The sequence below is a fragment of the Pagrus pagrus genome (genome assembly GCF_965226575.1).
Source record: "Pagrus pagrus genome assembly, chromosome: 13".
NCBI lineage: Eukaryota > Metazoa > Chordata > Actinopteri > Spariformes > Sparidae > Pagrus > Pagrus pagrus.
The window spans coordinates 3,335,118-3,478,811 of record NC_140197.1 but is presented as its reverse complement, the minus strand read 5'-3'; the positions used below and the strand labels follow the sequence as shown (position 1 = coordinate 3,478,811).

Here is a 143,694-nt window from a genome sequence, read left to right as displayed (position 1 = left end):
CAACCAGGACAAAACAGAGGTTTTAATTATTGGTCCTGAAGGCAAAAGAGAGAAACTTTTACCAAAATTAAATGCTTTTAAACATTCACAATGCGTAAAAAACTTGGGCGTTCTTTTCGACTCTGAGCTTAATTTTATTCCACACATTAGAAACTCTACAAAGATTGGTTTTTACCATCTCAAAAATATAGTCAGAGTCCGCCCGTTTCTCTCTCTGGCCAGCACAGAGGTGCTAATGCATGCTTTTATCTCCAGCCGATTAGATTACTGTAATGCCCTGCTCTCTGGTCTTCCAAAAAAGAGCCTTTCACACCTTCAACTGCTCCAGAACTCAGCTGCACGTGTGCTGACGAAGACCAGAAAGCGGGCCCACATTACACCCGTTTTAGAATCGCTGCATTGGCTCCCTGTGCGCTTCAGGATCGACTTTAAGGTTCTTTTATTAGTTTTCAAGTGTCTTAACGGCCTTGGCCCTTCTTATCTGTCTGACCTGCTTTTACCGTATCTGCCCTCCCGGACCCTGAGGTCCTCCGGTACTGGTCTTTTATCTGTTCCCAAGGTTAGAACCAAAACCTTTGGTGAAGCCTCATTTTATCATTACGGCCCTCGCTTGTGGAACAGCCTGCCGGAGGGCCTCAGGGCCGCGGAGTCTGTTGATGCTTTTAAACGTAGGCTCAAGACTCATCTTTTTAATCTAGCTTTTAACTGAGCTCCCTTTTATCATTGTTATTTTAGTTTAATTTAACTCATTTTACTCCATTTTATTTATTTTATTTATTTACTTTTAGTATTACTCATTTATTGTCTTTTATTTTCCTCTCAAAAGTTTTATTATTTATTTTTTATTTATGTATTTATTTATATTTTCATGTATCTATTTTAACACTGCATTTATGGGTTTAACATTCATTTATGTTGTTTTAGGACGCTCTTCCATCTCTTTTAATAGTTTATAGGTTCTTAGTTTCCAGCTCCATTGTTCTCCTCATGGGGGCCCTCCACTCCGGGAGCTCTGTCTGGCCTGCCTGCGGGGGTGCCATCCTGGGGATAGTCCGGGCCTGGATAGTCAGGGAGTCCTGCCCCAGGGCTTTACGGCCGTGGTAGGGGCCCCTGGCTGTCTGGGTCGGGATGGTCTCTGTGGCGGCGCCCCCCCTGTGGTCGTGGCCTTGGGGGGCTCTCGGTGGGGATGGCTCCAACAGGTTGGCGTTTCCTCACCTGGTCTATCGGTGCTCAGCCATACTACATTTTATTTTGTATATATGTGTGTGTGTGTGTGTGTGTGTGTGTGTGTGTGTGTGTACGTGTGCGTGAGTGTGTGCGCATGTGTGTGTGTGCGCATATGCGTGTGTATCTGTGTCACATGAATGGGGATGTTATGCGGGGTTTGTTTCATTTTTCTTTTCTTTTAATGTACAGCACTTTGGGCTGCATTTTAACATGTATGAAAGGTGCTATATAAATAAAGTTGATTTGATTTGATTTGATAAATCAGAGGATCACGCAAGATATTGGGGGCATCAGTGTCTGCAAAATATTATGACAATCCATCAAAAAGTTGTTGAGGTATTTCAGTCTGAAACAAAGTGGTGGACTGACCAACCAACTTAATGAAACATAGAGCCACGATGAGCCATGAAGTCAGAAAAGCATCTAAGTCATGTAAAAGTATAAAATCAGTTTAATCACTTGCATAATTATACACACACCAATTGTGACTGTACTGACCTTCCTGTGGCTAGCCAGTGTTGTACTTTTATGCAACATTAATAGGGAATTTGGGTTAAATATGGCTATCAATAATCATGAATGATTATCAGGGATAATTATTAATTATGATAAATAATAAGATCCAATTTACATTAGATTACCTCGGGGCACCACCCTTGAAGAAGGGAAGTGATAGCCAATTCAATAATTCAGTCTCATAAAAAGATACTAAACTGTCAGTTTGTAACTCTGATTAATAATTAACTTAATAACTACAACCAAAATTACCATAACAGCTAGTAATGGTTGAAGGATTTTGTAGTCCTTGATGGAGTAGAGGTTGGCAACATTTACTCGTACAATATTAAAAAGTCAGCTTTAGGTTCAAAAGTTTTTAATTTAACACAAAATGAAAACACACAATCTAACTAACATGTACTATATACAAGAGTCTCTCTCTCTCTCTCTCTCTCTCTCTCTCTCTCTCTCTCTGTGTGTGTGTGTGTGTGTGTGTGTGTGTGTGTGTGTGAGTGTCTGGAAGAACACGTGGTGTCTGGTGGATCCACACTTGTTTATTTAATAGGAGAGAACAAAGAAACAATGGTCGTGCTCACTGATATCACATGTAGGTGTGATATGGTCCAGGCTGAAGGAGTGTGTGTGTGTGTGTGTGTGTGTGTGTGTGTGTGTGTGTGTGTGATGCCAGGTTAGAGAAGGTGGCTAGTTGCATGCAAAGACCCTGAGTCTGTGTGAAGCATTATTCAACTAACATCTACTTAGCTGTGTAACAAAGCAAACTACCAATAACCCACAATAACACCCAGTCAGTGAACAAAACACATTTATTCAGCACATGCGTATTACAACAACCAGAGTTAAACAGTCCTGTGCTTAGCTGTGCTATGCTATGCTGTGTGCTATCTAGGCCCAGTTCAACGTTACCAGTCTTTGAAGAAGGTGTTCGTGGTTCCTTGGCTGATGAACCAAGCAGGAGAACGTTGTAATCCCAATGTTGAACAATGCTGGTCCTTGCTGTGCAATGGCTGATGAAAGAAGGTGGATGGAGGAAGCTGGTCGCCCATGGTGTTTCTTGCCAAGTTAGCAGCTCTGTGTTCCTCGGATTGTAGAGTTAGCTGGCAAGCTTTCTGTCACAGCTGCTGGTGCTAACTGAGTTCGGGTACTAGCAGGACCTCACATCGCTGCTGTGGGGAGAAGTTCTGTGGGCCCGCTGGAACTGCAGCTGACAGCTCTCAGCAGCTGTTAAGCCTGGGAGGAACCAGGAAAAGAGCTGGCAGCAAGGCCACCCAGTGGGAGAAGAGGTGGAGAAGAGAGAAGAGAGCTCAGGGGCAGGCAGCCCAGGGGGGGAAGAGAGAGAACAAAGGAGGGAGCTGGAGTTTTGACTACCTGGTCGGTGGGGGGGTCTGTCACCCTGACCAAACTTGGGTCTCTTGGCAGTCTTTGCACCTAGGTGTGTAGACTGGAAAATTCATGGGAACTGAATTCAGTTCAGTGTCCATTTTGAAATCCACAATCGTAATGTTTCTGGGTGAAAGCTCATTTCGCCACACATAGACATACAGCTAGGAGCCATATAGCCCCATTCTTTGTCTAGCTCTCTAGACATTTGTGACTTAATTCTCTTTATCTACCTCACTCCCATGTGCTTTTTCTCAGTTACGATTTGTATCAACTTAAATGGTATGATAATTAGTCCCCACAAGCTTGTGTGCAGAGAGAAGGATCAATATGTGTTATTGATCTGGATCAAGAAGGGTTCAGCTGGAGCATGTCTATTTAATTTGTCTTTTTATCATCAGATCTTGTACAGTGTGTGTTGTACATGGAAAAGGGTTCTTATTTACATTCTCACACATTCTTTGAAGAGCAGCTGAGCCTGGAGTTTTCACAATTCTTACTTTTTGTCCAGGAGATGGAGCTTTAGCTTCAGCATTTCAGTGCAAAATACTTTATGTAGCCATATTTAATATCACTTAAGAAAGTCCACCTTATTCAAACAAGTTAGCAGAAAACAGAGACAGCCTTTTCAATCGACTCATTAAACTAACGTTAGCTTAATTAGGTAATTAGCTACTGATAAAAAAAAAATCTGACAGCCAGATTTGTTTCAGACAAAAAAATAAATAAAATAATTGACATTGGCTAGAAATGGCTGTTTCTTATCTCTGTTTAAAATTTAGGACCAACTGGAACTACGGAATTCCATATCACGTCACATTATCTTTGTATGCTGAATGGAAATTTTGATGACACAGCAAACCATAACTTAATGGAAAATCAAGACATCCTCATACCTATATGACTGAATAGTTTGATTGCCAATGACTTCCAAAACAACATGACCGTTACAGTCCTCCAGTGACAGGTGTATCGGACCTTCATTGTACACTCACAGTTTGGTTAGGTCTTGGCTTCAAATAAATGTGTTACTTATGTAACTTAAGTTAGGAACATACATGCGAGACTTTAGTCACGTAATGAACAGAACGTGTTTTCACTAAGTTCAATTAACTCACCGTTGACTCTTGGTTTCACATTGGATGGCGGTTTTCTGGGTTAAAGTCTTTCTTGCTCCTTTTACTATTTCAACTGGCTTCCTCCTTTGCTTTCATAATAATTACTACGGCCACTAGAGAACACTGACAAGAAACATAAATGTGGGTCATAATCGATTTCTTTCACAGTATGATCATTTTTCTGATGAGAAAATTATCCGTTTATTATTTCTCCTTTCCATTGGAAGACTACAGGACAGGAGTCCATGTGGCTGCACCCAGACCCTGTGGAGAGAGCTGGGCAGTTGGTAGGGATGCCAAGTAACCCACCTTGATCCAACCCAATCTCCAGAATATATGTTGGCAATGTACTTTTCTGCAAACCACAGATATGTTGAAACTTAACATTTCCTGTTCAATTTTCAATTTCATGTTGTGACATCACTGTGCTTATGATCTGGTTAGGTATAAACACATAAACCACTTGGTTGGGTTTAGAAAAAGATCATGTTTAGGCTTAAAGTACCTAGTTCTCTCACATCATGAACAGTGGTTTCTGGCACCTGGCCAACTCCCAACATGACAGTCAGGTCATATGCTGCACATGTAATATGAACATGTTATGATGTGTATTGTAGAAATGTTTATATGATATGTATGACAAGAACAGATGCCAAAATTCTGTTCTAGCAAATGGGCTGGTTGAACAGTCTCTAAACCCTCAGGATGGGCCCAATCCATTAGGGACTCAGAGCCTCAATTAGATACAGCAGATTAACTTTATTTTCATTACCTCTGCCGAGGAGGTTGTGTTTTCACTTGAGTCCCTTTGTTTGATTAATTGATTGTTGGTTGGTTGGTCGGTTTCCATGAAACTTGGAAGGAGTATGGGTCTCAGCCCAAAAGAGATCAACTTTTGGTGAGGATCTGGATTAAGGGACACATCCACAAATTTTTTGTGTCACTAACATAGCGAGATAGGGCGTTTTTCCACATTTTCAAGGAATAGTGCATGGATCTTGATGGAAAAAAATCATGTCTATTTAAGTGGCTCATATCTTTGAGTGAGTGCATTTTGAGGTGGATCCTAGATCTGTTGATCCTAAATTATGGCAAAGCAGTAATAGGTTTACATTTTTGAGTGATACAGGGCTATAAAATTTGATATTAGGGTAGGCTTGAATGACTACAAGAGGGCTGTTGGTCCTTGGCAGAGGTATGAGTTCTACTGAATGCCATTCTAGTTTATTTTTGTATTTTTCGTGTTAGCCAGGTGAACATCACAAATTCAACCTTAAAGGTAACCCTCCAGGGTGACATTTGGCACCAAATGTGGCCTTGAGCTGCAGATATAGACCGGACATGCAGCTGTTGTAGGACGATCAGTGCAGCAAAACACTGATGTCATAATATGAAAGAGCAAACTCACAGGGGAGAGGGGGTCACACAGGAGGTAGATACCTGAGGAAGGCTGGATAGAAACGTCATGTACCAAACCATAGCACGTATGTGTTTGTGCGTCAAAGCTTTGGACAGCTAAGACTCTGCGTCATCACACTTCATTATTCACCCTGGTGGAGCTACTTTCCAATGAAATGCCTCCATGGCTGTCTCAGAATGCTGTATTAAGAGCAGAGCTCCACCTAGTGGCAGGAATCAAACCAGCTTGGTGCGACCTATTCAATCATCTTTAAATAAGTCTGCACAGTGTTGAGTGTATAAGAGTAAATATATGTAACTAGGACCAATATGCGTATTTTTCAGCTGTTAACCAAAAATTACCTGCTTCTCATGACCGATTCGGACAAGATAACTGATCATTTCACATTTTTGTATTTTAGAAAAAGGTTGTCCTGCAGTGTGTGTGCACTTGAGGGAAAGAAAGGCTCACGTGTAGTGAGCAAAGATGGAAGATTACATTTTCCATATCCACCTTCTTGTTGTTGTTGTTGTTGTTGTTGTTGTTGTTGTTCTATTTCTTCTTCTTCTTCCTCTGTGTGTTTATTGTTGGATCATAAACCAACTTTCAAGGTGCAAACAGCCACTTACTGTTTCAGTGTTTGTAGATGCTGCCCTTGTTGAGTCAACTAAAGCTTCTAATTATCAGTTCTTTTCTCTGCCAGAATACTGATAAATAGCCGATGTATACATTTCTCAATACCTGGCTGAAAATGTATCTGTCCATTATATATCTTGCATCCATAGGTGTAACCTGGACATAATTATGTTACAACTTAATATTCTTAGAATCATACTGTACAGCACTTATAAGCAATAGCTAATATCTCCACATGTCAATCTAATCCAATCAAAATTACACTCATTTTCTTCTAAAAAGACACATAGTCCCAGCTGATCATACAATTAGTCAGTTTCATCAGTTTATTCCACACAGCTGCTGCCCTCTGTATCCCTCTGACGTTGTTGCCCCAAATCACAACATTTCAGCAAATGCAGACAAACAAGCAGTAGACCATCTGAAGGAGAAAACTGGATAAAAAAGGTGATACTTTATTGATTTAATGATTTTCCATGTTGCCTTTTCTCCTACTTTCTTATTCAGGAGGTCGTGATGCTGCTCCAGATGCTTTATGGGGCGAGGGTGCCTGATAGCTGGAACGAAGTTGGGGAAGCAGGATGCGAATGAACACAGTAAACATTTTTTTTCTCCACTGATGCAGAGTGTCAGGGCCCAAAATGTCATCTGTTGACTCCATCAAATACACAAGACTGACTGACTGCGTGACCGGCGCGTTCGTAATGTCTCCATCACCATCACCATCACCATCTGACGCATGTGGCCTGTTCACACACAGCTTTTTTGGCTTCACACACACACGCACGCACACACACACACACACACACACACACACACACACACACACACACACACGTATACACACACGCGCTCACGACAGCAAGCACGCGCGCACCACGGTGTAGCCCCTCCCTCCTCCGGTGCTGCTAAACTATATAAATCACCTCTGTCGGAGTTTGGAAGCAAAGTGCACCGACCTGCAGAGGACAAACTGAGCCAAGTGAAGAGACGAAAACAAGCCTTGACGGCACAGACAGAAACCACCTGTGTCCCCCGACTTCTACCTGTTGCCTCCAAAGTCTTCTTAAAGTAAGTTCTCACTCTTTTTCATTTACGCATTTTAAACATTCATTTACGCATTTTTAACATGATCACTGGTGCATTTGATTTCAAAACGAGTAATACATTTTAATGGAGTATAATGAGGCGAGTAGATGGCATTTTTACATGTTATATTTCATTTATTTATTTAAAAAAATATATTTTTCATTATAATTTTTGAAAATACACGCAGACCGAACAGAAGGCAGTTTTCAACTTCTGTCATCAGTTCTTTCCTAATAAATTCACCATCGACCCTTAAAAGCTCTAATCCAGACCTGTCAGACAATTGTGTTAAGTTAAATAAATCGCAAAATCAATAGCCTTGATACATGACCAAGACTTAAGAAGCTGGTTAAATATAAGGAGCTATGAAAAAAAATCACAGCAGACATCTTTTGACTTACAAACGCTATAGTAACTTACTATAGTGCTGCCTGTGCGTAAAACTTCAGCTGAACGCCGAGGTGAGGTGATGCTGCGTTGCGTTCAGCACCACGGAGAGCGCCGCCATGGCACACATTTGAGCAAGTCCTGACAGTCGCTGCTTTTTGCTTAATATTGGCACGACATTACTGCAGACACACAAAGTAATTGACTTGCTCGTTTAAGGAGTGATTTCCAGTTAGGGGAGGGCACTCAGATGCCACTTTTCGTGCTTCAAACATCACAGGCAGAAGTAGAAAGAGGCGCAGAGAGAAGCTGGAGGTTTCTCTGGAACCAGTGCGTTTTGCGCGCATCTGAAGTGCTCTTCAGGATGGTTGATTTAGGCATTGAAGCGTAATGATGGGATGAGGTCAGAGCGGAAAAAATGCATTATTTGCTGAATTAACTTTTCATCTAAATTGTGAGTTAGGAATTTCTTTGTGTGAGCTTTTGGCAAAACTAAGTACGCTCTTAAAAAGTGATGGGGACATCAGAGCACAGTGAAGCAGACCTGCTGCTAATCACAGCCAGGGTTCATCTGTTGAACAACTGCAGCTGTATTTGTTACTGCCTAAAGCTTTTCAAAATAAAAGGGGGAACATAGGCCTACTTACGCACTTACCATAAACTCAACAAACCTAACAATATTGACCTTCGCTATGGGCTGAGCTCCCCAAACTGGTACAATTCCGTATTGTTCTGACCTGACTGCTGAATTCTGAAAATTTAGAACAAAAGGAAAAATAAAACAACCAACAATGGTGTAGTTATGTTCTAAAAATAAAAACAACAACAATAATGCATACATAGGCTATATCCTGCAGGTGGGCAGTGAGAAGGCAAATATTAAAGGTCCAATTTGTAAGATAGTTGATTGTTCAGTCTCATTCCCAAATCGTCAAATACTGACATTATGGGTTTGTTCAGTCGGGCTGGCCACCAACCTAAAGCGTCAGTAGTCTATTTGACAAGTACGGAATGAGACTATAATGAACTGTCTTACAAATTGGACATTTAAATGGTCAAAACGTGAAAGTAATATCACAAAATGAAGTTGTTACGCTTAAAGAGTTGTTGTTCAGTTGAATGTGTTGTCTAGTCTGCCTGACTGATTGATCCGCTGTCTGACAGAATGTTAAAAATGAGCAAATTGCCTACGGGTTGTAGTTTCTTTAAATTAAAGTGTATGTTTTTTTTTATGTGGGGGTTGTTTAATTGAAAGAGAGACACTCTGGGCTCGGCGCACAGCGCAGCGCAAGTGTCATTGCAAGTTCCAGACCGCAGTTTCATTTTCACGCCCAGCGCCCACGTTGTGTAAGCAAATTGGTCTCAAGGTGAGGTGTGGTCAGGCGCACTGATGGCGCACTGCTATCTTGAGGCAGCAGAAAGCGCGAAATGCGCATGTTAATGTAGAGATACACATATGGTTTCTGATGGAGGATCGCTGCAAGTAATTTCATTAATATTGTCCTCATAAAGGTGACATTTAATTTCACCTCTGTCATCCCACCCGTTTTTGATCAGGTTAATAATTTTAAATGACCCGTCCCGTCTGATCCACGGACTGAGAATCGCGCACACACACAGGGACACGCAGCAGTCCCTCCTCCTCCTCCTCCTCCTCCTCCTCCTCTGTTAAACCTCATTATATTTTTTCATATGCAGTCAAACAGAGTTATTGATGTGACAGATGACTGATGAAACAGTGGGGCCTTTCATCAACCAAGACCAGTGCCACCATTAAATATGTGCCAGGTCCTGGCGCACCTGGCTCTTAAAGGGAATGGAAGACGACACTGGGGTTGGTTTGATTTATGTTCCGCCCAAAACACACCCATGACTAATTCAGAGTATAAATACAACCCTTTTGCGCAGTGCGCCTCACTTTGCGCCCAGATTATCCGCCCTTTAACTAGCAAAATGGACTTGGACACGCCCTAAACGCACTAGCCTTGCGCTTTAGACCATGCGCCAGAGACCATCTGAACAGGGCCCTCTGTCTCACTTGTCAACGCAACTAAGATAGATGAATATTTAGTTCCTTAACTAGTCTTAATTATAGTAGTAGTAGTAGTAGTAGTGGTGGTGGTGGTGGTGGTAGCCCTAAAACTCACATAAAAGAAAAGATAGAAGTGCCTCTTAATACACTTTAATAGAAATGAAGCTTCATAATAACCATCAAGCCCACAGCCTCCCTGATGATGTGTGAAATTAGTTTCCTCCGCTGCAGGCGATCCATTCTTCTCTTCTCCTTCAGGTACAAAACAACAGTCAGCCAGGGGAATCTGAGAATAAGTCAATCTACAGTCTGAAGAGGGTTTTTCTCTTTACATCAGACATATTGACTTGTTGAGCTGCTCCTCAGCCAACTGAGCCTGAGTAGACATCTTCTGGGAAAACAAGTGACACCATTTTTCTACCATGTGCTCCTATGGGGAGGTTCGACATGCACTAAACATGTTTCTCATTAGAGAAGAACTCTCAATTTCCTTTAAAGATTTTTAAGGTGTCACAGGATTCATTCAATCAAAAAGCTGTGATAGGAGGTGGCTTTCAGTTACTAAGACCAATGATACAATGGGAACTAGGAGTTAGGACCACAATTAACACAGTCAACTATTATATAAAAAAAACCCATTACAAAATCAAATGTATTTATTTTTTTAGAGAAACCCAAACTGGTCCTCCTGATTATTGTATTGGACTCTCAGCTTCCATAACCCCCACGTCTTGCTCACCTGTTACAGATGGCTGTGATGCTGAAGCCATGGACGGTGCTGGTGGCCGTAGTGCTGTGTGTGCTGGTGTGTCTGGGAACACTGGCCGATGCCTACCCCCCCAAACCTGAGAACCCCGGTGACGATGCTCCACCCGAAGAGCTGGCCAAGTACTACACTGCCCTGAGACACTACATCAATCTGATCACCAGGCAAAGGTATTAACACACACTATCATGTATTCCTGCACAGTCCTCTAGGCCACGTCTTATGTGCTGTATTCAAGTCATTACAAAGACAGTTCTATGAGTATCCCACTCATACTGAAGCCTACAGATCTGCAGATGTGTGATGCCCCCCCACTTCCACCCCCACCCCCCAAACCCTTCGCCTGCACACAGGAGCTCAGTAGATTAGATTACTGGCCACTTTCCAAAACCTCCAGGCCTTGAAATCAACGGGTCCAGAGCAATAATCGGCACCGATGGACCCAAGAAAGAATCCCAAATCCAGTTAGTGGGGCCTGAGCCGAGGCCTGCTGCTTTCAGGTATAAAAGTCAATGAGGAATTGTCAGAAGGCATATTTTTTGATTTGAAGCAGTCTGAGCTCATCTGTTCATACTCATGAAAACCAAATAGGTCATTGATATTTAGATAGTTGGTTTAAAGAAGACTCCTAATGCCATAGAGTCGATCTGTTTCAAGTTAAAAGTTTTTACATTTAAATGGCAGTTGCAGATGGAGACATGTGATAGGAGAATTCATAGGGGTGTGGAGGTTTTTCTGTATCAAATAAAATGCTGGGGAATGTGATGGCTGTGTGCTTCAGGCTGGGCTGGGAGCTCGAGATAAAATTGAAGGATCTGGGCTGTCAGGGGCCTTTGGGCATAAGCAGCTCATAGCATTGTATTACTGGACAAATGAACTGGATATGTATTATAATTTACATTAAACAATTAGTTTTTTTTCTTGGCTGATTCTAGTATTTTTACACCACAATTCACTATTTACCAAGAGAATTTCCACTGCTTTCACACTTTCTAAAGGCACTTAAAATGGTTTCAGCGCTTAACTTCAACTAACAGTTCAACTGCTTCCCATTCAACATCTCACATCTGAACAATTTTCCAAAATCTAAACAATTGAGGAGGCATTCTATTTACAGTACTTGCTCCTTTAGTTTTCAGTTTAAGTACACTTAAATATTCTGAAGAATATTTTTGCATTTTCCAGTTTCCAAATGATTTCTTAGGAAGTTTTCCCGGAAAGAACTTTGTAAAATGTTACTAATTACTAAAAAAAAATGACATTTTCATTTTTCTTAGTAGCAATTTTCTTAAAGCTGCATTTGAATAAAACAAGTAAGAATGTATTTTTAAAAAAAAATAAAAATCAAACAAAGATTTTTTTGAATTTATATATATATATATATATATATATATATATATATATATATACATATAGACATTTTACTACCTGGGTTACATTCTGATGTGTTACACTGTGTGACAGCTGAGACCAAGCATGTGAGCTGCTCGATTGCTTTCCTAAAGGGAAAGAAATAAACACACACACACACACACACACACACACACCTCCCTGTGTGTGTAATGAAGCATAAGATGAGGAGTCATGGGGGAGGTGGAACAGGTGGTTGATGGGAAAACAGAGGAAGTGCGGGTCGCGCAGCAGGAGTTGTGTTGAATAGCGCTGTTTCATGCACACACACACACACACACATTACCAAACAAGTGTGAAACGGCTCTGTGATTTTACATTTGCGGCTCTCTTGGAGCCCTGATTTCCTTATCAAGACAATCATAAGACTAACCCCTTGGAAATGACACCCTCTGACACAGAGCAATATTTCAACACACACACACTTGCATGCACAGTCTGAATCTGCCTGTGAAATTAAAGGAACAAAGTGAGGGCAAGTGAACCAATACATTAAAGGCAGATAGATGGGGAAAGAGGGCACAGACAATCGACAAAGAGAGATGAGAAGGGAAAAACACACATTTGCCTCAGATGTCTCAGAATAAACTGTGAACTAACATGACCACAAATAGCAAAGATTTTAAAAGAGGTCAGTGGTATCCTTTGAGAAACAGGAGGAAGTGAGTTGGAAAAAGAAGTCTTGATGAACAGTGTTGCTTTCATTTATCTCGAACACAGACTGACGTGTTTAAAGGTTCACTGTGTAAATTATGGAAGAAATTTTAAGAGGACAAAAGTTCACACTGTTCTGCATTTTTATGTTAGCAGGACCCTTCTAAGTAGCTACCATCGTCTAACAGTGTTCTGGGGATCTTATTGAGAGTTTGTATCGTTACCTTATTGTATTGTATTAACTTTATGGGTTTAATTATTTTTTTCCCCGAAGCTAAATAATGCACAAAAGTTAGGGTCACCAAAGTCAACAGACTTCATCCTCGGGGTATCATGAACGTCAACATTTTGTGCAAATCCATTCAACAGATGTGGAGATATTTAAAGACTGTGATTGTGGAGTGTTGAGGATGGTTTCAGGAGTCTCAGCGCCTGACGCATGAAGCTGCTCCATAGTCTGGTGGTGTGGCAGCGAATACTTCTGTACCTTTTGCCAGACAGCAGCAGGGTGAACAGACAGTGTTTTCTTATGTTTTGCCACTAGGCACACATGGCTAAAAAACTGCTCTCCTTATCCTTCTCCCAGGTATGGAAAGCGTTCAGCTCAGGAGGATGTGGTCGCAGAGCTGCTGTTTGGTGGCGACAGCAACAGAGACCAGAGATCAAGGTAAAACCCTCATACTCAAGCTGCAGGAGTTATGTGACCTGTAATGAACACATATGAATGTTAATCATTTGTACACTCAATCACACATTCTTCCTTGTGTCCTTCCGCAGATACGACGACTCCTATATGTGGTGACTCCTCCACGCCACCCCTCCCCCATCATCGGGCATTCCCTCTGGGTTCTTCCCACAATGCACCCGGAGGGGCCAACATGTGCCTCTCACCTCCATCCCCCTGAACCCAACCCCCAAAAAGTGACCATCACTGACCGGACCACAAGCTCTCTCTGTCTCTCTTGTTGCTTTCTCATTCCAACAAAATTGTACATAATTTATTATTGAAATAAAATATATATATATGAGATCAGAGCTACTAATCAGAAGGTGGAACTGTGTCTGTGTGTGTGTGAGCGTTAATCTCCCTCTACTGTCCAACACTGTTAAGAGCAGGAAGTTCTTGTGTTACTGTTGCTACTGTAAAAAGTGACATCAGAATAAATGAATAAAATCTTCTCTGTGTGATACTATTTTTTTTTTTGATGACTCAGAATATTTTTGGGGATTCTTGTAATGTTGCTCTAAGTGTGAAGAGGTTACCTGTTTACATACTTATTAAATCTTGAGCGGGATTAAAAAAAAAAAAAAAAATTAAATAATTAACTTGAGCAAGAAAAATGCATCTATGGCTGTTCACACAGCATTATAATATTAATTCATCTTATATTTTTTCTTACTGACAATAACAAATCCGACGAAAAGACCAAAATCAACAATGAGCCCGATTACATGACCACAATAATCCGATAACTGGGAAAAATCAGTGTGTTTACATGCACTTAAGTAATGCAATAATTGAAAAAAGAAAAAACGGGTTTACATGATTCAGTCAAATAGTTGGATTTCTTTCCAAGTACATGACGTAAAACTGTTTTTTCACCTACTGGATGTGCGTTAGGAGCAGGGACTGGTGGGAGAGAGTTGTTAGTCATAATGCTGATGACATCTAATAACAGATTCCCTCCACATGATGCTTACTAACTCTCACTGGTTTAAACTGTACTGTACATACCAGATCACACAAGAATCATCAGCTCCTGTTTAAACTGCAGACTGTTTTCATGGTTCTCATTTGTTCCCTTTTTCATAGCATTCTTCAACAAATTATGCTTTTTAAAGCTGATGGGAACCAAATGACACCTTTGTTGAACAGACAAATATTGAATATAAATGAGGGGAAAAAAACGCCAGGTGTTGCAGCTGTATCTACATTGTCTAATGGCATGCAGTGATTTTGCATTACAGTGCAAGACTGTAAATGTGTTTTTTTTTTAAGAATTCATCAGCATTTGAGGTTTGAGGCTCATGATTATTGTTGGAAGGACTGGCAGCCTGCACAGGGAACTAACAATGCATTTCTCATAGTGACCCATCAGTTTGCAGATGTTCTTCAGGAACTAGGTTGTTTCCAGGACATGAAAGAAAAAGGAGTCTCTTCTTCCAGAACAAACAATAGGAAAAGCTGTGAGGGTTTAGGAGAGACAGTAGAAGGGGAGACTGATGGTAAGATCAGTTCCAGTATGTTTAGCCTCATTACAGTATGTTTACTCATCATAGCCAATGAAGAGACATTGGTTGTAATCAGAAACCACACACATTAAGATTACTATTGGTGTGAGACAGAAGCTGGCATCCTCAAAGACCAGTCATTCCCAAATGTATGAATACTGTGGCCACTTTAAAATCAGAAAATCTTTATCTATAGTAATATTACATTAACTATAGCAAATATTTAATCATAGATATTTTATGGTAATTTAAAATGTACTTACCAAATTGAAAATTAAAACTTTTTATTATTCATTGTGAGTTACCTGTTTTGGCCCACCTGCAGTACCTGCATAGCCCAACCAGAGGGCTGCATCTTTTGGAATCCCCCGTCAGACCACAGTTGAGACCAGCTTGCTGGTTATAGTAAAGTAACATAACATCAGTCACATCAGATTTATCAGATTTAAATCCCAGGCCACTGCAGCAAGGATACAGTCTCTGTACATAGTGCATAAACTCTACCAACAGAGCTATATCAGGGGAAAAGTCACAATTTCTAAAGAATATATAAATACAAATACAAATATTACCTAATTATTATTACTTTATTGTGATGTTGAGCTGTTTTTGTGCATTAACCTGAGATTTTGCCACATCATCACGCATTACAGAAAATAAAATCCCCATTTTACTAGTACCCTACAATTACCCTGTTGTTCCCAAAATATTATTCCAGTTTTACCTTTTCTTTTTTAATTTTTTATTAATTAATCAATTCATTCATTCATTCATTCATTCATTTGCCTTTATTAATACCCATCACTATTCAATCCATCAAAACACCACAGCGGACACCAGTCCACTCAATTTAGGTGTAATTCACAAATCTCTCCACTGCATGCTGCTACTGCAGCACTGTTTCCCCATATGGTAGACCCATGTACAGCATCCCTTCAACTACAGGGCTGCACAAGAGCTGAATTTTTATGTTCAGTTTCCCTGGTCTTTTTTTAGGGTTTAGGGTCAACAGACAACACTCAGTTGTCAGTTCATAGAAATGGAGCACACATGACAGAAAAGAAAGACAAAAAAGTGTTTTTGCCTCACACAAAGAGCATCTCAGAGACTCAGGGTTGCAGTTAGCCCACTGCTTTCACTCCTTACAGTTCAGTTGTTTTCTGTGTTACAGCTGCCACAGTTTCAGCTCATGTTAATTAAATTGCTTGTTTCAAGAAAAGGCAGAGCAAATACAACAATCAAAAACACCGCACTGGCCCTTTAAAATGAGACTGAGTACTGCATCGATAGGTGTCAAGGTCCCAGAAATATGTAGAATTCAACCGGAAATGTGCTGGATCTGCCTTCAAAGCTAAGTTTGCATGTAAAACCTGTTCAGCTCCTACTTCCTACTGACCGACTTCATACGGCATATGGTAAAGTAACGACAACAATAATAGTTTAACATTCGTTCTTCATTGAAACGTATTATATATTTGCTGAAAAAAAAAAGTTAAGTAAGTTTTACTTTGAAAATATGCCGGAAATCATGTGCAGTTTCCTGTTGACTTGACGCTGTCGCTGACGCTTCAAAGAAGCCAGACGACAACAAGGAGCGCACGAGACATCATCACAGACAGCGGGAAGATTGTCTCATTGTGTTAAAGGTAGGCGAATGGCTTTTTATTCAACGTTTACATAGTGTATTGGCTTTATTCGCGTCTCTTACAGTTACTGTTGAGCACAGGGACGTTTAATTATATCGGCTGAGCATCTTGTGCCTCTTTCTCCTCTTTCGCCTCCCCCTGAGGTTCGTTCGCTGACTGAATTGACAAAAGGTGGAGTACAGCTAGCTACTGAAGCTAGTGAAAGTGTGTTTCTGTGTTAGCATGTTGGTTCTCCATCAGCCTTTGTGTGCCATATGCTTTGTTATATGTGACCCCTGAGGCTAATTAAGACCCCTCTGCGTGTGTGTGCGCACCGTGGGCTATTGTGTGTGTGTTGGTGAGGGACACACTTGATTAACGTCAGTGGGACATGTGATAACAGTAATACAGGGTTAATAAAGAGAAGAGACTATGAAACACACTCACAACACTGCTGGTGGGGTTCAGCTGACGTCAAAGGAACCGTGACCACGGACCTGACACCTCCCACTCTCTCACACACACACACACACACACACACACACACACACACACACACACGCGCGCATGGATACGTTAACATCACTGGGAGATGGAATGAAAAGCTACATTTTATTTTCTTTATTTATATGTTTCTGTGCACTTTGGTACAACTGAGCAGATGGATGGATGGTGGGAGGCGGAAGGAGGAGGAGCATAGATGCAGAATGGTGGGGGGGTAAATAAGGCAGTAATGGAAGGAAGGGATGGTGTCAGGAAACGGGGAGGAGAGGAGGGAGGGAACAGTAAGGGGCATCTGAGCAAGGGAAAACAGAAAAGAGAGTAGAGAGGGTGATGATGGGGCAATGGGGGGAGTTGATGCTGATGAGAGGAGGAGGAGCAAGGTGAGGAGGAAGAGGGAGACAGTGGGTAGCAGATGGAGTTCACAGCAGTGTGAGATCAGTAATTAGTATGAGCAGGCCTATGTTTGGCTGTTCTTTGTATCTGCGCAAGGTTTTTTTTATATATTTATTTATTTATTTTTACTCTATTTCTCTCCAAATATTCTGTATATCGTTTTCACCAGCAGTGAGTTGCTCATTTGTTTACTTACTTGGGTCCTCGTCAGCTGTTAGTTGTTCGCTAGAACATTTCCATGTAATTATTCAAATCAAAATGATGTGAAAATAGTATTTCATGCATATATGCATACACATACTGTACACTGCACAGTAGGCCTCTCATCTGGAACATTAACAGCAGTACTGCAACATGCACATCGCAACCAAATCTGCAATTAAGATATGCAATAAAGAACAGTTCACTTTCCTATTATATTTTTGTCATAGTTAAAAAAAACAAACTTGCAGTAGACAACTTATTTTCTTGAACTTATCATTCTGAAGTAGTGTAGTGGCTGTAGAAAAATGACGCAATCCACTTATAGATTGGTCCTCTGTTAACCGTGCCTTTACCATGCTATTCGGCCAAAGAAAGCACTGCGCAACCAAACAGGAAGAGGCATTGTTTTCCCAGGACTAACTGGAATAACTGTGGGAACTACAAAAGATAAAGAATCCTGCTGATGGAGGAGGAAAAAGGGAGAGTGGTAGAATTTGAGGTAAAACCAGAGTAAACAGACATTCAGTCGATGCAGAGTGCGCCAGTGTTGTGTCAAGGTCTGTTTCTCTGCTGATATATGTGTTTCCCCTGACCGCAGGGCTTGAGATGGTTCAAAGCCAGCATTCTTTCTACTTGATCAGTAATATCCCTTTCACAGTGGACAAGAAATCCACTAAAGCCTGTTTAAATCTGCATTTGTTCTTAAATTCACTGCATTCACTCCACTCTACACTGCAGAGTCACTATGCAATAGTCACGGTTCAGCTCAAGCTTCAGTCGGCTGCGATGAAAACACAACAACTGGGGTGACATGCCCCTCTTCAGAGGAGCAAGTCATCTTCAGTTGAGATGCCACGACTTTTGTTGGAGTTAAGGTTGTTGGCTTGTTAATACTTGTCCATCCAGTCGGTACTGAGTTTGAGAGAGAGACTTGAGTAAAAGATATTTAAGAAGTAACCACCTTTAGAGGCTGTGATGCCTGGTCGGTACTGCGCATGTGCAACTCTCTACAGAGATTAGAATGAAGGGACATGTTTTACTATACCAACTTCTGTTATCAGCTCTGGAAAAAACAATGTGTATGATTCAGAATTGTATTGGTTAGGACTTTTTAAAACAAGTTTTCAATGTGTTCTTGTCTGATTAGGTATATGATCTGCTGCTTTCTACTATTCCTTTTTTCCCGGCGCATTCGTGATGACGAAGGTGACACAGAGTAGTAAAGTAACAGAGCAAGAGTGGTATAAGTAACAAAACCTGTCTAATACAACCAGGTGTTTTAATCCGCCTTTTAGCACTGAGATCGGGGTTTCAGGCTGACTATTTTCTGGTTTATTTCCTCCTTTGTGACTGAGAATGTCATCTTGGGTTTTAGGAGACACTGACTTTTCACAATTTTCTTTCATTTTACAGACCAAAAAAACGGATCCATTAATAGACAATAACTGACGGGCAATCAAAAGAAGTTGAAAATAGTTGCAGCCCTACCCAAGAGTTTAGGTTCTGTACCCTAAATTTTGACTTTGAGTCCTTAAATACAGATATCCTCTAAATAACCTAGTTAGCTTGGTTTTTAGATTTTTTTGTCCTCTTCTTAATCTTTTCTTTTAACACCATCCTCTCTTCCGCTCTCTCCTGCGGCTCTTGCAGCTCCTGGTGTTGTGTAATGCCTACTCCAGCATAAGCATCAGTGTGTGTGTGTGTGTGTGTGTGTGTGTGTGTGTGTGAAATAACAGGTTTCCATGGCAGCCATGAGCTGTGGCAGCAGCTTTGTCACAGCAACACGCTGAGATAGATAGATAGATAGATAGATAGATAGATAGATAGATAGATAGATAGATAGATAGATAGATAGATAGATAGATAGGGCTGCAGACATATATATTTTTATTCATATATAGTTAAAGGGTTAGTATGCCTCTTTGTTCTCCTCTTCCCAAATTTTGCCATTGAATGTTGTCATGGCAATGTATAGATTAGTTACGCCCACATTCCCCACCCCTCTCTCTCCCCTTTCCTCTCCTTTTCCTTCCCTCTTCATTTGTACTTCTCTCCTGCTCTTTCGGTATGGCTGCTCAATTCCAGATCGCCAGAGAGCTGCCCCTCTTTACTGATGTCACCTACTGCCGTGTGTGTGCATGTTTGTTGTTGTGAGAACAGGAGGAATTTGCCGTAGGACGATAATATTAAACATGTATACACACACACACTGCCAGCTGGCTGTAGCTTCTTTAATACAGACACGAGAGCCGTACCGATCTTTTCACCTAACTCTCTGCAAGAAAGTGAAAAACTGTCTTTCCAAAAATTTTTTTTTTTCAGGTGATTCTGATAACTGATAAATACCTGCCAATATTGATAATATAAATTTCCCAATATTGGACCAATAATTTATCAGGCTGATATATATCATGCTTTCCTAATTTAAACGTTTGGTTATGTTACGACTGCGATTCTAAATTAAAAATGGATTGAAATATGCTTTCAATTTTGATCGCTTTTTGGAGAATATTACTTAAACATGCCAAACCTGCAAAAAGCCACCAGGATCAAGTCAAGCTGTCATTGTAAAATACCCCTCCCCTTATCTTTTTAAAGACTTTGAAAATGTAAATGACACTTTACTTGACACAATGATCAGATGATCGTAATGACTCCAGATGTGAGTCTAAATATTGCATAGCCGTTTGCAGTGAGAAACATCTTTTCAGCGACCCTGCAAAAGATAAGCTGTCAGAGATAATGGATGGGTTGTGGTTGGGCATATGGAGATGTCCACAGTGAACCATCACAGTGGACAATATAATCGACAATGTGAAACTTTGGCTCCCATCACCAGCAAAAACAGCAGGCCAATCAACTCTCACATCCCATATAGGCAAGTGTCTGACATCATTTATGTGCCAGGTTTAAAAGTGTCTTTGTCTCTGCAAAGATGTTCAGCCTCTGAAGCTTTAAACTAAGTTAACTAACTAGCTATTATTATTTTCTATATAAAAAGAAAATGATAAATGAAACATTGAGACTTAACGTGCATCGCAGTGACAAGCAGTGACAGCTTCTTTTTATTATCTTTGGCCTTACAGTATCATGGTTCATCAGCCCAATCCTACTCTACAACTGCATGTTAATAGAGGAGTTTTGACAATATGTTGTTTAATATAGTTTGAAAACCCTGTATATCGAAAATGTCACCTACAGTACTTGCTAAAAACTGCTAAAGCTAAAACCCTTACTTTCCAATCTCCTGTTTTTTGGACTCACTGTAAAAGATGGACTATCTTCTCTACCCCCCCTCCTCTCGCTCTCTCTCTCTTTCTCTCTCTCTCTCAGATTGACTGAAGCTCTACCATGCCTGTGGCCTCCACCAGGACAGAGCCTGGTGAGACCAGATACCTTCCACCCCATTGGTTTCTAACGCCATATCATTATTTACTGTGCTTTTTGTTTCTATTCATGCTCCCCCTTTACACCCTTTCAGCCGTAATAACAGTCCAGCATCTTCACAATAATTCTCCGAAGCCTTCTTCTTTTACTTTTTAAATATCGTGATAAATATCTAGCGTGGACTATATAGCGTGACAATCTTGTACCGAGTTTTTGGTGTCATTACATCCCTACTTTTGACTGACTTCACATCTTGATTAGATAATATAGTGAGGAAACATAGATAGAATGAGTTAACCTATTTAAAGCCCCTTTGTGTAGGATTTAAAAAAAAATCCCAGTGGCAGGGTCAAAAAAGACACAGTGGCAGACGATGTACATGACATTGCACTCACCTTTTTCCCCTTCTAATTTGACCAAGACTTGCAAATTTACACAAGGATTGTTTAAGTTCTCTGTAAATAAAAAGCTCTGTGGAAGATGCTATACTCGCATACAATTTTTACACACAGCAACAAATTCATGACAGTGTTTTTTTTACAGGTAATACAGCCTTCATCACAATGAGGATTTCCCCCATAAAGAGTATAAACAAAGCTTTTATTTAAAGCAGTCCTATAGTTACAGCCATAATGGTAGAATTCCTTGTTTCTCCTTCTTATTGTCCTTCTGTCCCTCTTCTGTGTGTGTGTGTGTGTGTGTGTGTGTGTCTGTATTGGTTTGTGTGTTATAGTGCCCCAGGTGTTAGACGCGATGAGTGACAGCACCACCAGCTCCACCACTGCCAATGACCTGGACCTCATCTACCTCAAAGGCATCATGGAGAGCCCTGTGGTGTGTTACACACAAATACACACACTTGTTATTACAGCCATAATGAAGCAAATACTTTTTATGATATGCATCTCTATCATGTTGTGTCTGTGTGTTTCCTTTTGTCATGTGTCTTTGTGTGTTAGGAGCAAGAGGAGAGCCTGAAGGAGCCGCGGCTGTCACCAGTGCGGGAGAACAACGTGGAGCTCCTGCAGGAGATCCTCAGAGATCTGGACCCCTTTACACACCGCTCCAACACTGCAGCTGAGCTCTCCCGAATACTCACACAGCCTCACATCCAGGTGTGGAACCAAGCTGTTACATGTAAAGCAGTGAAAAATATAGCTGTTTCAAAAATATTTTTCAAATTTAATTCAATTTTAAATTGCAAAAACCTTTGCAAACAGGAAAGATCAGACTATTTAATCTCCAGACAGTAGTTAAAACAGGGAATTAGAATTTGACAAAAAGGCAAATAGTGTTACATATTTTGCTATTTTATGCCTAACACTGACTTTTTTCCTTTTTGACTTGTCAGTCTCTCCTGGAGACTCACGATTCAGTGGCATCCCAGGCGTGTGATAGCACACCCCCCAGCCCATGTGATTTTGTGGATAATGAGCAAGAGGATGGCCACAAACCCAACCTGTACCCACCACCTGACGCAATCCGCATGGTGGGCATACGTAAAGGGGCGGGGGAGCATCTGGTAGGTAACACTGAAACATGAACACAACTGGAACAGCTCAGTGAATTCCATGTTAATTTGCACTTTCTCTGCTTCAGCTTAATGTTTGTGATAAAAACATTCAATTACATTTAAGTGATTCAAATACCCGAATGTTGTGCTTTTCATAAAAACAGTACATGACAGAAGGTCATGTATACATGAATTGTGTTGTAGGGTGTGACATTCAAGGTGGAGGGTGGTGAGCTGACTATAGCCCGCATACTCCATGGAGGGATGATAGACCAGCAAGGACTGCTGCACGTTGGAGATATCATCAAAGAGGTAAGGTAGACCATTAAGTATCACGTATACACTAGGGATGTAACGATTTTCCCAATTTATCAATATCATGTTAGAAAATGCTGTGATACCGTTGTGGGACTGTGACGATATCTACAAACCTATCACGTGGCTATTTTGCTCATAAATATGATGGATCTAACAAGGGAAGTCAGTATGAATGCATTTTCCTGTCTACTTGTCATTGTCATACTGCCCAAGTAGACAGTCTTGTTCTCATAAGACCCGCCCTACTCTGCCTCTGATTGGGTGGCTTCATTGATTTTGTTCTCTTTGCCTCACACAAACTGAAGCTCCGGTAGTGTCTGTTTTCGATGGTAGTTACACTCCCCCCTCTTCACTCATTTTCTGGGGCCACTTTTTGCTGAAAGAGTGACTCTTCGCTTGTTAGATGGAGCAAGCAGACCGGCTGTCTGCGACCGTTGGGCTGCCATGCTGCTACTCTGGCCCATCCGGCATGTCTGCTTTACATAACGAGCCCAAAGACACTGCTGCTGTGACAGCCAGGTGGTGTGTTTACCAAAGGGGAAACTACGGTTCACAATCCCGTATCAGCCCCGCCTCTGGCTGTTTGTTTTTACAAACCAACCACGAGAAAAAACATGTTGATCCATAAACACCAGACAACCACTGAACATACAGTGAGGAAATAATAATGTGTCAGTTATGCTGACAGAGACAGAGAGCTGATTGTTTTGTAATTGTACATAGTCCAATGGCTACTTTTTAAACATGTGTAGGTCATGGTCGACTACTTTTATTATACTACGAAGAAAAGCAGGACCTCAATTTAAAAGTAAAAACAAATTGTATACAAATAATAAATGCTGTACACATCACATGTATTATTAAAAAACATTATTCAAGTAATTTTTTTCTTTTTTTTAATATCGTGATAAATATCGTACCATGGACTATATATCGTGATGATATCGTAACATGAGTTTTTGATATCGTAACATCCCTGCCGCATACTGATCCCTTCCATTTAGAGGTGCAGCATTAAATTGATTAGTTGTCAACTATTAAATAATTTGCCAGCTATTTTGGTATTTGATAATTCTTTTGAGTAATTGTTTAAGGAAGGAAAAAGTCAAAATTTTCTGATTCCAGCTTCTAGAATGTGAATATTTCCTGGTTTCTTTTCTCCTCTATGACAGTAAACTGAATATCTTTGCATTCTGGACAAAACAAGACATTTGAGGATATCACTTTGATCTTTGGGAAACACTGATCAACATTTTTCACAATTTTCTTGAGTGCCTCTGTCCTGGGTCCTCCATTTAAATTTTGTGTGCCAAATAACAAATAGTTATTTGCTACCCTGCATTCATTCTTTTGATTTATGGTGGGCGTGCTTTGAAATTCCATCTGAGAAATGGTCGTTCCTCGATTTTGGAAAACATAGTTTCAATCTCTCCAGAAAAACTATATGTCCACAACTAAAGTGTCTTCTAAAGGAATAGTTCATTCTTGGGGAACATGAGATCATTCATTCTTGGTAACCTGTCATCTTCCATTAAGCAAGATGCTGCAAATGTGATTATTAAATGCATTAGTTCAGAAACTCTTTTGTCTAATGGTAGGTGAATGGACGAGAGGTGGGCCAGGACCCCAGGGTGCTGCAGGAGGAGCTGCAGGCTACCAGTGGAAGTGTAGTTCTGAAGATACTGCCCAGCTACCATGAAGCCATACCTCCAAGACAGGTAAAAGACACAAACACGTAACATAGAGTAGATACACATGGTCATACTACCTGTCAAGTATTTCTGGTTAGTGGTAATTATGTCCAGACATGATATTCAATAATAGCATACATTGTCAAATACATCATTGAGGACACTTAAACAGAAACAAGTTCACATCAAGATAAAGACCTGTGTCTACGTCTTTGTTTCTGCAGGTGTTCTTCAAGTGTCACTATGACTACGACCCAGCTAATGACAACTTGATTCCCTGTAAGGAGGCGGGCTTAAGGTTTGAGACAGGAGACATCCTGCAGATAGTCAACCAGGATGACGTCAACTGGTGGCAGGTACAGTACAGCACAAAAACAGCATGTGTACATTGATTTTCAGTTGTTTGTGAAGCTCCAAAAGGTTGTTCAAATGCAGATTTCTTCAGATAAACATCTCATTAAAACATGAGTTTGATATTGATGTAGACATTCTGTGTGTGTGTTATACAGGCCTGTCATGTGGAGGGTGGTAGCGCGGGGCTGATCCCCAGCCAGATGCTGGAGGAGAAAAGGAAAGCGTTCGTCAAGAGAGATGTGGAACTGGCTCCTGCAGGTAACTGGAAAGACATAACAATGAGAACAAAGAAAAGATGATGATGATTAATGAATTATTAACTAAGGAAAATGAAAGGATAAAAGTAAATTAGCACATAATGATGACTGGGAGCAGATAGCAGAACGAGAAAATAAACCCTCTTAATTTGTTATTTCATGCATGATTGATGAAAAAGCATTTTACAGCTTCAAAGTTAAAGGTCCCAAATGCCCATTTGAGCACAAGTATTGGTCGCAGTTTAGCACCATCATTTTAGAACAAAACTAACGGGAGTATCGGCTACACCTCCCCTATCCCTTAAGGGAACTGCTGTATCAAACCAGACCTTTAAGATTTAGGGAAAGAGGGAAATACACTTGACTTGACACTGCCATCTAGTGGTACAATGCTCGGTCTGCAAATAAATGTCACGTAAATAATTGCAGTTGGTCCAAAGTACCAGTGATCATAGGAGATTTAATAAACTGATCTAAAGGACAGAGACATTTCTAGATTCCTAAACCACCAATACTTCAAATGTCCCTGCTCGCTGCTTGTTGTCTGAGAACGGTAAAACAACTCTGAAGCTTTAGACTTGAAATGTTTTCAAAAGAAAAAAATATAGTATAGTGTAGTATAAATAAAGCCAAAAGATGTGAGAATCATGTTTTTCCGTTTCATATTGCTGAGGACAAGGGAGAGTCAAATGAGATGATTGATACCACTGTTGAACTCTCAAGTTGTGGCCAGTTACTTCCTGGGGTCTCCTCTGGTTGCTCTGCAAATTGCACTGACCAAAAAATAGTATGGCGCATAACCCCTCCACAAAACTGTGTTAATCAGTGAGCTGTGAACAATCTTCTTGTCTAACCCTTTGGTTACACTGAACCCATGACGCATGTGGACTATTTATATAGTGGCTGCTTCAACACCATGCTTCCACTATAATTAATGAAACTGGCTATACAATATGTTAGAGCTACGCGTCAGTAGTGTGTATGTGCACACAGAAATCTGCTCTAACAATGTAAAAATAGACCACTCTTCTATTTATATGTTTTCCCTTAGATGTGTGCAGTCCTTTTGTACAGAAATGGGTCATGAAGTGTCTGTAGTTGCTTTTGATTTAACTACTGGTGTACAGGAAATAATAGTGTGAGTTGAGGGTAAGTGTCAAAGAAAAACCTAACTTTCTTGTATTTGGGATTATAATGGATTTTTCCGAGTTGCCAAAATGTGAGTTTAAGGATATCACACAACATTTCTGCAACCTTTATAAAAGATGTGTGCCTGTTACTGTGTGATATGGAGATCATGAATAATCATCTTTTGTGGGCAAAATAGTCAAAATTTAAGCTTTCCGCATACAATACAGTTAAAGTTACATGAATAAACATTTATAAAAAAGTGTGACCAATTTATTTGAAATATATTTAAACATTAAAAAAGCGATTTAATGGCTTCATTCAAACAACGGCTCCATTTTAAAAGTCTGTTTGTCTGTGCTCGGTGCAACAATATCACAGGATATATTATATATATGTTATATTATCTTTAATACCACAATACAAATCATATCCATATGTTAAATTTTCATAGTTTTTCATAGACATAGTTTTGGTGAACAGGCATGAGTTATTGAGGGTGGAGATTATGATCAACTTAGGATCCTAGGATTTGCAATTAAACCCATAAGGATTTATTTTGCCAGTACCAGTTTGTGGTTGTTTTGTAACTTTATCTCTCACATAGCCTACTGTAGTCATAGATGTTAACTTATCCATATGACACGAACTTGGTGAAAAGGTTTCAAGCGCTGTGCTGGGTCCAAAACCTGAAGACAAAATCCCACACAACGCAAAAATGAAAGCTCACAGTGTGTGCGCCATGTATCTTTGTTTCAGTGAGACATGTATATCAAGTTAATGACCATTTACAGTAAATAGTTATACAGTTAGAGCTAGCATAAAATGCTCTACTCTTTAAGGGGGGTCCTAAAATAAGTAGAGGAGGAAGCAGAAAAGACAATCATGCTTGTAGAACTACTTCTCGCAGATAACATTAAATTTTAGTATGATACTAGTCAGCTGCTAACTAAACAGTTGATAATTGGGTTCAGCTAATGCAAGTCTGACTTCAGTGCCTGAATAATGCTTTGCTCCATTTATGTGGCAGGAAACCTTTGTACTGGGGTTGGTGGGAAGAAGAAAAAGAAAATGATGTATGTGACCACCAAAAATGCAGGTAAGAAGCCTGTCCTATAAAATATGTTATTTGTTTGGGTCGTTTAGTCATACCCTTACAGTGCTCACTCCTTTTTTTCTTACTCTTCTTTATTTTCTTCATTCACATCTGTGTCTGTCTCTGACTTTTTGTCCTTCAATCCTTTCTGTCTTTCTTCCTCTCAGAGTTTGACAGACATGAGATATTGCTCTACGAGGAGGTGGCAAAGGTCCCACCTTTCAAGAGGAAAACTCTGATTTTGATTGGTGCCCAGGGTGTGGGGCGGAGGAGACTGAAGAACAAGCTTTTACTGAGGGATCCACTTCTCTTCGGCACCACCATTCCATGTATGAAGACGTATTAAAGAAGTCCATTTAAGCTGTTATCCTTCAGCTTTTTGTGTCAACCTCATATAGCTTTATTAAAAGAACGAACAAGCTGATACAGATGATACTTGAGATTGTGACAGAAATCATTTTAACAAACTACAAATGTCTTGACAGGAAACAAAATGGAAGGGGAAATTAATAAATGTCTGTTTTTCTGTGTCTGTTCAGACACCTCCAGAAAGCCCAAAAAGGGCGATCGTGAGAGTCGGATGTATGCCTTCACCAGCCGCAGCAAGATGGACACTGACATCAAGAATGGGCGTTTTCTTGAACATGGAGAGTATGACGGCAACCTGTACGGAATCAAAATCGACTCCATACATGAGGTGGTGGAGGCTGGACGCGTCTGCATACTGGACGCCAACCCTCAGGTGCGTACCTGAGGGTACCTTGCCAGTACCAGTTTGCAGCTGGTTACTTACCAACACAAAGAAGCAATTTTACACCCTGTTTTAGTATAAACATGCATTCTGTAAACACAACAGGGACATTTTATCAACAAATGTATAGTGAACTTGTTAGCAGAGATCATCATCAAGCAGACACAGAGTGATATTATTATTGATTTTCTGTTCACCTGGTAAAATTAAGTCCAGTATTAACTCTCTCTTAGCTGATACTGGCTGCCCAGAAAAATAGAAACCCATATTCACTGCAATGCGATTCGACAGTTCTATATACAGCATTTGTGAAAATGATCATTTTCAATCTTTGCAGATACAGTGTCAGAGAGATGCTTGTATTGCCCTTTTTAGCCTTTAAGTAGTAGAGTTGTTTAGGAATTCTTTATGTTATTACTCCTTGAAATAATTAAATGACGTAGACAAAATTTAGACACAACTGTCATTGTAAAAGTGTGTTTACACCAAAGGCATAGGGACTTTTCACCACATCCGACCATCGGATCATTTGTGTTTATTCGTGGACAAACAGACAATTCCAAATAGAGCCCGACCGATAAAGGATTTTTAAGGCCGATACCGATACAAATATTTGGTGATTTAAAAATCCGATATTCCGATATATCGGCCGATATATATATATAAAAAAATAAATCCAGAAACGCGTAACAAAACATAAACAGATTTCCGTAACATTAGTTATTTGTAGTTATTTATGAGTCTGAAATAATATGATAATGCAGTTTAAAAATAAACTTGTTTGTTTTATTGTCACAACAGAACAGAGGAACATCAAAATTACTAGCTAAGTCAGTTTCACTCTCAGCTTACACCTAACAGCAGCAAAACTGGACATGGTAGTCACACATTTTGTCATGCTTATTTGAGTTAAGAGAACTGATGGGGATGTTCTTTTAATTGTTAATCAAGCAATGTATTTCTCGTGACAGTTGCAACTTCCAATGAACACACTTGATCTCAGTCGTGGATAACTGGTTCGCTCTGCCCGACTCTGGCTGGATCAGCTGGTTGTCGGGTTTGTGGCGTTCTAAACACGAGTGTTGCCAACAGGGACGTTGTAGAGTGTCCTCTGGTGGACAAACTATGCAACACCAACATGGTTGAAGGGTGTTTCGTCCGTTTTTATTTTATTTTTTAAATATTAATTTATCGGCCATTATAAATGCAGATACCGATAGTTTGGAAAATGCCTAATATCGGCCGATAACATCGGCCAGCCGATATATCGGTCGGGCTCTAATTCCAAACCGATTCCTACTCATTCCTACTTCGGACAGAGTAGGAAAGTAGCAGAGTGACTCCACCTGCAGATACACTTGCAGCTGTAGAGGGTCTTTAATTAAAGCGGAGGGTATAATACATAAATACACTGGCAAGCTGTGTGTGTGTGCAAATGTGTTTTAACCACAAATGTTAGCTCTTACACAGTAATTAGTGTTGCTGTTGTTCACACTAATTCTACGGCCGAAGCGCAAAACCTCCTATCTGAAAAATTCACTTTTTTCAGAAAACTAATAAAAACTTGTTGTTTTCTTGCAGAATGCTATTTGTTAAGGATACCTAATACATAATACACTGTTTTTGGACTATAGTGCTATATTATGTGTTTAAAAATACTGAGCAGCCTTCCTTGTTCTCATCATCCAAAGTGAAATCCACCTATCAAAAAATCCTGCAGATAGGAGGTTTTGCGCTTTGGCCATAATGTTTCATATCACTGTTGTGGTAAAAGACATTCTCGCACCATGAGTAAAGTCATGTTCACGGGTATTGAGGTCCTGCCTGTGTAGCTCATACACAGCATGATACATCGTGCTCCTTCAGAAGGTAGTCACGCTGCAGGTTTCCTGGTTTCATCTTCAAGCCCCAACCTTCTACTATGTTAGAACTGGTTGTAGGTTTTGTCGGCAGGTAACTGATTAACAGACAGCCGTTGAAATCCTTACATTCAATGTATGTACAGAATGTAATTTAAAAAGTGGAACACACCAAACACAGTCCAGTATAATACAGCCTTGAGATTGTGCAGCTGTGCAGTGCAACCAGTGGGTGTAGGCCACAGAGGAGCCCACTTCAGTCAGTTGAGTGTCATGTGCTTTGCTCAAGGGCATCTTACATCAAGTGACATTGAAGGAGTATAGGAGGAGTATAAAGTCAGTCATTTACTGTGACCAACAGGAATCTCTAGCCAGTTGGTGGATCTATACCAAAGAAACTCTTCCTAATCAAATGTTTGTGTGTTCATATTGTATCTTCTAGTCTCTCAAAGTGCTGAGGACCTCTGAGTTCCTGCCCTATGTGGTGTTCCTTCAGTCTCCAGACTTCGAGGTGCTCAAGGCAATGAACCACTCTGCTGTAGAGGCAGGGGTGGTTGATAAGACACTGATGGTAAGAAACACTTAAGGTATGTTCATACACATGTAGACAAAACATATATCTGGAAGCAGCAAAGTGACATTTTCTGTCTCAGGATGAAGAGCTGCAGAGGACGTGCAACGAGAGTGCTAAGATCCAGGCGGCCTACGGTCACTACTTCGACCTCTGCATCATCAACGACAACCTGGACGAGACCTACCGCACGGTCAAGGCCGCCCTTGAAACAGTTTCTAAGAATCCCCAGTGGGTTCCTGTCACGTGGGTTTTCTAGAAAGAGGCTGTGGAGGTAACACAAGTGAAAAGAAAGAAAACAAAGACACCGAAAATATACCACTGTATAACTGATGGAAGTTCTTATTTAGATTCCCACAAGTTTCCACACAGATCAAATCGGACACTAACAGTATTTTAACATCATAACGCTATTTAAGTAAGTAAATGCTTCACAAGATGAATTAGAGGAGATTTTGTTCAAAGTTCGAATAAGAAATCCGTTATTTAAACAGGATCATATTATTCTGTGAACGAGTCAGGAAGGAGAAAATGGAAAGAAACAAGAAAAAGAAGAGAAAGGAAGGTGGAAAACATGACAGTCCTCAATGTCAGAAATTCAAAGTTTTAACCTGGGCACATCAAGGACTGTGTGTGTGTGTGTGTGTGTGTGTGTGTGTGTGTGTGTGTGTGTGTGTGTGTGTGTGTGTGTGTGTGAGTGTGTGTGTTGAGTGTTGAGTGTGTGTTTGTGCTTTTTTGTTACATATTGGGGACCTTTTCTGGCATAAACACCGTGTCAGGACCAGTAGTCCTTGCCGCTCATTTGCTAGCAAGTGTGCCAAGTGGTGCATTTTGTGTCATCTGGCAGACTTTTACTTACCTTATTTTATATTGCCCGCCTGGTCAGAAAATAAAGAAGTTGGATCAGGAGACAGAGCCACTACTCTCTCTCTCTCTCTTGCCAAAACCTCAAAGGCAGCAAAGGGCGTTCTAATTGTTTGTTGTTCTAAAGGTTTTCTACCTTTTGAGCTAAAGGGAATACAACAGCCCTCTGTCTCTGTTTTCTCTGGTCATGAACAACCAATTTCAAACATATTTGCATCTCTTTATTGCACAGACAGCCCCTCTCTGAAATACTTCTTCAGTGGTTAGGTTACAGTCAGTTTAAGCTGAGGGTGAGGGGGCAATGAGGCAACGAAGATCCTCACAAGAGTAGAGTTATGAACGTACGTGTGTGTGTGTGTGTGTGTGTGTGTGTGTGTGTCTGTCTGTCTGTCTGTCTGTCTGTCTGTCTGTGCATGGATTTTAGAGCTTTTTAGACTTTTGTATGTTTTTAAATAATTGTGCCATTACTGATGATCATCAGCAGACTTTGTCATTGTTTACATTTCATGATCAGTGGTCAGTACTGATGGTTACACTATAACTGCAAACTAAAAGCAAAAGCCCATCATAACTTTAAATAAAACAATACAGATATCTTAAAACTGCCTATTTATTATTCCTGCAGTCAAAAAACTCAATAGCCTTCAATTTATAGTAACGTGAAATGAGAAGGGTAACCAGTTTACATTATTGACATTAAATCATTTTGTTATGATGGATTATTTGACTAAAACATGCAAAAGCACAATAATACAGAAGCTGCAGATGTCCTAGTGCCAAGTTTTTTTTATTGGAGAATGTTATATTTGACAAATTGCATGAGATCGAGTGCCAACAACGACAAGCCAACCTCATAGTCATCTCATCAGCCTCGTCTGTTCGTTTTCTGTTTCAGGCATAAGCTGCCTTTCAAGACACTGGTCTTCTTTTAATGTAGTTACACACACACTCACAGGCACGCCAAAAACTATTATGCAGGTATTGAAGAGAAAGAAAGCCGTACAATATGCACATTCATATATTCAAAATTACTTTCCATCTTAGTAGTTAGAGAAAGAAAAGCCACCTCCAGAAACACCTTGGGGGTCCACTGCAGTCATCAAATCTAACAACCAGGCCACAAAATCATCCATATCATAACTTAAGTCAGTGTGAAAGTCGACTTTCCAGATTCGTTTTTTCACAGAATACTGGACTGTCTTAAGCTGCATCTGACTAAAACTAGTGTCTATTTTGATATTATTAATAGCTGATAATTAACGATAACGACATCTGTCTTTAGCTAAATGTTTCAGCTAATGTGCAAGTGAAAGCAGCTTGATGATTAGTTGAGTCAGTTATTGCCAACCCATTCCTCAGGCCAGTGGTTCTACGTGGAACACATGGGGGTTGGAAAACAAACTGGGGGGATCTTGGGATGGTTAACAGGATGGGAAGCAAGAAAACTCATATTGCTGCTGTGAGGCAAATTATACGTTTGATCAATAACAAGCTGTTTTGGCAATTGTGTACTTTGAGGTAGTGGAGAGCTGGAGAGAACAAAAGGGAGGAAGCTATTATTATTTATTTAGCAAATTAGCAACGAGCTGGGAAAAATAGTTGAGCATTTAGCAGCTAAAGAGCCACATATTTTTCTCAAATGAATGCCAATGTAGCTCTGTGTCAGCTGGAACTGTAAAATGGACGATAGATATTGATTTTTGTAGGTATGAGATTCTTGCCTAGTTTTTAGAGTATGCGACACTTTAGTGATAACTTTTAGAAAGTCATCAGTAAAAACATGAAGGCAGCAGGCTACGAGTGAACAACACAGCAACAACAAAAAGTCAGAAACTAGACAAAATTGGAATTCAAAATAGTGAAAAAAAGTGTAGAGGTGTAAAGATAATTAAATTTCTAAATATTTGTTTTTGCTTTTGCTTTTCAAACGTTGTGTTGTGCACTCTTTGGCCTCTGTACATGTAACACTGTCCGTAGTGGCAACTGTAGAAAGCGCACTGAGCCTCTCGTTTGTATTCACATCTTTCATTGTGGCAGCTACTGAATACTTCTGATGCAAAATGAATTGTTTAGCGATAAGTGAGAAACATTGGTGCATTAGGGGAGACATTTTGAGTGGCTCATTCTTTGTAAAATTACATTTATATTTATGCTCTAGTTTTTAAAAGTGTTGTTTGTCTGGCAGCTATATTGGGATCTCTGGAGGGATCGGTGTGAGATACAAACTCTCAAGGACATTCCAAAACCTCACTGTGTCCTTTTTCTATGAAATCTCATGAATGCAATAAAACATTTTTTGTCACTGTATCTGTACTTACCGATGTCAATTTAGTACAGTCATTACTCTAAAGTAATTTTCCTTCACCAATTTTTATTCTGAAAAAAAGGCTCACTGACAGTTCTGTAATATAGGTTTACTGTACATATTGTAACTGTATAGGTACAAAAAATGTTAAATGCTACATAATAAGCATTCAATTTGAGATCAAAACCTAAAGGGGTACTCCAGGGATCAGTATGACATTATCTGTTCTACAGTTTGCATTTTAAATAAAATCCTTAAAATCTTTACAGTCACACATGGTTTTGAAATGGACAGTGAATCAAGCTTGAGCCTTGTAATTTTGTTATTGTACAGTCAGACGTAGTTCATGCTTCTGTCTATACTGAATAAATTATTGATTGAAATCATTTGTGATTTTCTCTGGGTTTTCTTCTCTGTAGACAAAATGTATTTCCTCATTGAGGTTACGATCTCCATTAGACACTGTATGCAATAAAGTAATGTCATTTTATACATGTTAAAAAACAACAACAACAACAAGACAGCATGGCTGGATCCTGGACTGGAACATTGAAGCCTTGAGGTTAGCTTGTCTAGCAAGGAAAAAAAAAACTGAAACCAACAATATTTGATGAAAAAAAGTTGATTTTAATCAGGTTTGTTTGGTAGGGCTTTTTCATTCACATGTTCATCACACATTCTCTAGATGATTTCTTTTTAGTTGATAACAGTCTCCTACACTGAAGTCATGATTACCACCCTATAACCAACTCCGACCATGCTCCTACTTCGGTTGACATCAGTTTTCCGTGTAGTATGACCCCACCTGCGTTATGGAGGTTTAGCTCTCACTTGCTGTCGGATAGTAAGTTTAAAGATTTTCTCGCTGCACAAATGTGCTCCTACATTGAGTTCAATGATACTCCCGACATCAGTAGTGGCACTTTGCGTGAAGCACTTAAAGCTACTGTCCGAGGGCCAGGTGATATCTTATGTTTCGCAAGTGAGAAATGCTGAAAGGGCTAGGCTGGTGGAAATCGCAGACAAACTTCTCAAACTTGATGGAAGCTACTCCATCTCTCCATCCCCCACCCTCGACAAGAAACGACTTCTGTTACATTCAGAGCGCAACTTGCTGATGACACACATAGTGGAGAAACAGCTACAACCCACATGAAGGCCGGTTGAGTCAACGACCCACAAGTGGCCTTAACGACTATGAAACACAGAGCTCACACGTGTCCTTAACAACTCTGTAAGGACACTCCCACACAGAGTTTAAAAGCCTGCAACTCCCCTCCAGTTAATTAGAACTGAAGAAGTCTCTTGGATGAGAGGTGAAACATCGTAGGACACTGAAACAAGTCCAGTTTCCTACGATACAGCACTTAGATTTACCATGACCTGGATGACTGAGAACCTTCATCAACAATCCCAACAGATTTTCTTTGAACAGGGAGATAAAGCTGGTATACTCTAGATTAATTCCCAAAATCATATTATCTGATGGAAGCTACACTTCTGATCCAACTGATATCAGTAGATCTTTTTCAAATTCTACAACAAACTGTACACCTCTGACTGACCCCCAACCCCCTAGACTCGTTTACGTACCCTCAAATTGATGAAAACCCAAACCTCAATCTCATTAAATCCTCAATGAACAAATCCTTTTTGACTTAACTAGACCGACAACGACAGGGGTTAGTGGAATATTTGTTAAGGTTTCTTTTGTCTCTTTTCTATAAGCAGAGGCTCTGTAATAGACACGCTGCTCTGTATTGCCTGCATAAAATGAATAAAACGATTTTAAAATGAAGCTTAGCGTTAGTTCATGCAGGACACAGAAGTCATACGCCCCAGCTGTAGCCAGCAGACAGCCGCCAATAGGATCGTTGTTATCAATCAGTCACACACCAACCACAGCTATTCTCGCCACAGGGCGGTCCGTTTAAATACGGTTCCCCTCTCGTTCACATCCCTGCTACTCAAATGCTGCTGGGGCAAGCTGCCATCACCCGAGCCTCCACCGTCTCTAGCTGAGAGTCCTATGATGGCTCAAGGTTAAAAAATGTAAACTGCTATTATTGTCTTGCTTAGAGCTCACTCTTGTATACCCTGCATGTCAATTTAGGTCAATTCAGGGAGTGCCTTAAGAGTGGAGCCATCAGCACCAAGCATAACTGTATTTCCATTTGTTGCAATAAATGGTTAATCCTATGACTCAAGTGTGTCATGATTCTGTATGTTTGGTTTAGTTTCCTGTTTTATTTTGAAATTGTTCCCTTGTGTGTCGTGTCTTACTTGTCACTTCCTCTTGTGTGTTTTTTCATTCATTACCTCACCTGTCCGTCTTCACTCACCTGTACCTCGTCTTGTGATTAGTGTCTGTGTATTTAGTCTATTATATTTTCTTGAGTTTTGCACTTGCATTAACCAAATGTTGCCAACAATGTTCAATCGCAAAAAATCTGACATTTTATTAGAGGTAAGTAAGTTTCATTTTGTCACCCGTGGGAGCGAGTGAGAACAGAAGTCGGTTATTGAGACTAAACGTAACATGAATAAAATTTTAAAACATTTGTCCTCAAATATTTCTGCCCGAGGCCCGTCAGATTGATTTTCATCAGCAATGGTGGTTGTTTAAAGATGAAAATTAGAGCTCCCATGACTATGTGCGTCTTTTGTTTTTTGATTGAGGAAAACCCAGCAGCATAAATTACATATTGCAATTAACAAGAAAATATGAAGATGTGCTTTATTTATGAAAACAAGGGAAATACGATCATTTAAGAAAAGAAAAAAGTGAAATCGTAAGTAGTAAAATTCTCTAACTAATGTTACACTAGATATAAAGTCAGTGTTGCAAGTGAAAACCTTCAGGTATTCAAACGCAAGGCTTGAGGTCAGTCGCCAACTTCACTCAATTACACTAAAAACCACTGACCAAGCCAGAAATCTGGGTGTAGTTATGGACTCAGACCTGAATTTTAACACCCACATAAAGACTATCACTAAATCAGCCTATTATCATCTCAAAAACATTGCACGAATTAAAGGACTTCTGTCTAAACAAGACATGGAAAAACTAGTTCATGCATTTATTCTTAGTAGGTTAGATTATTGTAATGGTGTCTTTACAGGTCTCAGTAAAAAATCAATCAAGCAGCTGCGGCTCATCCAGAATACTGCTGCCAGGGTCCTGACCAACAGCAGGAAAACGGACCATATCACACCTGTCCTTAAATCCCTGCACTGGCTCCCTGTGAGCCAAAGGATAGAGTTTAAAATCCTGTTACTGGTCTACAAATCACTAAATGGTCTTGGACCTAAATACATGTCAGAGCTGCTGGTTGGGTATGAAGCACCCAGAGCCCTCAGGTCATCAGGGACAGGTCTACTCAGTGTCCCCAGGGTCAGAACCAAGCAGGGTGAAGCTGCATTTAGCTTCCATGGTCCCCACCTGTGGAACAAACTCCCTGAACACCTGAGGTGTGCACAAACTGTCAGCTCATTTAAATGAGGGCTGAAAACATTACTGTTTACTGCAGCTTTCCTATAGTGTCAACTTCTACTTTGATATCTGCGGTTGTGTCAATTTTAACTGTTTTAATTATTTTAAATTCACTGAAGCATTTTTAAGGCTTTGAATTACACCGTGACTTTTATTTTCTCTGACTTTTATTTTCTTAATGTTTTGTTTTAATGTATTTTAAATGCTTTTAATGTAATTTTTCCATTTTAGCCTGCTTTCCTATTTCTTAACCTGTTTTAAAATGCTTTTAATGTAATTTTTATGCGCCTGTAAAGCACTTTGAGTTGCCTTGTGTCTGAATTGTGCTATACAAATAAACTTGCCTTGCCTTGCCTAAATAGTATAATGATACACAACATATGGCTCATATTTAATGCACTAATCATGAAACACTTTTTTCCAAGAAAAATCAAGTATATAGCTCAGCGATATATTTGTATTTTGCGGATTATGATATATATTTCTCTCAGTTCAAGGATTTTTTTTTTTCAATTACTGATGCAATAGTTTGCTGTGGTGTTTGGAGATGCGGTTCCCATTTTTAAATGTTTGCTGCAAACTGTGATTTTTGTATATAATGTGTTGTGCGACGTGTTGTCCAACACCAAAAAGTTGTGTGGACATGTGATAAGTAAAACTTTTGACGTGAAAGAATGTATAATTGTTGTGTTTTTCTCTGAAATGCCGTCATCATGGCTTCTGGAAAGTTCAGTTGAAATAGTGATAAATATGTTCTGACAAAAACATGCAACACAGCCTGTCTAACCAAAAGGCCCTTAAGTATCCCATTCACAGCATCTCAGCTCTGAAAGCATCTTTGTCCAGAATGATGCAGCGAAATACGATGATTTCAAGCGTTACAGTACAACTTTTATCAAAATATTCATCCTGAGGCAGTTCAGTAACAAGCAGCTAATTGGCTGTAGGTGTGTCCACCACTCCAAATGGAGTCTGACGAAGTAATAAACAGCTAGATCTCTCTTCTCTGCCAGTCTCATGTCCTTGGTGTGGAGAATGTGGTATTTGCTCTTTGTGGGAGTCAGAATTTCCAAAATGTCATGTGTTATATGTCCTTGTTCTTATCTCTAAACATTAATGAGCATCTACCCTCCTTCTCCCTTTCTCCACCCCTCACTTTAATCCTCTCCTGTAGATCAGTGCTCGTTTTGAGGGAAAGCTCTTCATCTTCCCCCTCTTAGCCACTTCTCTCTTCGTCCTTCACTCCTTCCTTCTCCTCGTCCCCCACTTTTCTGATTATTCTCTCAATCTATCTCAGTGTTTTCTTCTGTATTTGCCGTTTTCCTCTCCATCCCTGCTGTTTTCTCCCTCTCATCTGCAGCTCGCTGTGAGTGCTGTACCGTGGGTGCATTATGTGGTGGTGGCTGCTGGGGATATTGAGCTGTGTGCTGCTGGTGGTGGTCATTGTCTTCTTCCTGACCACCGGGAAACGCTACAAGGTGTTCAGCGAGAAGTGCCTGAGGCCTCCAGGACCCTTGGTCACAGACAGCAGACAGAGGGACGATAGGCTGAAGAGAGGTGAGAAAGGCTTTTTTTTGATGCAGAGTCTTGAATCTTGTATTGCTTGATTCAAGACGTGATCCATATAGTACATTCTGTATTTTTCTTATACTGCATGTACTGTCATGTCTACCAGAGTATGTGTTATCCCTCATCACCCAACTAATTACGTGTTTTTGACCAAAATAAGGACTAGAAGTTTGATTTTAATGAATCATTAAATCAACCATTACACAAAGTGTGATCTTTAAAGGATAACTACCGTTTTTTACAACTTGGACCTTATTTCTAGCAAAATATATGGTCATTTACTCACCCAGATAACTTTGGTGTCATTTGAAGTCGTTCGGACGAAATTAGATCCAGTGTAGCGCCGATATATCCATATAATGCGAGTGACGGGGCACCGAAGCGCAGCCTTTATGAGCATTATCTGCCACGAAAATAGTTCATTTCACCAATATTTTGTTATGATACGCTAGCGCTATTCCCCTCTGAGTCCGGGCTCGTCTATTGTCAACATCCGGGGTCTGTAGGTTGACCTACTACCTCTGACCTGGAGGATGTCATCTCTGAGCTGCGCGCACCCGCGACAGCCCGGCTTGTTTACCTGTAGCTGCTACTGCTAGTTTGACCCTGGATGTTGATAACGGACGAGCCCGGACTCAGAGGGGAATAGCGCTAGCATATCATGACAAAATATTAGTGAAATGAACTAGTTTCGTGGCAGATAATGGGTTATATAGAGGCTGTGTGTCAATGCCCCGTCACTCGCATTATATGGATATATCGGCGCTACACTGGATCTAATTTCGTCTGAACGACTTCAAATGACACCAAAGTTATCTGGGTGAGTAAATGACCATATATTTTGCTAGAAATAAGGTCCAGGTTGTAAAAAACGGTAGTTATCCTTTAAATTATTGTTGGTAGGGCTGCAAGAAATCTTTTGGAGGTGTTGGGAGATAAGGAGCAGAGACTTGCAGAGAGGTGTCATATGTCATCATATGTGAGAGTTAAAAATAACAATCCTGAGCAAAAGTATAACTTAGTAAATAATATATGTATAATATAATATATATAAGTAATAATCTTGGTAACACTTAATTTTACATGTTTGAAACTTTCATGGTTGAAATTACCAAGCGACTTGTTTGAAATGTCTTACCACAATAACTACCTAATTGATTGAAAATTCCACCTAATATCACTTAATAATAATATTCTACTATTCTCCAACAAGCAATTAATAAATAGCTGCTAATTTCTTTAGTACATTTCAAAAAACATTTCAACTGGTTTTCTCCTTAACTTTTGCTGATCAGGCCATTATAATCTCCAACTAGTTTCTGTCCAAGTTCATAAATTGAAGTTTTTTAATCATTTACTTTGGTGGCCGACAAGGACGATAACCTGCAGCTGAAGAAAACACACGTAAACAGACAAAACATGAGAAAATTAAGAAAACCTCGACATCAATTTGACAACATGCGCAAAGCATTCAGGAAACACACTACAAAAACAACCAGCGCTTTAAGTGTGTTTAGTTGCGTTGTGTGTATTTGCAGCATGTTTCCTTGATTCTTGTGTCGTCAGATTTGCTCGTGTTTGTGTCTTAAGCTGCAGCACATTTGCCTTCGTTATGGCCACCATAACTTGTATTCTCACCAGTTTAACGATCAACAATCAGGCTCTCTTTCTCTGCCACAATCACACACACTCACAGTTAATAATAATACAAATGCTTTTATACTTCAACTTTTTCCTGTCATGAATTTATTTGGTAATGTGTTATTTTCTCAAAATATAAAAATATAAAGAGAGTGACATTTAAGCTGAGTGGTATGAAGACATTATTAAGAGGCCTTTAAAGGCACTTAAGGAATGAACCTTTAAATATCAGGAAATTAGTCACTTGATTCTTCATTATGCAGTTGTATTCAGTAATTAGAAATTTATGGTGGCTATGTATGAAAAAAGTTTCAAGGAAAATTGTTCCAAAGTCTGGCTGATCTGCTGAAGTGAAAGAAAATGGTGAAAATGTAGATTGTTCGAATATGTACTTAAACTTCCTGACCAGCAGAAGTAAGCCAGAAGCTAGTTGGAAATTAAGGCGGCATTATCAGCAGAAGTTTAGCAGAAACCAGTTGGAAGTTTAGTGGAAAGAAATGACCATTTGTTGACTGCTTCTTGGAAAATAACTGATAAATCACATTGGCTGATATGACCTGAACTCACAGTATTTGTAGATAGCCAGTTCTCTGATCGTTTTGACTTCATTAACAGGCTATATGGGTTGGTATGTGATTAAAAAACATTATTCTGTTCAGGATGTCAAGAAAGTGTTCTGGAGACCAGCCTCACAACCTTCCGCTAAATCGATATCACATTGCGTTGCATGCTTCCCTGCAGGGTTTCGTGTGGACCGGGTTCCCCCTGCTCTGGATGCAGTGGTGATTGGCAGTGGTGTGGGAGGTTTGACAGCAGCAGCGCTTTTGTCAAAAGCTGGGAAGAGAGTTCTAGTGCTGGAGCAGCATGATCAGGCTGGAGGCTGCACACACACCTTTCAGAATAAGGGATTTGAGTTTGATGTGGGTAAGAAGGCAAAGTGTACAAACACACACCAGCACACCTGGACACTTTTTCCTGGCAGATGCAATGTACCTTTTCATTTACTTGCAGTTTTAGATTTTCTTCCAACTGGTTAAATATCATAATTATAATGTGTTTAAATTTATAATTGGAATATTAAGCCCAGATTTTACATCGAGAAAAATGTCAGTTTGAGTTTGTGCTTTTCTCATTTCCTGTTTTATTTTGAAGTTATATCCTCCTGTGTCATCTCTCACTTTCTGTTTCTTCCATTTGTCTGTTTCCCGCCTTTGAGATTGTCTGCCCCTCCTGATGTTTTTCACCTGGGTGTACCCAACCATGTAGTTTGTCTGTTAAGTTCCCAGAGTCCTTTTCCTGGGTCTCCCATCCCATCTCCCCATGGCTTTTCCGGCTTTTGATTCCTTGTATTTTCCTGGTTTGTGCATTGTTTGTACTTTGTTTTTCCTTTTGTTCTTGGATTTCTGCAGTTTTGCTATCTGCCTTTTATATCTTCTATTTTTGGTTTTTGGATGTTATGGATTTGGACTTCAGCTTTATTTAATTAAAGCTCGCCTGTTCGTTCAGTTACTTGTCTGCCTGTGTGTCTTGCGTTTGGGTCCCCTTTGTTAAATTGTGACAGAAAAAGGATTCAGTCAGAATTAATGATTGATGATTATTAGGATTAACCTAAATAAAGTAGATGGTATGATAAACAATCTAGTGGTATTAATACATTTGCATTCAATGCATTTAGTCTATTTCCCCGAAGCAGCATTAACTTAAAGAGAAAATCTGAACTTGAACAAGTAGTCTTATTTAAACCAAAAACCACCGAACACAGTCATCATTACTTTTTGGGAACAGTTTTCGGCTGCATGGTTTGATGCACCCTGCTTCATACACTGTAGACTGTATGAAACGCTGAGGGCATGATGATACTTCTGTATTTGATGACCTTGAAAGGAGAACGGTGTAGCACTTTGGAACAAAGTTGTTTTATGTTTTACATTTTAAAGCATTATATAAATTAAATTGATTTAACAAGTCCCCTGCCACCACCAGGTATACATTACCTGGGCCAGCTTCACGAGAACAGCCTGCTGAGGGTTGCTCTAGATCAGATCACAGAAGGACAGCTGCAGTTCACACGGCTGGAGCAGCACTTTGATTCACTGCTCCTGGGTCAGCCTGACCAGCGGAGGTACGCCATGTTTTGTTACATCATAATTAGTGCACATTTAAATTATTTCTTTCTTTTTTATGCTGTCTTTTATTATTATTTCTCTACATAGCACTGTGAGCTAATTACCAGGAGTATTCAACCTCAACACAAGAGAAAACACATAAAAACTGACAATGAACTATATATTTTTTTACTAATACTTCTCAAGGCTACTAACTCTACTAATTTATGTTTTCCATACTTTTGATACTTTTTGTACCTACAGATGACTACGTATCACCTGGCTTCAAACTAATCAAAACATAATATCCCACCATCTCTGATCCACTTCTTTCATATTCTCAGGGAGTATCATATCCATGCCGGCAAGACTGAGATGGCAGCTAACCTGAAGAAGCAATTCCCAGGAGAAGAGGAGGCCATTGATGAGTTCATTAGATTGATGAAGGTAGAGAGGGAGGGAGGTAATGATAATCATTAGGGAATAATGTATGCAAATGGAAAACAGGTAAGGCATTAGGCAGGATTTAATAAACAAACAAGGTTGTAATATTTGACCTTTGGTAAATTTTCCTTTGACAAAATAAAGATTTGGAGTGCCACAAGGCTCAAGTCCTGGCCTGCTAATTTTCTGTTTGTAATACCATTAATTGTCACCATCTGCATACTTAGAGCTGTTTTTCGCTACTATGCAGATGACACCTAATTCTATGTAGTTTTTTCTCTCACTGATCTAAGCCCCCTAATCTATATTATTTTCTTTGTTGTTTTCACGTAATGTGCTAGTATGACTGTTCTTTTTTTGAATGTCCTAGCCACCTCTGATCCTACCAGCCTGTGGTGCACAGGTAGCTAGGACATACTAAGAGTAAAGTGGTTTGTAGCTTAAAATAGCACAAATGTTAGCAAAACAACACGATTAATAAAGCAAGTTTTGTTAACTAGAATCATAAACATTTTTGTTGTCCCAGACCACATAATCAGTTTAAAACAGATGTTCTTTCAGTATCTCTTGATTCGTTTGCCTGTTCTTTGCTGGTGAAAAGGTGTTTGGAAAGGTGTTTCAAAGATCTAAGATCCCAGTAAAATTAGGTCCTGTATCATTTCCCCTAGCTGTGTTTACATTGAAAACAAGTGAGGTAGAGGGGGTTGTGGTCGCAGATTGAAAGCACATTTAGTGCAAAATGCTTAAAATGTATTTGCAGGTGCTTTGTAAGAGAAGTGTATTGTTGATTCTGATAAATCCTCCTCCTCCTCTTGCAGCTAGCCGCAAGGCGGACACCACTTATTGCCACCTTGAAGATCATACCATACTGGCTGGTTAACTTTCTGGTTCGGACTGGTCTATTAGATCGTATATCTTCAGTGTTCCATCTGGCAGCAACCAACCACACAGAGATAATGTCTCGCCTCACTCAGAACAAGGACCTGCAGGCTCTGTCTGCCTACCTGTTCTATGGTGATGGACACTCACACCTGTATGCATCATTTACCACACACTCAATATTTTTCCTCTTCAATGCTCTGTATTTTGTCATTTCAGGTGTCCCTCCTAAAGAGTCCAGCTTTCTCATCAATGCTCTCCTTCTTCACCACTATAAGCGTGGTGCGTACTATCCACGGGGGGGTGCCAGTGAGTTTGCTTTTCACATCATCCCTGTCATTCAGCAGGCAGGCGGTGCCGTGCTGGTCAGGGCTCCTGTGCAACGCATCCTGCTCAACCAGCATGAGAAGGCTTATGGTGAGAAGGGGGGGCAGATTCTGTGATGTAGTGGCATTTTCCATGCAAGTGTGCACAGTTTGTTCAGTTCATGGAAGTATGCAGTGAGATACTCTGACTCCCTATATAGCCTTTCAAACAGAGCTATTTCTTAAGTCTTTTGGGCGAGTCCAAGTCAAATTAGAAGCCATAATTACTTGTAATTAACACTGTGTACGTCTGTGTTAGGTGTAACCGTGCTTAAAGGACAAGAAGAGATTGAGATCCATGCCCCTGTTGTCATTTCCAATGCTGGGATCTTCAACACCTTCCAGAAGTTTCTGCCTCAACACATACAGGACAAATCAGGTAACATAGTATGGTAAACGACATTGCACTTTTTTCTCTTCTGCCATCTTTTACTACTGCATATTTCTTGTAACGTGTGCAGAGATCCAGTCACTGCTGGGTATGGTGCGTCATGGTATGGGCTCCTTCTTGGTCTTTGTTGGTCTGGATGGATCCAAAGAGGAGCTGGGCATTGTTTCCACCAACTTCTGGATGTATAAAGACAATGACTTGGACTCACTGTAGGTTTTTTTTAATATTTCATGTTATATTTATATTTTCTTGGATGCATATCGGTTAATATAGGTAATTATTGATCATTTTTAATGACCTGTCCTATTATCAAGGCAGAAAGGTAATAATTATTGAGTACCTCTCCATCATGAACCGTTATGGGTTGTTTCTTGAGATGAAGCAGCATATGTAGATGGTCGTGAAGGATGCTTAATCCTTGCAAACGTGAAGGACATTAAACAGACGTACACTACCAGTCAAAAGTTTGGACACACCTTGTCATTCAATGTTTTTTCTTTATTTTTATTATTTTCTATATTGTAGATCAATACTGAAGACATCCAAACTAAGAAAGAACACATATGGAATTATGTAGTTAACAAAAAAGTGTTAAACAAACCAGAATTGGATTTGTATTATATATTCTTCAAAGTAGCCACCTTTTGCTTTGTTGACAGCTTTGCACACTTCTGGAATTCTCTCAATCAGATTCATGAGGTAGTCTAGTCAAGGCCTAGATTAGGACCCAAATGCACGACTCAAGAGAGTTCAGTTTCAAAGCAAAAACTCTTTACTGGAGACAGGTTCGGTACACAGGAGGTCAGTCAGCGAAGCAAACATTAACAAAGGATTCAGTCAAAGGCAAAAGTCAAGACTAAAAAACAGGGTCAAAAACACTAAGAAGGCTATCACTAGAAGAAATGTTGGACTATTGCTATAAGAGACAAAGGCGAACTGGCACAGAAGACAGGGAGCAAGCAGACTATATACACAAGGGAGGTGGAGATAATGAGACACAGGTGTTACACGTCTTAAGGTTTAAGTAGTCTAAAGGAGTTTTCTGATTCTTAATTTTCCTCCCCATCTATCTAGACCCTCAAACGTTCCATTCCAAATACATAGTCAGGAGTAATTTGACACATCCCTGTCTCACGTTTGATAGCATCATAGATTTAGAAGCTGATGTTCTGCCTATAAAGCCTGTGTCTGTGTGTGTGTGTCTGTGAAGTATGGAGCGATACTCTTCTCTGAGCAGAGACCAGGTACTGGGGAACATTCCCATGATGTTCATTACCTTCCCATCCGCTAAAGACCCTACAGCCAGCATCAGACACCCAGGTAACACATTCACATGATACATATAAATGTATACTTTTTAGTTTACCTTCAAATCTGATACCACCTCCCACTTCAGTGACTCCTTTGCCATCTTTGATCTTGTCTTTGCCTCCTCAAGCCGATGTACTCTTCTCTGGAAGACATGCAATCATGTGATCAGCAACAGCAAATTCAGTTTTTATTGGATAGGATTCTCAATTTCTTATACATGCTTTCCTGCAATCTTCAAACACTACGTTTGCTAAGTCAAGCTTTCCATTCTAGCAAGGCACATATCGTCGCTGTCCAGTGAAAACCACATATCTTCAACTTTGGTGTTTTTGAATTTTTTGATAAAAGTGTAAATGTTTAGCTACAGAAGTAGGAGAATTGTCTCATAAAGGAGCACTCCATCCTTCAAAGTCATCAACGCAATGCTACAAAGCTGAAAACATGGCTGTTTTCCTCAGCTCACGAAAAGCTGACATTTTGGAGAAAAGTGGTTTTGACTCGACAGTGACGATATACACTTCACAATAACAGCATTGACAGATTTATTGCGCGAAATTCATCATCTTTTTTAAAAATAATTCGTCTGTATTTGCTGTTGCAACAAAGTGGATTTTCTCTGCTGAAATGATGACTAGCTGACAAATTTTATCAGCTTGACCTAACTTCTTTAAGCTAACATTAATGCCATTCTATCTCCTAAAACCATGACATGTTACCTGGAATGGACAAAAGCATTTCCAAAGTCATCTCTCTTTGCTAGATAAATGAGTATTTTATTCGAGAAAATAAGGTTTAATGAACTGAAACATCAGTATCACACTTTCTTCATTTCACTTCTGCAGGCAAGTCCTGTATGACATTGCTAACCATGGCCCGCTATGAGTGGTTCGAGGAATGGGAGGGGACAAAGCTTGGCAAGAGAGGACAGGACTACCTGGATCTGAAGAACAGCATGGCCCAAGAGCTGCTAGACTGGGCACTAAAAATCTTCCCTCAATTACGAGATAAGGTGTGTTTGTATTTGGATAATATGTATGCCGATGGATTTATACAGTTATACAGTTAGTTACACTGTAGCATTTCTGTCATTTATTTATCCATTACTAATCACACTCAGGAGAACAGTAGATAAAGCTTACACTTGAAGCGATTAAAAAAAAGCAACAGTCCAACAGTAGTCTCCAAGCAATATTGTTAGCTCTCAGGAAACATGAGTATCTCTCCCTCTGCTGGGCTGGAAGAAACAGGCTTTGGAAGCAACACATGAAGGGAGGGGTGCACCTTGAGTGCTGGAGGGAGCTTGAGCCGGACCACAGCAGGGTTAACAATCCTGTCTATTTCAAAGGGTCCAATGTATCTAGGTGAACTGTGGACCCCTGTCTGAGACTATGTCCATGGGAATCCCATGGAGATTGAAAACATGGAGGACTAACAGATTGGCAGTTTGTAGGGCGGATGGGCGTTTAAGCAGGGGAATGAAATGAACAGCCTTGGAGAATCTGTCGACAATGGTGATAATGGTGGTTTAAACTTCTGATGGAGGCAGGCCAGTGACGAAATTCACGGCTGTGTGGGACCAGTGTCGGTGAGGCACAGGTAAGGGGCGCAGCAGACTAGTGGGAGCAAGACTTTGCTGTGGCTACAGACGGGGCAGGCTTAGAGGCGTGCCCCCACTGGAGTAGTAGAGATTTGGCTGAATCCGGGACAAAAGTGTGGTTTGGTGGACAGTTACAAAGGGGAGGTTGAGAGCGCTGCACCACCTGGATAGAGCCCCCCACCTGGCTGCTCCGACCACACACTTGGGGAGACGATAGGTTCTTCAGAGATTTCCTCTTCAGAGAGGGTTAACTGAGGAGTGAAATAATGATGGTATAGTCTGCATCTGAGCAAGCCCCTTGTCTGAGAGAAAGTTTATGAAAGACGTTTAGAATCCTCCTTACCCTGTACCAGGTGGTCAAATATGTCTTGCTGCGTGTCATCACCGTGCCTCCCATCATCTCCCAAGCTGCTCTGCCAAGAGAAGTGAAATATTTATCCGCCCACCAACTTGTTTTACAGTTTCATCAGAGTTTCTTTAGCCTCTTTTTTCACAGTACAGAAACAAAATGGTGGGGACTTCCAGTTCACAAGCTTTCTCTATTTACAGTACTGTTGAAAAACAAAAAGCTGAAGCATACTATTGATGACCTCATGCTCTGACACTCTCTCACAAGCATCAAATATTGTATGCCTATGATACAGTAAGAACAACTGATTTCTCACTGAAGAAATGCTTCAGCCTCCATCATCACTGCTCCACCTGAAGATAAACCATTGCAACCGGTTTCCACACATATGGCGCTTAGGGGCTTTACGATTTACAAAATCATCTTAATGGGATTATAATATAAGTGTTGTGTTGCCACTAAAGTAACCAAAACAAATCAAACAAACAAACAAACAAACAAAAACAAAAAAATTAAATGCACGTAACTTTAATTTATAGTATTCCTGAAGTACAGTGCACCCACTATCTAACTAGATTTGGGCAGGGAGATTAGTTCTTGACTTTTGGAACCCAAGTGTGATAACTGATCTAAACTCAGTGTTCACTTGCTATTTTTTTCCTGGGGTTTTTGACAATATCCCATGGCCTTATTCAGTGGATGGAACTTAGGTGACACAATTTCCTTTGCTGTAATATTGCTGTATTTAATATGCCTTTTTTTTTACTGTAATTACACACCACCATTCACAATATTGCTGTGTCTCTACACATACAATGACAGTTAAAGTGGCTACAATTGTATATTTATCATTGTCTGCTGTTGGTGTAGTTTTGTCTACAAATTCAACAGATTCAATGTGTGTGTGTGTGTGTGTGTGTGTGTGTGTGTGTGTGTGTGTGTGTGTGTGTGTGTGTGTGTGTGTGTGTGTGTGTGTGTGTGTGTGCGTGCGTGCGTGCGTGCGTGCGTGCGTGCGTGCGTGTGTTGATCAGGTGGTGATGGTGGATGCTGCCACTCCTCTAACTAATGGCCACTATCTGGGCGCTCCAAGAGGCGAGATGTATGGTGCTGAACACAACTTGGAACGCTTCACCCCAGAAACGGTTGCTAGGACAAGACCACAGACACCCATCGACGGACTGTACCTAACAGGTGGGTGAGCTGACTGACGGACATCATCTGGTCTGGATTCTACAGAGACTGACACACCTGCTCTTATGTTTCTGTGTGTGCAGGTCAGGATGTTTTCTGTAACGGCATGGCGGGGGCGCTGCACGGTGGACTGCTCTGTGCCTCTGCTGTCCTCAATCAAATCCTCTACATTGACCTTCTAGCACTGAAGACCCGCCTCAAACACAAATCAACCTATCATAAGCTAAGCTGGTAGTGAAAGGATGTAGGTGCTGTAGCGGAGGGTAAAAGCACATACACATTGTTCTAAAATCCTGAGCTTGCACACATGCTTTACACGTGATAGTGGGCTCTCTCACACAGTTTCTGTTGTAAATTGTAGGATAACATGTTTTGTCCTCTGTTGGAACGCTGTATCCTCATGTTAGTACCATTGTACCCTGCTGATAGTTAATCGGTCTAGCTTATAGTTTAACATGCATAATAAACTCAATTAAATTCAGAACAAAAGGTTTGAACCTGTTTGAAAAATATTCTCAGATCTTTTACTACACTTCTACACTACTTCTACACTAGTTCTTCCATTTCCCACACTTGCCCTTCAGTACATAAGATGTACAACGTCCATGCTGGTGCAGATTGTAAAGACAAGACTACTTGCTTTTCTTTAATCTAAATTGTCACGCCTAAGGGCAGAAATGGTATTTTATGCTAGAATTTGTTTTGTTTTATACAAACAAATCCATGTACAAAACACGTTGAATCCTAACATAAGAAAACATTTTGGCACTGTCATCTTTGCTACAGTGACAGCATGATTAATAACTAGGGACCATCTCTCGATGGGATCACACCAGCCGTAATGCCTGGCAACATGCTGACGTTAAGACCCATGGCTTTTATTTTTTTTTATTCATCAAAAGTCTTTCATATAAAGGTGTTTAAATTGGTAGGCATAGTTTCTTTTTTTAATTACACTGTACTTTATTCCTGACAATACACAAAAGTCCTGCATCATCCATTGTTATTAGTTTTATTTCTCTTTATGACTATGCATTTTATCACTGTGTTTTTGTGTTTATTGTGAAGCACTCTGTAATGTTCAAGGTTCATTTAATTGGCATTTTACAACACACTGTTATACAACAAAATGTAAGTTGTAGTGCATTTATGCGACACAAGAAAAAACATATTTTTCATGGTGGAGTGTTGAGGATGAGTTCAGGAGTGTCACAGCCTGAGGAATGAGCTGCTCTGTAGTCCGGTGGTAACATAGCAGATGCGTCTGTATCTTGTGGAAGGCAATTTGCACCTTTTCCTTTTCCCCTTTTCTCTACTAACCCACACCTACACGCACACCTACGTGCATCCACACACACCTCTGGTGAACATTGCTCGGAGTTAACTTGGCTTGTAACAGACTGGACATACTGCATGCCTGTGTATTGCATGTAGGCTGCGTTACTGAGCTGCTGCTGCTCACACGCATGTTTGTGTTCACATAGGCTACGTGGCAGCTGTGTTGCTGCTACAGCGCAGCTCCTGCCTGTCTGTTTACATGGAGTTTGCCTATGATAATTATCAATAAATACAATGATGTGATTTTTTATTTACCTCGCTGAAAGAGCAAGAAAGCTGGAGGGGGAAAGAGAGAGAGCAAGAAAGAGAAAGTGAAAGAAAGAGGTTGGGTTCCAACCTGTGTGCAACATTGTGTCAACATTTAATTAAAATGTTGAACATGGTAACCATTATACCTGGTAAACGTGGGCTAAGCATTGGCATTGCAAGCATGTCAGCATGCTGAGGTTAGCATTAACCTAACTATCGCCTCACAGAGCTGCTAGCATTGCTGCAGGCTCTTGGTCCTGTTTTTTAATTTGGGTGTGCTGAGAAAGATGCAACGATCACTGGCATGTCACGTTGAGTTTGATTTGGAAGTCTTTCAACTGGAAGAATGTCTAACAGCATTCCATGCATTTACAAGAAGTGGCATCTGGCCCCAAAGCCAACGCAGTGACTGACAGATGACTTCACAATGAACAGGAGATGCAAGATGTTACCATAGCTGTGCATACTCACTTCCGTAAGAATATGTCATACTGCCGTCAGTGTGTCATTGAATTTTCCCTTTCCCCTAAGCCTTGTTTGTTCCTAATCAATCATCAACTTCTTATAAGCTAGGAAACCAAACTGATGTTTTCCATGTCTTAGGTTATAACAATATTGTTTGTTTTCTTTGAGATGAATAAGGAGGTATCCAAACTATACACTGTGCACCGCTTTTCTTATTTCATCTATCAGAATCAGAATCAGAATCAAAAACCCCAATTGCTAGAAAGTTGGGACTGTATCAAATGTAAATAAAAGTGTAACTTGTAGTAGGAATTGTGTGAAATAAATGCACTACTGAGGGTATCATTATTACTGTTACTTCTTATCATTGTCAAATCTTCTCGTCAGCTACCATCCCGTGCTCTACCCTGCCAGTCTGCACTGATAGAGGAGCGTTAAGTGCAGCAACTTCACCGCTGAAGTAAAATTTTTGGCATCAAATGCCATCAAGGGGGGAAATGCAACACTAGCCTTCACACTGCCTTTTCTAGGTGGGAATCTTGCGCCGACATTCCACGGACAGTTTTGTTCCGCCTCTGATCTGCCAGCGGAGGTAGTAACAGAGCCTAACTCTGTGTGAGCAGCACGGGAAAGGGGTGTGTTGGTCTGATGGTAATCAGTCTGACAACTAAACAGATCCTTCAGTCATCAAATAAAACATTAGTGTCCCACAAAGCAACGTTACAAGACCAAACAAAAACAGTAGCCACGGGCAGCATAGCACAACTCCTTGTGTTGGCTTTTAGAGCAGTGAAGAAGAATTGATTTCTGGTGTGTAATGTTAAGTAGAGCTAAACGAGCTATTTGGGAAGTAGCATGGTCCTGTTTCCCAGGTCCATTTTCGGCAGTAACAGACATACAGACACACACAGACATTTCTACACATACAGACATTAAAACTATAGTAAATGGCTGGCATGATGTCCATATGACTGTCTACAGGTCGTTTTCAGGTTGATTTTTGCCATGAACCGCGCACATGTCATGGTAGAAATAGGCGAGACTCGAAATTTTTAGATCATGCGACGCAGCAGCTGCGCTTGACACACACATAAGAAGTGCATCTCAGGCATCCAGTGTGGACGGTCTAACCTGTTAACATGGATGCCGAAATAAAAAAAGCGAGAGGTAACACCACGCAGCAGCGCTGAACAAGCATCCAGTGTGTCCAGCCAGTAAGAGCGCTTTTACCCTGAAGGCTGATTCCTTGCTGCATGTTTTGTATATATAGTATTTGAGTGTATAGTAAAGGATGTATTACCCTTAATGAGGTATTCTCCACACTTACATTAGGTAGCTTCAAAAGCCATAGTTAACTGTTAATAAATGCATAATTAAGGATCTACTGTATTTACAAGAAATCGTTCTTGATTTACATCTGGTAGCCGGACAAAGCTTATCAATGCATGATTATGCATTATGTATGAATTAATCCTAATAAAGCAACAAAAAGCTTAGTAAAGCTGGGCAAACTCAATAAATGTGTTGACCAACATTTATTACATTGACCTTAATATAAATATAAATCCTGACATCACAAACTGAATGGACCAGAACATGAAAGCTTTACAGCAGGTGATAAAAACCACCCAGAAGATAATTGGAACCCATCTACAGAGCATCAGTGACATCAATGAAGTGAGATGTCTGCACAGAGCCCAAAGATACTAAGAGACAACACCCACCCAGCCACAGTCTGTTCACCCTGCTGCCATCCGACAACAGAAGTATCTGCTGTCGTACCAGACTACAGAGCAGCTTCTTACTTCAGGCTGAGACTGGTGGAGTGTCTTGTGTAGCATAAAGGGAGTAAAACTTAGTTTTTGTTGTACAACCCTGTGTTGTAAAATGACAAATAAATGAACCTTGGAACCTTTGAAAAAAGCGTTATCGTTGTAGTCTATTTCTCTTTCTATTTAAATATGTAGAATCCCTAGTGACTGGTATTCATTATTTTTGGAAGTCAGTCAGTTAATGGAACTTGGGATCCATTTTTGCATCATAAAAATTCCATATAATAGTTTTCTTTTGGCTGGTGGCCCTCCATTAAGATTCAGCTTTGGCCCTCCAAGGGCAAAGTTTTAATGTTGTGTTAATGTTCATATTACATACATTATATTTTTTAAACTTTAATGCCAATAAAGTTTTAATAGGCTTTTTTCCACAGCAGACATAGTAGATGTAATTAATCACCCTAACAATGGCTGAACGCCTCCCAGCTAACTGAAATAGTGAGTCATCATTAATATTCTTGGAATCACATATGTGCTTTTTCTGTTATAAGAAGTCATAATGTTGCTGTGAACAGAGTCTGTGCTTTGCTTAAATGTGAAAATGACCTGTTTAGAATGTAGCACTGATACTGAGAAGAATGTGGTGAGACAACATGATGTTTTTTGTCGGGCAGTGCCAAGTGGCTCTGAGTGATGAGTGCCGATTTGTTTGGAGGCTGTTGGATCTGATCCATGCAGCATTCCCCATTTTCTTCAACATATTGCCTATTAGTCATCACATTTCCAGTTTCCCACTGCATACAATGGCATGGTTTAATAATGTTTGATATGTTCTTGACATTTTGGATGATCAAGAACTGATCAATGAGAACAAACTCATGTTACTTTTGGACTTTAAAATGTGTTTGATACAGTGAAACACCCCTTTATGTTTTGAGGCTTTCCATTATTTTGGGTTAATGAGAACTTCAAGAATATAACGTTAACCCTGTATACAGTACAAACAATAAAGTTGTGTCTTGCTGTATCACCATTCTTCTCAATTTAATGTCAAATGTAGCAAGTCTGCCTATTTTCTCCCCTGCTGTTTAAATTGCTGTTGAATTTGTTAATCTTTTATTGTTGATTGTTTTAATGCAGATAGTATTACGATCAAAGATTTTACCATAAGCCAACTGGTTTATGATATTATACATAATACTGAGGTCTAAATAATGACTGATGATATAAAGGTTAGGTAGAAATCTCTCTGATTTGTGTGGTGTTTATGGACAGCCCTTTAGTACTACAAAACAGAGTGTGTAAAAATCATTCTTCAGAGATGGATCCTTATTTTATTGTAGATTTTCATACTTTCAAGATTAACTGGCTAAACATTATTAGTGCATAATAATTCTCCTAGATTTGTATGGAGAAGAAGTTTTTCTAAATGTGTGTCTGACAGTCGGTTCCTCTTGCGGGGTAATGACAAGACTTCCGAGGCTAAAAAGCCTCTCCATGGGTACACTGGATGGCAGCATTTCTTTTTTCAGTAAACGCATTACTTTTATGAAAAACTAACTAAATAATGGATTACTTGAATTGCAGAACTATCGCCCACCGTAACGTTGTTACTCATTACAACAAAAAAGTAATCTGAGTATTCAAATGGAACAAGTTATCTTCAACACTGATGAGCAGGAGCACAGGTTGGACTTGGAAAATCCACCACTCAGTTTTGGGGTTTTTTTTTATTGTTGTTTTGTGAGTCATTTGTTATTATTGATTACTCCTCCCTGCTACCACCTGGTAATTTCGCTGGTTTCACTGAGATCACCAACGCCTGGGTATTTCCAAAGTGTGCTCTGGCTGCCTGTTGCAACACTTCACTGAGGAGCTCTTTTGATCTGAAGTTAATAGACATGTTTTAGCTTGTCATAACTGCCCACACAAATAATTTGCTTTCATCCACAGACTTGGATTGGTTTCATTTATGTTCTGCCCAAAACACACCCATGACTAATTCAGAGTCTAATTACCAGCCCTTTGCGCCTGTGTGTGTGCGCGCTTTCTGCTGCCTCAAGATAGCAATCCATCATCAATACGCTTGACCACACCTCACTTTAAGACCAACTTGCCCAGGGAGCAAAGGTGGGCCCAAGTACATTTTGCGCCAAACGTAAAAGAGGGCCCTATAACTTATTAACAACAGACAATGAAAACGGAGCACAGGTGTTGACTAAGAGGCCAGTGGAGAGAAGGCCTCTTGTTCTTGTTCCAGGTCTACAAGCAATGTGACGTTATATGCATCAGTCTGTCTGCTGTAGAATTTCCCAAAACCTAATAAAACTTGGACATTACAACCCACATGAAAATAAATAATGAATGTTTTGGCTTTGCAAGCAAAGTCACTGGGCTGTAGCTAGGCTTCAGGGTTTTGTTAACAAACTGAGGTTGACTTGTGTGTTTTCATGTGGTTAGTTTTTAAAAAGATAGGATGCTAACACTATAGCTAACATTAGGTATTGTGCCTTATTAGCTGTTTTTACAAGATAGCTACGCTGCCTCCAACAAGAGTTAGGGTTAGGGTAACTTTCTACATGTTGCTTCACATTGTTGAAATCATTATGCTAAATAATCTGGAGGTTAGCAAGCGTTGGAAAACAAGACTCAGCTGCACATGCGTTTCCAGCCACCTCTTGATGGTGGACCTGTCCTGATGAAGCAGCTGTGTCTAGATTACTGAAGGGACTGCAGCTGCATTTCCCGTTGTGAATGCCATCAAACATAATAACAAAGTTGCAGTTGCTGTTCAAGAGGAAGACTCAAAACATTTAAAATTACATGCCCATTCTCCATGTTTGTCCCAGGCTGCCAATAGAGTCTGCTCTAGAGTCTGAGAGAAGTTAAATCCCCATAGCACAGATAGCGCCATGTTGTGGTAGCAACGTCCGGTTCTGGCTAAAGCATGGTGACATCTGGATACATTGGTACATGTACCTAGTAAGTTTATTCGTTTGGACTGTCAAAATAACCCATTAATTTCGATTAATTAATTACAGAAAAAACACTTAAACAAAAAAAAAACAGATTAATCCCACTCTATGAGGCCCCTTGATCTTACGTCACTGAACATGTTCCACAGAAGATTTGTAAACATGATGGAGATGATATCTAAACACTGCTGAGCATACTGAATGGAAAAGTTCCACTTCAGCCAATGTTTGTGACTGTCAGATGGTTAACATTCTTTCTCAATCTGAGAATGGGCTGTGGTTGATAGTTGGATGTTATCACTACCAGACGCTGTTGTTTCAGCATGATTAACATCATTGGCATGGATAGCATTAGCATAGAGAGTTTTTTCATGGTCAAACTGTAACCTGTACTGTACATTTACTGCCACTAAACAACCCCTCTGCTAAACTTTCCATCTGCTTCAGTGGCTAAATGCTGTCTGTCCAGCTGCTGACCATCACTCTCCACTCACTCACTACAAATAGCCCTATTCTTAAAGGAGCCACACCACTCTTTAATACCAGAAGCCAAGCTTGGTGAATGACATAAAAGTCCCAGATTCTCCTGTATTCTATTACATCTTATCAACAGCTTATTTTTTTTTAAGTTTAAGTACAAAAATAGAAGTATTGACAGAAAGGTCATACAAATACCAAAACACACTGGAGTGGGGCTTCAAAAAACACCCAGATAGAACTGTTGACAGAAGCACCATTTTGAAAAATCTATTTGCATTGACATATTTTTAAAATGCTTACGGCAAATATTGACATATGCAATAATTTTGGTTAATTAATCACAAAGCTTGTCATGTATGTGCAAATAAAGTATTTGATTATGGCCTAGGTGGCTTCTCATAGGTACGTGTCCAGTGTATGCCATTTAAACAACAAGATCCTTCTTCAGCATCCAATCATAAACCTCTCGTGAGAAACAACATCAAAACAAGGCAGATAATATTTAGTTATTAATATCATAGGATATCCCAGGTTTTTGATATTGTCATTGACATTTATTTTTTACTTATGCTATACCATTCATAATAAACTTTTGTTTTTAAGTCAATTTTGCCAAGCAATACAATAATGTTCAATAACACATTTTGATCATCTTTAAAACCACTTCACACATTACTAAAGTCTTTACTAAATAAGCTATTCCTTATCTTATTATGATGCATCCTCATTTAGTAAATACCTATTTTTAAACTAGCTTGTAGTTACCAAGAACTTTTGAGTTATGGCTAGCCGGTGCAGCCCAGAGATTCTAAAAATGGTTGATAATGAGCTCAGTTTTTGCACACAAATATAAACAAAAAGTCAAAACCAACTCAGACATGAAACAGATTGACTGATTGTTTGAGTTTTAAATTTTATTTATTATGTACAGAGTTTTGTACTGAACGAGCAGTTTCAATAAACACAGCATAAATGAGAGCATAAATACAAAACAAACCTGTCCACTGCTTGTGAACAGTGATGTGTTTGTCAGCTTACTTTAATGAGCTTATTTATAGCTCAGGATAATCACGTCATCTACAAAATCTACAAACCCATGTTGGGGACACAGTTTTTCTCGTCGTCAGTCACTTGTACCTTCATGGCAGGTTTGTAGCAGTCAGACATTGTGGCCATGATGGTAACACTTTGGCTTTTGTGAGTAAGAGTGGGGCCCTTTGCTTTGCCTCTGGCAAAAGTTGTTTCCATACTCTTTGACAGCTCATGAAAAAGATCACGATTGCACTCTTTGCTGATGTCAAACACTCCCACTGCACACACATTTGACTTCCGATTAAGGTCAAACGGCACCTTGAACATGACAGTCATTTGCTCAGTGGCTGCTTTTGCAGGATCATTGACGAGATCATATGTGAAGATGCCGACAGATCCGCGTGCTGTGTATGGAGTCTTGGTGAACAGCACCCTCCCGGATGAGGACGGCAGGATTTTTGGAGGCAAAGGAACGCTGCAGCGTCCACTGGCAATGTGCATCCTTGACACAAAGGACAGCAACACATTTAAGATATAAGGACAGATTTGAATATAAGATGGGGAATACTAAATGTTGCTTGACATCAAAGAATACAATTAGCATTTACCTGGGGTTGCTCAGAGTGTAAGTCAAACTGTCATTTACAATCTCAATGTCACACTGGCGATGTGTTGGTGCTGCTTTAGCTATGACACCGCCAACTGCAATGGCTCCCTGTACAATCCCAGATACTATGTCTATAAAATCCATGAAGGCTGACTTTGCAAAGGAACCACCTGCCCAGACACACAGAGACAGAATAATTACTTGATTTGAATTAACAGAAAAGCATAAAGTTAAATGTAGGAGTGAGGATGTTTGCTGACTATTACATATACATCAATATGTATATATAAGCACAATAATAACTTTACTTGTATATTACTTTTCTTAATATAGTAACAAATGACATAAGAGGCAGTAATTAGATTACACAATAAGAAGTATTATGAAGAAAGTTACAATATATGCATAACTTGATATCATCACAACAGTACAGAAAACCTAATCCAAGTAATCTCAGTAACAGTAAAACGTTTTTAAATTGGTTTTAGTGTAATAACAAAACATTTTCAAGACCTTGGGGTGAGCCAGTGGAATGTTAGTATCACAGGGTAAACAACAACAACATGCTGTCTTAAGTATTTAAAGTGTTAAGGCAATATGAAAAATTTTATTTAATTTAAAAATCTGCTCACAAAACTAAAAGCAACCTGATTGTGATTCTATAAAAAAAACATTGTTATCATGCAAAGCTTTGTAAAAAAAAAAAAAATTAATAAATAAATAAAGACTTCCCCTCTGTATGCAAGTCTACTCACCTCCAGTAGTTTTACCTGTGAAGAACACCTCAAGTGGCCAACTCTGGCTGTCTGACTTCCAAGTCACCTGTACTTATTGAGCAGCAAAACCTGTTTTTTCATTCCACTAAACAAGTTAGTTTACAGTTTACGGTTATCAAAGCTGAAAACACTTCCAGTCATCTCCTTCCTTGCATGCAAACACAGACACACACACACACACACACACACACGCACGCACGCACGCACGCACGCACACACACACACACACACACACACACACACACACACACACACACTAATTAATTGCCTGGAGACTCACCCTAATCTGAAAACTGAGCCTCACCCTGACCCTGAGAGATGAGTGCCTGTTTGCAGGTTATAATAGATTAAGATGTATTTCAATGAAAGAAGTTTGTTCAAGCAAGTTTCCTTCCAAGGAATGAGGAGTTGGATAAATATGATGGCAAACAGGGTTTCAGTTGAGTTCCACTTCATGTGTCAAATCATTAATGTCCATTTTGAGCTTTACCCGGCTAGTTAAGCACCTTTTTAAACATTAATATAAATTAAGCTATGTATCAGTGAAATAAGCTTTTACAAGCAAGTTTCCTGCCCAAAAACATGCAATGTAGGGAAAAAAGGAAAAATAGTTGAGATCCCCTTCATATTTTGTTTCCAAGTCATTAATGTCCATTTTGGGCTTTTCTCTGTGAAATAAAAATCTTTTTGCCTCTTTTTAAAAATTAAGCGGCATTTCAGTGAAATAAGTCGTTTCAAGCAAGTTTCTACCAAGGAATGTGTTAAGTGGGATAAATATGATGGCAAACATGGTTTCAATTGTTTTCCACTTAGATGTTCCAAGTCAGTTAATGCCCAATTCTAGCGATTCTCTGTAAAATAAGCATCTTTTTGCCCATGACACATTAAGCTGTATTACAGTGAAATAAGCTTTTCTACCAAGGAACATCTGAAGTTTTATAAATATGATGGCAAACGTGTTTTCAATTGTTTTCCAGTAAATTTTTAAGTCAAAAGTCATTCATGCCCATTTTGAGAGTTTTACTGCGACATAAGTGTACAGAAAATTAAGCAATATTTCAGTGAAAATCGTTTTTCAAGCAAGTGTCCTACCAAGGAAAGTGTAAATTTGGATAAATATTATGCCACACATGGTTTAAATGGAGTACCACTTGTGTAGAAGACAGTGATGTCAATTTTGGCTTAACCCGAAGTTAAGGATCTGCCGACTTCCCTTAACTATCTTACCCGCCCACCATATCGGTGGTATTAGAAGTGGGTCGATCCTACTTCAAATACCCCGATATGGTGGGCGGGCATCACGATTAGACCAGAAAAAAGTTTCCCTTGCCAGGGCCCACAGGGGTCCCGGCCTAGAACTTGGTGTTATTTTATTGATGGATTTATCAGTGTTGGGGAGTAGTAAACTAGGCTTCATGTAATTAAACTAGTAAAATGACTAAATTAGTATTTTAACTGTATTTTGCATTTGCTTGCAGTTAGTTCAACTACATTAATATTTGTACAGTGATTCAAATGACTTTTTTGCAATTTTTGTGTAGTTGACATATAAGCCACAGCAACAAAGGCTTGCCTTTATGCGTGACAGTGCACATCATAACGATGAGAACTGTGTTTTTTTTAAATGTGTTTCCCCAAGTTTCCACCTGTAAATGTAAAAATGTCTAAGCAAACTGTTTATAATCATATGGATGCTGTTACATGTGTTGTGGTTGAGATTCTAAGCCACCATGCATCGTATAAAGTGACAAAGAGAAGTTCTTTGCTCTAAATTACATCATATAACCATCATCAGTTAATAGTGGACCTTGTCTGGCTCTCACTTGCAGATTGGGATGCTGTTTTTCGGGGGAAAGTTTACTGAAGACTCAGTCGGGAAGGTTGCGGTGACTTTTACACATTAAATTTGGTGATTTTTTTCTATATAAGTTGCAAAAGACAGCTTTACAAATTCAGATTCAAAACATTTAGAAAAACATTTTTTCTTTTTGGGCCATGTTTTTATTGATGAAACTTGTTACTCACTAACTGTTTAATATTTGGGTTGCTCATTTAAAAATATAAAGTCTTATTCAGTAAAGGTCTATATGTCTCTTCCTCGTGTGGGACAGGTGGGGTGGCGCTCTAGCGCCCCCTATTGACGAGTTGCCACTGTTGACATGTCTGTGTCGCCTTCCACTATTGTGTGGTTGTAATAAGTTTGAATATATTAGCTGTGATTAATCATAAGAACTGATTACTGCTTAAAGCAAGTCAAAGCTATGTTTTAAAAGTAGCTTCCACAAAACTGGTAGCGATGCAACTGTGCCGCAGATGTGGATTTGAAGTAACTGAGCTCTTATTCTGAAACCATCCTTTCCGTCGGCCAGACCAAAACGTCACTTCCGGTGTGGTTGTGAGTCGAAAGAAGCGGCCCTGCCTGCAGCGGAACAAAGAGCCACTGAGTGAGTCTGGTTACGTTGTTTCCAACAGAACTTCTTGGCAATGTAACATTTATACCCGTTTGTAAGTGAGATGTAAAACGACCTTAATGTGTTTATTTTACAATTATCTAACTTCGCTGGTAGGGCTATGTTAGCTCTTTACATCCATGTGCTAGGCGGTAGCGGGTGCTGTATTGTCCGTTAGCTCACTAACTATTAGCTTGAACAGAAAGGTTTATTCAAACATATGACAAGTGTTGCTCTCTTCAGAGGTGGGAACCATACTGCAGAAACGCGTGTTTTGACTGTTTACTAGTTTTTAGAACTAATTTGCTAGAAAATCCACTGACTTTGATAACAGCTTCACTGTTATTATGGGGAAAATGTGTCTTTGTGTTAGCAAGGTAGGCTGGAAGGCCAGGCCGGGTAAGCTAACGTTAACGAAGCTGTACAAGCCCCGTCAGCCATTGTTTCATTAATCGTTGTCGGTGTTCGTCACTTTCAGTCATCTCCCGGTGTCTTTTTTATGGTTCTTGGTCTACCAAACGACTTATTGCAATAGCGGAGTGAATCTTATTTGTGTGCTTTGTTTTTTGCCGTGTTTTCTCATCCAGGTTAACCAGTATGTATAAGAAATAGCCTACTGTCCTTAGTCCCGCCTCCAGACAAGATGTCAAGTAAGTAAACATTCAATAAAAATTGTTTAAATCACATTTATATTTATCATATGAATAAAACAGATTTTCTATTGTTTGGTAATTTACCTTATTTATACATATAAATACAATAATGCTTGCTTTATATAAATGTGTGTTTATTATTATTATTATTATTATTATTATTGCAACAATCTAAAACATTGACAACTATGGTCCAGAATATTCTCCAGAATAACCTCAGAGGTACTGCATGCTCAAAAAATATGCTGAAAGCATAACATGGAAAACTCAAGCCCAACAAGCAAAACAGATGGGCATACTGACCTGAATGTAACACAATGGCATGTCCAACTTTACACTTGTAAAGCTTAACTATACAATGTTAATCAGTGTGCATGCTGTAGCCACCCATTTAGCTATCGCTGTTGAAAGGTTTTCTCATGAAGAGTTGTCCAGGCATCCCCGCTGCAAACCATCCTGCGTGATCTGCCTTTGACGAGGGGGAGGAGGGCTTGGCCAGCAAGTGGTATTTGAGACTGGACGTACTCCGGTGGTAACTCAGTTCACATCGACAGTGAATGCAAATAACTTTGTTCTTGTCAAGAGAACAATTTGGCAGGGCTTTGAAGCTCAACTTGCCAGTCGGAAGGCCTTTGTCTTTATCCATTTCTGGATGGGTCGTGATACTGTTTTGTGCACTTGCATCATGTACACATGCCAGGTTTATATTTGCTCTGATTATGAAACCAAGCCAAAGACGAGCCGATAATATATAGTATAAACCTGTCAAAAGTGTCCAGAAATGACGTTTGATTATTCCTTCTAAAAATCACTGAGGTTCAAACCATTTGTCTCTTATTACATATTACATCAACAGTGTTTCCCATAAGTCAGAGAGACTCTGTTGGTCCCTCATAGTCTAATTTGCTGCGCCATGGTCTCATATTGACCCAAACATGTTTTTCACCTCTAATAATAGTGCTGAAGATCTCCCAGCGTTTTGTGTCTTTGCTTCAGCAAAGCATCCTTCACTCCCAGTCAGTCTACGCACCTGCCTCCTGCTGTACACGTACACATGCTCTCTCTCTCACTCTCCCACTCACTCAGTGTTATTTGATTATTTTCTACATTTTATACTTTCCATAACATCTTATTTATGAGACAGCCTCTTAATTGTTTATGGTGCATCATTCTACAACTCATATTTTATGTTATTTGATGGCACAATTTTTGTACCGTGTGCAGATCCCACTCTCTGCAGCCCTGTTGGGTTGTGACCTCTGCCATCATTATCACACGGTTGTTGATTAATTATTTGCGCGTTTCAACTTGACCTACCTTTCCCTTACAATCAATCAATGAATATGTGTGTGACTCCTGTCCGTCTTAGTGTATGCAATGCAGCAAGGCAGGCAGTCGCGCTCGTACTGCTCTTTTTTCCACAATTAAATATGAATTTTCACAAATGAATAGTTTTTTTAAACAATGATATATTCATGCTTAGAATGTTCGTTTATAGACATGTGTTGCTCTTAATAGCTGTTAACATTTCTTTTCTCCTTTCTCACACAGAGCGACCATCCTACGCCCCTCCCCCTCCCCCTGCCCCGACAACAGTAAGTGTCCAACACTCAGTTCCAGGCTCAGTCTTGTTGCTGTAGTGACCACAGGGTCATGATAGCTCTCTACACTCTTTTTGGTTTCTTTTATTTGTCTTACTTCCTCTTTCTCCACATTTTGATATTGCTTTCATTAAATTTCTTCCTCTGTCTGAACACACAGAGGTTGCCACAAGTTTGTTCAGCTCTCCATCATCGCTCTCACTCCTGCCTTTTCCTGTCCTGCCACCACTTATTGAAGGGCTTGTTCAGAAGGGGTTAAAGTGGCTCATGTGCTTTTGTAAAGCGTTATTGCTACTGGGGACTTTCTTTTCATCATCAATTTCAGAGTTTAACACATGCGTACAGTTATAGGTCAACATGCTTTTTATTTCCTTACATTCAGTAATGAAATGCAATGGTGTGGTCACACGACTAATTAATAGGGGGTGATCTGAGCCTGTGCTGTTTTACATGCAACATTTACATGTTGTGCACTCATTCTTAATGCCAGCCTGCTGGCCAGTTGCCTTTTTTGCCTTGCACGATGACATCATGGAAAACAAACAAACAAGCAAAACAAGATACATATATTTTCATGTTTTCCCCCCTTTTCACTTATTTATGTTTATCCCTCTTCCTCCTCTTGTTTGTGAGCCATTTCTCATTCGTGTTTTGTCTCATTTGTCTTCCATCAGCAAATGCCTTCCACCCCAGGGTTTGTGGGCTACAACCCTTACAGCCATCTGGCCTACAACAACCTCCGCCTGGGAGGGAGCTCCGGAGGCTCCAGCAGGGTAATGAAATGATGAAGGGATTTGGAGAAAAAAAGCAGAATGGGGATGGGTGCAGGTTTTAGAGGGAGGGTAGTCATAATCTGTCCTGTCTAAATGTAGGGGCACAGATATGGAGAAAGTGGAAAGAGATGATTTAAAAAAGCTTACAAGGTGGCGCTAACGCACCCACAGGTTGATGATGACATCAGAGTAACAAGTAAATGGGTAGTGGGAGGTTGAACAAGAGGGAAATAATCTGGACACATTTGAACAAAAGAAATAGACTGAAGATGGATTTGTGGTTGCACTGTTTGGTAGTGGAGACTGCAGCAGACTATGGTCAGAAATCAGGGCGATTTGAATATTTCCGATATGGTAATTTGTGTTAGAGTTGAGCAAAGGGAGTTAAGTCAGTTCAGTTTTCTTCAGGCAGCTCCCACAGTTATTTTTTGAAACAGTCCAGATCCTTTTCCCTTATATATAATGAAATAAGCCACTGCTGGGCTCAAAGCACTATGCAAACAGTTTTGTTTAGTTGATTAGTTTGACTTCTAACCACCTAAACTATCAGTTAAAGCTATTAGTGAGACGGTAATGCTGATGCTTTGGGTTTCCCAACTCAACTGGTGCTTTGGGATTGTATAATGGGACTGCCGCTGTCCGAAAGCATCAATATTCGACAAGTTGGGAATGAGATTTGAAAATCGAGTATCTTACTAGTAGGAGCTTTAATTTGCTGTCAAGCAAATCTGGTATGAAGTAGGCAACTTCTAAAGTATTGGGCTATAGTTCATTAAACTTAGTTTCTTAACAAAATAATAAATTAAGTGTTGTTTATGTCACCTGAACAATAGTTTATAGTTCCTTTTTTTTTTCTTTTGCAAACTGAACTGTATGAAGGGATATCTTTGACTCATTTATACCCCTTTTCCACTGGTCAGATCCCACATACGCACTAAGATCAGGCTTTTGTGTGCAATGGGAGTGTGTACACTCTGCGTTTACACCCGGGTCAATTGACTGCAGTAGACACAGGTTTTTTCAGCTTGGCTCGGCTTTGATCTAAACGTAAGACCCTGGTGAACGCGATGTTGACGATTATTAGCACTCGTGGTGGTGTGTAAATAAGGAAGGAATTTGGGATGCAGTCTATTCAAGTTTTATTACTCAGGGATTAGGGTCGTCACGATACTAAAATTTTCAACTCGATACCGATACTCAGGAAAATATTCGATACTCGATACCATTTTCGATACCACAAGGATAAAAAAAAAAAAGACCCCAAAATTGAAAAGAAATACTTTTATTAATGAGAGAAATGCAAAAATAACCTCTGTTACAACATGTAACAATTAACAGAACCACACGTTAAATATTCTGGGGACTTGGCATCATATTTTCGTTTTTGGTCAAACACAGATGGTAGAGTCGGCTGCTGTTTGGTTGCAGGTCGACTTTTCTCTACTTCATTCTGGGACTTTAACAGAGAAAATAACACTTTTCAGTCACCAACATCTATGTAAACTTAGTATACTGACACTGTGTCTATTAACGTAATATGGGCATGCCCGATTCATTTTTTTTTTTTTTTTTTAACGTTGTTTATAATCATTAACGTGACGTCAGCCTTTAATCGCTAGCTGCGGCTAATGGCTAATAATAACACGGCCAACAACAATGCGGGCCACCGGCCACGATAACGTCAGTAATAATTTTGAAACGAAAGACACTAACTTGTCGAAAGGGGGGGGGGGAGGGGGAACCCTATCAGGGATGCAAACAGCGCGCCGAAAAGCGCAACTCGCTTTTTTCGTGGCCAATTAGGTGACTCTTGTGAATCATTCAGATCCGAAGAGTTTTGTTTTTTTTTAGGAGGGGAGGGGGTGGCAGTGACAATCTCGTGAAACTGAGGCGAACTCATTCATGGTTGCCTCTGATTATACTGATAATAGCCTACCTATTAGCTTCCAATGTAGACGCGCGACATGCGTGCTCACAACCCAAAGCGGCGCGTAGCCGCGTGCATTTTCCCCCCATGCATGTCTGTGGAGCTGTGCGCCGTGGAAGTGCACGGTTCCCTACGTTGCTGTGTCAGGCAGGTGTTTCCCACGGAGCTCTGCCCCGTTTCAAAGGTGAAGGAAGCCCTCAGTGGAAAGACGTTGCCTCCGCGATGTAGAATGTGTTTTATAGAAGAGAAACACACATTTCAGGACCGCTGACTTGTATCATCAAAACAGACACATGTAAACACAGAAAGCTGAACATCACTGGACATGTCTGTTGGGATTATACAAATCAACAGTGTAAAGTAGAGCTGTCAAGATGTATGCAGTAGTTAATTATTGCATATCCTACTGTACCTATCACTCCTATTGTTTCTGATGTACAGGTGCATTAGAATGTCATGGGAGAGTTTATTAAGGCCTATGTCACTAAGTCAATTCAAAAAGTGAAACGAACACATTATATATATATGTCCATTACACACCGAATGAAACATCCCATGTCTTTATTTATTCAGTTTATTTTAATAGTAATAATTATGGCTAACATTCAATGAAGACCTAAAATTCAGTATCCCCAAAAATGTAAATATTACAAAGGAACAATTACGACAATTACACTCTTTTTTTGTCCTGACCCGTTTGCATCCCTGATTACTGCACACAGTGTTGGAGGCAGAAACAGTTAATTCCTATGAGAGCTGCTCAGTTGTGTTTTGAAGCCAAAAAACAATATCGACTGCCCGGTTATGAAAATTCTTGGATTGCCGACCGAGCCAGCTAACTTCTGGTTTAGCACCTGGCTAACTTGATTGGGGATAAAATAATGTGATTGTCAAATTATTGTTTCGTGTTGGTTGTGACGCTCAAAAGAATTTATCCACTGTTTTACAGATGCCTTTTTTTAATAATGGGTCTATTATTGTTTTCTCTTCCGTTACAACTGTTTCCGGCGCAATCTTGACGTGAAACGTGACGTACAACGTAACACTTCAGATAAAAATCACAGGCGGGCTGCCTTGCCTGCGGGAAGAGGGGAATGGGGTCATTACGGTCAAAAAACCTGTGCGGACCCGTTTATTTTGGTGGAAAATTAGACTTTCAATGCAGGCACTGTAGTATTTTAGTCTGTTACACTGAGCCATTTCACTCTCTTTCAAGTAGCATATAAAATAACTGTGGCATCCACTAAATGATGAGGTAAAACATAATCAGTCACTGATTATGATTACTAGTCACGTAATTTCCTCGCAAAATTTTGAGAACACAGGCCAGTAACCACAGGCTGTACATTTTCTATTTCACTTCATGCGTTCAATGCGTGAGTTTTATGTCTTTGTGTTATTTCTGCTTTTATGGTGCAAGAGGTAGAATGTCATACTTGTGTTAATTAGGGATGTTGCTAGCAACTTATTCCCCTGAGGATTAAATTTATGTTTAAACCTGGACTAGTCGACGCATCTAAAAGTATGAAAACAATCAGAAAACGAGCAGAATTCAATCTGTTTTTCCAAAAAAGGTTAGTGTATATTAGGGGTGGGCGATATGACGATATTAGATCGTGAAGGATTTTAATGTGTAGACGATCTGCCAAAGTGCAGATATCGTAGGATTGTCTAGTGCGCGTTCTATAAATTGTAGTTCTATGCTGATGCACCGACGCACCAAACGTATTACGTCGTCAACCTGACCGACCAATCATAGCGAATTACGGGCAGTGACGCGCTTTCTTACCCGCCTCCTTGTTTATGCGTGTAGCGGTAGCCGCATGGAGAGCCATGGCTGAAAGCCAGACGGAGGAGTTGGTCGCTTTTTAAAAACAAAACAAAAAAAACAGCGTTTCACCATCTCTCATCTCTGCCAGTTAGCCCCTCCACCTACCGCCTCTCTCGGGTGCGGGCGAGCGGGCACGCACACACACACACACACACGGGCGCATGGATAGGTCGCGGTAAATGCGCTATATCGCGCTAATTGTACAGTGTTCAAATTACCGCGACCCCCCCCACCCCCCCGTCGGATAGTCCGACTACTGATGGACTTATTTGACCCTTTTCAATAAGCTATTTAGCAGAGGTGAGAATTGTGGAGTCATCTCCATGCCATGTATTTGTTCTGCTCAGTCACTGAACCAGGTGCATTCACTAATTAGCTCACCTTCCTGGCTGAAGAGCTGTGCTGATTGGACTCAGCTGGTTTAGTGCATGAACAGAACAAATACATGGCATGGAGATGACTTGATGACTCCACAATTCCCACCTCTGGTGTTTAGTGTTTTGATATACTTAAATCCTGTTAAAATGACTGTTGAATAAAACAAACAGTAATGTCTTCATTGATATTTTACTTTCATATTTATTGAAAGTAAACCTTTTATGTTGCAAGAGTGCACTTTATCAGAGTGTTGTTGTTTACCTTTAAGTATGTTTACGTTGTTTGCACATGTTGGCAAAACTGCAACTATTTAAATCAAAATCTGTTCAGAAAGGTTCTTTGGCCTAAATTGTCTGTTTTTCTTTTTTTGATTTAAGATCGTGATAAAATCGTGATTTTATTTTTTAAAAATCGTATCGTATATGATATTTTTGCCATATCGCCCACCCCTAGTGTATATTATCCCAGCCAAACCATAAATCCCATTCTTCAATGGCCAAATGTTATTTTACATGCCGTTGAAATGTGTGGCACTTTGTGCCGTGCTTTAGGAACATCGCATTTTATCTTTGGAAAACATGATGGAATTCACGAATTAGGAGTTAACAAACAGCATTTACTGAAAATAATATTCAACCTAACAAAAATAATCTGAATATTATTACTCAACAGTTAACAATCGTGTTAACATTACTAGTGGATGATTGCTTTTAACAAAGCCACCTTAGACTAGGAATGCATCCCACTGTTTCTGCATTTTCTTCTGCAAAATGAATCTTTGAGACAATAGCCCCATTCACACTGCCCTTTCAAGGCCGGAATCATGCGCTGATGCTCCGTCTAGCCATCTGTGTGAAAGTTACAGCGGGGGACAGCTTCTGATCCACCACAGGGTGTAGTAACAGCCACAGCAGAGGCGAGACGCCGTATGTGTGAATGGGAAAGTCAGGAGCGCGTGACGGGTGTGACGGTTTGATGGTGTTCACAGTATGACAGCTAAACGGCTCCTTCGCTCACAGATAAGAGAAATGTCCCACACTTCAACCCAAAAGGCAACTTTACAAGAACAAACGACAGTAACGTGGTAGCAGGTCGTGTCTTCATCTTACAAGAGGGAAAAATATACTCCAGTTATATGCTGAACAGCCTCTGTCATCCTGTCTGTCCTACCGACTCTTCGTCACATTTATGGGCGAAAAACAGTGTCTGTCCCCGGCAGCAGAGCCAGGCGGCTCCCGCAGTTGAATGGCGGTGATTATGTGACACAATGCAGAGCAAAAAACTTAAAATCACCGTGTCTTTGTCTCCTTCCACTATTGTGTTGTTGTAGTTACTGTCTCTGGAAACTTGTAAAGAAAAAATTCACCGCGATTGTCAGGTTCAGTGTGAACAAACCTAGGCGGCGAAAAGGCGAGCCTTCTCTGCAGCGATAATGCGGGAACAGGACAATTTTTTTTGTCAACTTGCAAAGATGCCACTGGTGTGTGGGCTCAGGCCGTACATATACTTACTTTTTAACTACATGTTTGAGTAGACGCCATGCGCCAAGTTTTTCTTGAGAGGTTCGAACATGTCCTTTTTGTAGAGGACACTGCCATACGTGTGGCAGTTGGCCTCCTTTTGGTCAGTTTGATGGATATAAATAGCCTTTTCTTCATGGTTGCTCAGAACCTGGTAGAAATGTAAACGGGAATACACTGTTTTTGCCACAGAACTCAAATGGTTGTTCCCACCTGGTCGTCATTGAACCCCCCACATAGACACAGTCTTCCCTCTTGTGGTTTCATTCCTTATTGACAGCCTCTCAAAATAATTCAAGCCATTGGCTGCTAAAAATTCATTAACATCCATACATGCATGTGAATGAATTGACATGCATCATAAATGCATTTATCCAGCTGGAATGAAACATCCAGGACCACTTGAGCGTTATGTATTTTCATGTTCACATGTACACGTCTTATTTTGCCTTTACACAAGCCTCGCCATGATCAGACCATAATCAGCTGATGTTTTATGACCATTATTTTTTTTTCTCTGTAAACCTGTGTCCGTTTTGGTTGTTTCCCCTTCATCTACATCCCTTCCATCTCCTCATTCACACTTTTCTCCCCTTCTTTTGTCCCCCTTCTCTTTCCTTCCACAGAACGCCTCAGGCATCACCGTCCCAAAGCCGCCCAAACCTCCAGACAAGCCACTGATGCCTTACATGCGGTACAGCCGGAAGGTAAGCAGGAAGGTAAGACACCCATCCACGGTGTCTGCTTTTACTGCTTGTCCTCCCATCCCCTGAAGAGTTGCAGGGGTTTTAGGGTGGGAAACAGCCAAGCCATGACGCCTTCACCACCACCTCAACCACCTAGTGGACGCTCTCCACTATCCTGTTGGCTCTCTGTAGCCTCCTTTGTTTGTCAACCATAAAGAGAAATTACAACATCTCTTTGTGTTTCCGTCTGCAAGCATGATCTGCTCCTGCTTTCATTTCCCCCTTTATGTGCTTGTTGCTTTGCTGCTTCTGTAGTTTCAGAGCTGAAATTCTAACATTGAATAGTACATAAAGACAAAATCTATTCTAAACATTCATCATGTCGTAAAACTGGTGATTCTGTCTTTAGAAATGCTTCATTCCATTCCATCCAGCCTTTTTGCAATGCTCGACAGTGGCTCTCACAGCTCAACACACTGCAACTTCAGAAAACACATTTAAAGAGTCGAAACGGGCAATTAAGAAACATCCTCACCAGTTTGACAATAAGCGTGCTCTGATCAGGATTTTTGGGGCTGATCACTGTTTGCTTGAAGTAGTATCAGGCGATACAGATCAAGAGGACTTTTCTTTACTAATTGTCATCTAGTTGCTAGTTGAGTATCTGGCTAAATCTGTACCAATGTACACGGATGTGAAATGTCTGTTACTCTAACCTCAAAGTACCTGTACCTTCAAACTGTACTGAAGTTCTTCAGTACATTTATTTAGCGTAAACTTGTTTATGTTGTCACATAAAATAACAGTTCACTGTTTAACACTACATGCTCCTCTGAAGAGAAACTCAGTCCTGTTGTGTTTATCTGTAATCTATTAGCTTTGTTAGCTGTAAGCTCCTGTAGCCAACACACACCGCAGCACTCTGCTGCTCAACGGCTGCTAACTAGCTCTCCTGCTGACCTTAGCATGATTTTGTATAAGGGTGCTCTGATTGATCGGACATGATTGTTATTGGCTCATAAACGTTGTAAAAAGTTTGATCGGAGGTCTCTATAGAGTCCAATCAGAAGAGCCGATCACACACGAGACAGCTTCTCTATGCACTGCTAAAATGCCACGCAGTGAGTGATTGTAAGTAGCGCTGGCACAGCGCTGTGGAGAGAGAGATCACTATGGTTACAGCAGGAGAAGTAGCGCTCCACCGCTGTCAGAAGCAGTCAGTTCAATTTATCATTTGGCATTGTCTGTTTACATTTTCTGTCGTCCTGAGTGGCGGGACAATGTAACGCTGTTTGTTTCCAGCCCTGCAGTAAGAGAGCTAACAGCTAAAGGAGCTAAAAGGTTACACTGGCGTTAAACACAGCAGAACTATCAGAACTATCACTAAATAAATGGACTGAAGTACTTTAGCTGAATACAGTTTTGTAGGTAAAAGCACTTTGAGTTTGGTGTTACAGACACTTTACATCTGTGTACATTTTATCGATCTGAAGTCACCAGGTACAAGCAGTGACCAGGTGGAGTAGCGGCTTCAGGGCACAAAGACCTTAGACCTTTCATTGGAGCACCCTTACTTATTTTAATGTGCTTGTGTTTGTCTTTTTGCCTGTTTTCTCAAGTTGCAATGTAGTGAGCTCTCTGGACCACCATAAATGAACTTTACCATTATGCCAGTTGATAATTCTGTCCAGTAAGAACTAATTTTTTCCTTTGCACTTTTCCTCCTTTGTTTCCTGCACCGTCTTGTAGTAATCTAACTTACCATTAAATGCAGTTGCCTTGTAGTAACCATTTGTTATTTTTGTGTATGTGTGTGGGGTGATGCCCCTGCCTTTGCATGTGTGTTTGTGTCTTGCGTTGCGTGCATATGCAAGGTATGGGACCAAGTGAAGGCATCCAACCCGGACCTGAAGCTGTGGGAGATTGGGAAGATTATCGGAGGGATGTGGCGAGACCTGACTGATGAGGAGAAACAGGACTACCTGAACGAGTATGAAGCTGAGAAGGTGAGCTGTCTGAAGTGTCATGATTACTGCTGAGGTTAGCTCTGCAGTTCATTTATGTTTTCTGTACGTCTTTGAAAGCAAAATTGTGTTGGTGGAAAGTAAAAATGTGTAGATCTTGAGATACTGTTGATTACTTCAGTACTGTTAGTATCGTAAGACTTTGTTCGTTTGAAGTGTCAGAAATGACAATTGTGTGTCATAAGAAAACAAACACAATAAGGCGTCTCCTTTAAATTCGACTCACTTGCTTTTCTCCTCTCCCTCTCAGATCGAGTATAATGATTCTTTGAAGGCGTACCACAACTCACCAGCCTACCTGGCCTACGTCAACGCTAAGAATCGAGCCGAGGCCGCCATGGAGGAGGAGAGCAGACAGAGGCAGAGTCGTATGGACAAAGGAGAGCCGTACATGAGCATTCAGCCCGCTGAAGACCCGGATGGTCAGTTTGAGAGATGATTGGTGTGCATCAGTCAGACTTTCAAAGAAAGAAAGATCTTCACTGATTTATTACCTAAACAAACTCTTGTTTTCATGACTGAATTTACTGAATAAACAAACTGACCTTAAAGGACAACGCAATGTGTTGTCTTAATGCTTTACTCTGTTTATATGTGGCGGACCCTGCCACCTTTCTAGCTTCTAACAGGGTTCTGGGGACCTGGTCTTCCCTCTGAGAATAGCTTCTTTATTCACTTCTGGAAAAAAACATATTTCTGAGTATTTCTGTTTCATTACCTCATTAATATCATAAGTATAAAAGTTCTGAGTTTGAATTTCTTCTCCAAAACTACATAGTGCCCCTTTTTAAAAATGTGTTAAAACCATGAGCAGAAGTGAAACCAGTGTCACTACAAAGCACTGAAAACATTTTTGTGGACGTTTTAAACAAATGCTCAAAGCATGTGTGAATGTAAACTGTCAGCCTGGCCCCTCCGTCCTCATGATGATCGCTAAAATGTCCTGTGTTCCTTCCATCCAGACTATGATGATGGTTTTTCAGTGAAGCACACAGCAGCTGCTCGCTTCCAGAGGAACCACCGGCTCATCAGTGACATCCTCAGTGAGATTGTGGTGCCTGATGTCCGTTCGGTGGTCACCACAGCCCGCATGCAGGTCCTGAAGAGGCAGGTGCAGTCACTCATGGTGCACCAGGTAGGTTGCACAGACTGAGATGATGTCCTGCGCACATGGTGAACAAATGTCAGGTACTGATGTAACTTCAGAGACTCTGTGTGTTTCAACTGTTTCTTGTGTGTTTCAGAGAAAGCTGGAGGCAGAGCTTCTGCAGATTGAGGATCGCCACCAAGACAAGAAAAGACGCTTCCTAGAGACCACTGACTCATTCAACACTGAGCTCAAGCGGGTACAGCCAGACTTTGTTTCTCTAGAGACAGCTGAGAGAAGTAGGGATGTGTGTGATTAGTCATCTAGTTGATTAAACATTGTTACCCTCACAATTGGCACCATAAATACCAACCGTACAAATTTACTTTGTACAAATTTACATTATAGCGTATACATAGTTTGCACTGAATTGTCGTGCCTTACCAGTCAAATGTTGCCTTATAAAAAAATATACGAGCATCCCTTACTAATGTTAACAACAGTTTCGTCTCAGATGGTAATATAGGCAGATTATTTTGGACAATGTTTAACCTTACAGATTAAATTGAGCTCAACTTTTACTGCTTTCTTACTTTTTGACTAGTTAACTAGTCTAAGTTTAAACATCAGGAAAATGTGTTGTAACATCCCTGGTTAGAAGTAGTAAGAGGTTTTATTCCAGATCATGAAACATCCATTTGGAATAATGTGTAGCCACAGGATCATGTTATTTAATTACCCCTGAACTAAATCTGAACCTCACCACAGCAGAAGAGGATATTACTCGTGTAGTGTGAGTTCTAAAATACAAAAGGAGCCAAATGATGAATGTTTTCACTTGACTTTATGTACACTAATCTGTGAACCTGTGTCTTGTTCTCACTACTGTGGTTTTTCATTAGTGTGAAAACTGTTTAAGGTTAATTTGTGACTAGAGAATTAGGTTTTGTTTACAAGTGTTTCCTGTGTCCAGCTGTGCAGTCAGAAGGTAGAAGTGGACATGGAGAAGCTGGCAGCAGAGATGGCTGCAGCTGAAGAAGCAGCCAGGCGTCGGGCGGAGGAGAGGGAGCGCGAGGCGGCCGAGCAGGCAGAGAAAGCTGCGCAGCAGGCCCAACAACAGCAGCAGGAGGCCGCAACAAACAAAGCTGCTGAGCAGAGCAGTGCTAATGCTAGCAGCACAGCTAACACAACCTCAGGGACCAAGGAGGAGGACAAGCCCACACCAATGGAGACAGGTATGGACAGTATTAAAAAAAAGTTTTGTTTACAAAACTAATTTGTTAAGTACTTTGTTACATTTTCAAGAAAATGGCTGTATAAAAGTATTAGTCCTTAGAGTTTAAAATAAATCAGCTTTGTAGAGTTTTACATCTCTAAACAGATGCCTGCATATAAATGCAGAATCTGTAGGCAGCAACACAATTTTGCCATCAGAAACATTCTGGTTATGTAGTATTAACCAATCACATGAGTGGACTAAATGCATGCAGGTAAACGGTGTGGGGAGCAAAGGAGGCAGAACATGTTGGCCAAAATGCAATCCCAGAGCCCACCAGCTATCATCTGACAACCATTTAGGGGTGTGAATCTTTGGATATCTCGTGATTAAATTTGATTCCTATTCTTGGGTGTCTGATTCGATTCAGAATCAATTCTCAATTTAATGAATACAAACTGGGGCACTATCTTTAGTCTTTTGCTCCATTATACTGCGTGCTAAACCATTCAACCAATCGAATGAAATACAATATGAAACACAACTTAACAAAGTTGACAGCATCAGTGTATTCATTTGAAAGCATCTAACAGTGATGCCTGTATGTAGATAACAAAATAAGGTGGTGAGCTCTGCTATGTTAGTAACGCTATATGTCCAACAGTGAGAGCAGCCTCTCTGCTGCACTGTTAGCTCCAGGAGGTCCATTGTACCAGATGCTGAGCAGAAGCAGAGTTTTTGATTAGATGTATTTTCATCACCACAGAGTTTAACGTGTTGAATGCCTAGTGTGTTTGTTAGCGCTACAAGCAGCTTGTCAGCTGGTTGTTTGTTACTGCTGACCGCTGCTCCGCTCCATAAACATTAGTCTGCTACATTTAGCTGTTCCTGCTCATCAACCTGGTGCATCAGAATTGTTTTTATTTATGAGGAATTTGCTGTGGTCAGTCAGTGCAAAACAACAAACAATACTGAAAGTAATTGAAAAATATAATATAAATATAAATATAAATAGAGATGAAAAAAAATAGAGTAGACAATAACACACTAATGGATTGGGTGAATTTTAAACTGAATTTTGAGTTTGTTTTGACCCCTTGAGCTTGCTGTAGTGGCTCAGTGTTACAGTACTACAGCAGCAGATTGAGCTTACCTATGTGTAGTCGGCAGTTAAAATGTAGTTTTCAAAGCATATGAAATACTGTATATGCCTGTATGAATCAGCACACATCATTTATGTGAAATATGTGGATTAAAATGTATCATTTGTAAATGTTATGGCATAAATGGGAATTCCCATCATGTGTTAGCATCGAGCGAGCGGGTTGAGTGCTTGTTATATAAAATAATTTTGGGAAGTTTCAAAAGTGATCCAACGACATTGTCACAATATTAATATCAAGGTATTTGGTCGAAATATAAAGTGATTTTGTTTCCCAGTCCTAACAAGTGCTTTTGAGGAGATTGTAAATTATTGTTAATATTGTGTATCGTGATGCATCCTAAAAATGTCAAGACATTATATTAAGGTCATATCATCCAGCCCTCCTCCACATCCATTTGATCTTAATCAAATCTCCCTGTCTCTCCTTGATTCCTTCTCCAGATGAGGCAACGCCTGCAGAGCCTTCCTCAGACCCCCAGTCTGCTCCACCTCCTCCTTCTGACCGCCCCTCTTCTGCCTCTGATAAAGCAACCCCTCCCCCCGAGCCCCCCAGGGAGAGTAGCACTCCCATCAGCAGTGCCCCCAGTGATGACAGCAACAGCAGCAGCATGCCCCCTCCTTCCTCAGACAGCACCCCCGGTGCAGCAGCCCCTGACCTCCCAGCAGCCCCAGAACCCAACTCCAGTGCAACTAACCCTAATGCGGCTACAGCACCTCCGCCTCCCCCGGCCTCAGAAGAAGCAACCCCTCCTCCACCACCACCACTACTATCCCCCAGCCAGAGCAGCCAACAGTACGATATGTAATAGTCAGTCAGTCAGATCTACAGTGGTAGCTGTACAGTCCTCACTGTTCTGCAGCTCTCCGGAGTTGAGAGTAGGTGTAGAAGACTTGGGACTGGTATGGTGGCTCTATCATTACAGTTTTGAATGAGAAGTGCTGAGTGGTTGAGGGTCGGATGGTCAATAGTTAACATGTCTTTGATATAAAAGTGATGTGGGCTTTTCATCAGCCAGCCTCATGTAGCTGGACCAAACAAGGATCAGGATTTCACTTAAATCTGCGTACACTTCCTTTTAGATGTACTCGGCATGCCTGGTTTGATGATGTGAGTGGATGGATTGATATAACACCAAAGAGTACAATAGCTGACCTGACGCAGTTTGTGCTCCAGGCACCGTACAAACCACTCCTTTCCTCATCATGTCACATGGTGGACTTTTTAGTACAAGATGACCACATACACCCTTCAAACAGGATAGTGGTGGGGTGGGGTATAAGTGTAAATAGTCAGCAGTGATACACTTCACATCACTGTAACTGCTGTCTGTAATCTTCCAAATCCATGCGTTCACCTTGCATACATTTCCAGTCAGTCGGAACATTCACGACATTAGCAGTAAAGCTGACCTCTGACCCAGGTTTTATGTCAGCTTAAGTTGGCCTGAAGTCCAACGTCAAAAGTGATTCTACATCAGACCACAACTGTCATGTCAGAATGTCACATTGTGAAACCGCAGTGACATGTTACATGTCCAACAGTCCAAATCCTAGATACTCAGTTTACCATGTGACAGAGAAAAGCTGCAGATTCTCACATTAGAGGCTGAACTGCACTTTTTTTCCTTCACTTTTTGGGCTTGAAAAATTATAACAACAATTGATGGGATATCAAAATTTCAAAATTGTCAATCATTTTAAAATTGACTAATCCTTTAAGATAGAATTCTTCATCAGCGTGCTACTGTGCCTGTTTGAAGCAGCATTGTACGCAGTGCTCCATAATACTTCTCGTCTCAGACAGCAGGACAAAGTGATTTCGGTTTGTCTTCTCCATACATAAGTTCAAATGCAAACCTTAAATAACTCCCACTGTGTAGACCTGTACTGTTGGATGTGGCTGAACTGTTTGAGTTACACATACTTGCATATTGCTCAGTCTTGATGTATAAACCTTTAAATCAGCCCACATATATTTCTTAAAGAAGACCCCAGCTGCAAACTCTAGAGGTTTTGGTACATGACATGTCTGAAAGCTCAGTGTATGTTCTGGTGATAAAGGGCAACCTCGCATGAAAGGACCTCAACCCCCCCACCCCACCCCCCACAATTTAAAACCTCAGAATTTTGTAGTTTCAGTTTGTGTGATTTGCTAAACTACTACTGTTACTTTGTGTTTTTAGAGATCTAGTGGAACCTTTTAGATGAATATAATCAAATCCAGCCTTCGTATTAAACCTGTACTCTTCAATCAGACAACAGGTTTGTTTGATTGGGCATGACACATCCCATGATTGTTTCCAGTTTTAAAGTTAATATCGATTTGTGCACCCACATTCTGCATGCTTATACTAAATACTAACCATAATCCTGCAAGCATTTGAACAGTTTCTGAAGTCTTGGTCAAAGAGTTTAGGACGGGTGATGTTTTCAATGTAAGAAGTGTAAGACAAAACACAACACACGATGTGTGAGAAACGCAGGTAATGATATGGGTATGTCTTCAAGGTGCTTTGTAAAATCTGTGGATGAAAACATGAATTGCATTTGTTCCCCTGTACTCATCATATTTATGTAGAGAGAACTGACACCTACTCAGTCATCATTTAATCTGTAAGAGCGTTTCTACATATTGAGGCTGTTTTTTTAGACTCCATTCATCCTTTAATCATATTGACAACACAAGCATTTAACTTGAGCAGAGATATGCACACGATGCCCTCATCCAGACCTGACCTCAGTCACTTGTGCATTTAAAGGACTGTTTTCTTACTTGAATTGGACTGTTTTTAGTAATATGCCTCTGTTTTTTGCATCTTTCTTTTTTACTGTCTCAACTTAATCTATCCAAATAAAGATGATTTCTCAGTCTTTTAACCTCTTTTTTCTGATGATATAATCTCTTAAGTTTGGCCATTATTTCAGATATTAGTTTTTATATTGGTCTCATTACATTCTTGTCCAAGTAGACCAAGTACAAAAAAGGAAAGGGCAAAAGAAACGATGAGCAGAAGTGCTCCATAAATCATGATTAACAAACTACAGATGCAGACTAAACAAAGCATAGCATACATTTAAATTAGAGCTTAAGTGCTGAGGGCTTTATGTATGGAGACAAAGTGTTCATTACTAAATAAATACAGTTGCATACAATAAATAGACAAAATATATGCAATGTGATCAAGATATTAAAGTAATCCAATACGTTTGTATACATGTATTTTATAGAGAAATTAGTTAAAGGAACAGTTCACCCCAAAAGTTATCTCCCCCTTCCATGCTGAAAAACAACTGGTATAAAGGAAATTTAAAAAATGGCTCCATATAGCTCATGCAGCATAGCTAGCCCTGAGATGGCAAATTGGTCTGATAAGATGTTAAGTTTTACCCTTTTTAAAACCAAAAGCTGAAAGCTTAGCACCCCGTCTGAAGTGGGTGCATGAGCTCGACCACGAATGGTGGGTGTAAATCATGTCTTCAAATCAAGTAGGACTAAGGCACAGCTTTTTTTTTGTCATGGTGTGATACACTTCCACAGAATTTAATATAATAAAAAAGAAAGATATGTAAGAGTTTATAAATATATATGCTTTTAGACATACATGCCTGTCCATATGAATATAAATACATTTGTGATATAAATGTAACATAATATACAAATATATACTATGTATGATCTCAGACCACTGGGGGCTCCCAAACATTAAGCACAGTAAAAGACATCGTCACTTACTGAGTGTTTAAAATATGGCCAGGGTTTCCAGTCTGAAGAGTGAATGCAGTCATTGCAGAAGTGCTTTAAACCTGCATTATTTCTGATGGCCAGCAGGAGACGACTATCAACATCAGCTGATCGGCAAGATTTTAGTACATGGCCTGGTATACAATCTGGACCAGCAGCCTTATTTATATTCACTCAGCAGGATTTTCACATTAAATCTGCTGTGAGTACTGACAATGGGCAGTCCTCTGGAGGTGGAGTAGACTTCACAGCTGAGTCTTGTGTTCAGCTCATCTGGCAGCACTCCTGCTTTTGTAGCTTGTGACATTTTGAATTGCCTGCCACGTATATTGAAGGATAATAATGTGGTGGAAATTATTGTTGAGAAGTGAACACAGAAAGATGAATAAACAAAAAGTTGTCTTTCTGCAATTTAATAAAGTGGTATAATAGAAAAATAGAGAATAACAGAGTCAAACCATTTCAGCTCAAAGGTCAGCACCATTCACCCCAGGGTGTTCTGGGTGAGTCTGACATTGAGCCACAGTGAAAGTCACAGTTTATAGATTAGTAGGAGGAATAATGAATAGTAATAATACGCACAGTGAAAAGGTAATGATTATATGTGAGGTTAATACATTCTTTCTACTACAGATAACGCTGTGGGTTAGTGAGCGCACGTTAGACAGAACATTATAAGTGATATGTGTGTTATTTCATGGCCAAGTAATGTAACGTTACTGGCCTAGTAAGGAACAACAAATGCACTGCTCCGAAACTTGTATAGTCTAACACAGTAGTGACAAGTATCATAAACAAAACTCTGGCACACACAAACTGGCTTCTGATTTATTGTGGGCAAAAACACAACAGATAAGCAGCAAAAAATAAGACGAGTGCCGGATTTCAACATGCAGCTAACTGTTGCCAGGACAGCAGAGATGCAGGTTGGTCATATATTGGTCTCATTTATGAAAAAAATAATAATAATAATAACACTTACTTGAATGTGATTCTAGGTATTCTAAACAATGTGTTTGCTCAATTACAATAATTGTCACTACTTTTTTGCAACTATGTTGGCTACAGAGAAGCACCTTTTAGAGTAAATTAAAACATACTTTTTCCAATCTTTCTTCTTTTTACAAGTTTTATAATGTATTTACATATTTACATATTATTTAAGCTGTGTTTTTCTGAAGACATTTATAACAAAGGGTTATGTCATGTCATGTATGGAAGGAGAAAACATGTCTGGCCGTGGTGAAGCCCCCCTGCTTGGCCATGCGGCCAACAACAATGTACAGGTGTTGGCTTTTGTTTTTCACTTTTGACTGACAGCTGAAGAAAATTCCAGAATGAACTCTGACCTGAGAAGAAAGACTGCAAAGATTCCTGAAAGCCACAGCCAAACACTGTTTGCTATATGAAAACCTCCTGTTTTTATTAGTTAACGTTCTGACTTTTGAAGACTTCTTGGCTCCATGCATCCAAACTCTGCAGCCGGTCACTGAACACAAAGACCGGAGAACACATGCTGTGTCTCCTCTGTGGCCTCAGATAGCCCTGTCTATGCCTAGATCATCATCCTGAAGATGTGAGACCATCTGTGAGATCGTCAGCCCATCCATCAGCACATGAAAGTAGAAAATAATCATCTTCATGCGTCTGTCTGAGAGTTGCTTTTATTGATCTTTATTAAGTTTTCTCCCTTTTGCGTTTTTGAATCGTTTTGGATAACATTCATTCATTGATCCATTCATTCTGTCAGCAAAGGTTTAATAACTGCATTTACAATTCATCCCTCCATGCGAGTGGTATATATGTACATATGCTTATATGTTTGGTGGTCCTTCATCATCCATGTCCCTTAGTAGGTAAATAAATATTTTGAATTAAGTTGTCTTATTTGTGTTTTCATTTTCATTTATGTCAGAATTTACAACTTTCAGATATAAGACTGATTCATTTGATGTGATTAGTTTTCCTCCTAATTAATTTACCAATCGATTAATTAATCAATGGAGATGGTGCCTCTCTAATGAGTGCTTAATAATATTGCATAAATGTGGTGAGAACACTCGTGGGTGGGATCTGTTTCGGTTTTTTTGCTTCAGCTTGTTCTCCAGATGAAACTGCTTTGACCAGACAGCCATCTTACTGCTCTGCAACGCACGCTTTGCAAATCGACATATGTATGCAATTGATTATGTTGATGCGCCACCCAAGCTCTGACTGGCATATTGAACTGAACAACTCTCCATTAAAAGGGAATGTAGAGGGGGGGGGCAGGTTAACAAGTGGGGTGCATTTTGGAGACACCTTTAGTAGTGGGAACTATCACAGTACTTTGCCAGGTGTTTAAATGTCTGTCTGTCTGTCTGTGAGCAGATTTTTGTCAGTGTGACTTAAGTCAAAACCGTTCAAGAGGCCATCACTAAATGTTTTGTTGAGATCAGAATGGCTGAGTTAAAAATGGGTGTGGTCTCATGTAATGGTGTAGTTATGACTACTGAGTAGGCATTGGTCACACTGTAAACATGTTGATGCGGGGCAGCTGCAGTTCATTTTGTAATTTTAGTTTTAGTTTTTAGAGTTTTTTGCTGGTCTATCAGCCCTTTTGGGTCTTGTTAGTATCACCAGTAGAAAACTCTTTGACTCCTTTAAAACATGATATTTCTGAGTCTGGTCACAAATGAATAAACTAAACTCAACTCAGACATTTTCTGAGCAGCGTCTGATCACCTCAGCAGGGAAATTCACTTGTTACAGCAGCCATGGGTAGATAGATATTGACCTGATGATTTAGAATTGAGTATGTCGTTTTGTGTTTCTAAAATCACAGAAGTCACGCTCAGATTCCATCAGGAATCATCAGTCAGGCTTTAACAGACGCCTGACTGAAGCCTTTGGTTCGCGTTTGACCTCCTGGGTTTGCTTTCTCAGCTACCCTGTGCCACTGACGCGCATGTATGGGCGTCACCGGCGCCTGTGAGGTGGGCGGAGAGGCGCACCGGAGCGCAGCAGCGCAGCAGACACACAGATGGTTAGTGTCGGTCACCATGAGCCACCGGCACCGCGCGCTCAGCTGCCTCTCCATCGCGCTCGTGCTGCTGCTTCCTCGCGGTCCGGAGCGCGTCGCGGAGCTCGCGGTGGCGGCGGAGTACTCCTCCAAAACCGACTTGGACTACGAGTTCGGGGACTACCGGGGGAAGTGGTGCATCGACGACCACGGTTTTGTTTACGGTATTGGAGAGATTTACTACCCGAGCCCCTCGGCGTGTCCGTGCACGTGCACCGTGGACGGTCCCGTGTGCGTCCGACCCAAGTGTCCCCGCGTCCACCCCAGGTGCACCCGGATCAGGTATAAGGCGTGCTGTCCGGTGTGCGAGGCTATGGCCAGGGTCTGTGTCTACGCGGGCAAGACGTACCGACTCCTAGAGGAGTTCAGGGTGAGAAAGATCCAAACTTCTACACCCTCCCTCCACCTCCACCTCCACCTCCCCGTCCCATACAAGTTCACACTGCTAGGATTTAATGACGCAGCTGCCTTCTGTCAGATATGCTCATCACATAACTATCATATAATAAAGAATATAAGGGAGTGCACTGGGATGCCATCAGTGGGCTCATGTGGTACTGAGTGCTGTCTGTGTGGCTTTGTCTTCATGATTCTATTGTCATGTCAAGTTAAAGGTATGTGGTAGCCGATCAGCAGACACTGTGTTGTATTGATCATCTATAATATTAATAAAGGATTATCATGTTCATATATTGTAGACAATGGAGGAGGGAATATGTGTATATTATCATTGTTTGATTTAACAGAGGGGTATTCCACATTAAAGTGTGTCTACATGTCTTGGGGAGTTATTGTTAAAAAAAATTAAAAAGTAGCAGAAAGCCTTTGATGGCTCCAGAGGAAGATGCATGCCATCTGATAAAGTGCCTCGAGTGATGTCACTCATTGGCTACATTGCATTGTGGGTGATGAAGGCTCCAGGTTTTGAACAGGAAGAAGTACGTGTGGAATAAAAAATATCTCTGCTCTGCTGATTTGGATCAAACTGTTAGAGGAGTTCAATGTCAGACCAGCGGACTGCTTTTCAACACCTGGAGCCTACATTACCCACAATGCAACTGAGTGACATCACTGGAGGCAGTTTATCAGATGGCATGCAGCTTCTTCTGGAGCCACAAACTGCTTTTTCACATATGCACTCCCTGACACCTGTAAACACACTGTAATGAAGAAATGGGAAAGAGTTTTCCATCAGGCAGCGGGGCACGCAGCAGACGCCATGACGCTTCAGTTTGCCTGTAAACCAACAATGCTGGCAATAGAAAGCAAAGCTGCTCTAATCATTTGTTTTATTCACGACAAGACAAATGATGTGGGAGGAGTTGCTTGTCGTGACAAACCTTTACAATTACTACTTGCTGTAAAAAAGAGCTAGAAGGAGAGTAAATATAGGGCTTAACTTAACGAGATGAAAACAATCAAGATTCCAAATGAGTTATAAGGCTGAGGTGGTATCTGCTGGATGTGTCAATAGGCATGTTTGCCTGCAAGTTAGCCATAACAGCCTTTTAAGTTGATAATATATCAGTGTTGTTTCTACAGCGACTTTCTGCTGCCCCCAAGTGGCCAAAAAACAGGTTTAAAGCTGCTCTAATCAATATTTTGTGTTTAATCAATGACACTACTAACTAAATTACTATGTGTAATGTAAAAGGAGTCACTGGCAGTGACAACCTCAGAACATTATCATTAAATTTCACCCACTAATGAAAATGTAGTCATTATCTACTCAACCCCATGTCTATGGAAAAGCGGGTGAAGTTTTTGTTGTCAACTAAACATTCCTGGAGCTTCACAGCAGAACAGCGTTGCATCAGTCACATAAACAACTGGAGTAGCTGGGGACAGAAAACAAGTCTCTGGGAGCCAACGGCCGAGCTCTAACGCTTTTAGCTTAGCAGCTGCAGGGAAGATTTCAGCTTTAAAAAGGGTGCAAATAACTCTTCAAATAAATTAGGGATCTCAGGGCGTCTGGAGACTTGGATTACACCGGACGAGCTGTATGGAGCCATTTTTTTAAAATGTTTTTGGGGTTGTTTTTTACATTTTAAAACAAGTCTCCAGCTACTTCAGTTGTTTAGGAGAAAGCTGCAACGCTGTTTTGCTGTGAAGCGACAGACATTTTTTGTGCACTACTAAACATTTATCCTTTAACTCTGAAGTTCCCCCTCAGCTGTACGCGATGTAACTTAAATACCTAAAACCATCAGTTAATAGCTGCACTTCAGGGCCAACAGACCTGCATCACCTACAGGCAGGACACGAGACAGCAGACCTGTGGATTATACTATCACTTTGTATCCTGTAGGTGGCGCGTGGAGAACTGGCCCGACAGTGGCAGAAAGCGCAGCCTGCTAAATCTGAATGAGAGATTGTGTGCGAGTTACAAGGCGGTTCTATTAGCAGCATAACATTTAATAAAAATATTAATCTTTGTGCTGTTGCGTCATCATGACAGCAAACAGCTTCCATGCTGACATGTGCTCAGTGGGGATTGAGCAGTGGGAGTGTTTTATGTAACTGATGGTGTATTAGACAGAGTGATCCGACCAGTCCAGTAATGCTGGGAACAGGTCAGCTGTCCTCGTGTGTGTTTGTCGGACACTGACTGCCTACACATGTGTACTTTTACGGATTTGTAAAAGCTTGCCGTGAGTGAAATTCAGATTGTGTGTGTTCCAGTTGTCGAGGTGTGAGCGGTGTCGCTGCGAGGCCAACAGAGAGGTCTACTGCAGCATTTCAGACTGCCCCGCCCCTCACTGCGTCAACCCCACCTACGAACCCAACCACTGCTGCCCCATCTGTAAGACGGGTAAGACTCAGTCAGTGTTTCTTCTCTTCGTCGGTCCAACACTGGTCCATGACACAGTCTCTCTAAAACATTCATTTCAGAATGTCCCTTAAATGTGTTGTGGAAATTCACAGTCCACAGAGGATTATTAATGTTTTTGGTTCCCCTTCGATCTTTACTGTTGCACCACTCTTACCTGGACTATGAAATGTCACCTGACTTTCCATCAGCATGGGGGGTTGGATATAAATGTCTGAATTTTACTTTTTTGGGTGAACTGTTCCTTTAAGACATCACTTCCATACACGGTGGTGTACGAGCACAAATCTGCAAGTTTCATCCATGTGTACAAGTCAGGAGCATAAAAACCCCATGTGCTGCCATATCCCATCTCACACACACACACACACACACACACACACACACACACACACACACACACACACAGAGTTTAGCTCATGCCCCCTGCGTGTGTTGTGCACATCATTAGAGGCCTGTCGTTGTCACAGTGTGTGTTCATCCTGCAGCTCTCAGAATCAGCACCGGTTACGTCACCTCACACACCCCGCAGCTTACACAGCCATCCCTGTTATGTCATGTGTGCTTTCACTGCAACTGGCATTTAAGTCCCTTTCTAACATTGGTGGGATTTGTATATGCATGTGTGTGTGTGTGTGTGTGTGTGTGTGTGTGTGTCACACAGTAATAGCAGCAGGGATAATAATAACTCATGTATTATGTGTTTTTTGCAGAATAAAATGAAAAAAACAATCAAAAGCACGATTTAATGATTCATCACAACCACCTTAAAGAAAACCACATGAACATGCTATCTGCTTCACAGTTACCTTGCTGCTTTATGGTAGTTGTGGTTAAATTGTAGTTTCTATTTATACTGCTCCTCTGCTTGACTGACAGTGGGACAGATGGTTTGATTGGTTGCATCACTGTTTTGTTGGGTTTCTTTGCCTTTTCTCTTCCCACTGCCGCCAAATTCCCTCATGTCAGCTGTTATTTATCGAACACAGTTGGATCTGGCATCTGAGGAACTCTACTTCCTGTCCTCCTGCCGACTGGCGTTGGTAATTGTTTCACAGGTAGCTGCCAAGTAAAGGAACCCCCATCTGTGACTGAGGGATGCAAATAATTTCAAAGGCATGCTGTTTACCTTTTTGCTCGGACGGTATATTCAGTATATCCAGCCCAAGCAACACATGAAACTGAAAACATCATGTTATTACAGGCACGTGTTGAAGGGAAAAATAAACGGCATTTGTGAGAAGGATTTTGTAGTGAAGCAGACAGCATCTGTAGCTTTTCCTATGTGGTGCCTGGATCGTATCGCCCTCGTCTATCGATATCATCCACACATCGATAAGACTACTTCATAATGACCTTGAACCACGGTTTAAGAATCTGTGCTACATCAGACCAGCAGTTGTTGAGGCATGCACAGGTCCCCACAACTTGCAGTCGAGGATCTTATTTAAACACAGAGAGTTGTGGCCACTGGGGGGCAGCACAAACATGCTGTAAACACAACGCCTACATATCATGAAAAAAAACTAATATAGCAAACTTGTTTGCCAACAGTTTCCAGTTTATACATCCAGTTACAGAACAACATTAGCATTTATTTGGAGCGGTGTTTCTTGCCAACTCTCCTTTTAGCTCTGTTTTGGTCTTTACCAACTCCTGAGAAAATATCTGCCTCTTTAGCTGATAAATGCTCCACTTTCTTCAGCTGATAGTCAGTAACTTTCTCTGCCTGCCATTTAGAGCAGACAGGTAGTGTACAGTTGGTTTTAAGAGCTTTTATCTGAAAACAGTTGCCAACAACAATGAGTGTGCTGAGACTAAACAAGACAGAGATGCTTAAGTTGCTGAAAGATGCTTAAATCCTCCAGAGAACTTAGAAGAGCTGCTCTGTGGGGCTAGAGGCTGATTAAAGGAAAAGTTCACCCAAAAATTTAAATCCAGTCATTTTCTCCTCTCTCCCCATTTATTTACGTAGTGGCCTGGCCTTGTAGCTTGAAATAACTGCCAAGATGGCTGCTGAGTGGAAAGACTTTCTGGTGTCGCATGACAGAAATAACATTTTCAACAGGAGAAAGTGCAGCAAGACACTTTCCTTCCTGTGTGAGCAACTTGCCCCTGTGGGCTGCTGTCTTTCTTGTTGCTCCAGGTCCCAACTGCTTCGCTGGGAACCGGGTGATTCCAGCGGGGGAGCGCGTGAACACTGATGAGCAGACAGTTTGCTTCTGTACCTACCGGGACGGGACGTGGCACACCCATCCCCATGCCACCTGCGAGCAGCGGCCTCAGCCCAGCCTGACACCCAGCACCCGTACCGAGCCCCCCGGGGACGGGCAGGGCAGGAGGAGAGGGGGGAGTCCGTACATCCCCAGACTGGATGTGATACCATGAAGTGGAGTGTTAAATAAGTATCTCGTAGATGCAGAGCCACTCTGCTGGTACAAATAAACTCTGACTTAATCTATTAGTATTAGAGGAGCTAAATTGGGCTTCAGTATAGCATTACTAAACCTGCACATGTATGTTTAACACAAGCAATGAGATGATTTGAGAAAGGCTGTGCCTCAAAGATAGTAAGCTGGGTTCATCTGCAGGGTGGTGGTTAAAGAAGGGGGTGGGGGTTGAGGGGTGGGGAGGGTTGCTACACCTGTCAAACGTCCCATTCTCACACATGCAGCTAACAGTGATTAAGGTGTCAGATTTACCATCAGTAGTCTCAGTACATTTTGAAACAACGGGGCCTCGATTTGAGACGGAGACCGACAAAAGCAGGCTGCTCATTTAGAGCTGGTGAACGACTCAGCAACCGGCCAGCTAACCAAATGATCGTCAACGTTAGCTCCGTGTGGGGAAAGAATGAATTGTCTCCAGCTGGCTTGTTTCAAAACAAGAACCTTTAAAGCAACATTATGTAGTAATTTGGTTGTAAAAATACAAATCCCAGGTTTCTGCAACAATTCGTCAGATGTAATGTAACATTACGTGCTAACTACAAACAAAACTGTGCACATCATAACAATGTCATGAAGTAAACATGCATGCTCTGCCATTTTTGCCATGCAGCAGTCACAGTTTGCACAGGCGCTACACACAACTCAGAACAGTAACAACACACAGAGCTAATGTAAGCTGAGCCAGAGACAGTGACATCAGGCTGTAACATGCTACAGGCTAAACCTCTGTTGAAATGGGCTGACTTGGCTTATGATCAAAAATGATGAGTTGTCAACTAACAAACATCAAGTAAGAGCAACACAAGACATATAACTTAGCAAGCCAGCTAATAGGAGTGACTATTCAACAGCTAGTCCAGCTATGTGTCAGTCTACGGGAACAGCCTGACATTCCGAAACACCTCCATTGCGAAACCCCTCCATCCCGACACACCCCACTCCGACACACCGCTGTTCCGAATCCGACTTTCAACTTCCAATTACTTCCCAATATGGTTAGGGTTAGGGGTACCACAGTAGCCTTTTCGGAATAGCGGGGTCTTTAGAAAAAGTGAGAAACCACGCCATTACGATGAATGGAAGTCTATTTTCGGAACAGCGGGGTTTCGGAAAAGCGGGGTGTAACCCTGTCTACAGCCTTTTACTTAGCGGAGCAGTTGCCAACGACCAAAAGCCGGTCTGAGATTTACTCTTGTCTCTCGCTCGGACACTGTGTTTTTCTCTTCCTCTGTCAGCGTCCTCTCCAGTCTCTTCACCTCGGTCATGTTGTCCGTAGAGGCTGCCGAGCCCGGTTCTGGTGCCCGTTCTTGCCCATGTCATGAAAAAACTAAGTCCAAGGCTGTCTGAGACAGAGACACCGTTCACCCTAGTACAAGTACAAGTGATCCATGTAGAAGACATAAATAAAAACAATTATTGTGACAGTTGAGGTTCCGGTCACTATGCCTCCAATTGATCATGTGCCCTGGCTACTTGGCCAAGGGGATGTCCCTTTGGCTGACTGGCAAGCACGCATGACTCTTACCCGGGAGGTGTGGGTTCAATCCCCACCTGGGCCCTCTTCACCTTGCCATATTGTTATTATGGAATAGAATTATTATTGTCCCAGTACTATCAGTATAAAAAGGGAAATTGTAAGATTAGACTGTTATTCTATCCTAATATACTCAGTAGGTGATCTGAGGTGGGATACCTGTTATCCTCCCTCCCCCCTCCTTGTAGCAGAGCGAGTGTGGGGGCAGAGAGTTGTTTAGTTCGATGTGTTCGTCCAGTCTGCCTGACTCCATGATCCTATATCTGACTGAGGTTTGTGACAGACCGGGGCTCTGAATATCAGTATCCTAACTGTGATGTGTATTGATAAATTCAAGGCGTTGTCTGTGGTCTTGGTAATCCCGCCTTTGTTTCTCAGTCCCGCCCTTCTGTCAGTGTCATCTTGGATCTATAATCTCCGAACTGTATACTATGAATACTCAATTCTGCACCATATGGTAGCCGTCATATTCTGAATAGCATTGTCACCTTCATGATCGAAGTGACAGTGGCAATGAGAGGGAGAGGATCATAGAGACACAGTGGCGTCTGTAATATTCCTACTATATTTCTATGATCATTCAGTAATGTCTGTGCTGCTGAAAATGTCCCCCAGACCAGCTCGCTTCTCACAAGATATTTTAGGGAGACATCACTACAAATAGAGTTTTAACTAAAGGGTTAGACTTTTAAACAGTACAGGAGAAAAAGCTTTGAAGAACAGGACTAATGAAATGTAATCTCAGGGTTAACTTCCCCTTTCCATCAAAGACCACGACACGCTGCTGACATTAGCCTAATAGCACCCAACACACAGATTACACACAGTGGGAAAATACACTGCCTGGCAAAAAAATAATATATAATTCCTGCAGTGATTAAAATGTTTCAGCTGGCAACAAGTTATTTAGCCCTAACTGATGCAGTAAGTAGCTTCTCATTTCTTAAACAACCATGTCAGAAGATATATCCTGCGGTAGTGGAAAAGATGTTACTGTTTCAGAAGGGTCAGATTATTGGCCTGCATCAAGCAAAGAAAACAACTAAGGAGATTGGTGAAACCACTAAAATTGGGTTAAGAACTTTCCAATGCATTATTAAAACCTGGAAGGATGGAGGTGAGCCATCATCTTCCAGGAAGAAATGTGGTTGTAGTCTTCAGTGATCGTGATTGGAGATCACTCAAGCTTTTGGTGAAATCAAATGGTAACAAATCAACAGTAGAACTCACAGCTATGTTTAATAGTGAAAGTAAGTCCATTTCCACTCACAATGCGAAGAGAACTCAAGGGACTGTGACTAAAGAGCTATGTAGCCTCAAGAAAACCAGTTATCAGTTAGGCTTATCGGAAAAAATGGCTTCAGTTTGCTAGGGAGCAATAAGATTGGACTCTGGATCAATGGAAAAAGGTAATGTGGTCTGATGAGTCCAGATTTACTCTTTTAGAAGTTAGAAGAAAGGCGGATGAAGTGATCACCCAGCATGCCTAGTGCTTACTGTACAAGCCTGTGGGGGTAGTGTTATGATCTGGGGTTGATTCAGTTGGTCAGGTCTAGGTTCAGCAACGTTATGTGCCCAAAACAGGAGGTCACCTGACTACCTGAATATACTGAGTGACCAGGTTTTTCCATCAATCGATCTTTTCTTCCCTGATGGCACGGGCATGTTCCAAGATGAAATGCCTCGATTCATCTGGCTTTTCTTTTGGCCCGGCAGTGTACGACACAGTGGTCTGGGTATCATCAGATAATCTGTAATTCACTTGTAATTTAAAAATTAAAGAAGAAAACGAACTGGATGTGTTATAATGAAGAGGGGTTTGTGTTATTTTGTCATGTGTCCCTTTAACCCATAACCTATTGGAGTTTTAATGACATGCTCTTTTTGGCCATGGAATTAATCTTGGAGTCACTATACAAAATAAGCCGGTTAGCTAGACATGCTTATGATGGCAGCGTTGATTAGAGCAGACAAACACACAGTTGAATCCATTCCTGACACTTCAGCTCTTGTTTTTTGGTTTTCAGACAGTGTAAAAAAAGACACCATCCTGCAAGTATTGCTCTTTCTACAGCCTCTCACACAATAAGAATTGGAGACAGGCAGTTTTCACTATTGTCAGACATGTTACAAAAAAAACAGGGAGAGAGCATTGAAAAGAAATATTCACTCACTGCTGTTCACAAAACTATAGAGTTTATCTCTTCCTGCACATGTTCACATCTATAATCTATCTACAGTGGGGGTCCATCCACTCATACAGAACATATATATCATGGCAGCAGTCCTGACAGAGTCCTGACTTGAACCCCATTGAGAATATGTGGACTGTGCTGAAGAAACAAGTCTGTGCCAGGAAGCCGACAAATTTAGGTGAACTTCACCGATTCTGTCAAGAGGAGTGGTTGAGAATTTAGCCAGAGTACGACCAGAAGCTTGAGGATGGCTATCAAAAGCACCAAACTGAGGTGAAAATGGCTTACTAGAAATACTGTATGTATATTTTTGATCTTTATGACTGGATGGAAACTTTTGACCACAACTGTACTTACTAAGTTGACACCCCTTCACCCCATTAAAGCCTCCTGTAATTCCTTATGGATTATGGATAGAGTCGGGCGGTTCCAGGGTGTGTGACATGAATGTACTGGTGACAGTAAGTGGCGGAGGGGAAACAAGTGCTGGGCGCAGGTGGCTGCCTGGTTATCCTCCATGGACCTGCTGGTTTCCGTCTGTAGGCAGAGCGAGGCCGGAGATTTCCAAGTGGATCACACACACACACACACACACACACACACACACATTGATGAGAATGACTGTGTAAGCAGAAAAATGACGATGATGATGATGATTCACACACTACCTGGACTTACAGATGGTATACATATGTAATATTTAGAGTACATGCTAGTAAGCATTTATCACCTGTATACTGTACATAGTCTGTTTGTGACTGGTTTTATTCTGAAGTTTTTCTGGCAACTCACACATCAAAGTGCTGATAGCCAGAGCTTGTATGTGACCCACATTCCAAAAAGTTAGCTCCTGGGGAAAAACTAATTTAACAGAAAGTGATCATTTGTTAATTAGTATTACATTACATCATCTCAGATAACAAAATTATTTTTGTTCTTGAGAAAACAAAAGGTCATTCCAAGTGTCTCTAAAATGTCTGGGTGGAAACAAGCACTACATAATCCCACTGTCACACCTGTCCTCACAGGAGCCCTAATGTAACACCCTTATGTAGAATCAGCAGGTAAAACATTCTAATGGCAAAAGTTCATAAGTTATATGGTTTGTTTAGAAACATCCAAACTGCACCCACAGAGCAGTGTGTGTGTGTGTGTGTGTGTGTGTGTGTGTAAGTCCTTTCTCATGACTCTCATGTATGAAGTTTCCTCATGATAAATGATCTTATCTTGAGAAACAGGCCGGCTCAACAAGATAAATTGACCCATTACCACAAGGAAATGAGCTTTGTCATCTTGAGATAAAGGAATAAATAATTTGTCTCTTGAGATAATGGCGTCAAAAAAGTGATTGTACATATGGTCATTGGGGGCCTCCCTAGATATTTTAGGTGTGTACTCAGTTGAAAACAGTTTGTCAATATATTTAATGTTCGACCTCATCACCTACATTGATTTTTGTAAATAGATGCTTTTTGTGAATTTGAAGCAGCAACATGTTTCAAAGAAGTTGTGACAGGAGCAGCAACAGACTGAAAGTTGTGGAATGCTCCAAAAACACCTGTTTGGATCATTCCACAGGTAAACGGGTTCACTGGTGACAGGTGATAAGATCATGATTGAAAGGGTCAGTCGTTCACAACCGAGGACGGGGCGAGGTTCACCACTCTGTCAATCTCATGATTGTATAAAAGGAAATTACTACATGGACTCAGGAACACTTCATAAAACTGTTGTCAGTGAATACAGTTCATTTGTAAATGATTGCATTGTTTTTCTTCATGTGTTAGTGTCCCAGCTTTTGAGGGAAAATTCTGTCTGTTCAAACATTATCACTCTATCCTTGTCTGACGTTCCATCATCTCCATGCTGGAAATGTCTTGTGTATAGCTGATTGAGGAAGCGTGCCAATCAGCTTGAGTCAGGTCTGAAAGCTCTTTAGGACTATATTTAATAGTACTCAGGTTTATAACCCATCCCCAGTGTTTCTTCTTACTGTGATCTGAATTATTTTCTTAAACGTGTGCTATGTGTTGTGCATCTCAGACAGTAATGGCTCCTGTTACTGTGTGAGAACTGTACAGGTGCCAACATGTTTATCTGTGATGTAAAGGTTGGAAAATAAAGGCTGTACATCAACATACCATCACCCAAACCCAGCCAGGTCTCAATACACCCTCTACTGGTAGCGCTGAGGAGGTGCATCTACAGGATGAATTAAATCCCTGTTTAAATAAGGCAAACCAGGTTCACACCAAATACAAAAACTGGACCACCTGTTCAGAAGTGATTTTATGCGTGGCTAGAAGTAGTATCCATATTTGAAGAGGAGAAAAACACATCACAGTAACTATTACGACAGTGAAAAGTAATCTTGGTACAATATGACCAACCACCAAGCTTAATTTACAGTCACTGTTTCTCACAACCTGAGCACAGATGTACGTAGCAGTAGAGTTGTCATGTTGATCAACATCAAAACGTGTATGAAGTGCAGCTGTGACAGTGTCACCTTTATTTTCCAAAACCTACCAAGACGCTCAGCATGCAGAGATCATCAAAGTATACATTATTTCTGGAACCAAGCATCATGAATGTTTCTAAACCGCATCAGATCCATGCAGAACATTAACAGTAGCTCCTGTTTCAATATTTTAACTACATTTCCTTCAAAACATTGTTTCCTTTACATAAAGTGGAAATGAAACACCAAGACATGTGGCTTGATTACCAACAGTTTTTATTGAAAACAAATGGGTGCAGGGTCCAGCTTCAAGCTATGCTGCCAGCGTTTGAGGCAATCCTGGGCCAAAGGTCAGCGCACTCTTTTGCCACTGGACCTGTGATGGCTGAACCTGCAGATACAGACAAGGAGAGCAGAGTTACTTCAGTTCCAACACTGCATGCTCCATTAAAAACATGAAATCAGGGACAGACTGCTGCGCTCCAAACTAACACAATATTTATAGAAAGGAAAAAGTGTGAAATGTACTTCAAACACTGGTACAACATAAACATGAAGTATAATGCAGTATTGACACATAACATGCTGCCTTTGGTTGTACAGTGCAGGTTTAAAAGTGTCTCATCACTGATTGAGATTAGTCAGCCACAGTGTGTCGCTGCCATCTCACCCACAGTGAAGAGCTTAATATTCCCTTCTACGACAACTCACCAAGACACTGAACAGACAAAGCAAGTGCTTTTTGAAGGGGAAATATCTTCCTATTTATTTTAAAAAAGTTTCATATGTATTGATTGTAAGATAGCGCAACCATCTTAGTTTGTGGCAACTCCTTCTCAATACAACATAATTCAAATAAGCAGGGTGTGACCAAAGCACTGAGAATGAACTGAGTGACAAAAAATTTAAAAATACTGAAATAAAACTGACAGACAAAGCAGGTGCTTTTTGAAGGGGAAATATCTTCCTATTCATCTACAACACTAGTGTGTCAAAACACACTAGTGTTGACACAGCAATGCTTTTAACTAGTGAAGTGATGGCACTTTGGAAATGATCCAAAACTTAGAATGTTATTGAAGCAGTGACAATTGAGAAACTTCAACACACAACCCTGATAACCCCTGAAAAAAAAGAAAAACTACAGTGACTCAAGACACATCTACCAAGCTGGAGGTCATTACATAATAAAGAGCACAAATAAGGAAATTTGTGTTTGGTAGATTATTTCTTTGCAATAAATCTTATACTGTTGGAAAGCCTGTTTAATTCTCTTTTTAAAAGGTGCCGAATTTGGTAGGATCATGCACTTGTGGGATGAACAGCAGAGCTGAGTATGTGGGTTGCACCCATGAAAAATTTCCACTCCCAAATTCTGGAAGTAGTCTCCGCTGTGTGTGTGTGACCAGGCTGGTGACCAGCATGAGGAGGAGGTGCCAGGCTGTTGTGGCTGTGTATGGTTCTTCCACATGCTACTGAGGATTGTGTTTGTTAAATTAATAAATTGCCAAGATGTTTCTTCAGACTTCGATCATCCAATCCACCAAACTACACCAAACAAGAGTCTAGAATCAAGTCAAGAATAAGCTGTTTGGCAGAGAAGATTTGGCAAATTTTTCATGGGTGCAACCCACATACTCAGCTCTGCTGCTCATCCCACAATTGCATGATCCTTACAAATGTGGCACCATTTAAAAAAAGGGAAATAAACAGGCTTTCCAACGGTATAAGATTTATTGCAAAGAAGCATTGTTACAAAGAAATCATCAACCAAACACAAATGTCCTTACTTTTTGTGCTACGTTTACACACAAGCAAAAACATCAAATCTGCTGTCTCTTGTCACGACAACTGTACAGTGTGCACAGCGATAAATGGGTCTGGTCTAACATCCACACAAACTCACCTTTCATTTCTCCTTTGTTGTTTACTATGACACCCGCGTTGTCTTCAAAGTAGAGAAACACGCCGTCTTTTCGCCGATACGACTTCCGCTGCCGTATCACCACCGCAGGATGCACTGTGGACAGATGGAAAATGGTTAACTCAAATGTACGCATTTGTATGATGTACACCTGTATTCACCATGACTTCAGCTTGGGTGGAACAGATGAGGTGACTGTGACGGACTGACAGGAGAAACTATTCACTTCACCTGTAAATTAGACAGCCTGTGATTCCAGTCTACCTCACACTCCGCTTATTTAGTTACAAAGACGGCCCCTCACTTCAAACATCAGATCAAGGGCCCTCCAGCCCCCAGTTCCTTAAATTCAAGGGCCAAGCACTGTATAGTTTGAGATAATCAAGGTTAAAGCAACATTATGTAGACATTGTCATTTTGTCAGATGTAGGTGCCAACTACAAACTAAAATCATGACATAATGTGATGTGTTGAAACTTGTCAGTTGAAGTAAACATGCATGTAAGGCTGTGATCCTACCCTCTCACTGAAGTTATAGTGCAGAAACAAATCAGACACCTTTCACCCTGTTACAGGACACCGTACCATCAACATGACTCTGAAGCTGTTATTACAAGTTCAGAAAGTCACCCATGTCCATTTACTGTATGTGTTCTTTCAAGGTCTTGATTTTGTTCCCCTCAAACATTTAAGTTTGTTACCTGCAGACCTGTATGAAGGTAACTTCTGTTACACTATAAATCATTCTGGGTGTTTATAAAGACACCTGGAAAATGCTGCAATAATTTCATTAGAACTTGTGTGAAACGATAATTTGAGCTGTACTCTCCAAGTGTCGCTGAAGTTCAGCAAAAAAATGACCTCAAGTTTTAAGCAGATATGTGTAGTTTTCAAACCAAAGCAGCCAATACAACGGTTCTCCACCAACTCCTGAGCATTAACACGCTGTATTCAGAGAAGCTGTTTCCACTCAAACTACTCTTTGGTTGTACTGTGCAGGTTTAAAAGTGTCTCATCACTGATTGAGATTAGTCAGCCACAGTGTGTCGCTGCCATCTCACCCACAGTGAAGAGCTTAATATTCCCTTCTACGACAACTCACCGAGCCACTAAACAGACAAAGCAAGTGCTTTTTGAAGGGGAAATATCTTCCTACTCATCTACGACCTGTGTCAGTGTTACCAGTGATACACATGTGCTGCACACATTCCACTTTGGATAAACTTTGTAGGTGTGTGGTGAGGATCATTCAAACAGTGCTGCTGAATTCAACATTTCAGCACTGACATTTCTTACTGAGGCAGTGAGCACAGAAAAACTCACAGTCCAACATGACAGAGGCCGAAGAACTCATGCCCTGCAGTCACAGCACATGATCACAACTCAACCAAGCTGGAGGTCATTATATACCAATATATAAGCTAGGCAAAGACATCAAATCCCTTCCTGTGTGAATGACCGTGCTGTACGGTCAGTGAGCATGGCGGATCTGACACTCACCCTTCTTCCGGAGTTCTGGTTTGCCTTTCTTGACTGTGGCCATGACCATGTCACCCACTCCTGCAGAAGGCAGACGGTTCAGACGACCCTTGATGCCCTTCACAGAGATGATGTAAAGGTTCTTGGCACCTGGAGGAAAAGGGAGAAGACCAACATTAGATAGGGGCAAGTGTGGGAGAAGGTGAGGTAAACTACGAACTAGGAGAGAAGCTTCTAAACACTGATGTTCATACTCCACAAATGACAGTGCTTTGTGTCATCACATCAGCCACTGTTCCCTTACCGCATACTCATTTTACAACATGAATTTACATTTACTCAAATTGTTTTGCACCATTAACACTACTGCCTGCTCACATAGAGCTAGTCTAATCACCACCCTATAACGTATGTAAAACAAGCTACAGCTTTATCTGCAACTGTTTCCACTCAAATAACTCTTTGGTTGGAACTGTGCAGGTTTAAAAGTGTCTCATCACTGATTGAGATTAGTCAGCCACAGTGTGTCGCTGCCATCTCACCCACAGTGAAGAGCTTAATATTCCCTTCTACGACAACTCACCAAGACACTGAACAGACAAAGCAAGTGCTTTTTGAAGGGGAAATATCTTCCTATTTTAAAAAAGTTTCATATGTATTGATTGTAAGATAGCACAACAGTCTTAGTTTGTGGTAACTCCTTCTCAATACAACATAATTCAAATAGGCAGGTTGTGAACAAAGCACAGAGTGCACTGAGAATGAACTGAGTGACTGACAAAAAAAAAATCCAAATCCTACTTAAGTACAGTATTATCAGCTAAAAGTATCAAAAGTTAAACTTGTTCTGTAGAAAATTGGCCCTGTAACTAATACAAGATAGTTTCATCAGATTAACAGATACGATTGAAAATCAAGCATTTTTACAAGAATTTACAACAATTGACAAGTCTTCCTCATATTCTCCATATCAACCTTCCTTTAGCACAAAACCTAATTTGCAGGTTAATTGAGGCATACCTGTGTTGTCAGCGCAGTTGATGACCGCTCCCACTGGGAGACCCAGTGAGATGCGGAACTTGGCTCCAGATGAACCACCACGTCCTACAAGACAAAACAGAGTTAGAACAATCAACTTAGCCTGCGCTCCATCCAAGACAAATCATCTGTGATGAAGCCAATAATGAAGAATCACATTTGAATTTAGCATCCAGTTTGAGATGTTAGGTAATCCAACACCACTTGATGCTACTTTGACAGTTCACGCCATGACAGGTCCAAACACCCTGGGGTGAAGTGCAGCCACTCCAACACACATGTCAAACAATGAACAGTTAAGAGATTCTAGACACGTGTTACGTAGTCAAAAACACTGGAATCAAACATCACCTTTTTATGAACTAGGTACAACAGTGCCCACAAGAGTGACCAGCTTTGAAGACTCATCTCACCAGCGATGATATTTGTAACTTGTTCAAGTGGACCGAGCTTTGAAAAGTAACTACAGCAATGAGTTATTAAGCTGTGACAGCTTGATAATGTATTGATAACCAAGAATGCTTTAAAAAGTCAGTACACAAGAATATGCTGGCAGTTCTCTGCGAAATTAAGACTGATCTTACTGAATCTGGCATCAACATTTATGCATCTGTCAAGACCAAGGCTTCCACTACTGGGGCTCCATGCCAAAAAAAAAGCAAACCATTTGCTGATTGACGCTAGCATGTTGTAAGTTTCAAGTACACCAGTTTTGAAACCTGAATTTATTTCTCAATGTACAGATGTTCAAACACAATGGGATAACATTCCAATGCATGTACTCTCTGAACATTAAAGTACATTGTACGTCATTTGTTCAACCGCCGTGTATCGCAAAGATAATATCCACTTCTAAAATGAGTTAGCCACGATTCACACCAACCAGCGTGCCGGCTCTGCCTAGCTTTCCCACATAGCACTAGCTAGCTCGGACCAATCACGCCGTGATGGAAGAATCACGGTGAAATACTTAAGTAAGTTTATAGCAGCAAATTAAATATATCACGATCAAAGCCTGTCTATATTTTACGCCAAGCAGTATAAATGCTAATTTTCGGCCTCCCGCTTTGCTATCTTTATGCCTTCATGGCGGTGACAGCGAAACATGGCTTCCGCCAACTAGCCAGCGAAAATGCTATCGTTCTTTACTTCTAAATTGCTCACACAAATTTCAAACTAATCGCGAAGATATGTTGTCTTCCAACATATATCACAAACAAACAACATTATAAGATCTGGCGGGGCGTGAAAACAACAGATGAAAGTGGATTTCTCAAGGTGGGTTTCATACCTCTCTTGGACATTGCTGCAGTAGGGAAAGAGGAAGGTGCAGAAAGGAATTGTGGGATATAAAGTTGAACAGAACTACATCCGGGTCATAGCGCGGATCAATGCCGCGTTCAGGAGCTGTCGGAAACAATCCCACAACTTTGAGTTAGCTTTTACGTTATTTGATCGTTGTCTTTCGCAGATTTTTTAATGAAAATAAATAACGACATTCATCCTATACATTTTTAAATTCCCTTACTCCCTATTTTCGTTTCATTTAATGAACCCAAACATTACAACAACACAATGTTTAAATTCAAACAATAAAAACACTGTTAAAATGCTCGAAATGAGCTATTTTTTTCTAATGTTTTATGTGATGACATCACTTTGACATTTGTTGTTGTTAATATTGACATATTTTTCTAAAAACATGTGAGAAAGAAGAAAAAAGGGACATTAAAAATGAGTAAGAGAAAACATATACTGTATTATATATTTATTTAGCTTATTTACTTATTTGCCACTTGGGGGCAGCAGAAACAACCTGTTAACACAACACTGACAGTAGAGGTCATTTGCTTTACTGTCTTCACAGACAAGGCACTTATAGAGAACTGACTGTATGATTTGAACGTCTTGAGTTACAGAGTGGACAAGAGGTAACTGTCAAATAATCAATGTATTGTTTTTGACAAAACAACATCACTTCGCAAAATTTAAAAGGAATGGTTGATGAATAAACTAGCTGCATGATATAGGTGTATAATATATGCTTGCATCCCTTTTGAGTTCACGTGTACAGTCTGCTTTGTCCCTACCTGAAGAGGGCACCTGTGTTGTGCATCCAGTCCAGCACCTTGATGAGTCCACTCAACTTCCTCTCCCTGGATGAATACAGGCACAGAGAAACCTCCTCCTCCTCTGGTAGTACCACCACCTCTTTGTTCCTGCTGATTTTGATATAAACATACAAATGAACCCTTAGATGCAAAAGTGGGTGAATGAGGTGAGGTTGTTTTCTTGCAATATCTTCATATTTATTATTATTATTAATAATATTATTATCATTTCATATTCCAGCTAATCCAGCAAAAACATGTTTTTGATGTCATGCCATTTAAATGTTCTTTTCCTTTCTTTTATACATTTAAATTTTTAGTATTACTACCCCAAGCTACCATAAGTTGGTCAAAAATGACCCGCATGCATTTCCTATGGAATCTCATAGAAACCTTTGATTCTTATCAACTGTGACTGTCAGGAATATATTTATTGTGGAACACACACTTTACATGTAAGTACTATCATCATATTTTACTCATACTTAATATTTTACATATTTCAACAACATACTTGCACATTCATGTGTGGGTGTGTTTTATCCATATTGTGTAGCAGAGTAAAGTTATGTGTTATTATCATGTATCAACAAATTGGCCAACTTTATATCTTACATTTGCTAGCTACCTTAACTAGCTAACATTACTTTACTCTGTGTGTGTGTGTGTGTGTGTGTGTGTGTGTGTGTGTGTGTGTGTGTAATTGGTTGGTCATTGACAGTTCCTCTTTCTTTTCTATTTTCTTGCGGGTAAGTGGCCGTGTTTGCTGAGGCTTTTGATGTCATAGTCCCTGTTTAGTCTTCTTGTCACCTCACTGTATGCAGTCCTTTTTGCTTTATGTGGGAGTTAAAAGTACAAATCTTTTCCATATTCCTTACTGTGGGGCTGGAGGCCAGAGTAATGTCATCCAGAGTAACTATATCATTAGATAATGTGTCTCTAAGATATTTAGGGCCCAGCAGAATCAGTAGCAGAGTATTGCAGGTCGTAGAGGTTTTTATGTCCTTCATACATGCCTGAAGGTGAGCTAACTGATTAGTGTTATCTGGCTTAAAGGTTAAGTATAATTGTGTATCATCTGCATAACAATGAAAATTTGTGTTTTCTAATGATATTCCCTAAAGGAAGCATATATAAAGTGTATAATATTGGTCTGAGCTTAGAACCTTGTCGAACACTGTGACTAACTTTGGTATGCTGTGAGGATTCATTGTTAACTTGTACAAACTGAGGTCGGTCTGGTAAGTAGAACTTGCACCATCAGTGCAGTTCCTTTAATACCAATTAAATGTTCCAGTCTTTGTTACAGGATGTGATGGTCAATGGTGTCAAATGTAGCACAAGATCTAATAAGACTAGTAGAGAGACAAGACCTTCGTCAGATGCGATTAATAGGGACAGATTGATCATTTTGAGTATACTGTATAGGTGCTAAGTAGAGGCAGAACTTCTTTAAGCAGTTTAGTTGGGATTGGGTCTAACAGACACTTTGATGGCTTAGATGAAGAAATAATTGAAGTTAGCTGGTGAAGGTCAACGGTAGAAAAGTAGTCAAGATATGTATATGGTTTGATAGCTGTTTCTGAGGGTTCTGTGTTAGAGGCTAAATTGATACCATCTGAGGTCAGAAGGTGATGAATTTAGTCTCTAATAAGTAGAATTTTATAATTAAAGAAGCCCATAAAGTCATTACTGCTGAGTGTTATAGGAATACAAGCAGGCAGCGGTCAGTATTGTATTGAGCCATAGTTGCATGGAACTCACTTCCAGCTCAGATTACGAGCGTTCAGGCTGCTCTGCAGAGAACTAAAGCTCAGGTTGTCAGTCAGTTTTAATTCTACTACTTGAGAAAACCGAATAATAATCTTCTGAACTGTGTGTGTGTGTATTTTTGGATAGTGTTGTGAGACTTGTTTTCGCTACGCTATCATAGATAGCCTCAAGTGTAGCTGCTACTAGCTTGGTTTTACACACAGACAAGCAGACACACTCAAACTCCCAAGCTACTATGCCTACCATGCCATATGAGGACTGCAAAGTCCTTAATAAAGCAAATAAAAAGAATGCTGACCTGAAAGAGGACATCTGTCCAGTTTCATGGAAGTGGCATCTGAGCAATCCAAAAAATAATGTTCCTCAACGCAACCATCCGGGACACCGTTCAAAATGGACCCTGGCACCAACCTTTGACTTTCCTTCTGCTCAACTCCTTACCATCGGGAGTCATGGGCCGAGGTGGTGGTCCATGGTAGGAACAGTCGGACGGCCCAGTCTGCCTCGCCACCTGGACCTCTCCAACCGCTACACGGTACTGTCCGCTGACGCCACGGCCCACCCAGGTGACCCAGCTGTCGCTCCGGCTGCTCCGACTCGCCCTGTTCTGGACCCATCGCCAAGAACGACACCGGCCGACACTGTCACTCCACCTCTACAGAAAAACAGTGTTCAGGCGGCCTGCCACTCTACCCTGAGGCTGGATTGATGGCCGTTGACCGAAGCAACAGCGCCTTCTCGCCGCAAGATGTTAAAGGACGCTGTACTCAGATGGTCTGGATGTCTTCCTTGCCCTGAGCCGAGAGGGGATCCTCCTTCCGGGTTCAAGGCCGCCGGTCCCCCTTCACATCACCCACCTGCCCAGGCTGCCCACCTCCAGCCTGTGACCACCGGCGTGCAAACAGGTCGCGCACTCCCAGGCAATGGGAGTCCACAGCCGTCACCTCCCCGTCTTCGTCCCCTCTTCTCCCCGACCACATTGATAACCAGGGACTCCATCATCAGGAATATTCGCTTCTTCAATGCTGTCACTTGCTGTTTCCCTGGGAGCCACTGTACCCAATACCCTGGAGAAGCTCCCAGGGCTGTTGCTTTCACTCCCCTCCTCTATCAGCCGGGTGATAGTTCACGTAGGGACCAACGACTTAGCCTGTCAGCAATCAGAGCTGACCAAAAAGGATTTTAAGGATCTTTTATGCTTTTTAAGTTCCTGTGGAAAGTCTGTTTTTATTTCTGGCACATCCCCACAGTGGCCAGTGGAGCAGGGCGTTTTAGCAGATTACTCAGTCTCCGCAGCTGGCTCCAGTCTGCCTACAGACCCCTCAACATCGGTTTTATTGACAATTTTAACATGTTTTGGGGGCATTCAACCTTCCTCAGGAGTGATGGACTCCATCCCAACACGCTGAGTAGCCACATGCTTGCGGCTAATTTACAGTATGCTGTACAATCCGCTGCACTATTTACTTTTTCTTCTTCCTCTTCCTCCCCTCCTTCACCTGCCCTTCCTCTGTCAACAACACCAAACCATGTCCCACCTGATGCCACTAGCTCCCCCTTGTGGAAGGATCAAAATGCAGCCTTTCCTGTTCTTGTCTACATCACTAACAGAGTTAGCATGAAACACCACCACAGTAAACAAACTCATGGGGTGAATTTTATTTATCTTACATCCATATACACACACACACACACACACACACACACACACACACACAGTCGTCTGCTAATCCACCCCTGACCCTGAATATGGCACTTTTATATGCAAGATATCTTTTAAATAAGACATTTCTCATTAATGACCTGATTTTAGATATAATATTGACCGCAAGTTTTTAACAGAAACATGGCCTAACACTGATGTACCAATAGCCCTCATTGAAGCCTCACCACCAAATTACAATTTTTCATTCTCCAGCAGAATAGACAGGAAAGGTGGCGGCACGGCAACAATCTATTCAGCATCACTCGGTTTTAAAGGAATAGTTCACTCTAGAACGAAATTCAGTCATAATCGACTCACCCTCATGCTGATGAGAAGTCTGGTGTAGTTTCTTATTCCTCAAAGTGCAGCTGGACGGGGGTACCGTCCTGCTGCAAAAATCCATATAACGGGCGTAAATGGTGTCCGAGACGAAAAGGTCCATAAAACTACACAAAAACTTTGTAATATTCCTCCATACTGCTCGTCCGCTGCAATCCAAGTGTCCTGAAGTGGCGACATCCAGAGTTTACTTGAAACGACATCATTTAGTACATTTTTCTAGCCTAAACAGTCACTATACCATATTTGCCTGGAGGCATGCTCCCGCATGCACGCGAGTCTCCCTCACAGCCGTTTGCACTACGGAAGCCGCGCCAGACAAGTACCAAATTTTCCATGAACAGCTTAACACTTACAATAAAGCAATTAAAGATGCAAGACAATCACATTTTTCAAAACTGATAGCTGACAACCGGAACAACCTCAAAATCCTATTCACAACAATTGACCATCTCATTAACCCTGTTTATATGAAGTCTAGCAGTGAGTCGTCCATTTCTAAATGTGAAGATTTTGCAGATCACTTTAGAAGTGAAATAGATGATATCAGATCACTTTTAAAAAAGATCAGAATCTTAATTTTATCACTACAGAACCTTTGTTTTTACATGAGGAAACACTAGAGAAGTTTGTCCTGGTTGATGCTGAAATGCTTGGCAAAGTTTAACTAAGACAGCTTTTTATCATCTAAAAAACATTGCCAGAGTGCGACTGTTCCTTTCCAAAGCCAGTACAGAGACACTAATCATGCTTTTATCACCTGCCGCATTGATTATTGCAACACCCTACTTTCTGGTCTCCCAAAAAAGAACATAGCTCAATTACAACTACTCCAAAATTCTGCAGCACGGGTGTTGACTAAGACCAGAAAGAGAGCACACATCACACCAATTCTAAAGTCTCTGCACTGGCTACCTGTCTGCTTCAGGATTGATTTTAAGATCCTTTTATTCGTTTTTAAAGCTCTTAATGGCCTTGGCCCAACTTATTTATCAGATTTGCTTTTATCATATGAACCCTCCAGAACCCTCAGGTCCTCTGGTCACAGCCTTTAAACTATTCCAAAAGTGAGGCGACTCACGGCGAGGCCACCTTTCAGTACCACGGTCTACGTTTGTGGAACAGCCTCCCAGAGGACCTGAGGGCACTGGAGAGTGTTGATACTTTCAAGAACAACCTTAAGCCCTTCATTTTTAGGCTGGTTTTAACTGAATTCTATTTTTTTTATTGTTTTTTATCTTGCTTAAACCTGGCTTTATTCTATTTATCTATTCACTTACTATTCATTTATTTATTTTAATTACTTTGTTTAATCATGTTTTACTTTATTAATGATTTATTTACTTATTTATTTTATCGAGTTTTATAAAGTTTTAGACTTTTAACCTCCTTTAGTATTTTATCATTCTTAGTTTTAGAGTTTTATTATTTTATCTTTATTTTACTGCCTCTAGTGTCTCCTCAGTGAAATACATCAACAAAAGCGTTTCCTCAATTCCGCAATACCTGTTGTTAATGCAGTGTTTTATTTATTACTATTTATTTATTTATTTATTTATTTATTATTACTCACTCTTTTATTTTACTTATTGTGTTTTAAGTAGCTGGATACATGTTTGTGTATGTGTGTGTATATCGTGTGTGTGAGTGTGGGTGTATGTGTGTGTGTGTGAGTGTGTGTGTGTGTGTGTGGGAATTCTGTAAAGCACTTTGCACTACATTACGATGTATGAAAAGCGCCCTACAAATATAGTGTGATTGATTGATTGATGATCAATAGAGGTATGAATCTCTGTCAGCCTGGCTACAATGCTCAAAAGAAACTTGGGGTTATTCTCAATTTATTCTATCAATCTGCTCACGATCGTTGTCCATTTAAATGAATGTTGAGCTGAGTCAGTTCTCCTATAATTTGCATTAATACCAGCTATCACAAACCTTTTCTTTTCATCTTCTAGAAGCCAATTGTTGTTCTGGTCATAGAGTGATACATATTACACTATTGCCTCCTGTGATTCTTGTTTGTGATGAATCTAACATTGTTTTGATGCTAAAGAATGACATTTCAACACACATTTCTGTTTTGCACCAAAGCAAACTCCTTCAGTATTCATCTCTGGTGAGACGGATGAAAAGCAGCTCCTGTTTGATGTCACACAGCTTTTAACTGAGGAATCATTTGAGTAAAGGCAACAGATTCTTATGTTATTAATAGCTATATTTTCAAACAAATCAAATTAAACAACTCCATAACCACGTTAAAATATTCAAACCAAACAAATCAAAAGGCTACTTGTGCTTCTCCACCAACATCCCAAAGACAGCACTAATGGTGTCCAGCTGCTCCTGCTTTGTCTTTTCTCTCTCTGCTTCGCTTTCATCCAGCTCCCTCTGCCTCTTCTCCTGCCTTTCCTCCTATTATCTAGATTAATGTATTAAAGTACAGGTATTTATCACTGGTTTTCTTCTTAAATCATTGCTGTAATTACGTTTCCCTACTGCCATCATTTCTGTTTTCTGCATATGAATTGTATAACCTGAGACCAATGATTATTCAGATAGATAAATCCATTAAAGATCGTCAGCCAGTAAATACATTAAACTGTATATTTAACCTTAACCTTTGGATCTGACAGGGAGGCGGGAAAGTAGGCACCCCTGTCTGTTACCCTGCTCCAACAAATCTTTGCTGTAGGAAACTGTCACAGCCAGTATGCTTAACAACAAGGGTTAGACCCAAATGCGGAAGATAGGCGAGGCAGCAGGATAACTTTAGTGATTTATTTCAGACAGCTTACCTGGAGACCAGTCGGCAATCAGGCAGGCAGGCACACAGGTATACAGGTAAGTTGACAGGCAAGCAGGTATACAGGTAAATCTGGAAAAAAAAACTCAAACACTGGCACAAACTGATGTGACCAACTTGGCTGTAAGTATGAACTGGCAGAGTGTTAGTGGGAATGAGCTGGTTACGTATTTGCAGGGCTGTGAGGGGGAGTGGAAACTTCCCTCTTCCCTTCTCCCTCACCTGCTACTTTCCCTGTGGGTGTGTGTGTCTGTGGGTGTGGCAGGTGCAGAGAGGCGCACCTGCAGATCATCAACTCATCTACCTCTGCTATTTAACCCTGGTCTCATCTCCACTCTGGTGCCAGATTGTTCCATCCTGTATGGTGATTATTATCAGTGCTGCTTGCTATTATGTTTAGCTTGTTATACTATTTTTTGTATAGTATATTTTATAAGATTTCTCTTGTGTTAATGCTCAGTGTTTTTTCCCTGTCTGGGCTACGTCTCATGTTCGTGTTTTGTTTGCCTTGTGTGCAGAACCTCCAGCGTCTCTCTGTTCTGCTTCCTGCTCTGCTGGCTCACCTGAGTTCCCTCCACACTGTCACCAGACAACCCTGCCTGCCTGCCTGCCTGCTGACCTGCCCTCCTCATCCGCTATTCCTTCGAAGAACTCTATTCCAAAATAAATTCCTTTAAACCTGATTTCCAGCCTCCGATCTCATTTGGGTTTAGAGAAAAACCTCACCATAAAAGAATAATCTGGCCAAATGGACCCAGTGGAGACCAAACACCTGCGCCATGCCATCACCTCACAAGGAGTCATGGTTGGACACCATGGCTGTGTCCAAATTCAGGGGCTGCAGCCTTCAGTGGCCTAGCCTTCGCGGTCCACGAGGGCCGGGTCCTTCGGACAGGTCTTTGAAGGCCTCGTCCACCGTTGTTAAATGGGACGGTCTAGCCTTCGGAGTATTTCCTGGTTGCCTCACCAGATGTTCCCGCCCCTTACCCTTACTCACGATTGTGAATGAAGAGATGCATTAAAGTCTGTTTTGGTTCAAATCTATCAAACGTGTACATTTATTTGTGTGTGTATAAAAATTAACAACAAAATGTGTCAAATCTAAATTGAATCATCAACATTGCAAAATAAACATTAACCCATTGGTGAATAACAACTATATTTACCATAGCATCACCAGTGTCACATATTTTAACTGAAAGTTGAAATTTGGAGGTTTTGAAGTTTAACATATCTGGCGTTGGATGTTCAAATGAATAAAAACCGAGTATAAACCCATTACTTAAAGCTATGGTCTACGATTTGAAAGATTTGTTATTATTATTAACATCATTTAGATGGTGGTTATGACCCAATAGTACCACCCACACAATGTGGAGAGTAAAAGGAACCAAAAAAATCCATTCTCTCTAGTGTCTGTAAAACTGAATTGACCAATAGGAACTATCCGGCCCGGATGGCTCCTATTGGATCAATTTTCCGATCCAATCCTCGTTCACTCTCCTGCTCCTGCTGACGTCTGGTCCCGACCCACTTCCGCATTTGAAACTACAAGCGACGAGAGGTTTGTTTTGCCCTGAGCAGTTCAGCTGCCTCTGCTCGCCCCACCGACAAAGAGTCAAAGAAAGAAAGTCTGTCACTGAAAAGACACAAAGCGAGATGAGAAACAAAGTGGGCTCAAACCGAGTAAACATCGGTAGTAAGTCATCGTTTGAACGGTGGCGAAAGGTCCGTGAAGATATGGAGTTTCTGTTGAGCAGGTAACCTTCGTCTTTATTGTGGATGTTGTGACACAGATAACTTTCATGCCGATGCTGCTGATGACTGTGAAAGCTGCCGTTAGTTTGTTTCTGTGTTATTAGACGGTGTCTGTCTCTGCAGTGTTGTCAACAGTTGTTTACTTGTTCGACGGAGACGTTAGCCTCTATGCTAGCATTGTAAGCTAACAACAAGCTAACATTGCTAACATATTTACACCAAATCAGCCTATTTATTTGCTCGTGGCAGCTAAATGAAGCAGCAAGTAAGATGAATGAAGGGATGGATGAAATCCCAATGCGAAGCGGAGGGGTTTCGGATTTATTTCCGGATTTTTATCTTATTTGTCCGGATTTATTTCTCCATAACAACCTCTCGCCCGGTCACTACTCAGCTGTTTTGCTAACCCTCCTCCCGGTCTTGTCCGTTTGTTTTCAACGAAGCCTTTGCTAAATCAATATGATGGATTATCATAAACGCGTTACGATGTGTGTATTTGCGTGTCTTATCTGTCATAAACAAGAGATTACGGTTTACGGACACGTTTGTGTCTCGGAGCTGTCTGAGTAGCACCAGACAGCAGCTAGGACACACACAGCTGGTCTGAGACACACACAGGTTTGTTTTTCAGCCACAATGTGGAAGCGATCGTTGTGATGAAAGCTGGCGGCAGCATCTGTTAGTCTCTTGGCCCTCAATAACTTTTAGAAGTGGCTAACTTAGCTGTTGTAACTTATTATGTAGCTGTAAGGTAACGTAGCTGTAGCATGCTAATGATGTTACGCTAGCTTGTCTGTGGAGCTTAGCTGTGGACATTGTAATGACTTACAAGATTTATGTGAGTTTCAACGTGCATTGTAATAACTTTATCTGTGAATCCGACATCGTTACTCCGCATTCAAAGCTGGGCTGTATTTGGTTTCTGCCGGCTTGTTGCTCTTGGTGCTTGTTGCGGGACGTATAAAGTTCGTTGAAGAGAAAAAAAGAAGCTTGTAGCCGGAGGGGGTGTGTCGCGGGGCTCCGAGGGGAGAGCGATACGAGCTCGGAGGGGAGGGGTTAAGGAGCACAGAGGGGAGGGGTGCGTGTGGGGGGTGATGCTTTTTTCAAACCTTTTTCAGATCGTAGACCAGAGCTTTAAATTTAAATGTCATGTCTGCGCCACTTGATGTTGCCATTTTCTCTTGCTTCCTCTTCTATTTCGGGACTGAGCAGCGGTGCGCAAAGGATCTTGGGATATGGCAGGCCGCGAAGGATAGTTACGGTGCGTCCTCCGAAAAGAGGGAAGGCTAGGCTGCATTTGTGGGCTGCGTTTGGAGGAGCCTCTGAATTTGGACAGCCTTCGCGCAGTGTTGTGGCGTAATTGCACGTGTGGCTATTCCCACTTCCTCACGTGAGCCATTCATCCCCATTCAAGCTAGGTTTCTGGTGAGTTAGGTTGTTGTGAGCAGTTTTTTACACCAGTGTTTTGACCAGACTCCCAACACCTACTCTACTGACATAGCTAAAATTGCTTTTGTGGAAAGTTTATTATGTGATAGGGCTTGCCAGTTCCATCGATGTTGTACCTGCAAAAAAACGGGTGACCAACAGGCAGCAAAACAGGGGAAACGTTCCATCACAGTCAGTGGAGGAACATTACAGACTGAATCTTTTTTACCCTTTCAGTGACCATGTCACAAGCCAACTTTACATTAGGTTTGAGGAAGTTTCTGAGCCAGCTATGCTTGCTACCTATCTAATACCATCATCTTTGTTCAAACTCACTAAAGAAAAGCAGGAAATGTTGGTGTCACGGTACAAACAAGATCTCCCTCAGCCAGACTCCATTAACCAGGAGATTCATAGATGGATGGTCAAAAATCAACCTCCAACAGTGCTGGCATTGACGGCAAAAGATACACTGGACCAAATCGACGCACAGTACTACCCCAACATCCATTGCGTCCTCTCCATCTACCTCCCACTACCAGTGACCACCTGTTCATGTGAGAGATCATTTTCTGCTTTGAGACATTTGAAGACCTGGCTGCGATCAAGCATGGGAGACGAAAGGCTTTTGGGACTGGCAATGATACATGTGCACAGGAATAGAGCACTGGATCATGAAAAGGTTATCAGGCACTGGGATGCTTCTGGACACATGGTTGGTTGGTTGGAAGATTGGTTGGATAGATAGTTGGTTGGTTGGAGGGTTGGTTGGTTGACAGAGGGGGGTTTTATTTATCAATCTTTTTGGTTTGTTTGTCAGTTCCTCGGGGAATACTCATGGATGTTGATGAATGAAATCAGGTGTATTTAGGCGGCTGGTGTCTGAGTGAGAACAGAAAGACGCCCTGGCTTTAATTTGTAGTGATGTGTTGCTCGCGAACGAACTGGCTCTAAGAGCCGATTCTAGCGAACGAGACGACCCGACTCCATCAGGTTGAGCTGAATCTTCAGCCGCTCCTGCTCAGCTCTGCTGAGAATCCATGCAGGCAGGGGCGGGACTTTATTTTGATGGGCACACCATGCGGCCAATCACATGCGAGGACAGACTAGGATCATACCATTATGCGAAAGAAGGAAGGGGGGCAGATGCTCCAAAAACAGAGGCTGTGTCCAAATTCAGGGGCTGCAGCCCACAAAGTGCGCATTTGAAGGCCAATTATGTCACAACACTGCGCGAAGGCTGTCCAAATTCAGAGGCTCCTTCAAACGCAGCCCACAAATGCAGCCTGCACTTCCCTCTTTTCGGAGGACGCACCGCTACTATCCTTCGCGGCCTGCTATATCCCAAGATCCTTTGAGCGCCGCTGCTCAGTCCCGAAACAGAAGAGGAAGCAAGAGAAGATGGCGACATCAAGTGGCGCAGACATGACATGACAAATTTAAGTAATGGGTTCATACTCGGTTTTTAGACATTTGAATATCCAACGCCAGATATGTTAAACTTCAAGGGACTATAAAACCTCCAGATGTTAACTTTCAGTTAAAATACGTGACGCTGGTAATGTTATGGTAAATATAGTTGTTATTCACCAATGGGTTAATGTTTATTCTGTAATGTTGATAATTCAATTTAGATTTGACACATTTTGTCGTTGTTTTTTGTGCACACACACAAATAAATGTACACGTTTGATAGATTTGAACCAAAACAGACTTTAATGCATCTCTTCATTCACAATCGTGACGTAAGAGTAAGGGGCGGGAACATCTGGTGAGGCAACCAGGAAATGCTCCGAAGGCTAGACCGTCCCATTTAACAATGGTGGACGAGGCTTTCTAAGACCGGTCCTAAGGACCCGGCCCTCGTGGACCGCAAAGGCTAGGCCACTGAAGGCTGCAGCCCCTGAATTTGGACACAGCCAGAGTGTAGTGGTACAGGCCAGGTACACACAGAGCGACAGAGAGACGGGGGAGCCGGATTTAAATGCAAGCACGTTGGGAAAAATTTAAGAAATGAGTGAAAACTGAAAAAGAAGCAGCATCTGGCTGCATTTCAATGATATTGGAGACTGCAAAGCTGAGTGCAGAATTTGTAAAATGAAAATATCCTTCAGAGCAGGTTCAACAACAAACCTGCACTAAAGACTATTATCTAAAGTGTCATCAAGTTAAGACTTTGGCCTTTATTTTTTTTATTTGTTTGCTGTGGTTCTGTGTTCAGTTGTTCATTTAAAGGTTTTCAAATGTTAAACAATAGTAACATCCTGCTGTGAGTGTCAAAGTTTCAAATCACCAGTGCAGCAGATCCCTCTTGTGTTTGTGTGTCACTCGGTCGCTCAAAGCAGGAAGTAAACACCGGTGTGTATCTATCGCGAGTCTCGTTCATCTTGTCCGACGCGGCTTCCGTAGTGCAATCGGCTGCGAGGGAGACTCGCGTGAACGCGGAGCGTGCCTCCGTGTAAACATAGCATAGTGACTGTTTATGCTGTAAAAATGTACTAAATGACGTTGTTTCGAGTAAACTCTGGATGTCACCACTTCAGGACACTTGGATTGCAGCGGACGAGCAGTATGGAGGAATATTACAAAGTTTTTGTGTAGTTTTATGGACCTTTTCCCCTGGGTCGCCACTTATGCTCGTTATATGGATTACTCCTGCCGGAGGGAAGCACCGCGGGTCTCCAGCTGCACTTTGAGGAATAAGAAACTAAACCGGACTTCTCATCAGCATGTGGGTGAGTCCATAGTGACTGAATTTTGTTTTAGAGTGAACTATTCCTTTAAGGGAGATGTTTGCTATTTTAAATGCAAACCCTATGTATACACATTTTGACATGCTGCTGATTTGTACAGGCAAAATTCTGCTTTTTACTTTTTGCGGTAAGTAATGATAGTATTGTGTTGCATGCTGTCTTCCTTGCCAATATTGCAGACGTTCAAATCTAAGTTAGTAAACTCTATTCAGTAAAATATATAAAGGCCTGTTTCACTTAAGGCTAATGTGAAATTTGTTCATGAAAAGATATAATGGGATTTGAAGGTCTAAATGATTGCCTATTGCACTTTATTGGAAACTGGTGAGGGTATGCAATACAGTGCCAAGTTTTTCTATTTTCATCTATGTCATGTAAGACGATGTCTAAATACGCCTTTCGTAATAACCTCCTATCCTCCTTTAATTAGAAAAAAGTTAACGGATGATGTGGTAGTTCATGTTTTAACACTCTTATTTTCGATAGGTCCTTTCCAGGTGTTTTTACCAAGGGCAGAGGGAAGAGGCGCTTTCCTGCAGCAAATCTTGTTCCTGCCAAGAGACTTAAACCACTTGATGTGGCTTTCTATTTGTTGCCAAAGCAGTGTGAAAAAACCCCCAAATAGTCTATATGCATGCAGGATTGGGCCGTAGGACTGCTCATTTAGATGAGAGCACAACACATGAAGAGGTAATAACAAGAAATTAGTTATTTAGGCTAGCTGTATTGTATATTGTATTCTGAGGAATATAATATGCAAGGATTTGCTAGTTTGTCATGCAGTGTGATGAATGCTATTTCTGATGTGAATGATGAGTTTTGACTCTCTTTTGGAGAGGCTTACACTTTTTCCAAAATTGGGGGCCGTTACTGGTGGGTGGCTGCTATACAAATCTGCAGGAAGGCCAACACAGGTTTGTGTAATAGTGTTGCTCAGTCATTGTCATGGTTCTGTGTGTTTGTTTCTGTTTCCTGTTTTACTTTGAAGTTTTACCCTTGTGTGTCGCATCCTGCTTTTCAGTTCCTCCTGTGTTTTCCTTCCCAGTGCTTTACCACTCGTTTCCTCACCTGTTCCTCTTCTCTCCTCACTCCACCTGTTCCTGATCCCCTCGTTAGTGTCTGTGTATATAGTCTTTGTTCTCCCTCATGTGTTTGTCAGTTCGTTCAGTCATTCCTCTGTGATGTTCCCTGGTGTTGCCTGTACTCCGTGTTACTCTGTTGTTCCTCCAGTGTCTCCTCCAGTGTCTCCTCCAGTGTCTCCTCCAGTGTCTCCTCCTGTCTTCCCCCATTTGGTATGTTTGGATTTTGTTTCCTTGTTTTTTCATTTGATTTGAACTTTGCTTTTCTGTTGCACTTTGTTTAATCTTTTAGTTGCTACTTTGTTTTTGGTCCTGGTGATCTGTTTTGGTTTGTCTAGTTTCCTTGGGTTTTTGTACTTTTAGCTTTATTTAAATAAAGCTCACTTTTTGTTCCCCTTATCCTGCCTCCTGTATGTGTTCCTGTGTGTCTGTGCTTGCGTCCTCCATTTTGTATAATGTAACCCGATAGTCATAAAAAAGTGCATTTGCAGCAGCTAACTTCACATTATGCAATGCACAACACTGTTACTTTATACTTTTTAACAGATGGTGCCTAAATAAAACTTCAAAAGATTTCCTCAAACTCATCTCTGTACATTTATTATTAAGCCTGTTCAACTTAAGACATTTTGTGAACATTTATTAGGTCATGCCTAACTGCAAATCGGCAACTAATTGTTTGATTGTAATATTTGTGTTTGTAGAAGTCAAGTAAAAGAACTGGACTTGTTTTTCTTTTAGGTGACTTCTTCAGCCTGGTCTGTCAGACAAGAAGTCTAGTTGCTTTGACTTAACTTCTAGATATGATCTATATCTAAACTGTTGAGTTCTAATTTTCCTCTCCTCTTTTCTATAGGTGGATGGGGTAGCTGAAAATTCTCTCGTGGCTCCTGATGATACTGGCTATACAGGCATGATCTTGAAGTCTGTAAGTTGTGGGGGTAAAAATCTATTCTTAGCCCCAATTCAAGAGGAACTCCACACAAATCCCCTACCACTAACTGATGAAGCATTCGGTAGCATGCCAAAAGCCACATGTCAGAAGTGTGGAGCTGCAGTTCCTCTTCCACTCCTGACAGAACACATCAAGTCTTGTGATGTCATGTGTGTTGGGAGTGACTATAACCTGGCTAATGTGGCTAGCAGTGAGCCTGAAGACAGAAAATGTAAGAATTCTTCATTTTAAGCTTTTGTGAGCATATTGTATAGTTTTTTTTTTTTAAGTTTTTTGAAATTAACACTATTCTTGCTTGTAACTTCTCAACATTTCTCAACAGCAGATATGCAGGAATGTCTTGTCTGCGCAAAAATGTTTCCGACTGACTTTATGAGGTACATGCTTCATGTGCGGAAAGGTATCCATTTACTTTCTATAAATTTTTTTTCTCTTGTCAGCAATTTTCATATTCGATATCAGTTAAACACACAAATAATTTTATGTGGGTAGGGCAGGAAAAGAGGTGATGCATGAAAGCATTGTAATTGAGGAAGAGCAAGCAGCAATGCCTGGACCATCCGGAGCTTGTGCAACTGTTACAGATGGTAGGTGCTATTCAGGGTTAGCAGTGGCGTAGGAAAGTTAAGGAAGATAACTGTCATAGTGAAGGAAAATTGGCATTTATAAAGTGTGGCCTACTCTTGATGTAAACCATGAATTGATTACCTTGCTGTTAATATTATTACTTTGACCAGAAATATCTATATTTTGACTCAAGTAATGGTGTTGTGTACTTTGTCATCTAATATTACAACAATTTTAAGTATAATACTTTTAAATCTAATCACAATCTTTCACATAAAATTCTTTATGGAATGGCAGAGTGGTCTCTCTCTCTCTCTCTCCCCCTCTCTCTACCAATTCAATTCATTTTGCTTTATTGGCATGACTGTTACAAGAACTATGTTGCCAAAGCATCAAGAGTCAATGAAAACAAAACAAATACAACTCACAGAATCAAATATATACAAATATAATACAATTAAAAATAAATAAAAAATATATATATTTATACTGTATACCTTATGTGTGTGTGTTGATGAAGTGCTGTCTCTCTTATACACAGATTGGGTGTCATTAGACAGTTGCAAGTTCTTATATATAATAAAAAAAAAAAAAAAAAAAAAAAATATATATATATATACAGTTCATATTAAATGATGATGATAATAATAATAATAATAATAATAATAATAATAATATTATATAAAATAAAGAAATGAAAAATGACAACAACAATATTATACCATAGCAGTAATGGTTGTGGTTAGCATTTGTGTGTTTCTGTAGTTTCATGGCAGAGTGTTACGTATTGTGCAGCTAATTTTACAAATGATGGATCTTCTCCCAGACAGACTTTTAACAGCTCATCACATGTTTTTCCCTGATATGTTGGATCTGCTGCAGTGATCTGCTGGAGGAAAACCTCTCTTTCAGTTTGGTACAGGGGGCAGGAGAGGAGGAAATGGGCCTCAGTTTCTATTTCTCCTGAAGAGCAGTGTTTACAGATTCTTAATTCTCTGGGCTTCCACTCTTTCTTATGCCGACCTGTTTCAACCTGCAGCTGATGGTCGCTGAGTCTGTACATTGTTAGTGTTTGTCTTTGTTTGGGGTTTTGTATGCTGACCAGATATTTTGCTGTCCAGTGAGCGATAGCACTCCAATTTATTGATGGATTTGATTTGATTTTTCCAATTGTCAATGTAAGTCTTTTTATTCTCTTTGTCTATAGATATCAGATGAGTTTTGGAGAGAGTTTGGAGGTCTTGGGTTTTGAGGTGGCAGGTTTCTCTGGTGTTTCTCAGAGGGTCTGTCTCTGGACAGAGGCTGTTACTGAGAATGGCTCTGTGGTGATAGGAATCAGGATCAGCTTGTGCTAAGTGAACCTGGAACTTAATTGACCTTTTGATCATGTGTAGAGAGAGAGGAAAGTGTCCCAGCTCTGCTCTACATGCATGGTTTGGACAGTTTCTGTGGACCTTGAGGATTTCCTTGCAGAATTGGAGGTTAAGTTTCTCAGTGGGTGTTGTGTCCCATGAGGTGTGCCTCTGGGTCATCAGAGGGCCCCACACTTCACTTCCATACATCAGGATGGGTTTTATTACACTGTTAAATAGTTTTAGCCAAATTGTAACTGGAGGATTGAATTTATATAGTGAGCTTTTGATGCTATAGTAGGCCCTGCGTGCCTTTTCTGTGAGGGAGTTTATTGCTTTGTCAAAGCTGCCTGATGAACTGATGGTGATGCCCAGGTAATTATATTCCACTGTATGCTGAAGTGTGGTCCCTCTTACCCTGAAAACATGTTTGGACTCCTGTAACCTTGCCTTTTTCTGGAATACCATGACTTTGGTTTTGTCAAGGTTGATATCTACCGCCCAGTTTTGACAGAACGTCTCCAGCAGAGAGAGGTTCTGCTGTAGGCCCTGTTCTGTTGGGGACAGTAGAACCAGGTCATCTGCATACATGAGGAATTTGATGTCTTTGCCTTGTAGATGTAATCCTGGGCTTGAGGACTGTTCAAGAAGAGTGGCCAGTTTATTGATGTAAATGTTGAACAGAGTGGGAGACAGGTTGCAGCCCTGATGCACTCCTTTTCCTTGTTTGAAGAACTGTTCTTTTGTTTCCAATTTTAACACAGCACTGGTTGTCAGAATATTTGGATTTGATTAAATCATACATTTTACCCCCAATTCCATATTGGAGAAGTTGTAAAAATAACCCGTTGTGCCAAATTGTGTCAAAAGCCTTTTTTAGATCTACAAAACATGCAAATATCTTTCCTTTGTGTTTTCTGTGAACATGCTGTTGGATGAGTGTATGGAGAGTGTATATGTGGTCAGATGTTTGATGTTTGGGTAAAAAGCCAATTTGGCTTCTAGACAGAATATTATGTTCAGTGAGATAAGAGATTAATCTGGAGTTGAGGATGCTACAGAAGAGTTTACTCAGGTTACTGTTAACACAGATGTCCCTGTAATTGCTGGGGTTATACCTGTCCATTTTTAAATACAGGAGAAATGAGACCTTTATTCCAAACACTGGGGTAATATCCAGAGGCCAACACCATGTTGAAGTGTGTGAAGTTGGAGTTTTAAGTTGCTGTGTTTCAGCATCTCTGAGTTAATGCTGTCTATACCGCAAGCTTTTCCATTTTTAAGGGTTTTGATTTTGTGCTGTATTTCTTTAATGGTGATGGGGTAATCAAGGGCACATTGGTTGTCCTTCACTGTCCTTTCTAGTTCTTTCAGTTTGTCTATTGTTAAAATTTGGTTATGATTCAGACCCTGACACTCTGGATTTTTATAGAGGTCATCAAAGTAATCTTTCCAGATTTTGCCATTTTGAATTGGGTTGGTCTCTGTACGTGGGTTTCTGTTGATGTTTTTCCATAATTTCCAAAAGGTGTTGTCATTTATGGCTTTTTCAATTTTGTTGAGTTCTCTCTCCATATGATGCATTTTGTTTCACACAGAGGAGTTTTTTGTATTCTTTCAGGGCTTGGACATATTCAAGCCATCCTAACGGGTCATTTGGGTTCCTGTGTTTCCTGTTTGACAGTTTTCTCAGGTTCTGTCTGGATACAGCACATTCTTTATCGAACCAGCGCTCTTTTTGTTTCATGCTGGATTTTTTAGTTTGTGAGATTTTTAATTTAGATTCTTTTGCCAAATGAGTAAATATTGTATTTAAGTGATGTGTGGCCAGATTTACATTTTCTCTTTCAGGCTGATATTGGGTGTTGAGAAAAATATCAATCATGTTGTGAATTTGAGCAGAGTCTAGCGCAGCGGTATAGGCAGCAGTGCTCTCCTCTGTCCACTTGTATCTCCTCGGTAGAGGAAACAGCCTTGGCTCAGGATTTGGATTTATGGTGGTTGACAATGACTTTTTCAGAAATAAGGTGATCTGGCTATGGTCTGAAAAGGGCTGTAGTGGTGATACAGTGAATGCATTTATATATTGTGGTTCAATGTCAGTAATGGCATAATCTACAACACTGCTACCTAACACAGAGCATTGTGTGAGTCTGCCCAGAGAGTCTCCTCTGACTCTGCCATTAACAATGTACAGACCCAAACCTTTACACAGTTGTAGTACCTGTTTGCCAGTTTTGTTAACCGTGTTATCATAGCTTTGTCTTTGTGTGTTTATGCAGGTCTGGTACAAAGGGGGACATTTGAAAATATGTTTGTTTCCTTCATAGTTAATGAAGTCTGGCTCTCTACCAGTTCTGGCATTAAGATCGCCACATATTAAGACTGATCCTAAACTTTGGTAGAAGGAAATTTCCTTCTGGAGTTCCTCAAAAACCTCCTCTGCATAATAGGGGGAGTTTGAGGGTGGAATATATATTGCACATAGATAGACATCTCTGTTGTTTTCTAGAATATTTGAGTGAATTTTAATCCAAATGTGATTTGTACCTTTTTTAACTGGTGAGATGTGATCTTTATATTCTCCTTTGTACCATATGAGTAAACCACCTGAATCTCTGCCATTCTTAATATGCTTGTGTTTTACAGAGGGTATAATAAGTTCTATATAATCGTTTGGACAGTTAGATTGATTTTGGTTTTGAGTCCAAGTTTCATTCAATATTATATCTACATTTCTAATATTTTTCAGAAAGTCAGGGTTTGTTGATTTCAAACCAAAAACTGAAGAGCATATGCCCTGAATGTTCCAGCTACTTATTGAAAAAGATGCCATTTTCTTTACCTTAACAGAATCGTGTACCACTTAATATCCGATTTACAAGCAAAAACAAACGTAATGTGGTCAAATTGAACAAATAAATAAAAATAAAAATAAAAACAAAAAATAAAAAGTTAAGTATATGTTAAATGTTAAGTGATTATGAATTATTCAGTGTTCTACTTTCTATTAGCTCAGTAATTTAGTATAGAGTAGCGTTGCAATGTCTCTTATCTGTTTTAGACTCAGTTCAGTGGGTGAGGTGTTGAGTCTGGCGGCTGCAGCATCGTAACTGTCTCTCTGAGCTGGAGACTGGATCTGAGTCTGGGCTGGCTGCCGCTGCTGCTGCTGCCAACTGGCGTGGTGTGGTGTAGTTGGGTTGTGGTTCTGAGGGGGTGGAGCTGAGGTGTACAGCAGTGGTGTGGCGCTGGGTCCATGAAGAGGTGGGGGTAGAGGGGGGAAGTAGTGTGGTACTGTGGGGTGGTGATCCAGAGGGGGTGGGGTTGAGGTGTACAGCAGTGGGGTGGTGTTGGGTCCATGAAGAGGTCGGGGTAGAGGGGGGATGTAGTGTGGTACTGTGGGGTGTTGGTCCTTAGCAGGTGGGGCTGAGGTGTATAGTAGCAGGGTGGTGCTGGGTCTCTGAAGAGGTGGGGTTGGGGCGTAGTACCTCGAGGCAGGTTTGAATCTCCGTGAAGAGCTCTGGCCACTGTTGGTGGTGTCTCTAGTGTGCTGTGACCTTCTGTAGAGGTTTTGGTGGTTGGGTGTGCTCTTGTTGGTGATGTGAGGTGTTGATCTGGTGCGGTTGAGAGCTGTGTCTTTAATGTCTTTGATGAACAGCCGCACACCGCTTTGGTTTAGATGCAGGCTATCATACAGGTGTTGGTAGAGGATCTCTGCATGATGTGCCATATGGACGTTTGGTATTCCTGCGCAGGCTTTGGATATTTCAGCATTAATTTTGTTGATCTCATGCTGAGGAACATCTCTTCTGGGTAACAGGGTGGATATGGTTACCCTGGCTGTGGGGGCCGCTGAGGTTGCTTTCTCTGCCACCTGTCGCAGTGAGTGAGGTATGTCCTTGTGTGTGAGGTCATTAGTCCCAGTGTGAATCAGGATGTGTTTCACACCCTGGAGGTCTGTAGTGGCCAGCTTCTTTATAGCCTCTGAGGTGGTGGGACTCCAAATCATCTTGGATCTTCTGCCTGGGAAGAGACGTTTCATACTGATGTACTTTCCATTGGAATCACACAGAAACATTATTTCTGTGTTGTTTTGTGAAGCAGGTTCTGGTCTCCTTCTCTGGGACCCCTGGTCTGCGGTGTCCAGAGGGAAGGAGACATTTGGGGGCAAGAGGCTGAGGATGTTGAAGATGTCTGGGTGGCAAATCCAGTCTCCTGATCTAGGGGCTGCTGGATCTCCTGATCTAGGGGCTGCTGGATCTCCTGATCTAGGGGCTGCTGGGTCTCCTGGTGCAGGGGCTGCTGGATCTCCTGATCTAGGGGCTGCTGGATCTCCTGATCTAGCCGTGTTGGCCTGGAGTGGTGGGTCGATGCTAGCTCCTCTATCACTCTTTTGAGTGTATCTCTCAGTGAACGGTTGTCTTCTTCCAGTTCTCGAACAGCTTGCTGGAGTTCGTCTATCTGATGTCTCTGTTGTTGAACTGTGGAGTACATCTCCTTCACTCCTAAATGGCTGTTATCAGAGCTCTGAAGACTGCTCAGTGTCTTCTCTCTGAATTCTATGAACTCTCTCTCGTATTGAGATACCTTCCTTCAGGACTCTGAGATTGCTGGAGAGTTTGGGTGATTCAGAGTATGGTGTAGGTGGATGTCTGCTGGAGATGGGCGACCTGGTCTAGATCTCTTGTGGAGGAGGAGGAGGAGAGATTTTTGATGCCGCCACGGTTTTCAGTGTTTCGAAGCTGTTCTCAAAGTTGTCTAAACTGTTCTCAGATCCCTGGATCATAACTGTTCCGTTGTGGTATATGTTTGCAGTTAAAATGGGACTTGAGCGGTCTGCATCTTCATAGGCAGTAATCTGTCTGCCTTTACTTATCCCATTCTTCTTAATGTGAGTAAACTGCTCACATATTGCTGTGTGCCAATTTTCAGGATGGTGAGTGAAGAGTAGAAGGTTGCATTTTACCTTGTGGTTGTTCTTCTTGCTGAAGTCTGCTACCAGTGTTTCTGGATTGGCACGTAGCACATTCATTTTGAAGTCTTTCTTCTGCTGTGCTATAATGACTTTTGCGGGGTATTGTATTTCACAGCCAGTGATCTGTCCTGGTTGTCTCTGTGTTGCTACAGTTGATGTATCTGTAGCTATGTTCGTCAGTTGCTGCTGCTCAGCTGTTGCTCCACAGTGTTCCATCATCATGGTGGGTTTCAACTGACAGTTGGTTCACTGTTTTCTCAGCAGTTATCTTGACAGAGATACCTTATTTCCCAGTCCTGGTCCTGGTGATGTTCCCAAAATGTTGCCAGTCCCGTTGTGGTAGGAAAATCTTCTCTCTTGAGGTTTTCCTCGCTGTAGTTTTTCTTCAGACCTTTGTTGATGTTGTTGCTAGCTAACTGTCAGATGCACAGTAGCAGTAGAGTTCTTTTCCTCCAGCTAGCCAGGTAGCAACTTCTTTTGGTAAAAAAATTATGTAAAAATCGTAGAAAAGTCTGGTTTTCTTCTTTAAGTGGTTGAGTGTGCTTTCCAACCACTTGATGTTTGTAAATTTGCGTTGTAAATCAGATATTTCAAAGTGAAAACGTGATAAAAATTAAAAGTTTCAGGAGCTCATATCTTCTGCTTGCTCATTCAGTTGGTTGCCAAGATCTCTCTCTCTCTCTCTCTCTCTCTCTCTCTCTCTCTCTCTCTCTCTCTCTCTCTCTCTCTCTCTCTCTCTCTCTCTCTCTCTCCCCCTCCCTCCCTCCAAAAGCTTTATTGGCATGACAAGGCAGTGCTTATATTGCCAAAGCATAAAATAATATTAATCATAATAAAAATAAACAGATGATTAATGACAGTCAATCGCAGGATATATAAACATAACAATAAAATATAAACAACTTAACAATTGAGACATTTATCAATCTACACACAGAAAAGAAAAAAGAAGAAGAAAATCATTGTGATCACGACATATTTACAATATTTCCAGGAGCAGAGTTTGGAGCGGTGGTTTGCTCCTCTGTGGTGTCTCCGTGGTCGTCCCTCAGTCTGTGGCAGGAGGACACATACTCAGCTGCTCGTCTGCAGCACTTTGGTTTCTCACCTAAAACATATTTTAATGTGTCTACGTCTGGAAGTGTTTCAAATTCCTCACAGTGGTTTTTAAATTTGGGGAAGAAATTTTGTCTAATTTGTTGATATTTGTCACAGCGGAGTAGAAAATGTTGCTCAGTCTCTACTTCTCCCTGTGAGCAGAGCGAGCAGAGTCTGTCCTCCCTGGGAGTCCAGGTCCGTCTGTGTCGGCCGGTTTCCAGAGCCAGACTGTGTCCGCTCAGTCTGTATCTGCTCAGTCTGTCTGAGTCTGTGGTCAGGTACGGTGCTCAGGTGTTCTGCCACTGTGTACGGCCTGTTTAAGGCTGAATAACAGTCCATTTTGCTCTGGTTCTCTGTGGTGTCTTTCCAGTAGGTGATGTACTTCTCTTTCTGTCTGCCTATGATTTGGTTGGGCCGGATGGTTTGGGGTCTGTCCTGAGGGTCTGGTGTTGAGGTCGGGGAGCTGAGAGTCAGGTCGAGCTGACTGAGGGGGCTTTTCTCCAAGTTTGTCTCTTGGGATTTTAGTGCTTTGTAGTGGAAACTCTGGGGGTCACTTGATTTTAGGTGGTTGTAGAATTTGATGGCTCTTTTTTCGATTGTGATTTGTAGGGGGTACTGACCCAGTTCTGCTCGGCAGGCGTTATTTGGGATGTGTCTCTGCAGGTGTAATATGTTTCTACAAAATTCTACATGAAATTTCTCAATTGGGTGATTGTCCCAGTCAGTAAATGTTAAATGTCTGCTGAGCGGGCCCCATATTTCACTGCCATACAGAGCGATGGGTTCTATTACAGATTTAAAGATTTTTAACCATGTTTTAATTGGAATATCTGTTTTGATGTTTCTTTTAATTGCATAAAATGCCCTTCTCGCTTTGTCTCTCAGCTCATTCACCGCCGTTTGAAAATTACCTGTTGAACTAATATTGAGACCTAAATATGTGTAATTTTTTGCGTGCTCTAATTTGACTTTGTCTAGATAAAATTGATGTTTAAGGCTGTGATTCCCAGACCTCTTCTGGAAAATCAGTATTTTAGTTTTGTTTAGGTTGACAGTCAGAGCCCAGGTGTGACAGAAACTGTGCAGGAGATCCAGGTGTTGTTGCAGGCCTTCTTTGGTAGGGGACAGCAAAACTAGATCATCAGCATATAACAAACACTTGATTTCAGTGTTTTCTACGGTGATACCAGGGGACGCAGAGTGCTCCAGGTTTTCAGCCAATTCATTTACATAAATGTTGAATAGAGTAGGAGACAGACTACATCCCTGTTTGACGCCACGTTTTTGAGGGAAGAAAGTAGTTTGTTGGTTGCCAATTTTCACTGAACATATGTTGTTTGTATACATTGATTTTATGACATCATATGTTTTTCCTCCAATACCCATTTCAATTAATTTGTACAAAAGGCCGTCATGCCAAATTGAATCAAATGCTTTTTTAAAATCTACAAAGCATGAGAAGATTTTGCCTTTGTTCTGATGTACCTGTTTGTCGATGAGGGTGTGGAGAGTAAAGATGTGGTCTGATGTTCGATATTTTGGGAGAAATCCAATTGGACTTTTGCTCAGAGTATTGTGTTCAGTGGTGAAGTGTAAAATTCTGCTGTTAATAATGCTGCAGAATAGTTTTGCCAGGTTGCTGGACACGCAGATCCCTCTGTAGTTATTTGGGTCAAACTTGTCTCCGTTTTTATATATTGGGGTTATCAGTCCTCGGTTCCAAATAGCTGGGAAAGTACCTGCATTCAGGATGATATTGAAAGCTTTTAGGATAGCCAATTGGAATTTGTTATCTGTGTATCTGATCATTTCATTCAAAATGGCGTCTGCACCACAGGCCTTCTGGGGTTTAAGCTTTTTAATTTTGTCTGTTAGTTCTGTTTGTGTAATCGGGGTGTCGATGGGGTTCTGGTAGTCTTTAATTGTTGATTCAAGAGTTTTTAATTTCCCTTGTATTTCTTGTTGGCCTGGGTTACTTGGTATTTTGCTGTAGAGGTTAGTAAAGTGAGTGGTCCAGGTGTCACCGTTCTGGATTGCCAACTCATCATTGGATTTTCGGTTAAGTTTATGCCAATGTTCCCAGAATTGATTTGACTGTATTCGATTAGGTTCAGCTGATTTCTGTTGTGCTGTTCCTTTTTTGTTCTCAGGATGTGTTTGTATTGTCTCAATGTTTCTCCATAAAGAAGGCGTATACTTTGGTTATTTGGATCCCTGTGTTTCTGATTGGATACATTTCTTAGTTTTTTCCTTAGATTTTTACAATCATTATCAAACCACTTTTCACCATTTATTCTTTTTGGTTTGCTTTTTTTCTTTAAATTTGCTAGTTTTGCTGCTTTCTCAAAAATGACATTTATGTCATCAATGGCCAAATTCACACCTTCATCATTGTAAGGGAAGGATATACTTAGAAATTTATCCAAGAGTGATTGGATTTGCGGACTATCGATTGCCCTCTGGTAGCTGTCAGCGCTGCTTGTAGTCCATTTGTAGGACTGGGCAGAGGGGTGCAGATTATTGGGTTGTAATGCTTCGTGGTTGGAATTTGTTCTGCTCAGATAGATTATTATTTTACTATGGTCAGACAGAGGAGTAAGGGGACTGACTGTGAACGCCCTGATACATGTAAGATCAAGGTCAGAAATAAAATAGTCAACAGTACTACTGCCGAGGAATGAACTGAAGGTGTATCTCCCAAAAGAGTCTCCTCTTACTCTGCCATTAACAATGTAAAGACCTAGCGTACGACAAAGCTGTAGGACTTGTCTCCCGTTTGTGTTGGTCACTTTGTCATAGCTGTTTCTGGTCGGATATGTGGGGTGGATAAGGTTGTTGCTACCCAGTATGTGTAGATCTCCATGACTGTCCAGTGTCCAGCCCCTCTGCTGTTCTAGCATTCAGGTCACCACAGATTAAGATATTTCCTTGGCTTTGGAAATGGATTATCTCTCCTTCTAGGATGGAGAAGCTCTCCTCATTGAAATAGGGTGACTCGGAGGGGGGAATGTATGTGGGGCAGAGGAATATGTCTTTATCAGTTGAAATTATTTCTTTTTTAATTCTTATCCAGATATAAAATTCACCTCTTTTGATTAATTCTATTGAGTGGGTATATTCAGATTTGTACCAGATTATCATTCCTCCAGATTCACTCCCTGAGTGACTCCTTTTAATTTGGTGGATGGGACAATTATTTCTCTGTAACCTATTGGGCAACCACTGGAAGTGTCACCTTTACACCACGTTTCCTGGAGGACAGCAATGTCAGTGTCATTGATCTCCTTCAGGAAATCTGCATTTTTACTTTTCAGTCCAAAAGTTGAGGACCGGAGGCCCTGAACATTCCAACAAGCTATAGAAAAAGATTTCATCTGTACTTAATGTCCTAAAAAAAATAAGAAAACTCCCACGTAAAGAAATAAATAAATAAAGCAATAAAGATAAGAGTGAGGTCTAAAGTCTCATTTCCAAAATGTTGACTATATATGCAAATATGTTTGTGTATTCTGTAAGTGTGTCTTTTACGCATTGTGCTGAGTGTCTATCAGGTGTGAACAGAGCAGGCTGAGCATGTGCTGGATGTCGTTCAGCTGGCCAGACCCGCCAGGAACACTCAGCTGGCCGGTGGGTTGGGGGCTGGCTGCTCCTCTTACTGCCTGGGCATAGCTCTGCCTGCTTGGTTGGGGCTCGTTAGGGGTGGGTGTCGCTTCAGGGCGGAGAAGAGGGGGCGGCCTAGTGCTGAGGTGGTGAGGCCAGTGGTGCTGGGGCTGGGCGTATAGAGGTCCGGGCCGGAGGATCCCGGCCGCTGGTCTGGTCGGGTGTCTTGGCAGCCTCGGGGAGTGAAGTGTTCTGTGTTGTTTTATAAGGGGAGGGGCCCGGCTGCGGTTCAGGGCGGCGTCCTTCAGAGTCTTGGCGAAGATGGGAACAGCCTGCTTGTATAGGTGGACGTGGTCGTACAGGTGGTCAAGGTCGAGGCTGGGGTGGTGGGCCAGGTGCACGTTGGGCCTCAGGGCACAGTCCTGGGAGAGGCTGGCGTTGGTTCGCTGGATGGTTGCAGGGTGGAAGTCTTTCCGCTGTAGGAGGGTAGACACCACGATGCGGGAGTTGGGGAAGTTTCTGCTGGCTTTCTCGATCACTTTCCTTAGTGATAAGGTCACTCGCTCTTGTTGGGTCCGTAGGTCGTTGGTGCCGGTGTGAATGATGATGTGGCTGGGGGAGCCGAGTTTGTCTTCACTCAGTAGCTCCATGGCTCTCGCTGTTGTTGGGCACCATAACTTCTGTACACGGTGGTTTGGAAACAGTTTTTTCTCTTCAATGAATTTTCCGTTGGAGTCCATTAAGAGCACGACCTCCGGTCTGGAGGGAGGGGATTGGGAGTCGTGCTGTGTCGGTGCTGGGGTGGATGGGGCAGGCTGGGCGTGGTCGAGTGAGGGCTGTGTGTTTGGGACTGGTGAGGGTGGAGGTGAGGTACATTGAGGAGATGCTGTGTCTTCTTCAGGCGGTTGGGTTCTCTCTCTCTCTCTCTCGCTCTCTCGCTCTCTCTCTCTCTCTCTCCCATTTTGCTTTAGTGGCATGACTGTTACAAGAACTATGTTGCCAAAGCATCAAGAGTCAATGAAAACAAAACAAATACAACTCACAGAATCAAATATATACAAATATAATACAATAAAAAATAAAAATATATATATTTATACTGTATACCTTATGTGTGTGTTGATGAAGTGCTGTCTCTCTCTTATACACAGATTGGGTGTCACTAGACAGTTGCAAGTTCTTATATATAATAAAAAAAATATATATATATATATATATACAGTTCATATTAAATGATAATAATAATATATAAAATAAAGAAATGAAAAACAACAATATTATACCATAGCAGTAATGGTTGTGGTTAGCATTTGTGTGTTTCTCTAGTTTCATGGCAGAGTGTTACGTATTGTGCAGCTAATTTTACAAATGGTGGATCTTCCCCCAGACAGACTTTTAACAGCTCATCACATGTTTTTCCCTGATACGATGGATCTGCTGCAGTGATCTGCTGGAGGAAAACCTCTCTTTCAGTTTGGTACAGGGGGCAGGAGAGGAGGAAATGGGCCTCAGTTTCTATTTCTCCTGAAGAGCAGTGTTTACAGATTCTTAATTCTCTGGGCTTCCACTCTTTCTTATGCCGACCTGTTTCAACCTGCAGCGCTCTCTCTCTGTTTATGCCTGAGTAAGGCTTGATGGCTTTAACTTGTGATTTGAATCTACATGTTAAAGTTTTTTTTGTTATCTTGACAGTCAAGCATAAATAATGAAACCACATTTATGTTTTTTTTCTTATTAGGCTGGTTAACTATCAGTGACCCCACCAAGGCCATATCTCAGTGTGCTGACAGTTTTCTCCATATTCATGAAACGGAGAGCCCCTTACTTCTCAGCATGGACATCAGAAAAAGCCCTGCTGAACAGGACATGGCCCTAATCTCCTTCTACAAGCGAACTAATGTGGAATGGGGACGACCTCTGAATTGCAAACTTAAAGGTAGCTCCAATTACAAGTTACAGTTGTCCAAAAATAATTAAAGTATTCCTTTGTCATTATTCTGTCAAACCTTACATTGTGTTACAGGAGATACTGCTATTGGACAGGGTGTAACTCGCTTCTTTTTCTCAACATGCATGGAAAAACTGAAGTCAGGGTTTTGCATTAATTAATTGGTTTTAATATTGTTTCTATAGGAAGTTTATCGTATTTTAATTGGTTTGCTTTACCATGAAAGTTCAAAGGATTCTACTAAATGTATAATGCCTGTATTGATGAGAACTACGGTTTCCAGTCCATGACGGTACTAACATACTGTATTGTCTGACAACCATTCACTCACATTCATACCTAATGGCAAGTAAGAGCAATATTAACCTGCATGTCTCTGTACTGTGGAAGGAAGCCTATTACTTTTTATTGTTATTTCGTGTTTTTAATGTCTTCAACAGCAAACTCAAATTTTACACGGCTTTTTGAAGGAGAGCCTGGCCATTTAGTCCCCTCAGCCTCTGTTGTGGAAAGTGATATGTTCACGGTGGCGAGGAGAATGGTAGACCACTCCTTTATTCATGGAGGACCATGCCTGGTGGGACTCAGCCCTGCTGTTGTTCATGTCCTGCTTGGTGGAGTCCTGAAACTTTCTCTGGACATCAGAGAAACAATCAAGCTTGTATGTTTGATTTTTAAAAGTTTCACTAAGATTTTATGTACAATTGGGCACCCTTTTATTGTGTATCCATTATCCTTATTGAGTGACGTTAATATGTGGCTAACTTAAGCTTATCAAATAAAGAGGGAGTGAATAAGATTTTTAATACTTAGTTTTGTAATACTGTAAATGTAGTAGTATACAAAAATCCTGATTTTTAGAGCAGCTAAAATGCCAGTAATCTGTAAATAAAATGGAGGGTGGCGCTTATTTGGATCCACTATGTAATATTCATATTCATTGCTTTTTGCAAGTGCACATACAGACAGAGGACAAATTAAAGGGAAAACCAACATAAAGTGTTAGTAAGGTGTTGGGCCACCATGTGCTGCCAGAACAGCTTCAGTGCTTCTTGGCATTGATTCTACAAGTCTCTGAACTCTACTGGAGGGATGAATGCCATCTTCCAAAAGATATTCCCTCGTTTGGTGTTTTGATGGTGGTGGAGAGCGCTGTCTAACACAATCTCCCATGGTGTTCAATTGGGTCAGATATGGTGACTGTGAAGACCATATCATATAATTCACATTATTTTCATCAAACTATTCAGTGACCCCTATGGCTGAATCCCCCCTCACTGTAGGGGTCAGGAATTTCAGTTTTTTCCTGTAATTTGTCCCACATCTGTAGTATCTGGCATTACACATCTGTTTTTCTATCTCCTAATTAGTTTTCCTCCTCTTGAAGCTTGAAGGGGGATCCATACTGTCAGATAAGGATAAACAGTGTGTCCAGGACTTGGCCCATGCCTGGGACCTCCCTTCCCTAACTGAGAAAATCAGGAGATGGCTTTTTGAGAAGCTATTGATCCATGCTGTGAGTAAAAGTCACAATTGCTTTTTTTTTTTTTTATCCTGAGAGTGATGTTTTGGTTATAAATGCACATTGCTAAGTTTCTAAAAAATGTCTGACAAAATTAAATTGTTGCTTTTTTCTGATTAATTTATTCTCAAGGTAAAAAAACGGTCACGGTAAAATGAATCACTTCCCATGTGCCAAGTTATTTTCCTAGAAACATAAAAGATGGTGGGTGGTCTGTAATACCGCAAATGCAAGGAGTTTTATCAGTCTGCAGGAGAACAGTATTATTTCCTCATTCACCAGTGGATTGAAGCATAATGAATGTATTCAAATGGAATTAGAGTTTTTCTCTTACTCTTCAAGCTTGCTTTTAGATAAGGAATGTTACGTGCTCTACCCTCTCTGTCTTATAACTATTAACATGTAATAGGACGTGTCACAAGGCAAATTAAGCAGCTGAGATGAGGTCTTAAGCTTGATTTATGCTTCTGCGTCGCGGCGACGGCGTAGCTACGTCGTCGACGCAGACCCCTACGCAGACCCTGCGCCGTAGCCTGACGTGCGCCTCCAAAAAATCCTGACTACGCGTCACGTCGACGCGTCGAGACGCGAACGGCAAGGACTGGGATTGGTCCGCTCAGACCGTCATTCCGGCAGTTGCTTTTCCGGTCAACAGTATAACAACACCGCCAGTTACTTCTGCTGCTTGCATGCTTGTCTCCTATTGCTTGTGAACTCCATGCTTTGTGAGATCCCAGCAGGGCAGGAGGAGTATTGGTGTTGTGCAGCATGTAGCTTGTAGCCCCACACTGTGACCAGAATGCTACACAGCATATCCGCTCTGACCGCAACTGCAGTGCAAGAGAGCAAGAACCCCCCGAAACCAATCTCCCCCCCCCGGCTTGGCGGTGAATTGAACGCGTTCCCTCGACGCAGAACTTCGAATGCTCAATGACGGCGTAGGGTCGACGACGTAGCTCCGCCGTCGCCGCGACGCAGAAGCATAAACTAGGCTTTAAAGAAACCCCAATGTGGACACTGGTGACCCAAAGACCTGACACAGTGGCTGTGTCTCAATTCAGGGGCTGCAGCCTTCAAGGACGCAGCCTTTGCGGCCCATGAAGGCCGGGTCCTTCGGAGAGATCTTGAAGGCCGTGTCAACCGTTGTTAAATGGGATGGTCTAGCCGTCGGAGCATTTCCTGGTTGGCCACCAGATGTTCCCGCCCCACCCGTATGTCACTACGCCAGGCCCGTGAAATTCACAACACGAGTAGAGAGTCCAACGAAAATGTTTGGTGTAATGGACGTGCTGATGTACTTCTTAATTTTCCTTATTTTGGAGGAAGAGGAGATGCTGCTCCGTTGGCGCCGGCTGGTGTATCTCCGGTTGACAGAGGAACGTGGAGAGGTAAAACATTTTCATTTGAACCCACAGTAATGTCATCATCATCATCGTCATCATTATTAGCCAGGGGTCAGTAACATGCCAATACAATACTCAAATGCCAGACATATAAACTGTAGAACGGCACATATGGTCAGTGCCATATAACCTTGACAATTGATTGACAGACCCGACCTCAATTCAATGTTTTTTGTTTTGTTTTTTGTTGTTGTTTGATTTCATCTCGAACAACAACAACAACAAATGGCCATCAAAATGAAATGTCAGAACAACAAATTGTGTTCGAGAGGGAACTGGAGGAAGCAAAAAGCTTATTTAGTCCTGTCCCGTCTTCACAACTTCCTCACAACATCATGAAATAAAATACAACAAAAAATAAAATAAAAATAAAATAATAAATAAATACAACAAAACAATAAACAAAAATTAAGGCATACTTAAACTAGCCTCCTACAATATCCTAAACTCGAAAAAATTTATTCCCCAGTCACTCCCCATATACCACCAAAGTAACATTCAATTATCCATAACCCAGCCGTGATTGCAGTTAGTCATATTTGTATTACACATGTTGTTTCATATAAGGAACAGAAATATAATAGAATGCATACAGAAAATAGAGTTGTTTAGAGGTCCTTATTTTTATATTTGTCAAGAATTGTTTTCTTGTATCTGTTTCTAAACTGTATAGCGCTAGTGCTTTGTTTGATTTCTTCAAGACCTTTCCACAATGTTACCCCATAGACTGATATGCACATGCTTTTAAGAGCAGTAGCCTACGTACACAAGGTTGATTAAAATTTATTTTTCCTCTTAGATATTTACCTTCTATCTTGAAACATTTTTTGAATGTTTTCAGGCAGTGCATTATTTATTGCTTTAAACATTATTATTATTATTGCTGTACTAACTTTCACTAAGTCCATAAATTTCAAAGTCTGTAATTAAACAAAATAGAGGATTCGTATGTTCAAGATACCCAGCATGATTTATTATCCTTACTGGTCTTTTTTGCATATCCTTTGTAAGGTACTCTTGTATTACCCCAGAGTTCAACACAATAGATCAGATATGGTAATATGAGTGCAGAGTGTAGTGTTGCTTGATTCAAGATGTGTCTACATTTACTCAGCACTCCAATGCTCTTTGCCATCTTAGTACACAGATACTTAATGTGGGCCTTCCAGCAGAACTTGTGGTCTATTAAAACACCCAAAAATTTGTTTTCATAAACGTACTTACTTACAACATTATTCATTTCTACGTGAACATCTTCATTCATTTTACGATGTCCAAATAACATAAATTTATTTTTGTTCAGGTTAATGATAATTTACTGTCATGAGTCGCCAAAACCAAATTGAGGAGCCTAGATAGACTGATAAGTGGACTGATAAACAGATTCAGCATTATCTGTCAAAGCTCTAAAATGAACTAGAATTATCTTACCCAAAATGATGTAGCTATTGTCTAATTAACTATTTTTCTTCTCCTGTTCTGCCTCTCCCTTCCCAATCCAGACCAGACCCCTGTACTGCAGGGTCAACATGGCCGTTCCCGTCCTCGACAGGTTTTTTGGCTGAGCAGAGAATCCCTGGCAGTGCTGCTGAACCTTCTCCAACAAGATACATACTCATATAGGGTGGTCTCAAGGGTGTTTGGGATGCCTCGCTCCACCGTCCACCGAGTTACTGGGGAGGTGGTGGCCATTCGCCACAAGGGCATCTACCTCCCAAAGACCGCTGAAGACCTGGCGGCAGTAACTCGGGGGTTTGCAGGGCTGGCAGGACACAGCTTTTTTAAAAGCTGCTGGAGCGATCGATGGCTGCCATGTGAGGATCAAGCCACCGAGCGGCCCTGATTGTCACTGCTACAGGAACAGGAGATTGCAGTTTGTGACCATCAGGGCCTCTTCATAGATGCGTACGTGGGCTGGCCGGGGTCGGTGCACGACTCCAGAGTACTCCGGCACAGCCCACTGTACAGGCGGGCCATCTACCCTCCTCCAGGGCACTTCATCCTCGCAGATGGCGGGTACCCGTGCCTCCAACATCCCCTCCCCCTCATCACTCCATACAAGCAGCCTGTACAAGGTGTGGGAGCCCAGCGCTTCAACGTCCATCATTCCAGGGCACGCTCTATCATTGAGCTTGCCTTTGGAATGATGAAGACCAGGTTCAGGTCCATCTTCCTGCAAGCGCTAGAGGTGCACCACACCTTTGTGCCTCAGGTACGTCATAACACAACAGGAGTCTTTTTTTGTTTCTTTGAGTACTGAAGCAGAGTAGGCTAAATCAAAATTGATGAATATTCCCTTTCATGTCAGGTCGTAACAGCATGTGCTGTCCTGCACAACATCTGCCTGGGGGCAGGTGACATCATGCCCCCAGAGGATGAGCTGCAGGACGTCATGCCGGAGGATGAGGACGTGTTGGAGGCAGCCAGTGGTGCTCCATGGCTGGACCGGCTGTCTGCGGAGGCGTCTGCCCTGGAGGAGGTGATCCCTGACCACGACTATCTTTAGCTGGCAAGTAAAATAATCTTAAAGGCATTATTCCTATTTAAAGTGTTTGGGAGAATAGTTGTGTTCGTCGTAATCAGTCATCATTATTATATTATGATCAAATTATGAAGTCATAATTCTTGCCTCTTTCCTGAACAATTCGCAGTGGCATGGCAGCCGTCGATCGAGTCAGCCCTGCAAACCCTGTTGATGGACGATGTGGTGGACAGTGGAGACTACACCCCCCAAACACCCTGAATACCACCCCAGATGATGTCCCACTGACACCAGGTCTCTATTGTGGCATCCCATCCAGCCCAGCAGCACTGCCAGGGACTCCTGCTCAGCCTATTGCTGCAACTTATTTGGTTTATCATTGTTTAACCCTTGTGCCCTCCTCGGGCATTTTTGTACATTCTTCTTATTTCTTTTTTTAATTTGGTGATCATTTTGGCTGTGTTACAGCTTATGGCATGCATTTTTGCAAGAACTGTTCTTTTCAGTAAAATTTGTGAAATCCAATGTCTTTTACTCTCACATGTAGTACTTTCAGGACGGCTGAAAGTACTACGTACTACGGTAAGCGTGTTGCGTCATTTCCTGTTGTGTTACTGACTGATAGCGTAACTGTGCTGCTCCGGCTCGTCCGAGCAGATTATTGTTGTATTCTTTCTGCAGCGACTGAGATCCCGCTTGTGATCGGGCACTTGCTGGTCCACTAAGGCATTCAACAATACTCTGTGTTTATAGCTTGGTCGCCGGGCTTGCTGCCGTTTGTAGCTCTCCTAGCTCTGCTGGCTAATCTATCGTGTCCTAGCTTAGCCACTATCAGCTAGCGATGGCTTCTCTCTCTCCCTCTCGCTCTCCTCTTTTCTCTTGCTCAGTGTGCCAGATGTTCAGTTACACCTCTGCCTCCCTTAGTGATACTGGTACATGTATTAAGTGTAGTTTATTTCTAGCGTTGGAGGCGAGGCTCAGTGAGTTGGAGGCTCGGCTCCGCAGCATGGAAACTCCGACTGTAACTGCTGCAGTTAGCCACTTAGCTAGTGCGGACCGAGCAACCGTAGCTTCAGCTAGCCATCCCTCGGCAACTCCCGAGCAGCCGGGACAGCAGGGCGGCTGGGTGACTGAACGAAGGAAGCATAATACTGTTGGGCCTTCATCAGATATTGCAGACAAAGGAGAGGCCTGTAAGGAACCCAGAAGCCTTACTACAAGGCACTCCTAAACCAGCATGAGTTTTCAAGAACAAAGGAACTGGGCCAACGCCCAAAGGTCTGGCAAACTGTACGTCGAGGTACAGTCCGTCCCCAAACTTTAATCCGCTCCTGATTGGGCCAAAGTTGCCGCAGGCCATAAAAGTACGGCCAGATGACCCTGACGTCACTCAGGGCATAAAGGTCAGGGAGCCCCGCTACCCATCGCATTTCCCAGGTAACGTGATGCTGTAAAGAAGCTCTGGCTTTATTCAGTAGTTGCCAAAAGGGTGTAAATTTGGTGAGACGTTTCAGTTTGCTTGACCTAGGCTATAGTTCTTAACTCGCTGGACGAGACAGACTGTTTCTTTTTGTTAGAATATTCTTTATTACTTTTTGGATCCAAAGAGGAACGCTGCGCAACCCAGCCATTCCTCATCGCCTGCAGAAGGAAGAACGTTTTTCTTCAGAAGGAGACGGAACCACCGAGGTCCGGTCCTTCCATTTGATCGATCCCGCTGTTTCACTTTCATAACGGAAGAACGGCGCTGCCATCACTCGCTGCCAGGACGCTGCAGCTGGTCCCGCGCTCGCATCCAAACGAGTTGGAGTTTCGAGTCGGACGGGACGCACGCTTGTCGCAACGAGCGACTCAAGTAAGAGGCTATTGTTTGGGCAGAGACAGATAGTATAGCGTGTGCTTACATTTGTGTGAAGGGACCGCCGAGTCCTACCTATGTTATAACTGTGCTGATTGTACGTGTTATTGCGCTCCCGAAGGAGCTTATGTGCGCTGATCCACTCGCTGGATAGCTGCGTAATCTTGCCGCCGTGTGATCACTGTACGTCGTACTTTCTCTCTGATCAGTGGACGATAAGCGAACCTCGGTCCGCTTGCCGACCCCCGATTTAGGGAGAAACGACTGTGTATTTCACGGTTGTCCTGTTATTCGTTGTTGTCTGATAAGCGCCGACTTATCTTCTTTCCCTCTTACTAACCTCCACACACACACATATCTACACCTACACACATGTCCGAGTGTTGTGATCTTATGAATAACGTGGTGTAAACCTACGGGTAGTAACCTCGCTATAGCATAAGAGACGCGTGTCTCGTAGTAGTCCCATTCATAATTTTAGAGGCGGACGCCTCTTGGTAGCGCGGCTACATCTCTGGGGATAGTGGGTCATTTTCCCTCTAAATTCATCTTGTGTGCAATCAAAGTGCATATAAGGCCAGTGGTGGTGTAACTATCGCCATTGTTTCAAAATCCCGCGCTCTTGTTGGAGCGACTACCTTCGGCTGACGTTTCAGTCCGCCATTTTTGAATTCCAGGTATATGATTCAGCAAAATCAATAGGCTCGTTCGAGATGAACTGCGCCTCGCCTGGAAGGTGGACGAGACCAGGCGGCAGCAGCAGGGGGCAGTGGCAAAAAGCTGCAGTCAAATCGGACAGTTTCCAGCCGCCGTCAAAGAATATACAGGAAGTCACAGAAATATTTACATCCTGTCAGATCCATCTGTAGGCTATCTGTAGTTTGCACAACACGTTCGGACAGCTACGGCTGAAGAAACTGCACATGCGTTCTTGATCGCTGATGAAATTGGAGCAGAAGAGATCCCCTTATTTTTCCACTTTGCACATGAATTACACTGTGTTAATCCTCTTAATGGGCAGATGGGATGCGGTGTGATTTTTAATATTTAATCTCACAAATGTAACAAATAGAAATACAAACTTTGAGGTCATACAAAGTGGATTTTTCTAAAATGAGAACTACTTTTCACTGTGGTCTAAATGTGTCAATCATAACTTTTTATTTGTTTAACGATGCCACTGTTATGACTGAGGTGAGAGTCAGAACGACTGGGCAGATTTCAGCCCTTGGAAGTAATTTATTGAACAAGAATTGCCTACAAAGTAGATTTATATAAAGACACTGTCATTTATAAATCATACAATCCCTAAATTTAAGAAATTGAACTGCTGAATTAACAGTCCAAACGTTCTCACAGCTACTGTACATATATAGGCTACACATGGGGAGGACAAGCAGCAAAGGTTTCTTATAATCTTTATTCATTGATGTATTCATATTTGTAATTATATACAGTATATCAACCACAAAAAATATGTCTGTTAACAGATTAAACCTTCATTGCACATGAGATTCATATAATCTAACATTAAATATAACCAATACACAGAAAATAAGAATTGTCGACTGAACGTAGTCCTAAGAGCCAATCAGCTTTTTGATCAGGCGACAGCCAGGCGTTTCCCATCATGCCCTGAGGTCTTGCAGTCGGTGGAGAGCAACTGCGGCGCCTGGCTCTAAAGACTGCGGCCGCCTTGATCTCATGAGGTTATCGTTGCAGGCGCGTCAATGACGTCAGAGCAAGTCGGGATCAAGTCGGACACAAATCTAACCGGCATGCATTGTGCGGTGGTCGTCGGTGATCGATTCTGCGCAGGCCTGGCTCATCTCGAACGAGCCTATTATCACCCTGTGAATTCGTGTCCGCGCGTGGTTTCACCAAACCACGTTCCGGCCATTTTGGTAGTTTTATGAACGCGATTTCCCCAAATCACGTTCCGGCCATTTTGTAGTCCTACGAACGTGACTTCACCTACGTCACATCCGTTAACTTGTAGTCCGACGTCCGGTTCGGCCATTTTTGTAGTTTTCCAAAGACCCACTGTCGGCCATTGTACACGCACGCACGCACGCAGGTCTACATCCCTTCCTATATCTGTGCTTGCTTATTTTTGCTTTATAGATGTGCTAGTTGTAGTAAGCGACTGTTGTTTGTTAAAGTGAGTGGTTGGTGGATTGAGTACAAGCTTTAATAAATACTGTTGATTATAATTGAGCATTTTCCTGTGATTATTGTGTACAATTTTATATTGTAATAACAGCTGGTTGAGAAGTCCAGTGTTCGGATTTACGCCTTCTATTTCCCTCATTATTGATATTCCTGTGATATTAACAATTTGTGATAAATATTCAGGCATTGAGACTAAAAGCATATCAATTGATTATTGATCCCTGATTCCAGGGTGGTGCTCCGTTGATTATTAATGAATAGTGATAACACACATTTCATTAATTAACATTAATATCTTTATTAATAATCAATAATCAATTAATATTCCCATTGAATTTCAACAGTGGTGCTCCGTGTGAGGATTTCTTTATACCAGCTTTATTATAATATTTGTGCAATAATCCAGTTATAAAGTTAATAAATTTTTTTTGGAAATTTAAATTTTTGGAAAGTTTTCTTCTTTCCTGCTTGGTTTAAATTGTGATAAGCTGCCAGATAAAGCCGGGTGTGGTGTGCATGAAGCACTGTAGTGTATTGTTGGTTAGTATTTTGGTTTGTTCAACTACTTAACTGATTTTAAGTTGCAAGAAGTACGAACACATTGATAGAGCTATTGCCCCGAGGTGTATAGACCACCTCAATAACCCTTGTTTAGGTTTGTTAGCAATTAGCCTTCCTACAGTCTGTAGGTCGTGAGTCACAGATACACCTCTCGCCTGTGCACTAGCATCAGTATAACAGGTTTAAATTCACGGCGTAAGCTAATTGACCCACAGGGAGTTAATCTTACCACTTAAGCAGAAATGAGTGAGCCAAACCCCCGTGAGGAAGGAGCTGAAGCTCCTTCTGAGCCAGACAACGCAGGCATGCAAGATGTAGTTGCTGGACTCATTCGTCTCTCCTTAGATGAGAGAAATTATTTGAATAGCTACAGCTTGGAGACTTGCGAAGAGAAACTCGAGGAGCTTGTACGCTATGCAAATGACCCCGCTGGTAAACCAGAACGCACGATTGCTGATGTGTTGGGTCAGATCACGCTGCTCTATCAGCGAAAGACAGAGTTGCTGGCTAGACAAAGCCGAGAGCAACTGTCTGAACTCCAGCAGGATCTTTCCCGCCTGCGGCATGAGGCCCAGGCTAGGGAACAGGCAAGTGGCGCACTAGAGATGCAGGCTGAGAATGTGGTAGTGCTAGACCAAGACTCGGAGTACTATTCAGAACATTCGGATAGAGAAACCAATGAGGAGCTACAAATGGAGCTTGATGAGTGTCGTAGGTGGGAGGCTAATCTTTTGCGCCAGATGAGATTGCGAGCTCGTAAACAGCCTTCCCCCGATGTTCAGGTGGCGTCGACCAGTAGACTGCCTGATGCCAGTCAGTCACTTGGTCAAGCCACCGGGGACCGCCCCACGACCACGACGAAGGGCTATCAGGCCCCTCGTAAGGTGCCGGAGGATCTCGTAACGCCAGATCATTATGCGTCACCCCTTATAGGTCAGCTACCAAACATAAGGGCTCCACTCCCCCGCACCATTCCCCCATCAGGTTTAAGTCGCACTACACTGCGCTTTGATGACACCGTGACCCCTGCCTACGGGGAAGGTGATAGGTACTTCCAGACCCGTTTTGGGCCTCCATCCACTGGTGAGTTCTACTCTCGGAGTGGCCCACCCCCACGTCGTTCTACCGATCCTCGAGATATCGGGTCAGACGACTCTGATGGTCCAGGTCACCCTCACGAACACGGTCTCCGCACCCGTCAATTAGAATCCCTTGCCAGGGACATAGAACGCTTTGATCCTGGCAATAAGGAGTCTAACGTGGATGACTATCTGCGTGAGATCGAGCGCTGTCTCTATGATTTGCCTAATCCATCTTCTCGTGAGAAGTTGAAGCTTATCTGGAAGACCACTGCAAGGAGTGTCCATGTTTTCATGGAAACACTCCCCCCTCAGGTCAGAGACCACTACTCTGCACTTTGCCTGGCTCTGCGGGAAGAATACTCCCTGTATACAGACCCTGCCTCTGCCACCCTGGGTGCCTTCGCTATCACCCATAAGAAGCAGGAATCTCCAAAGGAGTATTACCGGCGTCTGAGAGCGGCATACTTCCAAGGCCGCAATGCACCTGGATTGGAGGAGGAACATGGTTTCAAATCATTGTTCCTGCACAGCCTCCATGAAAGCATACGCTATGAAGTAGCGTTGCACTGTAGGACCAGAGATCTCTCTATGCAGGAGATCAGGAAGTATGCCATGATGGTATGGGAGATCCGCGTACGCCCAGCCCGAAGGCCTGAGAGCGACCCTACCAGCAAGGTAAGCAACAGAACCAGGGGGGTGGCAACCAGTTTAGACCAGGGTCACGAAACTCTCACGGGCCTAAAAACAAGTTTGATCGGAAAAACCGTTACGGAGGTAAGTATAACCAGAAACCTCCATACCAAAGTCAAAGGGAGGATTTGAAGCCAGAAGTGAAAGACTTGGTCCAGAAATGTCTCATGGAGGCCATGCGACAATTTGCGGGTAGTCGACCACTTCCAGATCCCAAAAAGGATCCGGAGTCTGGGCCCCAACCGGAATGGCTAGGCGTAACCGCTCCCTCCCCTACTGCAAAAGTTTACTTTGTGGGTTGGGGAAGGGAAGCAAGGCAGACAATAGGTATCCCTGAACTTACCATCCCAAGTCCTGCCGATTCCCCTTTCCTGACTTTCTTGGGCGACCTTGTTCGACAAGGCAACGCCAAACGCATTTACACCTCAGTGACAGTAGGGAGGTGCCTCAGCACTCTCGCCTTGCTCGACTTTGGATCAGAAATCAGTCTGATGAGTTCTGACACGTTTGAAAAGGTTGCCAGTGCAATGCTCTCCCTCGGCAGACCTCTCCAGATCGAGTCATGTAACTTAAGCGTCATCTCCTACACACAAGATAAGTCACCCATCACCAGACGTGCCTGGGTCGACATAAACTTCCAGGAGATGTCGCTGATTCACCCGATCTATATCTGCGTGCTAGATACAGAGCCCCTACTTATCGGACAGGACCTCCTGGACCGACTGGCCCCACTCATTGACTGTCGCCGGGGACACATTTGGGCCCAGGTGGACACACCGAAACCACTGAACCCCAACGTCACTCTGCCAGCCTTGAATGGGAATGTAGCTGCCATCCAGTCGAGAGAGCCTACACCCATGCTAATGCCTCTCCTAGAGCCCAGTCCTGACTCCGTCTCTTCAGAGCAAAGAGCAGGTTTTCTGCCACAACAAGCTGGCAACCAAAGCTCTTCCACCTTTCAGGAACATGAATCGTTCCTCTGCTCATTGAGAAACATGGACTCGGCCCTGTACTGCCCCCATATCATTGGAGGAGTACACCTTGATGGCACCTTGGTCCCTGACGCACTCGTGGCACTCTGGTCCGAGAAGTCCGCCATCGACCAAGACCTCTACAACGACCTATGTCAACGCAACCCTACCTTAGTCTTTGTACAGAAACAACATCGCCTCCTTTCAGCAGGTACACCTCAGACCCCTCTTAGGGCAACCGGTGTTTGTGCTCTCCCTGTGCTGATCGGAAGGAGACAGTTTGTGCATTACATAAGGACATCAAGACCTGGATGACCTGCAATTTTCTGCTGTTAAACTCAGATAAAACCGAAGTTGTAGTACTTGGTCCTGGACACCTTAGAGATGCATTATCTAATGATATAGCGAGTTTGGATGGCACTAACTTGGCCTCCAGCACCACCGTCAGGAATCTGGGAGTTATCTTTGATCAAGATATGTCCTTCAACTCCCACATAAAACAAATTTCAAGGTCTGCATTTTTTCATCTACGTAACATTGCAAAAATCAGGCCCATCCTGTCTCAAAAAGACGCAGAAAAGCTAGTCCATGCATTTGTTACTTCCAGACTGGACTATTGTAATTCTCTATTATCAGGCTGCCCTAACAAGTCTCTAAAGAGTCTCCAGCTGGTCCAGAATGCTGCAGCACGTGTACTGACAGGAACTAAGAAAAGAGATCATATTACTCCTGTACTGGCCTCTCTGCACTGGCTCCCTGTAAAATCAAGAATAGAGTTTAAAATCCTTCTCCTCACTTACAAAGCTGTTAATGGTCAGGCACCATCATATCTCCAGGAGCTCATATTACCCTATCACCCAACTAGAGCATTACGCTCCCAGAACGCAGGATTACTTGTAGTTCCTAAAGTCTCCAAAAGTAGAATGGGAGCCAGAGCCTTCAGCTATCAAGCTCCTCTTCTGTGGAACCATCTTCCTGTTTTGGTCCGGGAGGCGGACACCCTCTCTACCTTTAAGAGTAGACTTAAGACCTTCCTCTTCGATAGAGCTTATAGTTAGGGCTGTTAGTTCTTAGTTATGCTGCTATAGGCCTAGTCCGGGGGACAATGACACACTGAGCTTCTCTCTCCTCCCCTCTCCTCTCCTCTCCATCTGTATACATTATGCCTGTATACATGCCCCATCTCTGCATGTCACTGACTTGCTTCTTCCCCGGAGTCCTTGTGCTTTCTAGTCCTACAGGCTCCCTTGGATCCTGGCCGCGCCCGGGTCGTGGATCGTGGATGCGCCCACTGCTATGGCCCTGCCTGATCGTGGATGCGCCCACTGCTATGGCCCTGCCTGATCGTGGATGCACCTACTGCCATGACCCTGCCTGACACCCACCACTACTGTCGCTAATATTAGTCACATCTCTGTTACATACGTTCCACTACTATTATCGTACTGCATTGCTACATACCATCCTTGCCATTGATCATTACTACTGTTATCACTAGTAATCACATTTCCATGTGCATTTCATCATTATTGCTGTAATACATCTTTGTGTACTTTCACTCCTGTCAACCATCGCTTATAATTGAATACATTGTGATCTCGTTGATCTGCTCTGTACATGCGACATCTATTGCACGTCTGTCCGTCCTGGGAGAGGGATCCCTCCTCTGTGGCTCTCCCTGAGGTTTCTTCCGCATTTTTTCCCTGTTAAAAGGGCCTTTTTTGGGGCAAGTTTTTCCTCACTCGAATCGAGGGTCGAAGGACAGAGGGTGTCGTCTCTGTACAAATTGTAAAGCCCTCTGAGGCAAACTGTGATTTGTGAATTTGGGCTATACAAATAAAATTTGATTTGATTTGATAAGTGTAGTTCCCCAACTTCGCCCCCCCTTTTTCATGGGGGCCGATCTCCTCGTCAGGCTTGGTGCGCAATTGGACACAGTTAACCAAGTTCTGTGGTCCTTAGCAAAGGTAGAGAACCATTCTTTGA

The 143,694-nt window shown here is 41.4% G+C and overlaps 8 protein-coding genes across 14 annotated transcripts; 6 read left to right on the top strand and 2 right to left on the bottom strand.

Moving 5' to 3' along the window:
* Window positions 1–6,725: 6,725 nt before the first annotated feature.
* Window positions 6,726–13,792, top strand: pyya (peptide YYa). Its single transcript, XM_084370420.1, has 4 exons — window positions 6,726–7,347; window positions 10,533–10,720; window positions 13,201–13,281; window positions 13,392–13,792. The coding sequence occupies exons 2-4, from the start codon at window positions 10,533–10,535 to the stop codon at window positions 13,414–13,416; spliced, it is 294 nt and encodes a 97-aa protein (XP_084226546.1). The 5' UTR covers window positions 6,726–7,347; the 3' UTR covers window positions 13,417–13,792.
* Window positions 13,793–16,404: 2,612 nt separating this feature from the next.
* mpp2a (MAGUK p55 scaffold protein 2a) lies at window positions 16,405–34,052 on the top strand. 2 transcript variants are annotated; one of them, XM_084371445.1, is made up of 15 exons: window positions 16,405–16,492; window positions 20,906–20,954; window positions 21,503–21,544; window positions 21,693–21,793; window positions 21,919–22,074; window positions 22,311–22,481; window positions 22,677–22,784; window positions 24,389–24,508; window positions 24,706–24,837; window positions 24,991–25,093; window positions 27,251–27,319; window positions 27,484–27,645; window positions 27,856–28,058; window positions 30,369–30,497; window positions 30,580–34,052. In XM_084371445.1, the coding sequence occupies exons 2-15, from the start codon at window positions 20,924–20,926 to the stop codon at window positions 30,754–30,756; spliced, it is 1,704 nt and encodes a 567-aa protein (XP_084227571.1). In that variant the 5' UTR covers window positions 16,405–16,492; window positions 20,906–20,923; the 3' UTR covers window positions 30,757–34,052. The 2 variants fall into 2 exon arrangements, with proteins under 2 accessions (XP_084227571.1, XP_084227572.1); XM_084371446.1 differs by lacking the exon at window positions 21,503–21,544.
* Window positions 34,053–36,053: 2,001 nt separating this feature from the next.
* Window positions 36,054–49,997, top strand: LOC311268538 (all-trans-retinol 13,14-reductase-like). Of its 3 annotated transcripts, none has more exons than XM_084372217.1 (13): window positions 36,054–36,133; window positions 38,520–38,716; window positions 41,111–41,293; window positions 42,353–42,491; window positions 42,819–42,921; window positions 43,737–43,932; window positions 44,017–44,214; window positions 44,422–44,541; window positions 44,624–44,762; window positions 45,764–45,873; window positions 46,707–46,873; window positions 48,842–49,001; window positions 49,085–49,997. In XM_084372217.1, the coding sequence occupies exons 2-13, from the start codon at window positions 38,551–38,553 to the stop codon at window positions 49,234–49,236; spliced, it is 1,833 nt and encodes a 610-aa protein (XP_084228343.1). In that variant the 5' UTR covers window positions 36,054–36,133; window positions 38,520–38,550; the 3' UTR covers window positions 49,237–49,997. The 3 variants fall into 3 exon arrangements, with proteins under 3 accessions (XP_084228343.1, XP_084228341.1, XP_084228342.1); XM_084372215.1 differs by having other exon boundaries at window positions 36,064–36,133; window positions 38,334–38,716; XM_084372216.1 differs by having other exon boundaries at window positions 36,082–36,133; window positions 38,339–38,716.
* Window positions 49,998–61,059: 11,062 nt separating this feature from the next.
* Window positions 61,060–78,877, top strand: LOC311267638 (SWI/SNF-related matrix-associated actin-dependent regulator of chromatin subfamily E member 1-like). Of its 4 annotated transcripts, none has more exons than XM_084370822.1 (11): window positions 61,060–61,139; window positions 61,733–61,795; window positions 63,350–63,393; window positions 64,074–64,172; window positions 70,455–70,535; window positions 72,389–72,520; window positions 72,789–72,960; window positions 73,501–73,673; window positions 73,783–73,884; window positions 74,599–74,860; window positions 76,448–78,877. In XM_084370822.1, the coding sequence occupies exons 2-11, from the start codon at window positions 61,789–61,791 to the stop codon at window positions 76,810–76,812; spliced, it is 1,437 nt and encodes a 478-aa protein (XP_084226948.1). In that variant the 5' UTR covers window positions 61,060–61,139; window positions 61,733–61,788; the 3' UTR covers window positions 76,813–78,877. The 4 variants fall into 4 exon arrangements, with proteins under 4 accessions (XP_084226948.1, XP_084226946.1, XP_084226949.1 ...); XM_084370820.1 differs by having other exon boundaries at window positions 70,455–70,547; XM_084370821.1 differs by having other exon boundaries at window positions 61,133–61,200; window positions 70,455–70,547.
* Window positions 78,878–82,745: 3,868 nt separating this feature from the next.
* On the top strand, window positions 82,746–91,435 carry LOC311267709 (von Willebrand factor C domain-containing protein 2-like). The gene is made up of 3 exons (XM_084370931.1): window positions 82,746–83,179; window positions 85,492–85,621; window positions 87,786–91,435. Exons 1-3 carry the CDS (start codon window positions 82,790–82,792, stop codon window positions 88,025–88,027), a joined length of 762 nt encoding a protein of 253 aa, XP_084227057.1. The 5' UTR covers window positions 82,746–82,789; the 3' UTR covers window positions 88,028–91,435.
* A 3,103-nt stretch (window positions 91,436–94,538) lies between these two features.
* Window positions 94,539–107,565, bottom strand: rpl23 (ribosomal protein L23). The gene is made up of 7 exons (XM_084370932.1): window positions 107,447–107,565; window positions 100,811–100,942; window positions 100,012–100,127; window positions 98,703–98,786; window positions 97,704–97,832; window positions 96,186–96,299; window positions 94,539–94,670 (listed from the first exon to the last, which is right to left on the bottom strand). The coding sequence occupies exons 3-7, from the start codon at window positions 100,022–100,024 to the stop codon at window positions 94,588–94,590; spliced, it is 423 nt and encodes a 140-aa protein (XP_084227058.1). The 5' UTR covers window positions 100,025–100,127; window positions 100,811–100,942; window positions 107,447–107,565; the 3' UTR covers window positions 94,539–94,587.
* A 5,740-nt stretch (window positions 107,566–113,305) lies between these two features.
* On the top strand, window positions 113,306–133,457 carry LOC311267771 (uncharacterized protein; the record flags this gene model as incomplete). Its single annotated transcript, XM_084371001.1, has 9 exons — window positions 113,306–114,685; window positions 115,329–115,638; window positions 115,750–115,827; window positions 128,758–128,955; window positions 129,408–129,628; window positions 130,355–130,483; window positions 131,551–131,700; window positions 131,812–131,877; window positions 133,395–133,457. Exons 1-9 carry the CDS (start codon window positions 114,575–114,577, stop codon window positions 133,455–133,457), a joined length of 1,326 nt encoding a protein of 441 aa, XP_084227127.1. The 5' UTR covers window positions 113,306–114,574.
* On the bottom strand, window positions 120,349–122,981 carry LOC311268664 (uncharacterized protein). The gene is made up of 2 exons (XM_084372419.1): window positions 122,604–122,981; window positions 120,349–122,570 (listed from the first exon to the last, which is right to left on the bottom strand). The coding sequence occupies exon 2, from the start codon at window positions 121,422–121,424 to the stop codon at window positions 120,357–120,359; it is 1,068 nt and encodes a 355-aa protein (XP_084228545.1). The 5' UTR covers window positions 121,425–122,570; window positions 122,604–122,981; the 3' UTR covers window positions 120,349–120,356.
* Window positions 133,458–143,694: the final 10,237 nt, after the last annotated feature.

Excerpts from the sequence above, each read along its gene's own strand:
- pyya (XM_084370420.1), top strand. The coding sequence starts at position 10,533 with ATGGCTGTGATGCTGAAGCCATGGACGGTGCTGGTGGCCGTAGTGCTG. Across the intron at positions 10,721-13,200 it reads AATCTGATCACCAGGCAAAG|GTATGGAAAGCGTTCAGCTC; the intron begins GTATTAACACAC and ends TCCTTCTCCCAG. Across the intron at positions 13,282-13,391 it reads AACAGAGACCAGAGATCAAG|ATACGACGACTCCTATATGT; the intron begins GTAAAACCCTCA and ends GTCCTTCCGCAG.
- mpp2a (XM_084371445.1), top strand. The coding sequence starts at position 20,924 with ATGCCTGTGGCCTCCACCAGGACAGAGCCTG. Across the intron at positions 20,955-21,502 it reads CTCCACCAGGACAGAGCCTG|GTAATACAGCCTTCATCACA; the intron begins GTGAGACCAGAT and ends TTTTTTTTACAG. Across the intron at positions 21,794-21,918 it reads GCATCATGGAGAGCCCTGTG|GAGCAAGAGGAGAGCCTGAA; the intron begins GTGTGTTACACA and ends TTTGTGTGTTAG.
- LOC311268538 (XM_084372217.1), top strand. The coding sequence starts at position 38,551 with ATGTGGTGGTGGCTGCTGGGGATATTGAGCTGTGTGCTGCTGGTGGTG. Across the intron at positions 44,542-44,623 it reads ACACATACAGGACAAATCAG|AGATCCAGTCACTGCTGGGT; the intron begins GTAACATAGTAT and ends TAACGTGTGCAG. Across the intron at positions 45,874-46,706 it reads AGCCAGCATCAGACACCCAG|GCAAGTCCTGTATGACATTG; the intron begins GTAACACATTCA and ends TCACTTCTGCAG.
- LOC311267638 (XM_084370820.1), top strand. Across the intron at positions 64,173-70,454 it reads GCTCCGGAGGCTCCAGCAGG|AACGCCTCAGGCATCACCGT; the intron begins GTAATGAAATGA and ends TTCCTTCCACAG. Across the intron at positions 73,885-74,598 it reads TCAACACTGAGCTCAAGCGG|CTGTGCAGTCAGAAGGTAGA; the intron begins GTACAGCCAGAC and ends TCCTGTGTCCAG.
- LOC311267709 (XM_084370931.1), top strand. The coding sequence starts at position 82,790 with ATGAGCCACCGGCACCGCGCGCTCAGCTGCCTCTCCATCGCGCTCGTG. Across the intron at positions 83,180-85,491 it reads GACTCCTAGAGGAGTTCAGG|TTGTCGAGGTGTGAGCGGTG; the intron begins GTGAGAAAGATC and ends TGTGTGTTCCAG. Across the intron at positions 85,622-87,785 it reads CTGCCCCATCTGTAAGACGG|GTCCCAACTGCTTCGCTGGG; the intron begins GTAAGACTCAGT and ends TTGTTGCTCCAG.
- rpl23 (XM_084370932.1), bottom strand. Across the intron at positions 96,300-97,703 it reads ACCAGAACTCCGGAAGAAGG|TGCATCCTGCGGTGGTGATA; the intron begins GTGAGTGTCAGA and ends ATCTGTCCACAG. Across the intron at positions 94,671-96,185 it reads CAACAAAGGAGAAATGAAAG|GTTCAGCCATCACAGGTCCA; the intron begins GTGAGTTTGTGT and ends CTGTATCTGCAG.
- LOC311268664 (XM_084372419.1), bottom strand. The coding sequence starts at position 121,424 with ATGTTTCTGTGTGATTCCAATGGAAAGTACATCAGTATGAAACGTCTC.